Source organism: Heteronotia binoei, chromosome 1 (assembly GCF_032191835.1).
Source record: "Heteronotia binoei isolate CCM8104 ecotype False Entrance Well chromosome 1, APGP_CSIRO_Hbin_v1, whole genome shotgun sequence".
In the NCBI taxonomy this organism is placed as follows: domain Eukaryota; kingdom Metazoa; phylum Chordata; class Lepidosauria; order Squamata; family Gekkonidae; genus Heteronotia; species Heteronotia binoei.
Window position 1 is genome coordinate 197,781,839 of NC_083223.1, and position 144,179 is coordinate 197,926,017.

Sequence of the window (144,179 nt, forward strand, 5' to 3'; positions counted from 1 at the left end):
AAGCCTTGGCTGATGAAGGTTTTTGAAACCGAAACTGGGAGAAGACCTTTGTAATGAGACTCTTTATGCAGCAAGACGAAATGTATTTCTAATTGGATGTGGATGTTTCCCTTTAAGGGCTTTGTTGTTGTCACAATATAATTGCTATTATAGTGCTACACAGTTTGGTATTTTTTCCTGAGTCTATATGAAGGCTGCAGCAACATCCACTCAGATTTCAGAGAGCTGATGATTTTTTAAATTAATGTTTTATATTATTTTTTAAATGGCCGTTGGGTCAACAGATTGACATCACCTCTGGGAAAAACTGGAAGTGATGCTGCACCTCTCTGGGAATCACACCACTGTTGGCTGCTCCCCATGTTCCTGCCCCATCTCCTGCTGGATGAACAGGTGGAATATAAATATTTTAGTAAATAAATGATTATCATTATTATTAGTGATGGTGGTAGTACCGGTAGAAGTAATAGTAAAAATATTATTATACAATTTATCATTATCCTTGTGGTATTCAGCACCTGAAATGCAAATCCACTTATCTCAGGATGCAGCAAGTATCCAAGATCCAGTCAGGAAAACCTCCTGCTGAAATGTGTTTGGCTCCATTGCTCCTGTTATTTGCTGCAGGCAGACGTAAGTGGGCTAAACAGCCTTAAGATAAACGGCTCCCAGCAGCCCCCAGTTGGGCTGAGAAGCCGCCCTGAGCCATTTGTGGGAAGGGCGGGATATAAATCCCAAATAAATAAATAAATAAGATAAGAGAAGAGAAGGTGAAACTTCTGCATCCCTGCTGCCATGTGCCAGAAGAGTGAGTGTTGGGGTGGTGGGGGCAGTCGCTTTTGGTGGGATTGGGTGGGTGGGAGTCTTGGGGGAGGCGGAGAGCCGTCGACAGCTTGCTGGGCCCATGTGCAGCTCAGCAGCAGCGAGTCGCTTTGAGTGGACTGGGGCGGGTGGGAGGCTTTTCTGGGAAGAAGAAGGGGGAGAGCCGGCATCTTGCTCAGGGTCCCAGGAGGAGTTGAAAGCAAATCCAAGTAATTTCCATGGAGGCATGTCCCAAAGGTCTGTGACCCGAGTCTGTAAATCCCACAGCCAGGGTAATTTATTTATTATATACTTCTATATCATTCTCTAGGGAGCTCAAGGCAACAACACGTGTCTTCTATTTTATGTCTTCACAACAGTCTGGTAAGCTGAGAGAGTTATTTGTCCAAGTAATCCACAATGTATATGCATATTAAAATGGCACATTCAGACATGATCTCCAGGAGGAATCATTTGAGAGCGCCCTGCTCTCAGGGTCACTTGTGGGTCACCTGCTGGAATGGCCTTGGGTCAGCCATAGTTCTCATAGGAGTTGTCCGTGAAAGGGCAGCTGCTGTGAGAGCCCTCTCAACTCCACCCACCTCACAGGGTGTTTGTTGTGTGTGTGGGGGTGGGGGGTGGGAAGGTAAATGAGATTGTGACCGCTCTGAAACTCTGAGTGGAGGACGGCATGTAAATCTAATATCTTCTTCTCTGTATTGTGCAGTGGTTTTAAACATTTTAAAAAATGTTTAAGGATGTGTTCACAGAGAAATGAAACATTCTCCAATGTATTAGTTGCAAATACTGCATGTGTTCCTTGACTATGTTTTATTTTTTCATGAAGCAAAGGTGTTCCAAAGCCTGCAGTTGGGTTCAGTTTTGTATTTATAGGAAATCTTGTTTGTGGGATCATGCAGCTGTCTGGCAAATAATGTGTAGTGGTGGCTGTTGAGTGAATGCAACAGGAGCCAAGATGTTAGTGACAGGGGAGCTGCATTCTTCATTTGCTTTTCCAGTGACTGTACTTCTGGTACTTGTAGTGAATAGGAGCTTGGGGAACAGTACATGACAAGGTGCTGTATCTGTTTAGATTTGTATTGGGTGCTTCATTTTTTTTTAAAAAATTATGTTTTTGTAGACAAACACCCTTGAACACCCAAAAATGAGTACGGCAAAAAAAGCAAAAATAGATAGTGGAAAATCATTCCAAGAGGCCTGGACAGAGTCATTTGGAGTGACTGAACGCAATGGGCAAACATTATGTATTCTGTGCAATGAAAGTGTTGTGTGTCGCACATCAAGTGTCAGACGGCACTTTGACACCAACCACAAATGTGTTGCCGAACTTGGTGAAACTGAAAGAAAGCAGAAATACTGTTAAAGATCGAGTCCAGCGCATGACAAGTGATGTTAGTCAGCAGCTCACCACTGACTTACAAAAGGCAGCCTGTTACTCCATGTGCTTGGATGAAAGCACAGATATAAATAATCATGCAAGGCTAGCAGTAATTTTGCGCTATGCTGTTGGTGACATCATGAGAGAAGAGCTGGTGAAACTGGTGTCTTTGCCTGAAAGAACACAAAGGATAGATATCTACAATGCTGTGTTGGAGGCTTTTTTGTCACAAAACATAAGACCAGAAAAAGTGGTTTCAGTTACTAGTGATGGGGCACCTTCTATGGTGGGGGCAACATCTGGTTTCATACAGTTTTTTGTTAAAGAAACAAAACATCAAGTCATTCAGTTCCATTGTATTATACATCAAGAAGCTCTCTGTGCCAGGGAAAGCAGCAAAAAAATTGATGATGTCCTCAAAGATGTCTCAGAAATGGTGAATTACATCATGGCTCGTGCTCTGAATTGTCGACAGTTTCAAGCACTTCTTGAGGAGGTTCAATCACAGTATAATTGTTTACTTATGTACAATAATGTCCGGTGGCTGAGCAGAGGACGAGTTCTGGAGAGATTTGTAGCCTGCTTGGATGAAATTAGGCTGTTTATGAATGAAAAAGGGCAGGAATATCCACAGCTCACTGATATGGCCTGGCTCACCAACCTCATGCTTTTTACAGATTTTACACTACACTTCAATGTACTGAACAAACAACTACAAGGTGTAGGGAAAACAGCAGAAAGGATGTTTTGTGATATCAAAAAATTTGAGAGAAAACTGCAGGTTTTTGAAAGAGACCTTGAAAGTGGGCAGCTGAAATATTTTCCAAATCTAAAAATGCATTTAGAAAATTCTACAACATTTGCAGACAATCCTACAAGCCATCAGAAAATCTACAAGGAATTTTCTAGCATTGTAGCAGCTGCAAAGGTGAATTTTAGTAACAAATTTTTACAGTTCCATAAGATGGAGACAACCCTGTGTTTTCTTATTTCTCCAGATAAAGCCAAATTTGAAGAACTTGATCTTTCCTGCTTACACTGGTTAGATTTAGTGTAGTGTATCAGTAACAACATGCGCCCCGCGCAGAGGCAACTGGGCTGTCCCAGAAGCCTCCAGCGCGGGGCGCGGAATCACCCGCCAATCAACAGTCGCGGCGGGTAGTTCAACAGGTCAGGATTGGCCTGACCGACCCAGTAGGCTGTACCGGGAATTGTATATAAGCGGGGCCCGGCCTGCGTGCTCCCTCTCTTGCAACGTGCTCCTAATAAACTATGTTGCCCTACTCTCGTCTCCGCTTCGAGTACGTTACACTGGCGACGAAGGTGGGATCTTAGCCTCAGCGGCTACCACGGAGATCTAGGGCAACCACGAGTCCTGACCGCCGCCGCCATGGCCACACAGAACGGAACCACCGGCTACATCGAGACATTCGACCCCGCCAATCCCAAGGGCTGGGAGTCCTACGCGGAGCGGGTCGAGTTCTACCTCAGGGCCAACAAGGTCACCGACGCCGGCACGAAGAGGGACGTTCTCCTGAGCGTTTGCGGGGCAGCCACGTTCGAGATCGCCAAGGGTCTCTCGGCGCCCGCCCGCCTCACGGAGATGTCCTACGAGGAGATCATCAGGCTCCTCACCGGCCACTTCTCGCCTCAGCCTTCACGGGTGGCCCGCCGGTTCCTGTTCCACAGAAGGGACCAGGCAGTGGGGGAATCGGCCGCCGACTACCTGGCAGCCCTCCGCAAGATCGCCAGGAACTGCAACTTCCCCCAGCTGGAAGACACCCTGGCCGACCGATTCACGTGGGGCCTCCGCGACGAGAGGCTCCAGCAGAAGCTCTTCGCCAAAGAAGAGCTCACCCTCCAGAGCGCCTTCAGCGAGGCGGTGGCGTTCGAGAGGACCTCCAGGACCTTCCCCAAGGCCCGGACAGAAGCCGCCCACCACGAGGAGCTGGACCACGACTGCCCAGAGGAGGAAGAAGCCCACCAGCTGCGCCGCCCAGCCGGGCCACCCAGCAGAGCCGCCCAACGCCCCCGAGCGGCCGAACGACCCCCAGCGACGGAGAGGGTCCCGGCCACCAAGTGCGCCAGCTGCGGCGACCCCCACGACAGGCGGGACTGCCGGTACCGGACCTGGGACTGCCGGAGCTGCGGAAAAATGGGCCACATTGCGAGGGCTTGCCGAGCCAAGCCCAACCGCCGGAGGCCAACCACGCATCACGAGTCGGCGGAGTTCCACTCCACAGACTCCACGTCCCTGCAGGTACTGAACTTGCCCCTCTCCACCCCCGATAAAATCAAAATGGCGGTCCTCATCGAAGGGAACCCCTGCCAAATGGAAGTGGACTCTGGTTCCTCCATCTCCATTATAGCGGAGGAAACCCTGAGGAAGCTGTGTCCCCCCCAGCGGCTGCAACTAAGGCCGGCGAACTTCATACTCCGGGACTTTCAGAAAAATCCGGTGCAAATCGCGGGGTGGGCGCGGGTGCAAGTCGAGCGGGGGTCCTTCCACAGTCCGCTGGACATCCTGGTGGTAAAGCGCCAGCTTACCACCCTGCTAGGACTGGTGTGGTTCAAACCCTTGGGGATCCGGTTGGAAGGGGTGGGGCAAACCCTAACACCCAGGGGGTTCGGGGAGATATGCCAAGAGTTCCCTGACGTGTTCGATGGTTCTCTAGGGAGCTACAAAGGGCCGGCCATCTCCCTACCGCTAGACCCCACAGTCAGGCCGATTCGGCTCAAGGCGAGGAGGGTCCCGTTCGCTTTAAAGCCAAAAATAGAGGCCGAACTAGACCGCCTCACAGCCCAGGGAGTCCTGGAGCCCGTGGACTACGCCACCTGGGAGACCCCCATCGTAACCCCTATCAAGCCAAACGGGGAGGTGCGGATCTGTGCAGACTATAAATGCACAATAAACAAGGCACTGCAGGATAACCCCTACCCAGTGCAGGTGGTGAGCCACGTTCTGGCTGCCCTAGCGGGGTCCAAGATCTTCGGGAAGCTGGACCTGGCACAGGCCTACCAACAGCTCCCGGTAGATGCTAAGACGGCGGAAGCCCAAACTATAGTGACACACAGGGGGGCCTTCCGGGTGAGGAGACTTCAATTCGGGGTTAGCGTCGCTCCCGGGATCTTCCAGAGTATAATGGACACTCTCCTGAAAGGGATCCCCGGAGTCCAGCCGTTTTTTGATGACGTGCTAGTCGCCGCCCCGGACCCCGAAGAATTCGGCAACCGCCTAAGAGAGGTACTCCACCGGTTCCAGGCAGCGGGGCTCAAAGTCAAGAAGGAGAAATGCCTGCTGGGGGTCCCACGGGTGGAGTTCCTGGGGTTCGCCGTAGACGCAGCGGGAATCCACCCAACGGAAGAAAAGACCCGAGCCATTGTGAAAGCGCCAGCCCCCACCTGCAAAGCGGAGCTACAAAGCTTCTTGGGGGTGCTTAACTTTTACCATTCATTTCTCCCCCACAAGGCGGCCCTAGCAGAGCCCCTGCACCGCCTGCTGGACAAAAAAGCCCCTTGGGTTTGGGGCAAACGCCAAGCAGCCACGTTTCAGGCAGTCAAGGATGTTTTGGTGTCTAATGCGGTGCTCCACCAGTTTGACGAGGGCCTCCCCGTCATCCTGGCTTGTGATGCGTCGCCATACGGGGTGGGAGCAGTCCTGGGGCACCAACTCCCCGACGGGAGGGAGGTACCGGTCGCATACTACTCCCGCACACTGACACCAGCCGAGCGCAACTACGCGCAAATAGACAAGGAGGCTCTGGCAATCGTGGCGGGGGTCCGCAAGTTCCATGAATACCTGTATGGGCGGAGGTTCACCATAGCTACGGACCACAAGCCCCTCTTAGGTCTGCTGGCCCCCGACCGTCAAACCCCCCAAATACTGTCGCAGCGCGTGTTGAGGTGGAACCAATTCCTCAACTCCTACACTTACACACTGGTACACAGGGCCGGAAAGGCTATGGGTCACGCGGACGCACTCAGCCGCTTGCCGCTTCCGGAAACGGGTCCAGACCCCGCCTCCGCACACCAGGTCATGCTAATGGAGAGCCTCCCGGAGCCGCCCCTACATGCAGCGGAGGTCGCCAAGGCCACCCAGAAACACAAGACACTAGCACGGGTGCTCGACTGGGTGGTGAGGGGCTGGCCGGAGGGGAACATGGGGGAAGAATTCAAGCCGTATAAGACCAGGAGGGAGGAACTAGCAGCCCACAAGGGGTGCCTGTTATGGGGAAGTAGGGTGGTGATTCCGCCCCCGCTGCAAAAGCGTGTCCTAGAATCCTTACATGAGACCCATCCCGGCATAGTCCGAATGAAGGCCTTGGCCAGAAGCTACGTCTGGTGGCCGGGGATGGATGGGGAGATAGAGAGCTGGGTCCGACGGTGCCAAACGTGTCAAGAGTCGTGGCCCGAGCCTCCCAGCGCCCCCGCCACTAGGTGGGAGTCAACCCGGAAACCATGGTCGAGACTCCACCTCGATTTCGCGGGGCCATTCCAGGGGCAGATCTTCATGATAATAGTGGACGCCTACACCAAGTGGTTGGAGGTCATCCCCGTAGGGTCCACCTCATCCGCCGCCGCAATCCGAGCGCTGCGCAGGGTCTTATGCACACACGGTATCCCGGACACCATAGTCTCAGACAACGGGACCGCGTTCACGTCCGCAGACTTCCAGGCGTTCCTCCACAGATACCTGATTAGGCACATAAGATCTGCCCCCTTCCACCCAGCCACCAACGGCCAGGCGGAGCGGATGGTCCGCACCACGAAAGAAGCCCTGGGCCGAATTGTGCAGGGTGACTGGGACCACCGATTAGCGGCATTCCTTTTCGACAATAGAGTCACCCCCAACCCGGTCACAGGGGTGAGCCCTGCAGAGCTCCTAATGGGACGCAAGCTGACAACCCGACTGGACAGACTACACCCCGACCGGGCGTCAGACACCCGCGAGAGCCCCGAGGTTCGGGACGCAGTCAGGGGGTTCTTTGCGGGCGACCCAGTTTACGCCCGGAACTATGCAAGGGGGCCTGAGTGGGTGGCGGGCCGAGTGCTACGAGTGACGGGGTCCCGCCACTATGATATATCAACCGAGGGGGGCCAGGTATTACGGCGGCACATAGACCAGTTGCGCCGCCGCACGCTACCGGAGGAGCCGGCGGACACAGAAGAGGCGTGGTCCGGGGAGGGGCCAACCGGGAGCCGACCCGAGGACGAGGCCCCAACGCCCATCACGCCGACGCAGGAAACACCAGAACGGTCCGAGCCCGAAAGACCCGCTGAGCCAGCCCCGCCGCCTCCGGCCACACCACGGGCCGCCGAAGCACCAACCGCGGAAGCAGCGCCTCCCCCACCGGACCTCCCTAGATGGTCCACCCGGGAGCGCCGACCTCCCGCGTATCTCAAGGACTATGTTCCTTAACTAGGGGGGGAGGGGTGTAGTGTATCAGTAACAACATGCGCCCCGCGCAGAGGCAACTGGGCTGTCGCAGAAGCCTCCAGCGCGGGGCGCGGAATCACCCGCCAATCAACAGTCGCGGCGGGTAGTTCAACAGGTCAGGATTGGCCTGACCGACCCAGTAGGCTGTACCGGGAATTGTATATAAGCGGGGCCCGGCCTGCGTGCTCCCTCTCTTGCAACGTGCTCCTAATAAACTATGTTGCCCTACTCTCGTCTCCGCTTCAAGTACGTTACATTTAGGAAATCGGGAAATGGAGCTATTGGAATTTCAAGAAAACTCTATCTGGAAAATTAAATTCTATGACCTGCATAAAACACTTGAGAAGATAGAAGGGATGACAAAGGACAGCACAGTTAGTTCTGAAAATCCTTAAAGTGTGGAATTCTCTGCCAAATAATTTTAAGTCAATGAAAACACTTGGGATTGCTTTCCTTTCTTTGTTTGGATTATCTTATGCCTGTGAGCAGCTGTTTTCAACTATGAATAATATCAAATCTGACACCAGAAACAGACCTACAGATGACCTGAGTGCTGCATATATTGCTCTCAAACTTACAAATTATGAGCCAAGGTTAGACAAATTAGCAGCATGCATACAACAGCAAAAATCACATTAATTGTTCAAAAGCATGCCAAATGCAAACGTTTACCTTTCAATAAAAAGTTGTTTGTATAATTGAAAGCTCTGTTACCGTGTTTTTCTTTTAAGACAAAAGGTGTTAATGTATGAGTTGTTTTTTCTAAACTAAAACCTCAGAATTCAGGTTAAATTGCTGTGTTGGCACTTTGCGGTAAATAAGTGGGTTTGGGGTTGCAGTTTGGGCACTTGGTCTCTAAAAGGTTTGCCATCACTGTAGTAGAGAGAATATGGCAGTGGACTCACCAGAGTGAGACAGGATGGGCTAGAGAGCTGGGTCATTTCTTTCTGAGACCCATGACTCTGTACATTATCTGAATCTCGTTAAGATGAAACAATTATTGTTTCTTTTTGGTGTGAGAGAAGCATAATTTGTCTTGAAACATGATAATCAAAATCTCTGTGATGGAAAGACCTCTAAGCAATGAAGACATTTAGGAATACATCACACAAGCTCTGATTTGTGTTGTATTTTCATTGAAAGCAGATGATTTCTAACTGTCACACGGTTTACAACTATTATCAGTTTTGGGTATTACTACTTCTTTATACCATGTTACTGTGGTTGCACTACTTTGTGTTTTTACTTACAGTCTTTTTTACAGTCTCACTGGAATTTAATGTTTTATTATGGATTGTATTATTCTCTTATATTTTTAATTATCTACTGTGTCAAGTGATGAAAAATGGCCCAGACATTCTAAAAATAAACACACAAATCAGAATACAGTTAACCTGCATAGGAACTCATTTCAGAGCCTGGCTTTTGAACCACATCAGACTTGTCAAGCTTTTATATGGTTTTATAGAAAACTAGGAGTAAGGCCCATTGTGAAGGAAAATACAACGGGCTCTAGAAAGAGGATTGGGGTGAGTGCCCCCCCTGCTGTCCTCCCACCCACCCAAATGAAGCCATTCACTCTCCCCCTTGGTGCCTTCCCACCACCACCTTCCCACCACCACTCCTTGTCCTAATACTCCCCCAACACCTCTTCCTCACAACTACCCCCATCTGTAACATTCAGTCACCCTGCTGTCTTCCCACCCACCCCACAGCTGAAACAGATTCTGGCTTCCTCACCCCCGTGTGTGTGTGTGTGTGCCATGTGTAGGCTTCCCAATCCCCAGGTCCCAGTGGGGGATCCCCTGGTTTTACAGGCATCCCCCCTTCCCCAGCCAGCTGGCCAGCAGCCATTATGCACCTCCAGGAACGATTCCCATAGGGAATGATGGGGAATTGATCCACGGGTGTCAGGGGCTCTGGGGGGGGCTGTTTTTTGAGGTAGAGGTGCCAAATTTTCTGTATAGCATCTAGTGCCTCTCCCCAAAATACCTCCCAAGTTTCAAAAGGATTGGACCAGGGGGTCCAATTCTATGAGCCCCAAAAGAAGGTGCCCCTATCCTTCATTATTTTCTATGGAAGGAAGGCATTCTAAAAGGTGTGCTGTCCCTTTAAATGTGATGGCCAGAACTCCCTTGGAGTTCAATGATGCTTGTCACACCCTTGCTCCTGGCTCCACCCCCAATGTCTCCTGGCTCCACCCCCAAAGTCCCCAGATATTTCTTGAATTGGACTTGGCAACCCTAGCCATGTGTCTGTGGTGGCTCAAAGCCTTGAAAGAGGTTCAGAATGGAGATAAGGAAGAATAATTATGGGGTGTGGGGGGCATGATGGCAGTCACACAGAAACTGAAGCTCAGCATTCCTTTTGTTTGCAGTGAATTTTTGTGGCCTTTTCCTGTCATATTCAGCCTTGTGGCGTTTAGCATCAGTGTGAGCTTATGGCATGATCTGGGTTTTTTTTTTTTTTTTTGTGTGTGTGTGTGTGGCTTGGTTGTGTTATGGTATACCATAGAGCATGTACCTTAAGGTGGATGTTTTCTGTAGGGGAATTTATCTGACTTCAGTTTTCCATCCCTTTCCCCTTCTCTGCAGCCTCTATGTAGGAAAAGAACAGTCCTTCTGCACAATTGAGACCAAAGCAGGAGGGAAGCTGCCTCAGGAGGTTATAATGACACAGAGTTCACCCTGCAAAGCAGCCATTTTCTCCAGAGGGGCTGGTCTTTGCCATCTGGAGAGCAGCTGTATTTCTGAGTGATCTCTAGCCCTCACTTGGAGATTGGCAACAATAGCTCCCCATGAGGACATGTCATTCTACCTGTCTGAGGTTCCACCCCTCCTCAAAACCCACACTCTCCAGGCCCCACCCCTCAAATCTTCAGGAATTTCCTAGCCTGGATTTGGCAACCCTATCTCCTCTCATTTATCTTCCCCTCTGATTTCAGCTGATCATTGCCTTCCCCTTCCTTGCAGCCTCTATGTAGGAAAAGGACAGTCTTTCTCCACAGTGGGAGGGGGAGCAACTCATGTCATTCTCCTCTCACATAATCCTGGGCAGTGGGTTAGGCTGGAAGTCTGTGATTGGCCTGAAATCATTCAGACAGCTTCCACCCAGGGCTTCAGCGTAGTATTTATTTATTTATTTACATTATATTTATATCCCATCCATTCCATACGGACTCAAGGGAGGTTCCACTCTGAAGTCCTAACTCCTATGCCCTCCTCAAACTACACCACAGAATGTCCACCAACCTGGAACTGGCATCCGTTGTCAGGACTGGCTCCAATAAGTGCTCCCTCAGAGGCCTGTAGTGATACCTTTCAGACTAAGACACTTTCTGGTGTCTTTTCCCCTTCCAGAGGAGGATAGGGAGGAGTTCTCAGCCAATCAAGGAAATTGTCTCTCTGGCTGTTTCCCTCCTCCTTTCTCTCTCAGCCAATCTAGGTTAGGGTTTCTTTCTCTGCTCTGTGCATCAGTACAACAGGTGGTTTAGTCAATGGGAGAGTAGTGGGAGCCAGTAGCTGCCAGAACTAAAGTTGGTTGCGTTTCACTGAGAGAATTGGCTTTGCTGGCTAGCAACAGCCACTCGGGAGGGAAGAGAAGCAGATTGAATCATTGGCATGCAAGTACTCTTGACTGATGGTTTGATGGGCCAAAGGCTGATACCATACAGTTCCACTGAGCCCCAACCGATCACGATGGTCAGATTTGCTACCACAACAGGAGAATTATTACTAGATGTGTAGAAACATCCATATCATTATAAGTATTTCCCCTTATTACTGAAGTTAGGATTTGGAGTGACTTTAAAAATAATAACAACAAAAACAACCTCCCATTTCTTGTCTAATTTACATGCCATGGAAAACACAGAACTGCAGATTCCAAGAATGGCCATACTGAAAGCTTCTGTCAGATTCATTGTAGGCCTAGTTCCAACATTTTACATGGACATTTTCCTCATACAAATATTTGCTGACCGACCAAAGCTTCCAGACATATGGTAATTTCCAGTCTCTAAATTGCAAACTGGAAAAATGTGGTTATTTCTTGCCCAATAATTGTTTTACTCCAACCTTTCTTTTATTTGATGCCTCTTGGTAGATGAAGCATATGATACACATGATAGCCATGAGGGAAGTCACCCCAGAACTGATTCCTTTCCTGGCCATACTACATACCATTCTCTACCACATGGCTGACTGCCACTGTATAATGAATTTTCAGACCCCAGCAGTTCTATATTCCTGGTGTCTCTAAGAAGCTCTTAAACTGATGGCACTGATTTATGCAGTAAGTAATTCTATATATAGCCCAAGAGAGGGATCACTTATTGCAGAGGTACTCACTCCACAGTTTGTGGGAAGCCACATTTGCAATTACCCTCAACCCAAAGAGCCACATTTACTTCCATCCCTGTCATGAGACCTGCTTCTCAAGGAGAACTATAGCTTACCCATTCTTCTACTGTCAGCTATTTCAGGGTATCAGCTACCAACCACAAACCCCACCAGCCAAAGGCCTTGCTTACTTTCCTGAACTGTGTATAGGGTTTCCAACTTTGGGATGATAAATTCTTGGAGATTTGGGGGTGGAGCCTGAGGTGGGTGGGGTATAATGCAATACAGCCCAACCTCCAAAGTAGCCATTTTCTCTGGGGAAACTGATCAATGTAGCTAGGGTTGCCAGGTCCTTCTTGGTAACAGGTGGGGGATGGGAAGAGAACTTACTGGGAGCAGCAGGGAGGTCCATCCAACTACAGTGATGTATCTACATCACTGCCTACATGACCCAGAAGTGATAAGAACATAAGAGAAGCCATGTTAGATCAGGCCAATCGCCCATCCAGTCCAACATTCTGTGTCACACAGTGGCCAAATACACACACACACACACACACTGTGGCTAATAGCCACTGATGGACCTCTGCTCCATATTTTTATCTAACCTCCTCTTGAAGGTGGCCATGCTTGTGGCCGCCACCACCTCCTGTGGCAGTGAATTCCACATGTTAATCACCCTTTGGGTGAAGAAATACTTCCTTTTATCCGTTTTAACCTTTCTGCTCAGCAATTTCATGGAATGCCCACGAGTTCTTGTATTGTGAGAAAGGGAGAAAAGTATTTCTTTCTCTACTTTCTCCATCCCATGCATTATCTTGTAAACCTCTATCATGTCACCCCTCAGTCGACGTTTCTCCAAGCTAAAGAGCCCTAAGCGTTTCAACCTTTCTTCATAGGGAAAGTGTTCCAGCCCTTTAATCATTCTAGTTGCCCTTTTCTGGACTTTCTCCAATGCTGTAATATCCTTTTTGAGGTGCGGCGACCAGAACTGCACACAGTACTCCAAATGAGACCGCACCATCGATTTATACAGGGGCATTATGATACTGGCGGATTTGTTTTCAATTCCCTTCTTAATAATTCCCAGCATGGCATTGGCCTTTTTTATTGCAAACGCACACTGTCTTGACATTTTCAGTGAATTATCTACCACGACCCCAAGATCTTTCTCATGGTCAGTCTCTGCCAGTTCACACCCCATCAACTTGTATTTGTAGCTGGGATTCTTGGCCCCAATGTGCATTACTTTGCACTTGGCCACATTGAACCGCATCTGCCACATTGACGCCCACTCACCCAGCCTCAACAGATCCCTTTGGAGTTCCTCACAATCCTCTCTGGTTCTCACCACCCTGAACAATTTTGTGTCATCCGCAAACTTGGCCACTTCACTGCTCACTCTCAACTCTAAATCATTTATGAACAAGTTAAAGAGCATGGGACCCAGTACCGAGCCCTGTGGCACCCCACTGCTTACCGTCCTCCACTGCGAAGACTGCCCATTTATACTCACTCTCTGCTTCCTATTACTCAGCCAGTTTTTGATCCACAAGAGGACCTGTCCTTTTACTCCATGACTCTCAAGCTTTCTAAGGAGCCTTTGATGAGGAACTTTATCAAAAGCTTTCTGGAAGTCAAGGTAAACAACATCTATCGGGTCTCCTTTGTCCACATGTTTGTTCACCCCCTCAAAGAAATGTAGCAGGTTAGTGAGGCATGATCTTCCCCTACAGAACCCATACTGAGTCTTCCTCAATAATCCGTGTTCATCAATGTGCCTACTCATTCTGTCCTTGATAATGGTTTCTACCAACTTCCCCGGTATTGAAGTCAGACTGACTGGCCTGTAATTTCCTGGATCTCCTCTGGAACCCTTTTTAAAGATGGGGGTGACATTTGCTACCTTCCAGTCCTCAGGAACGGAGGCAGATTTCAATGAAAGATTACATATATTTGTTAGAAGATCCACAAGTTCAACTTTGAGTTCTTTCAGAACTCTCGGATGTATGCCATCCGGACCCGGTGACTTATTCGTTTTTAATTTGTCTATTAGTTGTAGGACCTCTTCTTTTGTCACCTCAATCTGACTCAGGTCTTTCAACAACCCTTCCAACATTAGTGGTTCAGGGGTGGGCAAAAAGTTCTCATCTTCCACAGTGAAGACGGAGGCAAAAAATGCATTCAGCTTCTCAGCCATTTCCCTATCCTCCTTCAGTAATCCTTTTACCCCATGGTCATCCAAGGGCCCCACTGCCTCCCTGGCTGGTTTCCTACTTCTAATATATTTGAAGAAATTTTTATTGTTGGTCTTTATGTTTTTTGCAATATGCTCCTCATAGTCCCTCTTTGCCTGCCTGATCACAGTCTTGCATTTGATTTGCCACAGCCTGTGTTCCCTTTCATTAATCTCACTTGGACTGGTTTTCCACCGTTTAAAGGAGTCTTTCTTACCTTTTACAGCTTCCATTACTTTGTTTGTTAACCATGCAGGCCTTTTCTTATGCCTGTTTGTGCCTTTCCTAACTTGTGGTATGTATTTTATCTGAGCTTCTTGGATTATAGTTTTAAATAGTGTCCAAGCTTCCCCAAGGGTTTTGACCGTATTTACTTTTCCTTTCAGTTTCCTCCTCACATGCCTCCTCATCTCAGAGAATTTACCCCTTTTAAAGTTAAACGTGGTTGTGGCGGTCTTTTTGGGCAACTCCCTATTTATACAAAAGGTGAAATCAATAACATTATGGTCACTGCTCCCAAGCAGCGCGATCACTTTTACATCTCTCACCAAGTCTTGGGCATTACTTAGGACCAAATCCAGGATCGCCCCACCCCTAGTAGGTTCTGAGACCATCTGCTCCATAGCACAGTCATTGAGAGCATCAAGAAACTCAATCTCTTTCTCTCGACCAGAACACATATTGACCCAATCAATCTGCGGGTAGTTAAAATCACCTATTACGACACAGTTTTTACGTTTAGCCGCTATCTTTAAGCCTTCCATCATATTATAATCGTCCTCTCTCTTTTGATTTGGTGGGCGATAACAAACTCCCATAGTTAAATTTCCTTTTGGGCCCTCTATTTCAACCCAAAGCATTTCTAAAAGTGAATCTAATTCTCTGACCTCAGTCTTACTGGACCGTATATCCTCTCTGACGTACAGAGCCACCCCACCTCCAACCCTTCCCTCCCTATCCTTCCGATATAACTTATATCCAGGAATCACCGTGTCCCACTGATTCTCCTCATTCCACCAAGTTTCTGAAATTCCCACAATGTCTATGTTTTCTCCCAACACTAAACATTCCAATTCACCAATTTTACTTCGAACACTTCTAGCATTTGCATACAAACATCTATAATTTCCCAGGCAAGCTAGGCCCGCCACCTCCCTCTTGCCGCCTCGAGACTCTGGCAGACAGTCCATACTGTTTGTCACCATCACAGTGGACAACTCTGGTCCGTTACCCGGTAGAAAAATAGCAGCCAACCTTTCATCTCTTTGAGACGAGTCCTCCCGAACCAGAGACAATTAATCTCCTGTTGGCTTTCCCTCAAGATTTAGTTTAAAAACTGCTCTGCCACCTTTTTGATTTTAAGCGCCAGCAGCCTGGTTCCATCCAGAGACAAGTGGAGACCGTCTCTTTTGTACAGCTCCCGCTTGTTCCAGAAAGCATCCCAGTGCCTAACAAACTTAAACCCTTCCTCCTTACACCATCGTCTCATCCACACATCGAGACTTCTAATTTGTGCCTGTCTCTCCTGCCCTGCATGTGGAACAGGTAGCACTTCTGAGAAAGCTACCTTGGAGGTCTTGGCCTTAAGTCTTCCGCCTAGCAGCCTAAATTTTTCCTCCAGGACCTCACGACTGCATTTCCCCACATCGTTGGTGCCAACATGCACCACGACCACAGGCTCCTCCCCAGCACTGTCTATCAGCCTATCTACTACACGCGTAATGTCCGCTACCTTCACACCAGGCAGGCAAGTCACCATACGGTCAGTACGCGCTTTCGCCACCCAGCTGTCTACTTGCCTAAGGATCGAATCACCAACTACCAAGACCCCCCCTCTCCCTCTGCGCAGGGATGGTTCCTTGGCACGAAAGGATACCCGCTCACCAGCTGAAGAAGAGGTCCCTTCTGAGGGCGCATTCCCCTTATCCTCAGCAAGGTGCCCTGTTCCCTCTCGACCCTCATGCTCTCTGGCAGCAACGGGGCTGCCACGTTCAGTGCAGGGCTCATCTAATACACCCCCGAGAGTCTTCCCCAAGTGCCTAATTGACCGTCTCTGTTTCTCCAGGGCAGTCACCTCGGCCTCAAGGGTACGAACTCGTTCCCTGAGGACCAGGAACTCTTTGCATCAAGCACACACCCAAGACTTCTGTCCTTTGGGCAGATAGTCATACATGTGACACTCAATGCAAAACACTGGAAAGCCCCCACCCCCCTGCTGGCATTCTACCTTCTATATATATATATATATATATATATATATATATATATATATATATATATATATATATATATATATATATATATATATATATATATATATATATATATATATATATATATATATATATATAATATACAGTCCTCTTTAAATGCTGTTGTTTAAGTCGCTCCCCTTCTGGAGGGTCAACTTACCTTATAGGGAGAACAAGGAAATAAGGGATCTGGGTTCCTGGTCCTTAGGGAGCCCCTAGGCGAAGAGCCACAGGCCAAGAGCCCTTTAGCTCTCGCCTTTTGCAAAGCGCAGCTTAAAATGCAAAGAGAGTGGAGCAGACCACTCCTAAGCAATCATCAACAATCACTCTCAATCTCTTTCACCTTTTGCCCACTCAACCAAACAAAGAGCAGTTCCCCAGCTATCAGAACTCAGACTTTTAAGCAGTCAAACAAACCTCAGAACGAAGTCTTCCAAAACTCAGTCTCCAGCTGTCTCAGCTTATTAGAGCTGTTCTGCCCTGTTCTGCTGTCTCTCTCAGGCCTCTCTGATGCTATGACTTCTGGAATGTCAAGGTAATGCTCTGGTATTTAGGGAAAAACTCTATAGTAAATTTGGCATCTACCATAGAGTTTTTGTCCAAATACCAAAGCATTGTCCTCCACATCCTGGAAGTGATAGCATCACTTCCAGGTCACATGGGCAGTGACATAGACATGTTGCCCATGGGAGGATTTCCCCTCTTTTGGGGGCTAATTTCCTCCCTATCAGCCAGCTGATTGGTGGTGGGGAAGTGGGCCCTGGCACTGGGGGACCCTCACCTCCACCGTAGGGGCCTGGCAACCCAAAATGTAACTAAGAACAGATGTAATTCTGGCAACTAGAAGGAATGGTGCTTAGAAGACCCACAGGTGGCATGTCAAACAGCCACAGACATGTGACTTAATTCCAAACCACTAAGTGAGTATCACAGACATTGCGAGGAATCTGTTCACAGTTGCAGCCCTGAAAGAAAAGTAAACTCTTCCCATCTCATTTTTCAAAACAATTTTGTCAGTTCTAGCTAATTTTTAAATGAATGCTTTAATGTCAGTGGTCAATGACCAGAGTAGACCTGATTCTCCAACAAGGTTGTCAACCCCCAGGGGGCCCACCAGAATTACAAGTGGTCTCCAGAATACAGATATCAAGTTTGCTGGAGATAATGGCAGCCTTGGAGAGTGGATAATATGGCATTATACCTTGCTGAAGTCTGATCTTCCCCAGGCTCCATTCCCCAAATCTCTAGGAATTTCCAACCTGGAATTAGGATCACATTAGTTACACACACTTTATACCTTGAAGCAAGGTTCAGGTTCCTATTGTAACCTCAGCTGCCCTGCAATTTCTCTCAAAAAGGTTTTCCCTGTAGGTGTACAACAGACCACTGCTATTCAGCCAGGGAAGTCAGAGATGTCATTTTACATCAGTTGCACAAAAGCCACCGCTTGCTTACCTCCCTTTTGGCTGGAAGGAAAATTTAAGAAGTCACTGTGCAGGAGTGATAGTAGAAAAAAGAAAAAACCCAACCGGGGTGAGTGGGTGAAGGTAAATGTGGAAGGAAGATAACCACGTAATTCCAGAATGAGTTCCTAATGAAAAATAATGTTTTATCCAGGACTGTCAACAAGATTTGTTGAGCCTAAATTATTTTTTTAATTTATATTTATTTATAATTTAAATTTATCTACCATCCTTCTCTGAGTTCACAGAGATCAGGGTGGTTATTTGGTTAACAACAGAAGACTATACAACATAAAATCCAACAATTTTAAAATAGCTAAAACATCAGATGCTGCCAAAGCAAGTTTACAGTTCACACTGCTGTCTTGCAATAAGTGGAAGAAAGCAGGGTGGGGGTGGGGAACGGAAGGGAGTGCCAGATAAGATGGTACCTGTTGCTATCCTCAGTCTCGTGGACTCCAACCTGGTGGAACATCTCTGCCTTTCATGCCCTATGGAACTGCACAAAGTCTCACAGTGTGTGGATGTTGTTTGGCAGAGAGTTCCACCAGGTTGGAGTCAGGGCTGAAAAGACTCTGGATCTGGCTGAAGACAGCTGGACATTTTCAGGACTAGGGATCACCAGTAAGTTGTTCTCAGCAGAGTGTAAAGCTCTTGACTGGATGTACTAGAGGAGGCATTCCCAAAGATATGTGGGTCCCAGAGCACTCAAGGCCTTAAAAGCCAGTATCAAGACCTTGAACCTGACCTGGTACTCCACTGGGAGCCAGTGCAGCTGGCGTAATGCAGGTTGAATATGTGCTGTCTGTGGTGTTCACATCAGGACATGTGCCACCACATTCTGGACTAGTTGGAGTTTCCAGATTAATCTCAAGGGCAGACCAGCATAAAGCAAGTTGCAACAATCCAATATGGAGGTAACCACTGCATGGATTACTTTGGCCAGATCACAGCAGGACAGGAAAGAGGCTAGTTGCCTTGCCTGGCACAGCTGGCAAAATGCCAACTTGGCAATGTTCAAGATCTAGGCCTCCATTGATAAGGAGATATCCACGCCCAAACTCTTGATGATTTGCACCAGTATTAAAGGTGCATCATCAAGAATGGGAAGTTGGGACCGCAATCCTGAATTCCAGCCAGCCACAGAACTTCCATCTTGGTTGGATTCAGTTTCATCCAGCTCTTCCTCAACCATCCCACCATGGGCTCCAGCCCCTCGGCCAGATTTTGTGGATCAATATCCAGGCGGCCATCCATCAACAGATACAGCTGGGTGTCATCAGTGTGGAGCAAGGGACGAATAAGAGGGATGACAAGAAGAGTCAGGGAAAAGATGATGAGGACAGAGACTGGCTTGGGCTTCAAGCAGTGGAGGAGCCAGTTGGGGGAAAGCAGGATAATGGGCTGAACTGGGGTGGTATTAGTGATTCTGGGTTCCAGGCTATGTCGTCTTGAGTTCAGCAGGGTCCGCGGGTTCTCCCTTTGGCCCCTCTGAATCAGGCAGGTGGAGGGGTGCCACGGATGTGACACCCCCAAAGAGACCCTGAAGGGGGTCTCCTTTTGGCATGGGGCTTTTACAGCAAGACAGGGGCACAGCAGCAGCTGTTCCTGTTCTCCCTGTACGCCCCGAAGCTCTCCCCGTCGTGATCGCCATTACAGCAGAAAGAGGTGAATGCCCGATTGCTTGCTTCTCTTCTTTTCAATAAGCTTTTGCTCTATCGCTTCTCTACCTCAAGCATGACAATTCTACGTGGCAAGTAAGTGTGCTTTCAATACCACTGGTTAATGGGTCGCTTTACATTTCAATAAGTGGGCAGTTCAAAGGAAGGGAAAGTCGTCGATATCTCCAATTTCCCTGTGAATGAGGCCTTGAAAAGTTGAAGAACATTTTTAAGTACTGGAAATAATTTGAATTAATCTGAATATGGATACTTAAATCGACCCGGATTATAATTAGATATTTGTTAAAGAGACTATTATTTGGCTGCAATACGGTCTGAACAAAATGCGATATTTGTTAGAGAGATTTCTCCTTGTCGTCTGATTGAAATTGAAATACTAACACTCAAAACTTCAGCCAGAGAAGATTGGGAAGGATGGACTATCTGGGACTCTGAGCTACTTTTCAACTTGGATTAATAGACTGAGTTTGTTGACAGAGAAAAATGGCTTTGCTGAGTGAAATCTTCTACAAAAAAGGATATTTTAAGCAGTTTAACTTCTCTGAGGCAGGATCTTGGTTCATTAACAGAGTTGATTAAGAAACAGATAGGAGCTTTTGTGCTGAAAGCTAGCGAAATCTCAAATCTACATGAGCAGAGTGCTAAAGATGTCTGGTGATGTCTGTGGAATTGAAATGAGAGAGTGACTCGTTGAGAAACGAACAAAAGAAAATAAAAATGAAACCTTATGGCGCAGTTAAAAAAGAAGACCGGGAATGCAGATTGACTGAAGCTATGCCGAGAGGAACAAAGGCTGTGGAATTTTTCCCACTTTCTTCGAGAGGGATGACTGCATTAAGGAGTAAGAAGGTGCATTTTAACCAAAAAATAATGATGTGGAAATCTTTCAGGAAGAAGGGCTTTTTGAACTAGCTCTCTGTGGATAGTTGGATATGGACCTTGCAAGAAAATCTGATATGTGATATTAAAAGGCTAAGTGAAAAATTTTTTTCCGGGCTATAATAAGTTGTCTTGTCTAGAGTAATATGGACATAAAAGCTAAAGGACTGAAAAGTTTTTGAAAAGAATTTTATGTAAAAATAGTTAACTTAGATTAACTCTTAAGAAGGCAGACAGCACAATTATTTTGTAATTTGGTAAACTTGTCTTTAACAGATAATGATATTAGCATTTTATGTTTGCTATTGATATGGGTAAACCTACAAGCTAGTCTGTAATTGTTAAGAAGGTAGACACCATAATTATTTTGTAAATTAGTAGATCTCCTTCTAATATATTTGTTTGAAGAAATTGTCTGTAATGAGATAGATAAATTATTGTGTTCTATTTATAGCCTGTTAAGGATAAAGATATTTATCTCAAACTGTATTAAGGAGAGAGAAGGTGCATTTTAGTTATAAATCAAAAGATAGATTTATTTTGAGGAAGAAGGGTCTCTTGAATTGCCTCTATCTTTGTGGGTACGGCATGGAACTCTTAATAAGAACAGATAGGTGATTTTTAAAGGTTAAGTGAGATTTTTGGGTTATATTAAGTTGTTTTTTCTAGAGCAATAGGGATATAAGAGTTGGATTAATTGTTAAAAAGGCAGACAGCACAATTATTTTATAATCTGGCAGATTTGCTTTTAATACGCTTCTTTGGAGAAACTGTTTATATTGAGATAGACAAATTACTATGTTGTATTTTTTTTAGCTTGTTAAGAATAAAGATATGAATTTTATGTGCTTATTTTAATGAGGATATTGTCAAACCAACAAATTAGTCTTTCAACATGGTTAAGCTAAACCAGCCAGTTCCATGTTGAGATTGCTCTGACTTTTTTTATACTTATTTGTATTGAAGAAGAATCGTTTAGACTTGTATAGCAAGTAATAGTTCAGTAAAAAATTTTTTTATAATGAAAGACAAAGATGGTAAAATACATGGAGAACTCTATACTTGCAGGTAGAATGAATTGGGTATTTTATTTGGAGGTAGAATTATAACTGATATATCTGTATTTTTCTTTGTTTCTGTTTTTCCCATTCTGTATATGCCCTTCCCCCCTTTTATGTATCTATGCTTCTGCTTCTTCTTTTTGTAGTTAAAATCAATAAAAATTATAAAATGGTATTAGTGATTCTGGGAGCCTGGGCAAGGATGGTATTAGTTATAAAACTGATCTGAGTGATTCTTGGTGCTGTCTTACGGCCTCCAGCAAGTAGTTCTGCCAGTTAACACTGCATCAAAGTAGAGCTGCCAAGCTCTCAGGGGGACTCTTGTTCAGAAATTTGTCAGGAAAGGGAAGATCAGACTCTGTCCTGTCCTGAGAGAGCAGCAGGACTATGCGCTGTTTGGAAGATCCCACTTTCCCTGCTTGCCGGAGATTCAGAGAAGCAAGTTCTCAATTAATGCATAGCTTATTCAGTAACAGACTAAAGTCTGCTAGCACATCCCCCACTCCGCCTCCCAAAAGATAAAAGGACAAAGCAACAAGCTCCTATGTACGTACATACAAGGTATACCTGACAGCTCACTATGATGCTCAAGGTCAGATGTGCTGGCTGGCAGAATCTCCTCAGGAAGAGAAGAGGTCAACTCCCTTCTGCACCAAAGACTCCCTCCTTATAGGGTGTTCAAATGAATGATCCTGTGTGTCTGTACTATGTTACCCTGAACATACATAACCATATTCATGACCATCCCTTGAATTCAGCAGGAGCTCACAGGAGCACAGCTCCTGAACCTTTCTGGCGGTCCCCCCTTCTCCTACCTACCTTGTCCATTGAATAGTGTGTGCAGCTGTATAACAATCTCTGAATGAGCTCCACCACCTATTTTTCTACAAAACAACCCCTGTACTTGACTACATGTTCTGCACATGTGGCAGGTGTTCTGGTGGATAGAACAGGACTCTTATTTGGACCTATGGTGCTCATAGGGAGGGCCTTTGAAAGGTCTTGTTCTTTGGTAACTAACCAGTGAACTTCAAGGGTGATAAGCCAGTCCTCTGAATTTCTCTAGTTGTCACAATAAGATAGGGTTTTTTCTGGAGAGTCATACAGGTTCTGTGTTGACAGAACAGCCTGGATGATTTTGAAATGGATATACTTTAATCAATAGAAAAGCTTGGCTAGAGTCTAGAAAATGGCTCAGAAACTGCAGGAAAAGGGCTCAAAAATGAAAGTTGCTTTTCAGTGAGCCATATCAACTTTATTCCTACCCAACTAAAAGATTGCTGTCAGCCTCCACCTGGGTGATAGAAATCTCTCTGTCAATTAAAGTAGCAGTGGGAGAAAAATAAAATGGCCATCAAGTCGATAGCATGACATCACTTCCAGATTTTCCCCACAAGTGACACTTCCCATGTCCCTCCCCCCAGTCTCTCACTGGTTGCCTTGGCTGGCAACCCTAGGACTCTAGATTGAGATATCAGTTGTGACATCTCAAAACATGCATACAAAACTCACTATGCCCGGTATTTCCTGTGCATGTCTAAAAGAGGAGCAAGGTGCTGCAGAAAAGAGACCACATAGTCCCCTTTTGTGCATTGTGGCATAACAAACATAGTATTTTCAGAGTAATATGACTTGCTTCTTTGGAGAGGCAGCATCTTTTTTCCTGGAATTTATTTCATGAACATGACCTTACACGGCTTTTTGACTATGCTAGTGTGGTGTCATGATTAGAGTGTTGGACTAGGATCTGGGAGAGTGCTCATTTGAATCCACACTCTGCCATGAAAGCCTGATGGGTGACTTTCAGCCAGTCAGACACTCTAGGGGCGTTTTCGCACTCACCTTCAAGTGGTGCGACCACCCTCCTCACGCCGGTGGATCTGCAGGGATTTCACACCAGAAGCGCCGGCGCACCCAAAAGAGCCGGCGACTTCCGTCGCGAAACCAGCTCAAACGTTTTCCTGCTTCTTGGCGGTTTCCGTTTGAGCTGGTTTCGCGACGGAAGTCGCCGGCTCTTTTGGGTGCGCCAGAGCTTCTGGTGCGAAATCCCTGCAGATCCGCCGGGGTGAGGAGGGTGGTCGCACCACTTGAAGGTCAGTGCGAAAACGCCCTAGGATTATTAATCCACATTCTATGACCTGTTTTGGAATTAGATGCACAATATGAATATCTAAGTGTAATCTGCAGTTATGTTTCACTTAGTAGCTAGGTATTGAATCTGTTTTGTTTACTAGCTTTACTTGCTGTGTCTGTTACTGAATAAAATATGTTTTAATCATGAACTGAGCCTTGTCTATATATTACAGGTTCGATGCAGTTTTATGCAGGGGCTATAATGAGAAATACCCATACAGCAAGACCCATAAATCTCTATGACTTTGTGTGGATGTGCTGCTCTCTTGTTCCATCCTCTCTTCATACAGTAGCTGCCTTTCATGAGCAGCAATCACCATACTTTGAATAACTGAACAAAAGGTTATTGAAAGAACGACCATTGGTACTTACTGTGAGGGGTCATTCTCCTCTGAGTACAGGAGGACATCTTGAGTGCTTTCCACCATCTTGTCAGGGAGGCAGGAAATAGAATAATTCTTCTTCCTCTCCTTTGACCTTGGAGCACCCAGATCTCCTCAGCTGGGATACTCCAAGAAGCAGTTTCTAAACTATCAACCTTACTCAAAAGAATTAAACAGTAATAATAGTAATGACAGTAATAACAGTCAGATAATATGCAACAAGCATAACAGAGAAAACTGTGAAGCAGCAAGAAAAAATGAAATAGATATAGACATGGCAGAACAGACCCAAGTATGAGCGATACAGTGTGGTGGGCAAGATGTCCTCCTGTACTCAGAGGAGAATGACCCCTCATGGTAAGTACCAATGGTCATTCTCCCTCTGAGTCAGTGGCCATCTTGGGTTCTCCTATAGCAGTAGATTAATGATTGGGTGGGGTATCGCTCTCCTCTAGGAACACATGTTGTAGTACTTTTCTGCCAACTGCTGCTTCTGCTGAACTGTAAGCATTTAATTTGTAGTTACGGAGAAAAGTTGAAATAGAAGACCATGTTGCAGCCCTGCACACCTCGTCTACCGAAGGCCGCATTAGTTGCATTAGTTAAAGGCCGCATTAGTTGCCGCGCTTCTGGCCGAATGTGCTGTAATCCCTCTCGGTACTTCTAATTTCATTGTCCTATATGCTTCAGTGATGCATTGCTTAATAGCATAGCTGATGGCTGGTGTTGACATCTTCTGTCCCAACCTAGGTTGTTTAACGTTGATAAACATGGCATCTGTCTTCCTAACTGGTTCAGTTCTGACTAGATACGCCAACGTCTAACATCTAAGTTGTGCCACATTCGCTCCCTTGGATGTTTAGGATCTGGGCAGAATGATGGTAAATGCAGTTCCTGCAAATTGTGAAACTTAGATACAATCTTGGGCTGAAAGGTAGGATCTGTACGGAGAACCACCTTGTCCTTGTGAAAAATACAGAGTTCTTTCTTTACCGATAAGGCATTAATTTCCGAGACCTTTCTTGCCGATGTGATTGCTATCAGAAATATGGTCTTCAAACGTAGCCATCCTGACAGGCTGGCATCTGTGAACAGCTGTATCTCCCTGGGGAGGTAGTAGATTCTGCCTTGTTGGAGGTTGACATCCCTGGACCACCATTTCAGAGAGTGTTTGACCGCTAACGAGATCTTGATTTGTTTGTGCATCTTTAAAGGTGTCCTGTAATGGTTCAAAAGGTGATTTTGTGAGCGCGCACAGGACAGTGTGTAACCGCCATGTTGGAAATCTGTGAGTCTGTGGGGGCATTTGAGTGTGGCCCCCTTCAAGAACCTCTGTACATGTGCGTGTCTGGAAACATCTTTTCTCTGTATCAGTCCCAATTCCGATGACAAAGCTGCTGCTTGTTTACGTAAAGTGGCTGATTTCAATCCAGAATGAAGTCCATCTTGTAAGAATTCCAAAATTTATTGAATTGATGGATTTAGTGGATCCCTTGTCTTTCTGCTGCACCACCTATGAAAGGCCTTCCAGGTAGTATTGTAAATTCTGGTGGTGGACTCCTTCCTCGAGGTCAGTAGTGTGTTAGTAACCTCTGATGAGTATCCTAATTTTCGGAATGTAGACCATTCAATTTCCACACGGTCAATTGCAGCCATTCTGGGTGTGGATGCCAAATTGGACCCTGTGTCAGCATGTCTGGAGATATCTCCAACCGTAGTGGCTGGGTGGTTGACAGTTTTTGAATAGACAAGAACCATAGGCGTCGTGGCCACCACAGAGCTGCTAGGATAACCCGTGCCTTCTGGTGTTGCACCTGATGAAGAAATCTTGATAACACCGGAATCGAAGGGAAGGCATACAATAGACCCTGGGGCCAAGTCACTGTCAGAGCATCCACTGCTGCTGCGGCGGGGTGAAAGAACCTGGTATAAAATCTTGGTACTTGATAATTGTTGTGAGAAGCAAACAAGTCCACAACTGGTTGCCAGAACTGTTGAACTATCTGCTGGAATACTGACGACTTCAGTCTCCATTCTCCTGGTTGTATGGTCATTCGGCTGAGCCAATCTGCTTGGATGTTGACAATGCCCTTGATGTGTTCTGCTCTGATGGACAGGAGATGATGTTCTGCCCAGGTGAATAACGTCTTTGCTTCTCTGTCCAGAGCTGCAGATCTCGAACCCCCCTGATGATTCAGGTAAGATTTTGCCGCCACATTGTCTGTTCGTACTAAAACGTGTTGCTTCTGTACTAGATCGGCAAAGAATAACAGAGCTAGACGGATCGCCTGTAATTCTAACACATTGATCGAAAGTTGAGTCTCTGACGGTGACAGCGACCCTGTGATGGAATGTTGTTGAGTGTTGTTCCCCATCCTGACAGGCTGGCATCTGTGAACAGCTGTATCTCCCTGGGGAAGTAGTAGATTCTGCCTTGTTGGAGGTTGACATCCCTGGACCACCATTTCAGAGAGTGTTTGACTGCTAAGGAGATCTTGATCTGCGGATTCTGTTTTTCCATGATCTGGTATTTGTGGGGCAGAGGAAACTTTTTAAGGGTCTGGTATGTTGTCTGCCCCACTGAATTGCATCCATGTTCGAGATGAATAGCCCCATCAATTTGGCTAAAGTCAATAGTGGGGTGTGGATACTCCGGATAACAAGGTTCACAAGTTGTTTGGTTTTCAGGATCTTGTCATTTGGCAGAAAAAGCGAATTTTTTCATGTATCTATGATCATCCCCAGGTGCTCCAACTGTTGTGTTGGTTCTAGGACACTCTTGGATAGGTTTATGAGAAACCCATGTTCCTGTAGACACTGGATAGTCATTTGGACATCTGACAGGGCTTTCTGATGGGACGATGATCTGATCAAGAGGTGGTCTAGATATGGATGAATATGGACACCCTGCTGTCTGAGCAGAGCCACAACATTCACCATCACCTTCGTGAAGACTCTGGGGGCTGTGGCTAAGCCGAAAGGAAGTGCCCTGAACTGGAAGTGTCTGTGCCCCATGCAGAACCAAAGGAAGCACCAATGGGATAAAAGAATCAGAATGTGTAGGGAGGCTTCCGTGAGATCCAACGACGTGAGGAACTCCCCTGGTTGCAGAGCCTCTGTGATTGACTTTAGGGTCTCCATCCGAAAATGTCGGAGATGGATGAACTTGTTGAGAAACTTTAGGTCGAGTATTGCTCTCCAGTCTCCGTTCTTCTTGGGTACAGTGAAGAATACTGAGTACACGCCTCGACCCCTCTGCTCTATGGGCACTTGTTCTATGGCATTGATTTTGAGAAAATGTGATATGGCTTTGTTCGTTATTGATCTCCTTGTAGAATCCTTTCGAATTGGGGATATCAGAAAGCGCTCCGGTGGGGTGCTTTTGAATTCTATTGCATAACCGCACAATATGATTTCTAATGTCCAACAGTTCGTCTGGGAAGCTTCCCAGGCATCTCAAAAATGATGTAGTCTTCCCCCTACCGGAATTGAAGTCCAGTCACACCTTGTTGAACTTCGGTTCCCAATCCTGCTTGTCTCTGCGGTCTGCGTTTTGTTTGGAGAATCTAGGATTATTGAATCCTTTTCTGAAGGTCTGTCTTAGCTGATTCCAGGACTATCTTTTATTATCTGCATAGGGTCTAGATCTGGCCAATGAGTGTGAAGAACGAAAGGGCTGAGTGTAAAAACCTCTTTTATCAGTTCTCCTAATGTTCTTTGGCATTGCCTTCTTTTTGTCTTTAGTTTCCACTAAAATTTTGTCTAAAGCACTGCCGAAGAGCTTTTCTCCTTGAAACGGGTAAGAGATCACAATTTGTTTGGAGTGATTGTCAGCCGGCCATGCTCTCAGCCATATACCTCTTCTGGCTACTGCCCCTAAAGCTAAACCTCTGGAGCAAAAGGTGAGCACATCTAAAGATGCATCAGCTGTGAACTCTGCTGCTTTAAGAAGCCTAGTGGTTCCCTCAATTAATTTCTTGTTGTTTTCCGGCAGTAGTTGTGCGAGTCTTCTAGCCCAGACTATAGCTGCTCTAGAAACCATAGAGGATGCTGTACTTGCCTTTATTTCCATTGTCACCGCTTTGTGTGACCTCTTCAATGCCAGATCTATTTTCTTGTCCCAGTTATGCCTGATGACACCATGACCGTCCTCTGAAACTAACCCAAGTTTTGAAGTGCCATCACTGGGGCGTCCACTACTTGAACCTGTAACATTTCATTTGCAAAAACAGATAAATCATATAACTTTTTCACCAACCCAGGAAATTGGCAATTGGAATTAGGTTTTTCCCATTCAGCTTTGAGTTGCCTCTCAAAGAATTGTGGAAATGGGAAAACCTTAGCAGTTGTGTGAGAGCCTGGAAAAAACTCCCTATTCCCAGTAGTTTTGTTCCTAGGATTAGTGTCAGTGCTGGTATTCTCCTCCTCAGAGGATGGATCCTGGAGCGCCAGGGCTGCCATAACTCTGGTTAACAAATACTGATAATCGTCCGCTTTAAAACAACGAACCGACTGAGGTGGAACACAGATATCCTCCACCTCCTCATCTGAAATAAAATTTTCTTGATCTTTGGACTGAGACTCTGCCTCTGACTGTGTCTCCTCTGAATTGTCCTCTAGTAATCTAGAGTCAGACATCTGCTTTCTGGCTGCCTTAGTTGGCCAAATGTCCTGTCTGGGCAAACTCTAACCTGTGCGATGCGGAGGAGGAGGGGAAGGAGATCTGGATCCCACTGACCCCATGCTAGTAGCCCCTGATTGACAGGCATTGAATAATTCGACCCTAATAGTCTGCTGAATCATGGTCATAAAATCATTAGAAAAAAGCCCCTTGGGGTTGGGTACATTTCCAGCCTGGCACGTCAGGTCTGGATCCATCATGGAGGCTTGATCCGATAGGGGCTGGCCTCCTGGGTAGTATCCTGGCTGGAGATTGGCAACCATGCCCTGTACTGCAGTAGATGGCTCGTGGCGCCGATCGGGCAAAATGCGCACCAAAACTGCATCTTCAAAATGGCTGCCGTCAGTCACTCACTTCTGAGAAGCAGGAGCCTCAAGTGCGCCCGATGATGAGCCTGCACGCTTCTGCCTGCGGTGACCGGAGTCACTAGAGCAGGACACGTTGCCGGGAACCGCAGCAAGCTGCAAAGACATGCCAGTCCTGGAGTCCCTTCCCAAGGCGTCAGAATGAGGGCCGAGGGAAGGTGCATCCTCCAAGAATTCGTCCCTGAAGCTTTCCATTGCTGTGGCTTGCGCCGCTCAGCAGAGAAGAAAGAAAGAAAAAAAAAAACAACCGCTTTGAAAATTGACTGTGGTATTGCTGCCTCCTCACAGATTGTGAGTGAAAGAGTTGGAATATAAGGTGAGAAGGAGGACAGGGCTAGAGGACTAAAGTTCAGGAAATAGTTAAAAGAAGTAAGGTTAAAGGAAGAAGAGTTAGGTAATAGAAAAAAAAGGTAAGTTGCTTCTTATCTTTTTGGAGCTAAACTAGCTAGTTGCTCTCCCTTTAGAGGCAGGAAAGAAACTGAGGAGATCTGGGTGCTCCAGGGTCAAAGTAGAGGAAGAAGAATTATTCTATTTCCTGCCTCTCTGACAAGATGGCCTCCAACTAAGAGGGAGAATAGACAAAAATGCACTGAAGAGAACACATTGCAAGGCAGCTTATAAATTGATGGGTTATTTTAATTTTTTTTTCTGATTCCCCAAATAACTACCTCAAGATTTCTCTGAAAGAATTTAAACAACAAATATAGGACAGAGAAGAAGAAACAGTTCTTTGTACACAGGGCTACTACACTGTCTGGCACCCTAGGCAAAGCTAACTTCTGGTGCCCCCCCCCTCCCTGTGCACTGCTAACCCTACTAAGTCACATGGGGGCACCTAATTCACAAGGCTGACACCCTGTTTGTACATTATTGTGGACTATTGCATTGGGAATTTAACAGGTGTGCTCTGTCACCCTTCTGTTAGGATCAACATTTGTTTGTTGATCACCCTTGAATGCTCAAGAAAGGTTTGTTTTTCAAATGACCAAAATGGGTCAGATATGGATTGTAAATGCTTTGTGCATGCACATTCTTAAATGATAAAAAATAATAAAACCAGAAGAGATGTTTCTATCATGTTTGGGGTGGGAGAGGAGGAGTATTCTTCTAAAAAACTTGACACTGCTGAGAGTGGTACGATAAAAGCCCATGTGGATAGCATTCTGTATTTAGACCACCCCTCATACAACCTCCTCCAGGTGTAATAAAAGCAACTCAGTTTCAGTGTGTATAGCAATTCTGCCATGGCAGGGACAGTGTTGTGTCAAATTATTGTCTCAAAGAATCACAGGGATAGCAAGAACTAGAACTTTAGTTTCCATTCTGCTCATATCTAGGTCATATATCTGTTCTCTGGGTGAATTTTGGTATTCACGTTTAGTATGTCCAAGCTACTATTTTCCTCCATGCATTTAGCATTCTTGGTGTGTGTGTGTGTGTGTGGGGGGAGCATAGCATATGTTCTCTAGTGGTTTAGGACTTAGAGTTGCTGACAGCAGCAGATTCCATCTATACGGCAGACCAACATGCAGACAAATGTCAGGGCAGAAACATTAGATATCATACAGAAAGTTTGGATAGCTTTTGTCAAAGGACTTCATTCTGAGAACAGAAAATAAAGCAAAGACTTTTCTTACAGAGGGGTGCCTGTGTGTGTATAAAGTCACCCACTATATTATCAAATCGTTGAGTCAGTTATTCAAGTTACATATGATTTGTATCATTAGTGATAAAATGTGTACCACCTTCCTTTGGTACATAAGTCACAAAGTATTTAATTCTACTTGGACCTATCCTTTCCGTATGTGCAGTTCCAGTGACTCAGAATTCCAAGTTTGCTGTTCAGCAGATGGTTTTCATTGACCTGAGGTCCTCTGTATGCTTCATCCAAATAAGGCCAAGTTGGTAACAGGTCAACTTAATATACAATGTGATGAATAAGTATTAAACACAGATCCATATATGACAATTCATTGAAAGGTATTTTCTAATTTATTGCTTTAAAATTTTTTATTGATAACATATGGTAACAATTTTCATTAATAACTTCTTTAATAATTGTTCTTCTAATAATTTGTCCATCTCACTCCATGTCATAACTTTTACAATCCAATCCCATTTTTCTGGTATTTTTTCTTGCTTCCATAACTGCGCATATAGTGTCCTAGCAGCTGAAAGCAAATACCAAATTATAGTTCTATCTTCTTTTGGAAATTTTTCCATTTGTAATCCCAACAGAAAAGTCTCTGCAGCTTTCTTGAATTCAAATCGCAAGATCCTAGAAATTTCTTGTTGGATCATCTGCCAATACTTTTTCGCTCTTTCACAAGTCCACCACATATGGTAGAAAGAACCTTCATGTTTTTTGCATTTCCAGCATCTGTCTGGCATCTTGTTATTCATCTTTGCCAATTTTTTAGGAGTCATATACCATCTATACATCATTTTAAAACAGTTCTCTTTAATACTCTGACATGTTGAAAGTTTCATAGAGTTCTTCCATAAATATTCCCATTTTCTAATATATTTTCTAATTTATTAATGCACTCACATAACACCATAAACAGTATAGAGGAAACTGCTTTCTTGTAGAATAGTATCAGCTACTGCTCTGCATGTCTTAGTAAATGTCTAACTAAACTACTGCAAGGAGCTCTTTGTGGAACTACCTTTCAAGGTTAACTAGAAGCATTAGTTTTATAGACTGTGAGATTGTTTTCCAGTGACAGGTGAAAGTAATATGAAATGCGTATTTTTCAAAAACAGCATAGATTGTGTATATCTTTCAAGGCTAAATTCAAGATTCCAGTTCTTACCTTTAAATTCCTTTACAAACTTGGTCCAGGATTCTTGAGGAAACATCTTCCCTCATATATACTTCTGCAATGCTTTATTTTTGTAAAGGGGGAGAAAAAGACATGCTTGTGCCTCAGCACAGATGGGCCTAGAGCACCAGCTGAAAGAAGTGCTGGTACACCATACTGGCACATACCAGCATAAAAAATTCCTTTAAAGAATAAACCTGTTTATTTTTCTGCAATAGAAGTTTAATGAGGTGTTATTTACCAGGTGATGTTTAAATAACTTTCATGCCTCTATTACAGGGCATTCCCCCCTCCCCCCCGGTATATTGGTAAACTTACTATCACTCTATCCCCCACCTCCACCAGGTTCTTGTGCCCTTAACTTCATAGGCATAAATTCAGCCGCCAGTGTTTCCATGGTGTGAAAATTACAATAGTTCCCCCCCAGTCAAATTTATAATTTTCTAATAACTGAGAAAGCATGAACAGATGAACACATGAAATTGCCTTATCAGACTATTGGTCCATCAAAGTCAGCATTGTCTACTCAGACAGGCAGGAGCTCTCTAGGTTCTTAGGCTGAGGTCCATCACATCACCTGCTACCTGATCCTTTAACTGGAGATGTAGGGGATTTCTGCATGCTGTGCAGAGGCTCTACCACTAAGCCACAGCTCTTCCACATGACCTTTTGTGAGCAGAGATATGAGCATGGAGATGTGAGATATTTCCCTGGCTGAATTTCTGCCTGAAGTATAAGTGTTCAAGGGACGGAACAGGAGGCACTGCCAGTCATATTAAGGAAATCATGGTTCCCTCAACCATAAAAATAAACAAATGGTGTGGGATTGCTGAACTGGAGACTTTACTCCCATCAGAACAAATAAGATGATGCAGTCTTCACTTTAAGTAATAAAAGGAAAACTTGAGCTGTCAAGAGGGGAAAAATCCTGCCCTTCCTCTGCTTCTTACTCTCAACTGTGCAGCTCTTGCACCCTTAAACTTGCACTGTGTGCTTCTGCCACAATAAGCTCAGGCACTTGTGCAGGTCTTTTTTGAAGCTATTGATCACCAGATGGTGGAGGAGGCTGAGATGGGGACTTGGCTCTGGGAACTTCAGCCAAGGTGAGTCTTCTAATAAGCTGCATACATATGGTTGCTAGGAAATGGGGTAACAGACAGAGTGAGAGCAATGGAAGAAAGGGGTGGGATCATGAGACCTAGAGAGATAAGTTGCCAAAGGGAAGACTCACTTGCACCCTTGAAGTATGTGGCCTAGGGTGGTGGTTGTAGTATTGTTCTTCTAAACAGATCCATAAAATTTCTTTCACACTGCACTATTGAACACAGATGTTTCAGGGTCAGTTTCATTTTATTAAAAATGCAGCAAATGCATGACAAAATGGCAACCATATGGTAGATGAATATGGGCAGCCATTTCCATCAGGGAACCTTAACCTTATTTTAGGGCTTATTCACAGATGCATGCCCATCATTTGGAAGCTAAAGCATCAGAAGGCCACTGTCCTGTGCCTCACTGATCCAACTTCCATATCATTTATTTGTTGTTGGTGGAATATCTTGTGTGAATTCTAACAGAGAATTCTCAGCACCCTTTGCAAAATACCTCATGTTTCAGAAGTGTTTGCTTTCCCTACACACATTGTATGTTTACTTCAACAAACTCCAGTGTAACACAATTGGGACTTGACTGCTATATAATGTGAGCTGGGAAGTGGTCCTAAAAGTTCCATACCTGGATAGTTGACCGAATACATTAACAGAAAATGCTGAATTAATTCTCCAAAGAACCCTCATGGCTTGGGGGAATGAGGGTAATGATCCCATGGATGGAATCTCTTTTAGTTTTTGTTAAAAACCAACCCAAAGAGAAACTATAGAAAGTACTAGAGTGCCTTGCCCAAGGCTAAAATGAGAAGCTGCCAATGTCAGAACTGGCAAAAGAATTTGAAGCGCTTCTGGCTCAGCTTCTTGTGCACAAACCATGCCTAATTAAATGGGAGTAGCATACTTATCAGTGAACAGTCCAAAGAGAAAAAAGAATTATGGGAAAGGAAAGGCATTTTATTTATCTCTTTAGTCATAGAGAGAATACAAAGTGCAGAATACTTTATGGGGCATGATTAAGGTTGCCAACCTCTAGATTGTCTCTCAGAACTACAAGTGATCTCCAGACTACAGAGCTCAGTTGCTCTGGAGAAAATGGCTGCTTTGGAGGGTGGGCTTTATGGTATAATGCCCTGTTGATGTCCCTTCCCTTCCCTTCCCCAAACCCCAACCTCCCCAGACCCCACCCCCCAACCTCCAGAAATTTCCCAATCCACAGTTGGCCACCCTAGGCATGAAAAAAGAAGAGTTGGTTTCTTTTGTCTGACATTATATTTGGCATTTAAATATGATATTTCTCTAGTTTTCCAAAATTGTTTTAGTGACCTCAGGTTCTTTAGGCATTAAACTTCACAGTTGCCTTTAATTTCCATTTTTAGGTAAGTATGCTGGCAAAGCAAGGGTGTGTAGAACCTCCCTGAAACTATTTGGGAAAACTTTTTAGGTATTTTGCCTGAATGTGACCCTCCAAAATAATCTTGAATGTCAAATTAATATAATATAAAATGTAATATAAAATATAATATAAAATGTTTCAAGGCTCAGTCTATATGGAATAAAGATAATGTTAGCTTCTCCTGCATAATCCCAAATAGAGAGGGGTTAGTTGCTCTTAATGGTGAAGAGGTAGTATTCTTTTCTTCATTATTACTTCATAAATTACTGAGTCTGGGCAGAAACCATTAGGGTCCTGCGGGACCTATCACAGTTCCACAAGGCCTGCAAGACTGAATTGTTCTGGATGGCATATGACATCTACATGGGAGAAGGCTGCCACCTCACCTGGACTTATTTTGTATTAGTACCAACTGCCTAGGATTCGATGGCTTTGGAGAGAGGAAGATACTGCCTGTAATAGATGTAGTACCACCATTGTGATTTTACTCGATTGTTTTATTGTTTTAACATTGGTGACTAACGTTGCCTTTGTTTATCCTATGTCGTTAACCGCCTTGAGTCTTTGTAGAATGGGTGGGATATAAATTGAACAAAATAAATAAATAAACTTATAATATAGTGGGTTCTATGCATGGCAGAGTCTTGGAGTAAGTGATAACAAGCTCTTTAATAGGAATCACATAGTAAAAGATCACAGTACAAGACTGGCGTTGGGGCCCACGGGCCGAACTTATATACATCTCTGGGTTCCCGCGCAAGCACGTTATTGGGTCATTCAAACCGGTGGGGGCTTGTGATTGGTCCTGGGCTGCGGGGGTTTGAATCCTACAACCCTTTGTTCCCAAGTCCCCAAGCTCAGTCTGTATGGCTCCAATGAGCCCGGAGGATACACCAAAGTCTTCCCTTGAGTCCACATACATAACATTCCTTCCCCCTTAGTTTGCAAGCCCCTAGTGGACATAGTCTTTTAGGTACGTGGGCTTGCTGTGCTTTCACGTCGACCGCCTGAGCACAGGAGTTGGCGGTGATGTGGTTTTTGCTTCAGGCGTTGCTGGAGGAGGCCCTGGTGCCGAGGGGAAATCCGCCGGCTGGACTGGATCCTCCGAGGTTTCTGGTGCTGATGGTGGTCCCGTCTGTTCCGCTGGTTCTGGCACGGGTGTAGCTGCTGGCTCTTCTGCTTCCTCCAGCTCAGGGGTTGTTTTGCCAAGAGCAGGAGCCGGGGAGGTTGTGTTCTTGTTTTTGTCTTTCCCCTGGGCGCCTCCCATGCACGTAATTGGTCAATGTGTCGCCTTATTGTGAATCCCCCCTCTGAGGTGACTATGTACATGACGGCCTTTAGTACTTGGGATACTCATGCTAGTATCCATACCAGCCCCTCCCCCGAGTTTCTGGCAAACACTAAGTCCCCTGTGTCGAACTCCTGAGGGGCCCGGACCACCTCTGGCACCTCTTGCAGGTCGGGCGCGTGGTCCGGGTGCATGCGATCCAGGAGGGTTGGCAGCCGCTGGCCCATGAGAAGCTCTGCTGGGCTGTGGCCGGTGACCGTACTGGGGGTGGAATGCTGCACTAGGAGGCACTCGGCGAGGCGTGCTTCCCACTCCCCATATATTTATTTATTTATTTATTTATTTATATTTAGACTTATATCCCGCCCTTCCCACCGAAGCGTAGCCCGCACCATTCTTTCCACTTGGCCATTTGTCACTGGGTGAAAGGGGGCTGATCTTATGTGTTTTATTAAATTCCAGCCACAGAAATCCTGAAACTTGGCCGAGGTGAAGGCCGTCCCATTATCAGATACCAACATGTCTGGGAGGCCATGTGTGGAGAATATCCTGCGTAGTGCCCGTAATGGCTCCTGAGAAGAGGTGGAGGCCACTGGCACTACCTCTAGCCATTTGGAGTAGGAGTCCACAATAAGGAAGAATATATGCCTCTGGAAGGGCACCGCGAAGTTGAGGTGCAGGCGGGACCAGGGGTTGAGAGTGGACTCCCACTGTTGGGCCAGGGCACAGGGTGGCGCTGGATGGATCTCCTGGCATGGCTGACATCAGGCCATCCAGGATTCAATGGCGTTGTTGATTCCTGGCCACCATACATAGCTGTGGGCCAGCGCCTTCATGTGTACAATCCCTGGATGGGTTTTGTGCAACGCTGTTAGAACTCGCTGTCACAGTACTGGGGGCACCACCACCCTACTTCCCCACAACAGGCACCCTTTATGCAGAAACAGTTCATCCCGGGACACAAATGCAGAGAATTCTGAGCCCATCTGTCCTTCTGGCCACCCCCTCCACACCCAGTCCAGAACTCGGGAGAGAGTTTTGTCCTTGGAAGAGCAGTGGGTAATGTACCTCATGTGCACTGGGGGGTTCAGGAGGGCTTCCAGTGACATGATCTGGAATGCTGGGGCCGGGCCTTGGACCATGGAGAGCAACGGCAGGTGGCTCAGAGCATCAGCGTGACCCATCGCTTTCCCAGGGCGGTACTTAAGGTCATACAGATAACCCGCAAGGAAGATGGACCACCTCAACACCCGCGATGAAAGCATTTGGGGCATTTGTCGGTTGGGGGCGAACAGGCCCAGCAGGGACTTGTGGTTTGTCAAGATAGTGAAGGGCCAGCCATACAGGTAATCGTGGAATTTTTTAATCCCTGCCATGATAGCCAGGCTCTCTTTGTGTATCTGAGCGTAGTTTCGCTCCGGTTTTTGTAAAGTCCTTGAATAATAATAATAATAATAAAATTTTATTTATACCCCGCCCTCCCCGCCGGGGCAGGCTCAGGGCGAATAATAGGCTACCAGAACCTTGTGACCCTTCGGCAGCCTGTGGGCCAACATGGCGTCGACCCTGTAAGGCGAATTGTCACACGCGAGCACGACGGGTAGCCGCTTATCGAAGTGCGCCAGCAAGCTATTTGAAGTCAAAATGTCTTTTACTGCCTGGAAAGCAGCAGCTTGCCGACAACCCCAAACCCACGGTGCCCTTTTGTCCAGCAGTCTATGTAAGGACTCTGCTACTGACGCCTTGTGGGGAAGGAAGGCATGGTAGAAATTGAAGATTCCTAAGAACAATTGTAATTCTGCCTTGTTGGTGAGAGCTGGTGCATCACAAATGGCCTTTATTTTGTCCTGGGCCGGATGAATGCCGCTTGCATCCACCATATATTCCAGAAAATCTATGGTGGGCACCCTGAATACACATTTTTTTCCATTTTACCTTTAACCCTGCCCCCTCAAAACACTGTAACACCATTCGGTGGCAGTCGCTGAAATGTCTTTGGTGGCTGCCGCAATCAGCACATTGTCAAAGAACGGCTGGACCCCAGGGATGCCTTTAAGAAGGGAGTCCATCAAGTTCTGAAACAGTCCCAGAGCCATACTGACCCTGAACTGCAAGTGTTTAACTCTGAAGGCTCCCTGATGCATTACGATAGTTTGCGCTTCTGCTGTGGCTGCGTCCACAGGGAGCCTTTGGTAGGCTTGTGCCAAATCCAGTTTCCCAAATTTTTTTGCTCCCGCTAAGGATGCTAACATGTGGCTCACCACTGGGACGGGGTATGCATGGCCTTGCAGCGCCTTATTAATCATACATTTATAGTCAGCACAGATCCGTATGCTGCCATTGGGTTTGATCAGGGTTACTATGGGAGTCTCCCACTTCACATTAGCGACTGGTTCCAGAACCCCCTGGGCCACGAGGTGGTCCAGCTTCTCTTCGATTTTCGGCCTCAGAGCTAGTGGCACGCGCCTGGCCTTCAACCGTATGGGTTGCACGTTGGGGTCCAGTTGTAATGATACGGGGCCCCCGGTGTTTGTCCCCAGAGTTCCGTCGAAAACAGCAGGGAACTCTTCGCACACCTTTTGAAAATCTCTTTGAATGGGGGTGTAATGGATCTCCATCACTTAGATGCCCAGGGCCTGGAACCAGGACCGACCTAGAAGGCTGCACAGATCACCCTCCACCACGATGAGGGGGAGCTTGCCCTTGAACTTTCGGCATCTGATATGGACCAGCCTCCTGCTTCTGAAAATCCTGGACTATGAATGAAGTTGGTTGTAACTGGGCTTCCCCCCCGGGGCACATCTCCTTGAACGTGCGGGCTGAAATGACCGTATGGCCCGCCCCAGAGTCTACCTCCATTTTGCAGGACTTGTCTTCTATGAACACAGTCACATAAGATTTTCCGAGGAGGGAAGTGGCAACTGGCACTTCTGGGTTCCCGAAGTGGTGAGTGCCTGGATGTCGTCTGCGAATGCGACCTCGTGGCGGTGGCTATTCTGTTGGTGAGGAAATTTCCCTTGGCACAGCCCCACCGACCAGCACACCTGGGCTGAGTGCCCGGCCTTCCCGCATGTATGGCAGGTCGCGCTCTTGAACTTGTGTCTCCCCACAGCTGGTGCAGGTCTTGGGGGGTGGTCGATTCTGTTGCTTGTGGCCTAGGCTTTTTTTTGGGTCACCTGATGCAGCTTGAGGGAGTCGTCTGATACTGCGGCCGGTCACAGCTGGTGAGTGCTGGTCCCCGGGCAGCGGGCCTTCTCTTTGTGCACATCCTCGGTGGCAGTGGCTATTTGTAGGGCCTTCTTCAAGGTTGGCTTTGATTCCATCGCAATTTTCTGACGTGCCTTCCTGTCCCTGAGGCCGTGAGTGAACGTCATAAGCAGGGTCTCTTCCAATTGTGTGCCATACTCCGCCTTCCTGCTCAAGTCTCGCAGGCGGGCTAGGAAGATCTCTATGGTCTCATTTGGCTCCTGGAATAGGAGCCAAAGTTTTCCCTTGAGTCCACATACATAACAAAACTCTAAATATTTTGTGAATAGAATGCAAATGACACATGCCTCTTTATTCAGAATGAACACAGATTTTGCTATTGGATAAAGTATGTACACAGTTTGATGACAGTCCAAACTGGGTAGTTCAAATATCATCTACACCATCTACTGCAAGCCTCTTCCCATGCTATCCTTGCCATTTTGGTAAGCCAAGAGGCTGCTTGCACTACATGGGCATCCAACAGGTCTTGGCCCCTGTCTTTCAGAAGAATATTGTGATGAATTGCTTGCTTATCCTGTGGCATGACTCTAGCATAAAAGCAGTTCCACTCAAATAAATCTGTGAATGACAGGCACTCTGAAGTAGAACTACCAGAATCATGATGGTATGTTCACTTCTTCATAACAGGAAGTTCCCCCAGATGGCACATCTGGTTTTAATGTTGTTAAATGTGACTAATGCTGATCTGAGTGACATCTAAAAATGACTTTAGTCTTTGCAGGATTATAATCTCGAATCATAGAGTTGGAAGCAATCACCAGGATTATCTAGTTCAACCCCCTGCACAATGCAGAAAATTAACAAACACCTCCCCCTAAATTCACAGGATCAGCATTGCTGTCAGATGGCCATCTAGCCTCTGTTTAAAAACCTCCAAGGAAGGAGAGCCCATCACCTCCAAAGAAGCCTGTTCCACTGAGGAACTGCTCTAACCGTCAGAAAGTTCTTCCTAATGTTGAGCCGGAAACTCTTCTGATTTAATTTCAACCCATTGGTTCTGGTCCTACCTTCTGGGGCCACAGAAAACAATTCCACACCATCCTCTATATGACAGTCCTTCAAGTACTTGAAGATGGTGATCATATAACCTCTCAGCTGCTTCTTTTCCAAGCTAAACATACCCAGCTCCTTCAACTTTTCTTCACAGGGCTTGATCTCCAGACCCCTCACCATTTTCGTCGCCCTCCTCCGGACCCATTCCAGCTTGTCTATATCCTTCTTAAAATGTGGTGCCCAAAACTGACTGCAATACTCCAGGTGAGGTCTTACTAGAACAGAGTAAAGAGATACCATCACATCACGTGATCTGAACACTATACTTCTGTTAATACAGCCCAAAGTTGCATTTGCCTTTTTAGCCACCACATCACACCGTAGACTTTTTAGGCACCTCATCACACCACATCACATTGTTCAGTGTATGGTCCACTAAGACTCCTAGATCCTTTTTGCACATACTACTGCCAAGACAAATCTGCCCCATCCTATAACTATTTATTGGATTTTTCCTACCTAAATGCAGAAATTTACATTTATCCCTGTTAAAATTCATTTTATTGGTTTCAGCCCAGCTTTCCAGCCTGTCAAGATCATACTGTATCCTGTTTCTGTTTTCTGTTCAATAGAATCTATTGTATTTGTAATCCCTCTCAATTTAGTATCATCTGCAAATTTAATAAGCATTCCCTCTATTCCTTCATCTAAATCATTTATAAAGATGTTGAACAGAACAGGCCCCAGGACAGATCCTTGAGGCACTCTTCTTGTCCACTCCTCTCCAAGAGGATGAGGAACTATACACAAGTACTCTTTGGGAGCAATCTGTCAGCCAGTTACAGATCCACCTAACAGTAACAGGATTTCAACCACATTTTACCAACTTGTCAACAAAGTCAGCATGTGGAACCTTATCAAAAGCCTTACTGAATGCAAGGTAAATGATGTCTACTGCATTCCCCTGATCCAGCAAGGTAGTAATTTTCTCAAAAAAAGAAGAGATAAGGTTAATCTGATATGACTTGTTCTTGAGAGTCAGGACTGACTGACTGATGATTTGTTCTAAAACCTTTCCAGGTATAGACATCAAGCTGACAGGTCAGTAATTACCTGGATCCTTCTTTTTCCCCTTCTTGTAGATGGGGACAACATTCGCCTGCCTCCAATCTTCTGGCACCTCACCTGTTCTCCAAGAATTCTCAAAAATAATGACCAGAGGCTCAGAAATTTCATTCTCAAGATCTTTTAGTACCCTTGGATGTAGTTCATCTGGCCCTAATGACTTAGTTTCATTTAAAGAAACTAGATATTTATGTACTACCCCTATGCAACTCCCTACCCTCATTATATGTTCTGTTTTCGCCACGCTGAGCATCATTTCCCTCAGAAGAGAAGACTGAGGAAAAGTAGGAATTGAGCAGTTCTGTCCTCTCTTCATCACCTGTTACAATTTCACTTTCCTGTCCCTGCAATGGGCCTACCATGTCCTTGCTCTTTTTCTTACTTTGAATATAAGAAAAGAACTCTCTTTTGTTGTTTTTAGCCAGTTTGGTGTAGTGGTTAAGTGTGCGGACTCTTATCTGGGAGAACCGGGTTTGATTCCCCACTCCTCCACTTGCACCTGCTAGAATGGCCTTGGGTCAGCCATAGCTCTGGCAGAGGTTGTCCTTGAAAGGGCAGCTGCTGTGAGAGCCCTCTCCAGCCCCACCCACCTCACAGGGTGTCTGTTGTGGGGGAGGAAGGTAAAGGAGATTGTGAGCCGCTCTGAGACTCTTCGGAGTGGAGGGCGGGATATAAATCCAATATCTTCTTATCTTCTTCATCTTCATCTTTTGCTAACCTAAGCTCATACTGAGTTTCACCTTTCCTAACTCTTTCTTTTTCTGAATAAACAATTTTTATTAGTAACATATGGTAGCAAAACTATATCAGAACATAAGAACATAAGAGAAGCCATGTTAGATCAGGCCAATGGCCCATCCAGTCCAACATTCTGTGTCACACAGCGGCCAAATATATATATATATATATATATATATATATATATATATATATATATATATATATATATATATATATATATATATACACACACACACACACACACACTGTGGCTAATAGCCACTGATGGACCTCTGCTCCATATTTTTATCTAACCCCTTCTTGAAGGTGGCTATGCTTGTGGACGCCACCACCTCCTGTGGCAGTGAATTCCACATGTTAATCACCCTTTGGGTGAAAAAGTACTTCCTTTTATCCGTTTTAACCTGTCTGCTCAGCAATTTCATCGAATGCCCACGAGTTCTTGTATTGTGAGAAAGGGAGAAAAGTACTTCTTTCTCTACTTTCTCCATCCCATGCATTATCTTGTAAACTTCTATCATGTCACCCCTCAGTCGACGTTTCTCCAAGCTAAAGAGCCCTAAGCGTTTCAACCTTTCTTCATAGGGAAGGTGTTCCAGCCCTTTAATCATTTTAGTTGCCCTTTTCTGAACTTTCTCCAATGCTATAATATCCTTTTTGAGGTGCGGCGACCAGAACTGCACACAGTACTCCAAATGAGACCGCACCATCGATTTATACAGAGGCATTATGATACTGGCTGATTTGTTTTCAATTCCCTTCCTAATAATTCCCAGCATGGCGTTGGCCTTTTTTATTGCAAACGCACACTGTCTTGACATTTTCAGTGAATTATCTACCATGACCCCAAGATCTCTCTCTTGGTCTGTCTCTGCCAGTTCACACCCCATCAACTTGTATTTGTAGCTGGGATTCTTGGCCCCAATGTGCATTACTTTGCACTTGGCCACATTGAACCGCATCTGCCACGTTGACGCCCACTCACCCAGCCTCAACAGATCCCTTTGGAGTTCCTCACAATCCTCTCTGGTTCTCACCACCCTGAACAATTTAGTGTCATCCGCAAATTTGGCCACTTCACTGCTCACTCCCAACTCTAAATCATTTATGAACAAGTTAAAGAGGATGGGACCCAGTACCGAGCCCTGTGGCACCCCACTGCTTACCGTCCTCCACTGCGAAGACTGCCCATTTATACTCACTCTCTGCTTCCTATTACTCAGCCAGTTTTTGATCCACAAGAGGACCTGTCCTTTTACTCCATGACTCTCAAGCTTTCTAAGGAGCCTTTGATGAGGAACTTTATCAAAAGCTTTCTGAAAGTCAAGGTAAACAACATCTATCGGGTCTCCTTTGTCCACATGTTTGTTCACCCCCTCAAAGAAATGTAACAGGTTAGTGAGGCAAGATCTTCCCTTGCAGAACCCATGCTGAGTCTTCCTCAATAACCCGTGTTCATCAATGTGCCTACTCATTCTGTCCTTGATAATGGTTTCTACCAACTTTCCCGGTATTGAAGTCAGACTGACTGGCCTGTAATTTCCCGGATCTCCTCTGGAACCCTTTTTAAAGATGGGTTTAACTTATAAAAACTTAAAATAAAAGAAAAAACTTTCTACCCCATATCTTACTTTTCCCCCACCCCTCCCCCCATTACTTGACCCCCGCCAGTGTTATTTACTTAAAGGAAACAAATATTAAAGGTACGCTTAACTATTAAAGAAAAAAAAAACCCAAAAGTTATATTCTTATTTTAAAAACCTTAATCATTATCAAAGATTGTCCAATGTCCTTTTGTCCAATGTCCTATCTTCTGAATTTCTTCCATTCCAACTTAAAAAGTTCCAAATCATTGTTAATTTGTCCATTTCACTCCATGACATAACTTTTGTAATCCAATCCCATTTCTCTGGTATTTTTTCTTGCTTCCACAGCTGCGCATACAATGTCCTAGCAGCTGAGAGCAAGTACCATGTTAAAGTTCTGTCTTCTTTTGGAAATCTTTCCATTTGTAATCCCAGCAGAAAAGTCTCTGCCACTTTATTGAATTCATATCCCAAAATCTTAGAAATCTCTTGCTGAATCATTTGCCAAAACTTTTTAGCCCTTTCACAAGTCCACCACATATGGTAGAAAGAACCTTCGTGCTTTTTACATTTCCAACACCTATCTGGCATCTTGTTGTTCATCTTTGCTAATTTTTTTGGAGTCATATACCATCTATACATCATCTTAAAACAATTTTCTTTAATACTATGACATGTTGCGAGTTTCATAGAATTTTGCCACAAATATTCCCAAGATTCCATCTTTATTTCTTTATTTACATTAATTGCCCATTTTATCATATGAGATTTCACTACTTCATCTTCTGTAGACCATTGTAAGAGTAATTGGTATACTTTTGAAATTAATTTCTCATTATCTCCAAGCAGAACTCTTTCCATTTCTGTTTGCTCCTTCCTTATTCCTTCAGTTTTGATATAATTTTCCACCAAACTTTTTATTTGTTGCATTTGAAACCAATCATACTTGTAACTCAGTTCTTCTGCAGTTTTCAGTTCTATTTTTCTACTTTGTATTTTTAGAAGCTGATTGTATGATAGCCGTTTTTCTTTTGCTGTTTTAGCCGTTATCTTTATCACTTCAGCTGGCACTATCCACAAAGGTCTCCTCTCATCACCATATTTCTTATACTTCATCCATACATTTAATAGATTACTTCTTATATAATGGTGAGAGAAAAGGCTATCCATCTTCTTTTTTCCATAATATAAGTATGCATGCCAGCCAAATTTTTTTCCATGGCCTTCCAACATTAAAAGTTTTTTATTTAACAACGTTATCCATTCTTTCATCCATACTAAACAAACTGCTTCATGATACAATTTCAAATCTGGTAATTGGAATCCACCTCTCTCTTTTGCATCTGTCAAGATTTTCATTTTAATCCTTGGTTTCTTCCCAGCCCACACAAATTCTGAAATTTTCCTTCACCATTTATCGAACTGTTTAGCATCTTTCACAATGGGAATAGTTTGAAACAGATACATTATCCTTGGTAGAATATTCATTTTTATTGCAGCTATTCTACCCAGCAATGACAAATTGAGCTTGTTCCATTTTAGCACATCTTCCTCTATTCTATGCCATAACTTCTCATAATTATTCTTAAACAAATCAATATTTTTCATTGTTATCTCTACCCCTAGGTACTTTACCTTAGAGGTAACTTCACAGCCCGTTAGTCTTTGTAATTCTTGTTGTCTATTTATCTGCATATTCTTGCGCAAGATTTTAGATTTTTCTTTATTTATATAAAGTCCCGCCAACTCCCCAAACTCTTGTATTTTCATTAACAACAAAGGTGTAACTTGTATGGGGTTTTCATTTATAAACATTATGTCATCAGCAAATGCTCTGTACTTGTAGGTGTAGCCTTTTATTTGTAATCCTTCTAGATCTTTTTCTTCTTGAATCTGCATCAATAAAATTTCAAGAGTCATTATGAACAACAATGGTGAAAGCGGGCAGCCTTGTCTAGTACCTTTGCTGTTTTTCATTTCGTCTGTAAGATCTGCATTAACACACAACCTTGCCCTTTGTTCAGAATATATTGCTTTTATCATTCTTATAAAGCTTTCTCCAAGCTCCATCTTATCCATTACTGCAAACATGAAGTCCCAGTTTAAATTGTCAAATGCTTTCTCTGCATCCGCAAAGAATAATGCTACTTCTTTTTCTGGATGTCTTTCGTAATATTCTACAATATTTACAACAGTTCTAATATTGTCTCTTATTTGTCTTTTGGGAAGAAAACCAGCTTGATCTTCCTTTATAAAATTTATCAAATATTGTTTAAGTCGTTCTGCCAGAATTCTTGTAAATATTTTGTAGTTGTTATTCAAAAGCGAAATTGGTCTGTAGTTTTTCACATTTGTGGCATCTCTATCTTCTTTAGGTATCAAAGAAATAACGGCTTCTTTCCATGTATTTGGTACATTCACTTTTGTTTTTATTACATTCATCAACTTCTGCAATTTTGGTATTAATTCATCCTTAAAAGTTTTAAAATATTTAGCTGTATATCCATCTGGCCCGGGAGCTTTCTCATTTTTCATCGCGTTGATTACTGCTTCAATTTCTATTTTTTCAATTGGGTCATTTAAGACTTTTCTCATATTTTCAGTTAGGGGCTCAATTTTTAATTTTTGTAGATATTCATCTACCTTCTCTCTCTTTACTCCAGTACCTTTAAACAGCTTGGCATAATACTTAAAAAATTCTCTTTTTATTCCCTCTTGAGTAACTACTTCTCTTCCATCTATCACAATTCTACTAATTATTTTGTTTTCTCTCTTTTTCTTCAATTGCCACGCCAAATACTTTCCCGTCTTATATGCCCCGTCAAACGATTTCTGCTGGAGCTTTTTCAGATTCCATTCCACTTCTTTGTTTAACAAATGTCTCATTTGAGTTTGTAATATTGAGATTTCCCTTAGAATTTTCTTTTTCCCTGGTCTTTTTCTCAGCTTCCCTTCTTTTTTCTTTATTTCATTTTGAATGTCCAATAATTGTTTTTCTTTTTTCCTTTTGTCTTTATTGTTCAGAGTGATCAACAACCCTCTCATTACTGCTTTATAAGCATCCCAGACCATCTTAAAGTCAATATTTTCTTTATCATTCACTTGGAAAAAATCCTTAGTTTCTTTTTCTAGAAATGTCACTGTTTCTTTGCTCTGTAGCAAATCTTCATTCAGTCTCCATCTCCTCAATCTTTTAGAGAATTTTGTAATCCACATTTTTGGGTTATGATCAGCCCCAATTTTAGGTAAAATCTCTGTCTTCCTTGTTATGAGACCTAAGTCTCTAGTTCCCCACAGCATGTCAATTCTGGAAAAAGTCTTATGTCTTGCAGAAAAAAAAGTATAGTCCCACACTTCAGGGTTAAACTTCCTCCATATATCTTCTAAGTTTTCTTGTTTAACTAATTCAAAGAAAGACTTTGGCAGTTTCCCTTCTTTCCCATTGTTTTTTTCCCCTCCAGATCTATCCAATGAGTTCTCGACTGTTCCATTGAGATCTCCCATTAAGAGTATTTGATCATAAGTCAACTCATCCAACTGTTGTATAATGTCTTTGAAAAAAGCATCCTATGCACCGTTAGGTGCATATAGTCCCAATAACAACGTTCTTTTCCCACTGAATATTATCTCAACTGCTACAAATCTTCCATCTTTATCTTTAAATACTAACTTTGGCTCCAATTCTTGTTTAATATAGAAAAATACTCCCCTTTTCTTCTGTTCAGCTAATGAAAAAAATTCCGTCCCCAATTGTTTGTTCCATAAAAATTTATAATCCTTTTGTTTAATGTGTACTTCTTGCAAACAAATTATATTACAATTTTGCTTCTTGATCCAATGAAATGTTGGCCTTCTTTTTTGTGGTGAATTTAGTCCATTAACATTCCAAGACAGTAATTTGTAATCCATCATGGTGCAAATTCTTTATTTTCTTGAAAAAATCTATTCAACTCCTGAGCATTTGTAATCATAACTCTCTTCCCCTGAAGTTCAAAACTCAAACCTTCGGGTATTATCCATCTGGACCTCGTGCCATTGTCTTTTAGTTTTTCTGTCAACTTTTTGTATGTTCTCTTGTCGTTTATCACTTGTCTTGGCAACTCCTTCATGATTCTCACTTTACTGCCTCCTACTATCGGTGACTGTTCAAAGTTTTTGTTCATGATCCTTCCCACCATTTCCTTTGTCATATCTCTTATAACAACATCTCTTGGTAAATTGTTTTTCTTGGCAAAAAGTGAATTTACTTATACATGTGATCATACATGTTTTTGGTCTCATCAGGGTCTTCTTCTAAAAATTCTGCAATTATTTTTGTTATATATCCTTTCAAATCACCATTCGCTGCTTCAGGTACTCCTCTCAGATGTATCTGAGTTTCCATTAATTTACAGTCGTGGATTGTCACTTTTTCTTGAATTTTCAACAAGGTAGTGTCATGTACTTTTACTTTCTCTTCCACCGCCTGCACTTTCTTAGCTGTTTCCTCAGGTTTTTTTTTTTGAGATCATCCACTTCTTTTTTAATCTCTGTAATAATTTCTTCCTTTAATTCATCTATCATTCTCTTAACTCCTTTCATTATTCTGGCTTCCATGGCATCCATTTGGTCCTGCATTTTCTCTAATGAAAGAGCCCGTTCTCGAGTCTGCTTGGGTTCAGACATTTAGGCAAAAACAAAAAACAAAGGGTTAGAAGAAATGAAATAATAATAAAAAAATAAAAATACTAAAAATTTCGTTCTCACAAATTACAAGTTTAACTACCAAATTCAAAAGATCTGAATTTACTCTTTTAGTTAAACTTTATTCTATCTTCTTCTGAGTCTCCTAGGCCAAGATATAATTTTTTAAAAAAATTCTTCCCCTTTAAAAAATGACGAAATTTTTGACCTCACCAATTTGCAATCTGACAGTCAGGTTCAATAGAGTAGGGCTTGCCCTTTCCAGCAAGCCCAATTTCGCTGGTTTCTGAGCCCCCAAAGTAAAGATATTTATCAAAGAAGTCCCAACAATGGCTGCTGATGTTTCTCTATGGTATAGAGTAGGCTTTTTTCTTTACTACTTCCTGCCTTTGTCACCATCAACTCTCATGGAGATCTCACAATACTTTACGTATTTCCTGTCTTGCTCAGAAGTGCTGCAGGTCTGTTCCAGTGTGACGCAGCTGCTTTTCTTTCAAAACCGCAGATAGACTAAACAATGATTTCCTTTTCACTTTTTAGCAGTTTTTAGCACTGTCCTTTATGTTAAAACAATCCTAACTTCACCCCTTCCTTCTTCTTCTTGCAAGCTTTCTATTTTTCTTTTTCCCACCTTATAATTTTGTCCCTTTAAGCTACAAATAGCTCCGGAATGAAAAGAAAACTTCTGTACCTTTTGTTCCAGTTATCCAAGTTTCCACTGGTCTTTCAAAGCTTTAAATGTTTAGAAATGTCCAAGAAGGTTAGGATCCTGATGAGCTTATGTCAAATCAATGACTCTGAGAACTTTTGCAGACGTTGACTATGCAGACTCCACGAGACCCCTCAAAGCAGACCCCTCCAGGACTTCCTTTCAGCCAAGGTAAACCTCTTTTTAAAGTTTCCGTGCAAGTCTTCGACCTTTCTCTCACTGAGAAAAGTAGGCAGTAGGCATTAATTTGCCCCTTACTACCCCGAACAAAAGTTTCAGCCTGCTCCTGTTATGAGAAGCAGCTCAGCTCGGCATTTTCCTTTCCCCGGAAGTCCACCTTTCCTAACTCTTTCTATACAAGCACTGGTTGTTTGTTTATATTCATCCTTGGTTATAAGACTCTCCTTCCATTTCCTAAACGAATCTATTTTTATTTCTCAAGGCTTTAGAGAGCTGTTTATGGAGCCACCTTGGCTTCTTTAGGGTTCTCCCATTTTTTCTTCTCATAGGAATTGTCTGTGATTGTGCTTTCAATATTTTGCTTTTAAAATAATCCCTTCCCTCTTGAACTCCCTTCTTCTTAAGTATTTCTGACCATGGTATTTTTTGCAGCATAGTTCTAAGTTTGTCAAAGTTTGCCTTTCTGAAGTCCAACATATTCGTCTGACTACATACAGCTTTTCCCTTCCCTAAGACTGTATATTCCAAAATCACATGGTCACTACCAGTGTTCCCTCTAAGCTGAGTTAGCATGAGCTAGCTCACAGATTTTTAGCCTCCAGCTCACACATTTTTGTCTTAGCTCAGAAAGAATGACCCCAGAGCACACTAATTTATGCAGTAGCTCACAACTTTAATGTCAGTAGCTCACAATTTTAATGCCAGTAGCTCACAAAGTAGAATTTTTGCTCACAATACTCTGCAGCTTAGAGGGAACATTGGTCACTACTGGTCAGGATGCCCAACCCACTATTTCTACCTCATCAACCAGTTCTTCCTTGTTGGTGAGAAGCAAGTCTAAGATAGCAGATCCCCTTGTTTCTTTCTCCATTTTCTGGAAAAGGAAGTTGTCAGATTAGAGGGAGAATATGTCAAAACATCCTATCAGAAGGAAGGAACCAACATTTTTATTGCCTTGTGTCCTATCTCTTGGTTCTGAAGACTTAAGGGTACTTTCATCTTTAAAAGTGGTGTAGTGATTTTTACTGTTCTCTTTTTCCTGCAGCAGACCCTGTCTCTGCTCCCTGTTATTTTATAAGGGAGTTTTGTGACAAGAAATCAAACTGAGCTGATGGGGCAGATTGAATAACTAGGCTGGAGGTGAAATCCAAATTCAAAAAGCAATTAGACAGACCGAAAAGGCACTGATAGAAATAAGCAATCCAAAATATGTCCTATTAAAGAACACATAACACTGATTCTTACATACTCCATAGTGAGAGAAGTACTGGTAAACTCACAATACCATCCTAAGCAGAGCTACACCCTTTTATGGTCAACTGCACTGTCAGTATTCTCATATGAACATAACTTATACTGAATCAGACCATCACTCCATCAAAGCCAGTATTGTCTTACTTAAAATGGCAGTAGATCTCCAGGTATTCACATCACCTATTACCTTATTCCCTTAACTGGAGATGTGGGGGATTGAACCACTGTAGACATACCAAACAGATGTTCCATCACTGGGCTAAAGCCCTCCCCCCAATTTGAGGGAGAATGAACAAAGTCTTGAAATGATGCTATCATTCTTGAAAACATGCAGATGCCGTACACTGAATCAAGATCTGTATTGTCAACTCAGACTGGTAGCTGCTCTCCTGCATGTTAAGCAGACCTTTTAACTGAAGATGCCAGGGATTAAACCTGGGGATCTTCTGCAAGACAGAGCCATTGCCCCTCCCCCTAAGACAACATTCTGTTATTTACAATCTGCTTCTCAAAGCAGTTGAGCAGCCTCTCTGCCTGAACATGGATTCCCCCAGAAATACACAGTTCAAAGATTAATTTGCCTGACCTTGTTATCAGCCTCTCAGAATGGGATACACCACAAAGTGTGGTGTCCCTCAGCTGACTACTGACTCAATTTACTGGCAGGAACAACACTATCTCTCAGGTACTCATTTCCATGCTGAGTGCCAGTATTGCTAAATCCAATAACTTGAAACAATATGGTTGATAAAGAGGATCCAAGGGAGCTGCAGAGGGTAGAAGCAATGAGGAAATTGGCCAGCTATTGTAGTAGCAATAATGCACAAGATTTAGATTAAAGTATAATTTATCACATGAGACATATTGGGAAGAGGTTGCTAAATTGGCTCACAGGATGAAAGAGCAGCTGCAAAGAGCGCTGTGTGCTCGATATGCAAATGAAACAGACGTTGCTGAGAAAAGTAGATGTTTAGATGTTTTATTTTTTAAAAAAAGTCCTATTGAAGCATTGTGGAAAATCCCACTCTTATCAACTGATTCTTATTTATGCTTCTATGACTGAGGCTGTCAGGGTCAGAGGAACTGTTAGGCTACATGTTTTGGAGAGAAGCCCACCCAAACTGTCGTCCCTTTTGTAGCATAAGGATTCTAATGACTTCTTATGCATAGAAGTAGATGTCTAATGGAGAAAGAGTAAAGCAAGTGTGTGCATTAAGGGCCAGAGATCCATGGTGGATTTATGTTGAGGGTTTAATGGAGAATCATACCGATGCCCAGTTAATCCATTTGAAAAAACAGAAATCTTTCACAATTGGCTGCCTTACTATAAAGCATAGGTGCTAAGACCATAAGGAAAGCTAGCCTGAGTAGGCAAATAGGCTAGGAATACTCCATCTCAGAGGTACAAATAACAACTTGCCTGATGGGGCAACTCAGAGTAAGAGAAATGCAATATTCAGATGATAAATGCAATATTCACCTAGGTTCTAGATGTTTAAGTGGGCTCTGAAAATGCGGGAGGGGCAGTAGACTGCAGATTACAGCCAGAGATATGCTGAAAGTAAGCATTAGGGGGCAACTAATGCTTGATTGGAGTCCATGAATCTCGTCATCTGCCTAAGTCCTATACCTGGCTATGAAACTTTGGAACTCCCTTTCCAGGGAGATATATCAGCCTCCCTCTATCATTCTCTTCTGTCAGAGGGTGAAGACTTCTAGTCTGGTGCTCCCTCACATATTAGCCCTTCTTCTTGACTGTGTGTTTATGTGTTTTGAAAATGTTTTAATGCTTGACATATTTTAATGTTCACCACCTTTGGAACCAGAATTGGGTTCAAAAGTGTCATAGATATGCTTTAAATAATGTTAATAAATGAAAATAGTTTTGAAGATGTTTAGAGCTATTTGGTTAACATTTACACAGAGTGCTTGGGTGCTGTACACAGAAGCATCATCAAGCAGGCTTTTGAGAGGATTCCCTGTTAGAAAGACTATCTGTCACCAGAAAAACTACCTATTGTTGAGTAAGTCACAGAATCAATGACATGAAGCTTCATAAAGCATAAGTGGGAATAATGAAAGACCCAAATAAAACCAAAGATATGTTATATCAAAAGCCTGACAGGAATCAAGTTGACATTGATCCAGAGTGCCAGCTGTAACAAAAACAAATTGATCTAACAGTCAGTTCTCATCTACTGTGAATGGCACTTTGTAAATGTTAGAAACAGAATCCATAAATGTTGTGCATTCTGGGTCTTTATATAGCCTCCTGAAATATCAGTGAGTGGCATAAATTCTGATTTGACAGCATTTTGCGAAGGTATATAACTGCTAACTAAAACCTGTTAAGATGTAGATGTTACTATTGCTCCCCAAGGACGGAATAAAGAGTCAGACACAGAGTATTGATATAAAATTGGGCCACTTTATTCAATATCCTAATAAAGAGCAAGGGTACCCAACCAGCGGCCTGGCCAGGGCTAGGGGTCACCGCGACCGCTCCCCTGCCATTAACGGGCGAGAGACCCAGCCCCCCAGCCAGAGCTGAGTGTTACTCAGCTCCCTCCAGGCAGGCCCAGCAGGGAGGCACGCACCAGAGGGCCCAAACCCAGACGCACGTCTCACCAGAAAGGCACCCTCTAGCCGAGCCTCCCAGACAGTCTGCATTCTCCAAACCTGGGTTTTCAAACCCGAAGGCTGATCATGCCAGACCCCAAATTCCCCAAAAGGGGGATGCTTCACAGTCCTCCCCTAGCCACATAGTGCTTTAAAACCTAAAAACCTGCCACTAAAGTGACTGCCTATTTAACAGCGCCTCTCGATAGCCAAATCCTCAATCCACTGCATTGCTATGTAGGATAGGCAAAAAACGCACCCCAGCCACTGCCAATCAGCCAAGGTGTAAAAAAATCCTACCGGGCTCCTCCAACAACAACAACAACAAATTTTATTTGTATCCCGCCCTCCCCGCCGGAGCAGGCTCAGGGCGGCTAACAACATGGTTCAGAGTTAAATTATACAAGTAAATAAAACTACATTAAACATTATCAGCATTTAGTTAAAATCTGGTTAAGCTTTAAAATTAAATTAGTTAATTTTTTAAAAGTGCTAGTGCTATGTTTACTTTTTCTGATGGCGGTTTCCTTCGCAATTTCCATTTTCATCAGGGAAGGCCAGTCTGAAGAGGAAGGTCTTGCAGGCCCTGCGGAACTGTTCTAGGTCCCGCAGGGCCCGCATTTCCTCTGGAAGTTGGTTCCATAGGCTCGGGGCTATAGAGGAGAAGGCCCGGTTACGGGTGCTTTGCAGCTTCACCTCTCTCGGTCCGGGGATAGTCAGCAGGTTTTTCCCGGCTGACCTCAGTGCTCTCTGGGGTTCATATGAGGAGAGACGGTCCCTAAGGTAGACAGGTCCTCGACCATATAGGGCTTTAAAGGTAATGACCAGCACTTTGTAACGAACCCGGTATGTAACTGGCAGCCAGTGCAGTTCGCGCAGCCCAGGCTGTATGTGCTCCCATTTAGGGAGTCCCAGCAACAGTCTAGCCGCTGCGTTCTGCACCAGCTGCAGCTTCCGGGTTCGGCACAGAGGCAGCCCCATGTAGAGGGCATTACAGTAATCCAGTCTCGAGGTGACCGTTGCATGAAGCACCATTGCCAGATCTTGGCACTCTAGGAAGGGAGCCAACTGCTTTGCCCGCCTTAGATGGAAAAAGGCTGACTTGGCAGTGGCTGCAATCTGGGCCTCCATTGATAATGCAGGCTCCAGTAAAACTCCCAGGCTCTTAACTCGGTGCGCCGCTTTCAACGGTGCCCCGTCGAAGACCGGGAGAGGTATTTCCCCTCCCCGAGCGCCCCGACCCAGACAAAGGACTTCTGTCTTCGCTGGATTCAGTTCCTCCAAGGAGGCAACCAGCAAATTGCCCACATAACATGTATGGCGGGCGGGAGGGCTGATCGTCTGTCAAGATGAAGGAGCCGAAGAGCCTTTTTCTCTGCACACCGAAACAGGCGCCCCCTGACTGTTCCCATCCAGGGAAGCAAACTCTGCTCATGCAGCCTAGCAGCTATGCTGCAGTCTGCAAGCATAAGATTGCTCCCCAAGGACAGAATAAAGAGTCAGACACAGAGTATTGGTATAAAATTGGGCCACTTTATTCAATATTCTAATAAACAGCAAGGGTACCCCACCAGCAGCCTGGCCAGGGCTAGGGGTCACCGCGACCGCTCCCCTGCCATTAACAGGCGAGAGACCCAGCCCCCCAGCCGGAGCTGAGTTACTCAGCTCCCTCCAGGCAGGCCCAGCAGGGAGGCATGCACCAGAGGGCCCAAACCCAGATGCACGTCTCGCCAGAAAGGCACCCTCTAGCTGAGCCTCCCATACAGTCTACATTCTCCAAACCTGGGTCTTCAAACCAGAAGGCTGATCATGCCAGACCCCAGATTCCCCAAAAGGGGGATGCTTCACAGTCCTCCCCTAGCCGCATAGTGCCCTAAACCCCAAAAACCTGCCACTACTAAGGCCAAGTCTCTACTTAGGGCTTAGCGCCCACCGGGAGGCCCAAAGCCACCCAAAACCCTTGCTGCAAATCTCTCAGGAAAAGCATATTACCCTTTCCCGAGAGATGGACCCCATCCCCCTGTAGAGGTCAGGAAATTTCAACAAAATGTCCGGATGGGGCAAATAGTGGCCCAACCCCTTTTCCAGCACCTTCCTGATCTCCTTATTAGCCTTATACCGGGCCCTTTCTATAGCTGCAGGGTCCCAAGCACAATGCCACACCAGGCGGGACAGCATGGCTGACCAAATTATGGTGGTCCCAGGCCATCGCTCCCGAATGTGCTGGAAATCATCCTGGGCCTGCCAAACTAAGGCCTTGCCCTTTTAGAGTCCCAGATCGTTACCTCCCAGGTGAACAATTAAAACCTGAGGAGGAGGACCCACGCAATCTTTAAACAACAAAGGCAGCAGGCCCGGCCATTGAAGGCCCCGGCGCCCCCGCCATTTGATACACACATGCTAGCTGAGTCCCAGCTGAGAGCCAACCGCAATTCTCTGAGCCTGATGAGCGGCCCAAAACACGTGGCTATGGTCGCATACGAGAACTCAGCTCCTCTGGCCAAGAACAACAGCATTTAAAGAGAAAAAACAGTTAAAAAAGAATAGAACCAACAATAAAAAGACACCAAGTCACTCATGGCCTAATAAAAGGTTGCACAAAAGCCTTATAGGCCAAGGAACGCCACTTCCCCAATCTCTGAATGGAAGTGGAAGGATACTCCATGACAGCTGCTGTTGAGGCTGCCCCAATTCTAAAGGAGTGGGTCCCAAACCGCACCCCAGACAACCCCAACTCACCGAAAGCCCGTGACGTTACTGCCCAAAACTGATGCTTCGTCAATGGGCTACCATTCGAATGTATAAACAAAAACCCCTCCATGGGCCCCCTAACTGCCAAATAAGCAGCCAGCTCAGTAACTGGACACAGCTCAAGCTCTGAACAACTACCCAACTCGAGCACCGTACCCTTCTGCAACTGATCCGTCTTAGAGCGACGGACAGTGATGACTGCCTTACCCGCAAATAGCTGCAGATCCCTTAACAACAGAGCCTTACCATAAACATCATTTCTAGACTGTGCGACCAGCTCACTTACTCTAAGAGCCCCCCCAAAAGCTAACAAAGACGCAGTGTGAAACAAATATGCTTCAAACGTCCCAAACCCTCTTCAAACCCCGCAGAATCAAAGGAGACAGGATTCCGCGTATCAACCCTGGGACTGGCCTCTCTGGCCCACCCCTCCAGCATCTTTCAAATACGAAAGTCAGCTGTTTCTTCCCTATAACCCAGCGCCTTACTGACAAAAGCCAATGCAGACAGGCGCTCCCTAATGGATCGCACGGCCAACCCCTTACCTCTCAGCGAAACATAGTAATGGAGCAAATGCTCCACCGGGAGGGGCCAAACCCTGCAATACCATACCTCAGCCCTAAAGTCTTCAAACTGCCGCACAGCCCGTTCGTAAGACTTCCTGGTGCTGGGCGCAATGGCTAGACCTATCGCTCTGCAGGCCTCGGCTCTCCAATCAGCCATAGCTCCTGGGGCATTGGCACCGGCTCTCTGTCAGCATCTGGGGCCAGCTGACGAAACCTCTCCATCTGTTTACGAGATAGAGCGTCAGCCACCCCGTTACTCACCCCAGGAACATGCTTGGCTAAAAACAAAATGTTAAGCTGCAAACAGCGCAGAGTGAAGGCCCTCACCAATCTCATAACCCGGCCAGATTTGGATGGAAGGGAATTAATGACGTGGACCACCACCATTTTATCACACCAAAAATGGACAGTGTGATCGGCCATATCCTTCCCCCACAGCAAAACTGCGAGTAAAATAGGAAAGAACTCGAGAAATGTAAGATCGCGGTTCACACCAACCTTTACCCAGGAGTCAGGCCAACTATCCGCGCACCAATGTCCATGGAAATAGACTCCAAAATCCAAGGAACCAGCAGCATCAGACATGACCTGAAGCTTAGCTTTGAGCCTCATGTCGTCCCTCCAAAAAGAGACTCCATTAAAGGACTCCAAAAATTCCTGCCAAACCCTCAAATCATCCCTCATGCTGCAGGTGACCCTAGTTCTATGCTGAGGCAAGCGTAACCCTGCCATAGCATCGCACAGCCTTCTAAGAAAAGCCCTCCCAGGAGCAACCACTTTGCAAGCAAAGTTGAGGTGCCCAACTAGCTGCTGCAACTCCAACAAAGTAACCTTCCTTTTAAGAAGAAAGGTAGAAATCCTAGCCCTCAGCTCCACTATTATCTGAAGAGGCACTCTAGACAATTGCACAATAGTGTCAATCTCAATCCCCAAAAAGGTCAACCTCTGGGTCGGACCTTCAGTTTTCTCAGGCGCTAAAGGAACCCCAAGCTCTGCCGCCAGCTCAACAAAGCCAGACAGCAACTGCCCACAATGCCTAGTCCCCTCGGGACCCACAAAAAGTAGTCATCCAAATAATGAACGACATCCTGCAAACCCACTTTCTCCCACACAGCCCATTCCAAAAATGTGCTGAAACACTCGAAAGCCGAACATGACACAGAGCAGCCCATTGACAATGCTCTATCCATGTAAAATTGACCCTCAAAAGAAAACCCTAGAAGTTCAAAATCATTGGGATGGACAGGTAAAAGGCGAAACGCAGACTTAACATTGCATTTTGCCAATTTTGCCCCCACCCCGCAACGCCTCACCATGGCAATAGCCTGGTCAAAGCTGGTATACCTAGCAGAGCATAAGTGCTCCAGGATCCCATCATTCACGGACTTCCCCTTAGGAAAAGACAAATGGTGAATCAAACGAAATTCACCAAGTGCCTTTTTAGGCACCACACCCAAAGGTGAGACTCTAAGAGTACTCACTGGAGGATGTGAAAAAGGACCCAGTATCCTTCCCTCAGCCAGCTCTTTTGCAATCTTGTCCCTAACGACCTGCTCCAAGCCCTGAACTGACTTAAGGTTTCCTGACATAAACGGAACTCGAGGTCCCCGAAAAGGGATCCTAAACCCAACTTTAAAACCTTCTAACAAATACAAACTATCAACCCTTTGAGGGTACCTTGACAGCCACTGCTCAAGAGGTCCCACCCTTATCGGGCTGGGCCCCTTTCTTAGCTGGAAAGGCAGCTCTGCTCCCACCAGGATTCTTCGTATTTTTATGCCCAAGGGCTCTAGGGCAGTTGTCAAATGAGTGGGAACCACCACAAAGGGGCACTCGTGCTTGAATTGGCACGCCTTCCTATTACATACCCCAAGGGATCCAAATTCCCAGAAGAACATGAGGGGGTTGAACCGCCTGCCCCGCTGCACCGCGGGGAGAGCCTGATGAACCAGCAGCGGATGTGGATGACCTACTCACCAAGTGACCACTATCAGAGTGATCACCCAGATTAGGCCTAGCCGGGGACATAACCTGCAGCCAAAGCTGCTGATGGATCCGATCCCACTGAAGGGACGGATACAGGGCAGCCCTCATCCTAAATTCCTGGTCATATTGTAACCAGGCTGGTCCACTAAAGGCTGTATAGCCTTTATAAATTATGTCCAAATACTGGAACTAGGATGCTGCCAGCCTCGGCTGTGCCCTCGCAATCACCCCGGCATAAATACAGAACCCAGGAAGCCAATTAGCCCAGGTCCTGTCCACCTTCCATTTTTTCAGTTTTTCCTTCTCTTATCCAATTCTTTCTTGTCTTTTTTCACAACCTCCCAAAAGAGAAGAGAAAAAATATTCACATACTCCCCTTTTAATATTTTTTCCCTAGTAGCAGGAAGCAAGTGGTCCCCCAGCGGCAAGGCAACCTCCCCAAATGGCAAAGCAGCAAAAGGTACCATCCCATATGTTGAGGGTGCCCCCATAAAGGAACCAGCCATGCCAGGATGCCCTCCGCCTGGGTACACACTAGGAACGCCTTGCCCACTTGGCCAAGCCCAGTTCTGAAACGCACCCAATGCAAAGGAGGCAGGCGCCCCTGCGGTTGACATGGAAGCACCCTGCCCGGCCGCCGAAGCAGGCCCCCATGCTCCCCATGGCCAAACCTGCCCAGTCCCCGCCTGTAAATTATTACCTGACCTACCTCCAAATCCAGCAGGAACCAATGGCAAACCAACCCCCGATGCTCCAGCCGCCATCAAACCCACATCCGGACTGCAAAGGCCAGTGTCCCTGCCAGGCACGACTCCACCAGATATGCCCTCAAGAATAGACAGCCTGGTGAGAATACTCGCCTGCTTACCCTTCTCAGATTGCCTCACACCATCCTCCCTACCTGGAGAAAGGATGCTCGCTGCCTGTTCCAATGCTCTCAATCTACAAGCAATATTGGAATCAACCACCATATCACCCTCCTCATCAGAAGAGGATAACGGCGGTGGTGGCCTTTTTGCAGGAGCCTTGGCTGCCTTAGGCACTGGCTTTTTTCCTTTGGGCTTGCCCGACCCTTTTCCACCAGCCATCTAAATAGCAAGCACAAGACCACAAAATGGCCTCCTGCAGCTCCACTCTAAAATGGCTTCCCCCTGGAAGAAGAAAGGGAACTCAAAATGGCCACAAAAGCCTCTGCTGCACACCAATGTCTCCAGTAGGAGAAAAATGGGGGGAGGGGGAGGCTCTCCAAAATGGTCACCTGCCAGCCTCAAGGGCAATAATAAAAAACCCAGGTTGCCCCACCGGCCCACATCCTCAAAAATTAAAAGGGGAAAGACCAACCCCTGGGCTCCACAACCCCTACCCCAGCAGACCCCAAACCCTAAGCAGACTCAGCCAACAAGAAGGACAACTCCACGTCCTCCACCGCCTCCGATGTTGCCACCAGCCTGCAGCACTGCAGCCGACGCTCCAGCCAACGCTTCACCCGCTGCTGCCCAGTTGACTGCCCCAACAAACCTTGACGTCCAACCAAAAACAAAAGAAAAGCGTCAGCCTCAGCCAATCGTCTGCCAAGACGAAGGAGCCGACGAGGAGTGCCTTTTTCTCTGCACGCCGAAACGGGCGCCCCCTGACTCTTCCCATCCAGGTAAGCAAACTCTGCTCATGCAGCCTAGCAGCTACGCTGCAGTCTGCAAGCATAAAAAACTGTTACTAAATCCTGATTTGCTTTTCAGAAATAATAAAACATATACTTTCCTGCTGTTTCATAAAGGGAGTTTTTTTTCTTTGACAAATATATTTTAAATTTCTGATTGATTAATCTTAAGTATGTATATTGTTTTTCTAAAGTCCAGGTAGGTTGCAATAAAATCAAGAACAAAAAACTGAACAGTTTTGCTAACTGAACAAAGTCAGATAAAACCAACCACTGAAACCAATAAGAAAACTGAATAGTAGGTAGGACAAAAATCTGTCATGATATTTCTAAAGATCTGTAAGGATTGGATTTGACTGACATTTTTGGAATAGATTGTCAGAAATATGGTACCACCACAGAAAAGGCCCTGCTTTGCTATCCATCATTATCAATCTAGTACACAATAAAGGAACATGCAATAAGGTCTATCATACAGAAAAATGATACTTTTGAATGTATATTACTGCAATGGTTAAGTATCCCAGATATCCTGTAAGAGAATTGTTCTGACCCCTTACAACTCTGTTGATTCTATCTTAAGAAAAATAACATTTTTTTGGGGGGGGGGCAACTTTTCTGAAGAACACTCCATTTAACCAAATGGTAAAGGTAAGTACAATAGCTTCTTATTTTTCTTTGCATAAAACTAACAACCTATATTTCTATATTTCTCAGATAACATGATTGAATTCTTTTATGTTCATGCTTCCCTTTTATCAAAATGAAACAACACACATTTACCATCCTCTTTGAAAATAATTATTTTCATACAGTAGAAATAGAAAAGGATAATTTTGAATCATCTTTGTACTCCTCACCACTGATGGTAACAGAAAAGCGGGGCAATTGAAAGAACCAGATGAATGAAGCATGAATGCAAGGTCATAGCTTTTAAACTAATTTAGGTTTTAGTGAAATAGGAAATGAGAGAAATGAGCTATATTCTTCAAAGCGAATAACTGCTTTTTCCATGATGTAATCTTCTAGGCATGTTTGGCAACAATTATATGTAATGGACACATAAAAATTATGTGCTAGTTTATTAAGAAAAGGTCCAAATGACAGCACAATATTTCCCTAGAACTCTTCTGTTGATTAGATTCAAACAAACAAAGATACCAATGAGCCCTGTGTAGCTACAACTGTACATGCATACACTTTGCAATTGGCAATGATTCTCACATATATAAAGTCTAAACATGAGCACTCTTAGGGCTTGCTGCAGACATTTGGCTGCATACATGGATGCCCAGAGATAGGGCCAGCAAATTCTTCTCTCTCTCTGTATATGGTGTACCATGATCTTCAGTGTCAGAACAGGTTATCAGTGGACTGATGCTCATGTAAGTATATGTGGGACTGCAGATATTGCCTCATTATTTGCTCTGTGCTCATCCTCTAATTCCTCTAGAATTGAGCCATCTATGTTTGTGTCATCAATGTTGTCTTTGACATGACTCATAGAGCTTTCAATTTCGTTATTCATGCATGTGCAGTTAACTGCATTAAACAGATAAGCAGATCTGAGTCCTCTTTCATTATGAATCTTGAGATCTTCGTTGTAGAAAACATTTTCAAGGGAGTTAGCAGGAAAAAAAAGAAAACGCCAAAGGTACAACTGCTTACTCGGTAGATTTTATTTATTTATTTATTTATTTATTTTATTGGATTTATATCCCACCCTCCCTGCCGAAGCAGGCTCAGGGCAGCTCACAACAGTAAAAACATTTACAGGTTAAACATTAACTAATTAAAATCTTACAATAAAACAATTAAAACATTTTAAAAACAGTTTGGTGCTAATAATAATAATACATTCCAGTAATTTCAGTCTTCTTGAGTACCCTCATATGTGGCTATCCATTAAAAGCAAGTTGAAATAAAGCTGTCTTGCAAGCCTTGTGGAACTGAACGAGGTCCCACAAGGCTCTTGTTTCTTCTGGCAGTTGGTTCCACCAATAGGGGGCCGCTATAGAGAAGGCTCTCTCCTGAGTGATTTTCAGTCTTGCTTTCCTCGGCCCAGGGATCAATAACAGGTTCCATGTCCCTGATCTAAGTACCTGTCATGGGTGCTGGGGACCCTTCAGAGGAAGTTGAGTCTGATGAGGAAACTGTGCCCCTGCCACCTGCACCAGTGCCCCTGCCTCCTGCTGGAGAAGATCCCAGCCCCCCTGCCTCGCCCTCTCGGGTGGCTCGTGTGCGTGACCGCCTCCGGCAGGACCTCAGGGATCGGAGGAGGGCGGCACGCTCACAAGCAAGACGCTCCCTGAGCCCTGAGTTCTGAGAGGATTCTGGCCCTTCTAAGAGCAAGGATGCTTGAGTGGTAACAGGATCCTGGCTGCCTCCCTGAGCCAGCAATTAGCCCAAACGGGCAACAGCCAGCAGAGGGCTATATAGCTGTGGGCTTTGGGAGGAAGCTTTGTGGAAGCAACTAGTCATCTCCCTGACATTCTAGCATCCACTCCGGCTTGACTTTGGTTCCTGACTCCCTGACTTTGGCTTTGGACTTCTGGACTCCCTGACCTCGGCTTCTGGACCTCAGACCTGCGATACTTCTACAGTGATTCGGATTTGGCGCCTCGGACCCTCCTGCTTACTGGCTACAGACCTCGGACTGCCTCTGGACTTTGCCTGACCCGGCCCCAGCCGTGACAGATTGCTTCCACCGACAAACACCCACTCCACAGGATGGATGCTGAAGCAAGTGAAACCACAGAACTACTGGCTGCGCTCCAAGCCCAGGTACAACAGCTAACACAGGCAGTAGTGCACTTGCAGCAACAACCTGCGGCCAGTGCTCCAGCCAAGTGCCCAGTTCCCCCACCTGACAGATTTGGGGGTGCCGTGGAAGAATTTCCTGCCTTCCTAGCACAGTGTCGGCTGTACTTTGAACTGAGAGCACGGGACTTCCTCAATGACAAAACCAAGGTGTGTTTCGTCATCAGTCTGTTAAAGGGGCAGGCGGCCAAATGGGCCACACCCTTACTGGTCGCGTCCTCTCCCCTACTGACTGATTACCAGGGGTTTGAGGCCCACCTGTCTGCTGCTTTCTCAAACCCAGTCCAAGCAGCCACAGCTAACCGGAAGATCAGGGCACTGAAACAAGGCAACTCCTCGGTGGCTCAATATGCCACTGAATTCAAGCTCCTGACCCAGGACTTGGCGTGGAATGAGGCTGCCCAGATGGACCAGTTTACTGAGGGGTTGGCAGAGGAGGTCCTGGATGAACTGGCCAGGGTGGAGCAGCCACCCACGCTCCAAGAACTTATCACCCTCTGCCTCCGCATCGATGGCCGCCTGGAAAGTCGCCGCCAAGCCAAGACCAGAGGGCGCCAGCTCCCTGCGCCGTGCTACCTGGCTCCTCGCCCGTCCCCAGCTAGTACCAGCACCAAGGACGAGCCTATGCAGCTTGGAGCTGCTCGACCCCGCCTGACCCCAGAGGAAAAGACCAGACGCCGCACGCAGAATCTGTGCCTCTACTGCGGCACGGCAGGCCACTATGCCTCTGGCTGCCCTGCTAAGCATCGGATACCTGGACCTTCGCTGCCACCGCCGCCAAAAGGGCAGCCCCAGGCGTAAGTGGACCCCCCAGCCTGGGGCGACTAGCTGGGTCCTCCGAACAGCGGGCTGATACCCCAGGGCCATTCCTGCTACCAGTCAAACTCCGTCTGCCTGACGAACGCTGGCTGTTCGTGTATGCCATGCTGGACTCGGGAGCGGCCCACTGTTTTATAGATGCCGCCTTTGTGAAGCAGCACCAGATCCCTGTGCAGACAAAAGGGATTCCGTCGCTGGTGGAGGCTATTGACGGGCGCCTCCTCCGTTCTGGCCCCGTCACCCAGGAGACCTGTCCCATCACCTTCCACGTCCAGCAGCACCAAGAACAGCTGCGGTTTGATGTCGCCCGCATGCCTCGCTTCCCGCTGATTCTAGGCCTTTCCTGGCTGAAGCTGCACAACCCCATCGTGGACTGGGCCCAGCAGGAACTACGCTTCCGAGACCCATGCCCCCATCTGACTCCTCCCACCACTCTAGCAGCTGGCATCCCGAGTGGTGGTCCTCAGCTCCCTCAGAAGTATGTGGACTTTGCTGATGTCTTTGAAGAGACAGGAGCTGATCAGCTTCCCCCTCACCGGCCCTACGACTGTGCCATCGATTTGGTACCTGGGGCACCACTCCCGGTGGGGCGTCTGTACCCAATGTCAGAGCCGGAGTTGGCAGCTCTGCGAGACTTCCTGGACAAGAACCTGAAACGCGGATTCATCCGACCCTCAACCTCTCCCCTATCTGCTCCAGTGCTCTTCGTGAAGAAGAAAAGTGGGGAGCTCCGGCTGTGCAATGACTACCGGGCCCTGAACAAGATCACCATCCGCGACCGGTACCCTCTACCACTGATCCCTGAACTCTTGGATCGCCTAAAGGGGGCCCAAATCTACACCAAGCTGGACCTCCGTGGAGCGTACAATTTGGTGCGCATACGGCCCGGAGACGAATGGAAGACCGCGTTTGGGACCCGATACGGGCAGTACGAGCACCTGGTAATGCCCTTCGGACTGACCAATGCCCCCGCTGTCTTCCAGAGGTTCATGAATGACATATTCCGGGACCTGCTCGACCGCTTCGCGATCATATACCTGGATGACATCCTAATTTACTCCCGCAATCCTGCCCAGCACGCCGAGCACGTCCGCCAGGTCCTGCAGCGCCTACGAGCCCATGGTCTCTACGCCAAGCTGGAGAAGTGCGACTTCGACCTGCGCTCCGTCGAGTTCCTTGGGCACATCGTGTCACCGCAGGGGATCCTCATGGACCCGAAAAAAGTAGAAGCGGTCCTGACCTGGCAGGCTCCTCAGAATCGCAAAGACCTGCAGCGGTTCCTCGGTTTTGCCAACTACTATCGGCAATTCATCCCGGCCTACGCATCCCTGACCACACCCCTGACTCAACTACTCCGCCCCAAAGAACCCTTCCACTGGTCCCCAGAGGCCGATAACGCCTTCTCCACCCTGAAGACTCGCTTTGCCACCGGGCCACTCCTGAGATACCCCGACCCCCAGCTTCCCTTTACGGTGGAAGCTGATGCCTCCAACGTGGCCCTGGGAGCAGTGCTGTCCCAGCGCGAGGAGCCGTCCCAGCCACTACAGCCCTGCGCCTATTACTCGCGGCAGCTCACTGCTGCAGAGAGGAACTATACCATCTGGGAGAGGGAGTTGCTCGCGATCAAGGCGGCGTTTGAGGTTTGGCGACATTACCTCGAAGGGGCTCGCCACCCTGTTCAAGTGCTCACCGATCACCGGAACTTGGAACACCTCCAGACCACCCGCCGTCTCAATCAGCGCCAGATCCGGTGGTCCCTATTCTTCTCTCGCTTCGACTTCCGGATCTCCTACATCCCCCATACCCAGAACCGGAAAGCAGACGCGCTCTCCCGGAAACCGGAATACGCCCCTGCCTCAACTGAGACCGCGCCCGCTGCTCCAATCCTGCCGCCCTCAGTATTTGCAGCCACCTCCACTTCACCAGCACTCGTGGAGGACATTCGGGCTAGCCAGGCCAATGATCCCTGGGTCCAGCAACACCTCCAGGCTCTCCAAGATGACCCAACAGGGGAGTTCACGACTCGAGGCGGCCTCTTGCTACACCGCGAACGCCTCTATGTGCCGCCCGGGCCCTTGCGGGCAGAAGTGCTACGCCTGACCCACGACTCGTTACCCGCCGGGCACTTTGGACAGCATAAGACCACCCACTTGCTGACAAGGGAATTCTGGTGGCCACGAGTTCGCGCTGATGTTGCCCGCTATGTCAGCTCCTGTGACGTCTGCCGACGGGCCAAAGACATCCCAGCCAAACCCTCAGGGTTGCTGCAGCCCTTGCCCACATCTTCAGGACCCTGGGATACCATCTCGATGGACTTCATCACGGAACTTCCACGCTCCAAGGGTCAGACTTGTATCTGGGTGGTCGTCGACCTATTTACCAAGATGGCCCACTTTGTTCCATGCCCGAAACTCCCCACAGCTCAGGAGACGGCCCAGCTTTACCTGCAACACATCTTTCGTCTGCATGGACTCCCAGCCCATCTGATCTCCGATCGGGGCCCTCAGTTCTCCTCTCGGTTCTGGCAAGCCCTCCATTCCAGCCTGGGTACTCGAGTGCACCTGTCCTCGGCCTACCACCCACAGACAGATGGCCAGACAGAGCGCACCAATGCCACGCTAGAGCAATATCTCCGCTGTTACACCTGTTACCAGCAGGATGACTGGACCACTCTATTGCCCCTAGCGGAGTTTGCATACAACAATGCGGTCCATTCATCCACCCAAATAACCCCGTTTGCTGCAACCTACGGGTACCACCCTCGGTTCTTCCCAGCGATCCTACCACCCACGAATGTCCCCGCCGTCGATGCCTACCTGCAAGAACTCCGTGCCAGCCAAGACTTGCTCCGAGAGCAGCTACAGCAAGCCAAGGAGGCATATAAACGGGCTGCGGACCGAAAGAGGCAAGAAGGCCCTCCAGTGCAGCCGGGGGATCAGGTGTGGCTCTCAACTCGCTACCTGCGCCGGCCTGGTCGGTCTCACAAGCTGGATGCACGGTTCATTGGACCCTACCCCGTCGTTGAACAAATAAACACCGTCGCCTTCAGGCTCCAGTTGCCACCCCACCTCCGCATTCACCCCGTGTTTCATCGCTCCCTCCTTGTTCCGGCTGCACCCCCTGACCCAGCTCGGACTCCTTCCCCACCGCCGCCACCACCAGTGTTGGTGGATGACGAGGAAGAATATGAGGTGCGCCAGATCCTGGACTCCCGGTACCATCGTGGAGGCCTCCAGTACCTGGTGGACTGGGAGGGATACGGCCCAGAAGACCGGTCTTGGGAGCCCGAGGACAATCTTCATGCCCCGGACTTGGTGCACCAGTTCCACAACGACCACCCCGACCTTCCAGGTCCCTCGACGGAGGGGGGCCCTGGGGGGGGGGATAGTGTCATGGGTGCTGGGGACCCTTCAGAGGAAGTTGAGTCTGATGAGGAAACTGTGCCCCTGCCACCTGCACCAGTGCCCCTGCCTCCTGCTGGAGAAGATCCCAGCCCCCCTGCCTCGCCCTCTCGGGTGGCTCGTGTGCGTGACCGCCTCCGGCAGGACCTCAGGGATCGGAGGAGGGCGGCACGCTCACAAGCAAGACGCTCCCTGAGCCCTGAGTTCTGAGAGGATTCTGGCCCTTCTAAGAGCAAGGATGCTTGAGTGGTAACAGGATCCTGGCTGCCTCCCTGAGCCAGCAATTAGCCCAAACGGGCAACAGCCAGCAGAGGGCTATATAGCTGTGGGCTTTGGGAGGAAGCTTTGTGGAAGCAACTAGTCATCTCCCTGACATTCTAGCATCCACTCCGGCTTGACTTTGGTTCCTGACTCCCTGACTTTGGCTTTGGACTTCTGGACTCCCTGACCTCGGCTTCTGGACCTCAGACCTGCGATACTTCTACAGTGATTCGGATTTGGCGCCTCGGACCCTCCTGCTTACTGGCTACAGACCTCGGACTGCCTCTGGACTTTGCCTGACCCGGCCCCAGCCGTGACAGTACCTTCTGGGAAACTTATGGGAAGAGACGGTCCCTAAGGTAGACAGGTCCTCGGCCATATAGGGCTTTAAAGGTAATAATCAGCATTTTGTAGCGAATCCGGGACACTATCGGCAGCCAGTGCAGTTCCCGCAGCCCAGGCTGTATGTGCTCCCACATGGGGAGCCGCAATAACAGTCTAGCCGCTGCATTCTGCACCAGCTGCAGTCTCTAGATTTGAGACAAGGGCAGCCCCATGTAGAGGGTGTTACAGTAGTCCAATCTCAAGGTGACCGTAGCGTGGATCACAGTTGCCAGGTCGCCACGGTCAAGGAAAGGGACCAACTGCCTTGCCCACCTAAGGTGGATAAAGGTAGATTTGGCAGTGGATAAAGGTGGATTTGGCAGTGGCTGCTATCTGGGCCTCCCTTGTCAAAGAAGGTTCCAGTAGCACCCCCAAGCTTCTGACCTTGGGCGCCACTACAAGTGGTACACCATCAAAAGCTGGTAGGAGGATTCCCCTTCCCAGGCCGCTGTGGCTCAGGCAAAGGACCTCTGTCGTTGTCGGAGTCAGCTTCAGTCAACTCAGCTTAAGCCACCCTGCCACAGCCTTCAACGCCAGATCCAGATTTTCTGGGATACAGGTAGACCGGTCGTCCATCAGTAGATAGAGCTGGGTGTCATCAGCATACTGATGGCAACCCAACCCATACCTCCTGGCAATCTGGGCAAGTGGGCACATATAGATGTTAAACAGCATCAGGGAGAGCACTGCCCCCTGAGGCACACCACAGTTAAGTGGGTGTCTCTGGGATGTCTGTCCTCCAATCGCCACCCATCATCAGATCAATACTGTGTTAGAAGATTATTGTGACTGGAGCTAGGATGATAATAAACTTCTCTTAATTGCAGCTTTATAAAAAGCAAAGTGCTCTGCTGCTATTGCTTTGCCTCTTCTCTGCTCACTTGTCTCACAAGGATAACCATTAAGAGTGTCAAAAGTATCAAGATCTGGAAAGAAGTGCTGATTCATTTACTTATTCAATACTGAGATAGCATTAGGCATCTACTCAAAAGCCATTTCTGTTCCAATGGAACAGTCAGGCATTTAGGAAAAGATTAATTCAGCCAACATTTAGAAGGCAGCTACAAATGTGCATTGATTTGCTCTAGGTGTTTTATAAACTGATAGGATTTTTATTTTGGTGTGTATATTATCCAGAGGCAAAGAGGTAATAGAGATAAAACATTCTTTAAATATCTTCAGAAACTCTTATATCCCCTAGTTCCAATGCTCTCCCCACCAACCCTGTAACTCTGGCAGTTTTATAATGGACACTAATAATATATCACTGCTTGTCTTAACCTACCTCAAAGCCTTGATGCAAGTATAAAAGTGGTGGTAGTAGAAACCATGTAGTAGTAGGAACTTTCCTTGGAGGAAAGACTAGATACCTAGCTCTTTGGATTTTGGGTTTTCTCCATCTTGGGGGAAACCGTTGAAGTTTGGTAATATATTCAGGATGGACAAAACAAAGAATTTCTTTATTCAGTGAGTAATTAAATATGGAATTTACTACCAATAGATGTAATAATGGCCACTAGCATAGATGCCTTTAGAAAAGGATTAGACAGATTTATGGAGGTCCATCAATGGCTACCAGTAGGCCTTGAATTCAGCAGGAGCTCACAGGAGCACAGCTCCTGAACCTTTCTGACAGCCCCCCTCCTCCTCCCCACCTACCTACCTTGCCCTTTGAATAGTAGGTGCAGCTGCATAACAATCTCTGGATGAGCTCCACCACCTATTTTTCTACAAAACTGTTTACTAGTCATTGTGGAAAAGGGAACCTCCATATCCAGAGGCAGTGAACCTTGCAGTATCCCATGCTAGCAGGCACATCAGGGGAAGGACTTTATTTCCTGAAGCAGACGCTGCACTAGATGGACCACTGATCTGACTCCTGTTCTTACTATTTGTTCAACACCACCATAAGTATCTCTTTAAAAAGTATTGGATGTAGAAAGAAATCTAACATTTCTACATTTTGGAGGTCATAAATCACCCAAACAGGTGAATGTAAAACTTTCTGTCCTAACTTGAGCCATTCCATATTCGATATCCTAAAATAATTGGGTCACACATCCTCTCTTCTTTTAAAGAATGAACATTTAATTAAAATGCCATTACAGATGGACCTCACACTAAAGTAAATGGGGGAAAAATGACCACAACAATACTTCCATTTAACAACACAATAGGTGTTTAATGTTGGTACAGAAATTACCCCAGGGAGGTGTCTATCAGCAATTGGAGATATTGAGATTCAGCCAATGACCCCAGAAGACACCATTCTGTATCGCAGATGGATAGTTATTGTACTGGAGTACAGTATTTGTAACACTGCTGACATTCAGGTTAAATTCCAACAAAAATCGCTGCTTTCTAGGGGAATGCAATTTTTTTTTGCTTAATTTTATTTCCACATTTTGTTTATTTGCATTTCATTCAGTCACATTTGTTTATTTTCTTTGTTTTTCATTGGAAAAAATTTCCAGTAGTAATTTCTGTGTTCCCCATCCAAATGGGATGATACTTCTATAGATTTTACTCTAATTTAAATTTTATTTATTTCACATATTTATATACTGCTTTCCCACAAAACACTCAAAGTGGTTTCCAACTGTACAAATAAACCATAAGCATTTAAAACTAACTGCAACAGTTTTAAACAATACAACAGCAGACTACCAGAGATGGTGCAGAAGTCCTCTCTGCCAAGTTGGGAGAAAGGCTTCCCATTTTATAGACTTAAAGTGCAGACAGATGCAAATATTTGGTGCCCCAGAAAGCAGGCAGGGTTACACCTTTGGCATTTCAAGAAGACAGGCAGAGTTACAGAGTGGGTAGTGGGTAGTCTGGCACCCCAAGAAGGCCGGAGACATGGCAGAGCCATTATCCTCACCCCAGTCTTAGGCAGAACTCTTGCTCATTGTTCTGCAAATATAAAGACAAACACTAGAATAATAGCACCTGAAGGAAATCGGTATAAATGTTTGGCATCTCTGTATAAATGTTTGGCATCGGTATAAATGTTTGAAATCTCTGGCATCTGAAGAGCAGTTGTAGTTCTGAATGATCTCCAGCCCTCACCTGGAAATTGGCAAAAGTGGTTCCCATGAGGAAATTGTTGGTTTGGAGTCTATGGCATTGTACCTCTCTGAGGTCCCACACTTCCTCAAACCCTGCCCTCTCCAGGCCCAGCCCTTTAAATCTCCAGAAATTTCCTAACCTGGAGTTGGCAAGCCCATCTCCTTCCCTTTATCTGCCCCTCTGACTTCAGCTTTCCATCACCTGTGCCCTCCCTGCAGCCTTGATATAGGAAAATTAGTTTTTCTACATGGGGGGGGGACTGAAGCAGTTTACATAATTCTCTCCCCCCCCCCATGTGATCTGTACAACAACTCTGTGAGGTAGGTTAGGCTGGAAGTCTGTGACTGGTCTGAAATCAGTCAGTCAGCTTCCACAGCAAGGACCTGGGTCCGGCAGACCCCACTCTGAAGCCCTAACTCCTATAGCCTCCTCAAAGTCCACCACAGAATCTCCAGGAATTTCTCACCAACCTGGAATAGGCAGCCGTAGTCAGCACTGGGCCCAGTGAGTTCTGCCTCAGAGGCCTGTAGTGAGACCTTTCAGTCCAACAGACTATCTCTGACAAACTGTTTAATAGGGAGGAGTCATCAGCCATTACATCAGCTTACAGCATTCCCCTCTCCTCTCCCCCCTTTTATCTGAACAACAACAACCCCATGAGGCAGGTTAGCTTGGTTTGAAATCACCCAGTCAGCTTCTACAGCCCTCACCTGGAGATTGGCAACAGTGGTTCTCAGGAGGAAAGGCCTCTCCCTCAGAGTCCATTCTGTCATATGAGCCCACTGCAGCCTAATTGAAATAGAAAGAGTGAAGAGTACTGGCAGCTGGAAAGGGCTCCTCCCTGCTGGGAATGAACATTCTTTTTTGTCTCAGTTGAAGAGAAGGAACCCAACTGTTTTCTCATGAACACAGGCCTGTAGCTGGGGGAGGGGGGGCTGGATGGCCAGGCACCACAAATCTTTCCCCTGTTTTGTACCCTCACACCTCCATGCTTGCTCTCAGATGGACTGTCCTGGACTTCCTATAACAGGCCCTGAGGAGAAGCAGTCCTGCTCAGTAAGCTCCATGTCAGGAGAGAACTGTCTCTGTCGAAAGTCAGTGGCCTTCTGCTGGAGTTCTTGCCTGATGGGGCTGCCGGTGGGTGGGGGAGAGCAGACTCAGCCAATGACACACAGAGACAGTGTGAGCCAATCCTGCTCAAGCCACATCCATCTAATAAAAATCCTGAGAATTGCCACCGCGCTTCGGCTTTTATTATTTACCTGACGCCACCTAGAGTTCTGTTTGCAGGAAATGGAGTGGGATAAAACTTAAATAAACATAACATAAACATCTCATCACTCCCACCTCATTAGTAAGTCAATGGGCTGGCTGAATGGGTTCTAACCAGTGGGAAACGGTGTTTAGATAACTTTTAAACAATGGCAATGATAATAGCTAGACATCCACTGATTAAGATGTAGTCTTAAACACAACTAGTCATAGGACAAAGTCTAATTTAAGACTTACTGAATGGCAGTGATGATGGCAAAGACACATGTTTACTATCCTTACACTGGCTCAATGACATTCAGGGAGAAGCAATTTTACAATGGTTCTGGTCCTTCCTTCGAGGTAGGATCAGGCCTCAGATTCAGTGGGAGCTCACAGGAGCACAGCTCCTGAATCTTTCTGAGAGTTCCACCTTCTTCTTCTGAGAGTTCCACCTCCTTGTCCATTGAATAGCATGTGCAGCTGCATAACAATCCCTGGATGAGCTCCACCACCTATTTTTCTACAAAACAGCCCCTGGGTAGGATCCTGGAGATAGTATTAAGGAGGCTACCGCTGTTCCCTGTGGCTAGGGTTGCCAAGTCTTCTCTAGTCACAGGTGAGAGATAAGAGGGTAGGGTTGCCAGATTCAGGTTGGGAAACTGCTGGAGATTTGGGGATGGAACCTAAGGAGGACAGAAGCCTCAGTGGGGTACAATGCCACAAAGTCCACCCTCCAAAACATCCATTTTTTCCAAGGGGAACTGATCTCTGTCATTTGGAGATTGGTTGTAATTCCGTGGGATCCCCAGGTCCTACCTGGATGCTGGCATCACTACCTGTGGGTTCTGCTAGGCTTCATCTTGTCTCCTATGTTATTTAATATCTACATGAAGCTGTTGGGAGAGGTCATTTGGAATGTGGGGTGCCATGTAATTGATACATAAATGACACCCAGATCCATCATTCTTTCTTTTAAAAAAATCTTTATTTGGCTGTGGGTGTGTTGAACTACTGCTTGGAGGCAGTGATTATCCTGATGAGGATGAACAAGCTGAAACTTAATGCCAAAAAATGGAGGTGGTTTGAGTAATAATGTAGATGATCCTCGAGATAGTATGGGGTTATATGGGGCAACACTTCCTCTGAAGACTCAAGGACACGATTTGTGTATCCTCTTGAACCAAGTGTTCTTCCTGGATGCGCTGGTGGCAGGTCTGGCCAAGAGTGCTCTTTTCCAGCTTTGGCTAGCATAGCAGCTCCTTTCCTAGAGAAGTCTGCTCTGGCTACAGTTGCACCGATGACTACCAGACTATGCTGTTGTAATGTGCTCAATGTGGGCTCTTTGAAAAATGCTCAGAGATTGGTCCAAAATGTGTCTAATTGGTTGTAAACTGGAGGTGGTCAATTTGAGCTTGTTATATCTATCCTGCTACATATTTTTGATTGTTATTTTTTTCTGGTACTAGTTTGACCTTTTAAACTCTAAATGGTTTGGGATCAACATACCTAGAAAGCCATCTCCTTCAGAATGTACTCAAAGACCATCCAGAGCAAGGCTTTACTCCATGTCCCATTGTCTTAAAAATTCAGAGGATAATTATATAAGACTATATTGGCTTTTCCTGGAAATGATGTCACTTCATTTTTTGCCTACCGGCTGCAGGAATATCAGTGGACAGGGCCTTCTAGGAGTGGGAAATCTCCTGCCCAAAGCATCCATAGCTGTGATACACAGGGCAAAGAGGATAACCTTTCCTGCACATGCCTTTTTCCAGACCTGAAAAGGCCCTAGGGGACTGCTGTTTGTCTCCTTGGGAACTATGTGTATACTAATGTGCATGACTCCCAATGGATATAGCAATGCATATATAGTAATGCATAAGCATATAGAAATGGTATGCATATATCAACTCATAAATATCTCTAATAGATTAAATAGCAGTTCCCTGGGGTTATTTCAGGTCAGAAAATAGTGTGTGTGGGGGGGCGGGGTTAAGCCCCCTCATTCCACATGCTGTGGTCCTATTCTGAATTGGTACCATGTGCCTGGGAATCTACCTGGGAAGTGCCAGTGTACATCTGGGGTAGACTTAGGGATGGACCTGGGAAGAATGTATCATGTAGTTAGGCCCATCTGATCAGGAGTATCACTGAACTGTGGAACTTCTTCTGCCATAAGGCATATTTGATATTGTCCCTGTTCTTTCATTGCCATCTGGTGAAAGTTGTCTTTAAGGTGGGTTTTTAAATATGATTAGCTGCATTGGGTCCTCTGCCTCATAACAGGGCTCTTATGAACCCATTTATTCTTTTACTTACCTGCTTCTGTTTTCTTCTATGCAGCTGATATTTTTTTGCTATTGATCATTATATAATTAATGTCCATTGCAAATCATTTTAGTCTTGGAAACCCCCCTTTTGGAGGAACTCTTAGTGATCAAGAAGCAGGATACATATTGTAATGAAACAAATCAATAAACACATTGTGATTATAGCGGCAGCTGTACTGTAGCTGCCAGCACCATTAATGCTAATATTACTGTACATTATGTTGGGTATATATAGTGAATTCACTGCATGCATCTCATAAAACGTGTGTGTCGGGCAAGCACTGCATGTCTTGAACTTAATATGTGGCTGTGTTTTAGGAACTGAAGGAAAATACATTTCCTGTGATTCAGGCTTAAACTTTTGAATCTTTTATTGCAATGACATCAATTGCCTAGAGTGCTTTGGTCTCAAGTCCTGGAATTGCTCACAGAGTTCTGAGCTGCTAGCGAAATATTTCAGATCCATCTACTGTAGCTCCTTCATTCGCTTTCCCTTCCTTATCATCAGGAGCGCAATTTGTATTTCCCAGGTGCATTTCTCAACCAGGACTCGGCTGAATTTTTAAACCACCGAATCTAAGGCTTTATCAGATGTTGTATGTTACAGTGAGCATTACATCACAATCCCTCATTTCCCAATGGGAGGCTTACTATGACCTAAATATTGGATGGTAATTAAAACACTGAACTGCTGTGAAAATATGCATACTTTCTTGCTGCTTATCAGTTGAATGCGTGTGTGTTGGGAGAGGGGGGATTTTACATACAGAGGCTAATGTAGTTTAGCAGTTTTCTGGTTGGAGTCTTCTTGTTACCACCCCTAGTGCTTCTTTAGCATTCCCTTATGTGCAGGAAAAAGCTTGTGTGATCCCTCCTGCATTTATCTTGAAACTGACACATGCTGACATATGTCTAATAAAATTACTTAGAGAAAGCTCTCATCCACATTATGCTTAACTCAACATCATGCAATTGTGAGATAATTGCTTATGAAGGCCATGCAAGTTTTGCTGTGGTTTGTCACTCCAGGCTCACACACTGTTTTCCATTTTGTCTGTCACAAGAGTAACAAACAATATGTGATGTCTTGAAAGTCTTACTATTTCTACTGTACCAAGTACGAATGTCTCACAGGATAACAAATTACGCAGGGCTTCACAAAAACTAACAGTAACAAAACCTCTGCAGGAGCATCAAACTCATTTGTTATGAGGGCTGGTTCTGACATAAATGAGACCTTGTCAGGCCAGGTGTGTGTGTCATAAAATGTAATGGCAGATAGTGGAGATATAAACTTTACAAAGGACACAGACAAACACAATTAAAGATTTTTAAACAACTCTTAAAACATGCTTAAGAGGTTCACACTCTTGCAATATTTGTTTATTTGACTGTTTCTGATAATTGACACCTCTTGCTCTGAATTATTGCATCAGAATCTGGAGACAATGTCTTTGCTGTAGCAATCTTGAGTATGCTGTTCAGGTGTATAAATTGCAAACCTTGTTCAGGTATGTAAGTTGCAAAGCAAGCTGTGATGATGTAGAAGGAAGCAAGAGAGAGAAACGGAAACAGATGATAGTGAATTGCTCGCAGGCCTTATAAGAGCCCTTAGGCCACACGTTTGATAACCCTGGTATGACGGACTCAGTAACTTAGCCTGAGAAGCTGGGAACAGCCTTACACCGATTGACTGGGACACAGACATGGTAACAGTAATGTAGCAAAATGAAGAGGCTTGGAGGGAATGCCTCAGGGGTTTCAGTTTAGTTTTGGAGTCTTCAGTAAGAGAAGTCTTCGGACTTCCGGGGAAAGGAAAATGCTGAGCTGAGCTGCCTCTCATAACGGGAGCAGGCTGAAACTTTTATTCGGGGTAGTAGAAGGCAAATTAATGCCTACTGCCTACTTTTCTCAGTGACAGAAAGGTCCAAGACTTGCACGGAAACTTCGATAAGAGATTTAACTTGGCTGAAAGGGAGCCCTGGAGAGGGTCTTCTTTGAGGCTTTGAGGGGTCTCGAAGTTGCATAGTTATCGTCTGCAAAAGTTCTCAGAGTCATTGATTTGACATAAGCTCGTCAGGATCCTAACCTTCTTGGACATTTCTAAACAATTAAAGCTTTGAAAGACCAGTGGAAACTTGGATAATTGGAAGAAAAGGTACAGAAGTTTTCTTTTCATTCCAAAGCTATTTATAGCTCAAAGGGACAAAATTAAAAGGTGGGAAAAAGAAAAATAGAAAGCTTGCAAGAAGAAGAAAGAAGGGGTGAAGTCTGGATTGTTTAAATATAAAGGACAGTGCTAAAAACTGCTAAAAAGTGAAAAGGAATTCATTGTTTAGTCTATCTGTGGTTTTGAAGTAAAAGCAACTGCGTCACATTGGAACAGACCTGCAGCACTTCTGAGCAAGACAGGAAGTACGTCAAGTATCGTGAGATCTTCATAAGAGTTGATGGTGACAGAGGCAGGAAGCAGTAAAGAAAAAAGCCTACTCTATATCATAGAGAAACATCGGCAGCCATTGCTGGGAGGCTAAATCCAAAACATTGTTTTTAAAAGAATCTGGGACCTTAAAAATTGTCAGAATCAACTGGAAAAAGGGTAAGAAGATAAGAACTATTGGCTACATTATTTGTGGGCTCCTAGGGTGATTTTAAAAGGAAAAATTTTTTTGAAGAAGGAGTAAAAAATCGCGGCCGCCATTTTGGAAATTTTAGAGACTTTTTAAATAAATATCTTGACTTTGGGGGCTCAGAAACCAGCAAAATTGGGCTTGCTGGAAAGGGCAAGTCCTACTCTATTAAACCTGACTGTCAGATTGCAAATTGGTGAGGAAAAAATTTTGTCATTTTTTAAAGGTGTAAAATTTTTAAAATTTATATCTTGGCCTAGGAAGCTCAGAGGAAGATAGAATAAAGTTTAACTAAAAGAGTAAATTCAGATATTTTGAATTTGGTAGTTAAACTTGTAATTTGTGAGACCCAAATTTTTGGTATGTTTATTCTTTTTTATTTCTTCTATCCCTTTGTTTTTTACCTAAATTTCTGAACCCAGGCAGACCCGACAAAGGGCTCTTTCATTAGAGAAAATGCAGGACCAATTGGATGCCATGGAAGCCAGAATAATGAAAGGAGTTAGGAGAATGATAGATGAATCAAAGGAAGAAATTATCACAGAGATTAAAAAAGAAGTGGCTGATCTAAAAAAAAAACAAAACCCTGAGGAAACAGCTAAGAAAGTGCAGGGGGTGGAAGAGAAAGTAAGAGCCAGTTTGGTGTAGTGGTTAAGTGTGCGGACTCTTATTTGGGAGAACCGGGTTTGATTCCCCACTCCTCCACTTGCACCTGCTAGCATAGCCTTGGGTCAGCCATAGCTCTGGCAGAGGTTGTCCTTGAAAGGGCAGCTGCTGTGAGAGCCCTCTCCAGCCCCACCCACCTCACAGGGTGTCTGTTGTGGGGGAGGAAGGTAAAGGAGATTGTGAGCCGCTCTGAGATTCTTTGGAGTGGAGGGCGGGATATAAATCCAATATAAATCCAATATCTTCTTCTAAATGTACATGACACCACCTTGTTGAAAATTCAAGAAAAAGTGACAATCCACGACTGCAAATTAATGGAAACTCAGATACGTCTGAGAGGAGTACCTGAAGCAGAGAATGGTGATTTGAAAGGATATATAATAAAAATAATTGCAGAATTTTTAGAAGAAGACCCTGATGAGACCAAAAACATGTATGATCACATGTACAGAGTTAATTCACTTTTTGCCAAGAAAAACAATTTACCAAGAGTTGTTGTTATAAGATATATAACAAAGGAAATGGTGGGAAGGATCATGAACAAAAACTTTGAAAAGTCACTGATAGTGGGAGGAAGTAAAGTGAGAATCATGAAGGAGCTGCCAAGACAAGTAATAAACGACAGGAGAACATACAAAAAGTTGACAGAAAAACTGAAAGACAATGGCACGAGGTTCAGATGGATAATACCCGAAGGTTTGAGCTTTGAACTTCAGGGGAAGAGAGTTACAATTACAAATGCTCAGGAGTTGAGTAGATTTTTTGAAGAAAATAAAGAATTTGCACCATGATGGATTACAAATTATTGTTTGGAATGTTAATGGACTAAATTCACCACAAAAAAGAAGGGCAACATTTCATTGGATCAAGAAACAAAATTGTAATATAATTTGTTTGCAAGAAGTACACATTAAACAAAAGGATTATAAATTTTTATGGAACAAACAATTGGGGACGGAATTTTTTTCATTAGCTGAACAGAAGAAAGGGGGAGTATTTTTCTATATTAAACAGGAATTGGAGCCAAAGTTAGTATTTAAAGATAAAGATGGAAGATTTGTAGCAGTTGAGATAATATTAAGTGGGAAAAAAATGTTGTTATTGGGACTATATGCGCCTAACGGTGCAAAGGATGCTTTTTTAAAAGACATTACACAACCGTTGGATGAGTTGACTTATGATCAAATACTCTTAATGGGAGATTTTAATGGAACAGTCGAGAACTCACAGGATAGATCTGGAGGGAAAAAAAACGATGGGAAAGAAGGGAAATTGCCAAAGTCTTTCTTCGAATTAGTTAAACAAGAAAATTTAGAAGATATATGGAGGAATTTTAAGTCCCCCTGAAGTGCGGGACTATACTTTTTTTTCTGCAAGACATAAGACTTTTTCCAGAATTGACATGCTGTGGGGAACTAGAGACTTAGGTCTCATAACAAGGAAGATAGAGATTTTACCTAAAATTGGGGCTGATCATAACCCAATAATGTGGATTACAAAATTGTCTAAAAGATTGAGGAGATGGAGACTGAATGAAGATTTGCTACAGAGCAAAGGAACAGTGACATTTCTAGAAAAAGAAACTAAGGATTTTTTCCAAGTGAATGATAAAGAAAATATTGACTTTCAGATGGTCTGGGATGCTTATAAAGCAGTAATTAGAGAGTTGTTGATTACTCTGAACAACAAAGACAAAAGGAAAAAAGAAAAACAATTATTGGATATTCAAAATGAAATAAAGAAAAAAGAAGGGGAACTGAGAAAAAGACCGGGGAAAAAGAAAATTCTAAGGGAAATTTCAATATTACAAACTCAGTTGAGACATTTGTTAAACAAAGAAGTGGAATGGAATCTGAAAAGGCTTCAGCAGAAATCGTTTGACGGGGCAAATTAGACGGGAAAGTATTTGGCGTGGCAATTGAAGAAAAAGAGAGAAAACAAAATAATTAGTAGAATTGTGATAGATGGAAGAGAAGTGGTTACTCAAGAGGGAATAAAAAGAGAATTTTTTAAGTACTATGCCAAGCTATTTAAAGGTGCTGAAGTAAAGAGAGAGAAGGTAGATGAATATCTACAAAAATTAAAAATTGAGTCCCTAACTGAAAATATGAGAAAAGTCTTGAACGACCCAATTGAAAAAATAGAAATTGAAGCAGCAATCAATGCGATGAAAAATGAGAAAGCTCCCGGGCCAGATGGGTATACAGCTAAATATTTTAAAACTTTTAAGGATGAATTAGTACCAAAATTGCAGAAGTTTTTGAATATAATAAGAACAAAAGAGAATGTACCAAATACATGAAAAGAAGCCGTTATTTCCTTGATACCTAAAAAAGATAGAGATGCCACAAATGTGAAAAACTACAGACCAATTTCACTTTTGAATAACGACTACAAAATATTTACAAGAATTCTGGGAGAACAACTTAAACAATATTTGATAAATTTTATAAAGGAAGATCAAGCTGGTTTTCTTCCCAAAAGACAAATAAGAGACAATATTAGGACTGTTGTAAATATTGTAGAATATTACGAAAGACATCCAGAAAAAGAAGTCGCATTATTCTTTGCGGATGCAGAGAAAGCATTTGACAATTTAAACTGGGACTTCATGTTTGCAGTAATGGATAAGATGGAGCTTGGAGAAAGCTTTATAAGAATGATAAAAGCAATATATTCTGAACAAAGGGCAAGGTTGTGTGTTAATGCAGATCTTACAGACGAAATGAAAATCAGCAAAGGTACTAGACAAGGCTGCCCGCTTTCACCATTGTTGTTCATAATGACTCTTGAAATATTATTGATGCAGATTCAAGAAGAAAAAGATCTAGAAGGATTACAAATAAAAGAATATACCTACAAGTACAGAGCATTTGCTGATGACATAATGTTTATAAATGAAAACCCCATACAAGTTACACCTTTGTTGTTAATGAAAATACAAGAGTTTGGGGAGTTGGCGGGACTTTATATAAATAAAGAAAAATCAAAAATTTTGTGCAAGAATATGCAGATAAATAGACAACAAGAATTAAAAAGACTAACGGGCTGTGAAGTTACCTCTAAGGTAAAGTACCTAGGGGTAGAGATAACAATGAAAAATATTGATTTGTTTAAGAATAATTATGAGAAGTTATGGCATAGAATAGAGGAAGATGTGCTAAACTGGAACAAGCTCAATTTGTCATTGTTGAGCAGAATAGCTGCAATAAAAATGAATATTCTACCAAGGATAATGTATCTGTTTCAAACTATTTCCATTGTGAAAGATGCTAAACAGTTCGATAAATGGCGAAGGAAAACTTCAGAATTTGTGTGGGCTGGGAAGAAACCAAGGATTAAAATGAAAATCTTGACAGATGCAAAAGAGAGAGGTGGATTCCATTTACCAGATTTGAAATTGTATCATGAAGCAGTTTGTTTAGTATGGATGAAAGAATGGATAACATTGTTAAATAAAAAACTTTTAGTGTTGGAAGGCCATGGAAAAAAATTTGGCTGGCATGCATACTTATATTATGGAAAAAAGAAGATGGATGGCCCTTTCTCTCACCATTATATTAGAAGTAATCTACTAAATACATGGATAAAATGGGCAATTAATGTAAATAAAGAAATAAAGATGGAATCTTGGGAATATTTGTGGAAGAATTCTATGAAACTCACAACATGTCAAAGTATTAAAGAAAACTGTTTTAAGATGATGTATAGATGGTATATGACTCCAAAAAAATTAGCAAAGATGAACAACAAGATGCCAGATAGGTGTTGGAAATGTAAAAAGCACGAAGGTTCTTTCTACCATATGTGGTGGACTTGTGAAAGGGCTAAAAAGTTTTGGCAAATGATTCAGCAAGAGATTTCTAAGATTTTGGGATATGAATTCAATAAAGTGGCAGAGACTTTTCTGCTGGGATTACAAATGGAAAAATTTCCAAAAGAAGACAGAACTTTAATATGGTACTTGCTCTCAGCTGCTAGGACATTGTATGCGCAGCTGTGGAAGCAAGAAAAAATACCAGAGAAATGGGATTGGATTACAAAAGTTATGTCATGGAGTGAAATGGACAAATTAACAAGAAAATTAAGAGACTATGATTTGGAACTTTTTAAGTTGGAGTGGAAGAAGTTCAGCAGATACGTAGAAAAAGAGTGGAAAATAAAAGGACATTGGACAATCTTTGATAATGATTAAGTTTTTTAAAATAAGAATATAACTTTTGGGTTTTTTTTAACAGTTAAGGGTACCTTTAATATTTGTTTCCTTTAAGTAAATAACACTGGCGGGGGTCAAGTAATGGAGGGAGGGGTGGGGGAAAAGTAAGCTATGGGGTTGAATTTTTTTTCTTTTTCTTTAAGTTTTTATAAGTTGTAGATATAGTTTTGCTACCATATGTTACTAATAAAAATTGTTTATTTACAAAAAAAAAAAGTAAGAGAAGTCTTCAGTGAGAGTCTGGAGAGAAAAGACTGCGGGCTTAGGCTGGTCAGTTGTGAGAAAAAATGGACAAGGAGCTGAGAACAGCCAGTGGGGCTGAGTTCCTTGTGGAGACAGAGCTGGGCTGAGCTTCTGTCTGAGTGAGAGAGTTTGAAGTCAAAAGGGGGCAAAACCAGGCACCCTCTGTGAAGGAAACTCTCTGTGGGAGTTCTGCCAGCACATCAAGTCAGACTCCTTTGTACAAACTGAGATCACACAAACACTCAGAAGGGAGGACTGGATTCTGGTGGTCAGCAGGGTTTCCCAAGATTTAGACCAGAAAACTTGCTGGGGCTGAGACACACAGGAGTGAGAGGCTGGTATTAGCTCTTAGTGGCATGAGTCCTGGAAGCTAGTGTGAAATGTCTGTGAGGGAGAATTAATCTGGCACCAGTCAGGAGTTCTCATTGTGTGTGGAAAAGAGTGACTGACAGTTTGATATTTTTATGATTTGAGTAGCCAGAGTATAGGCCTATATAATCTGAACTGCAAAGAAGACTGCAAATTTATACCCCGCCCTTCTCTCTGAATCAGAGACTCAGAGCAGCTTACAATCTCCTATATCTTCTCTATCTTCCTATATCTTCTCCCCCACAACAGACACCCTGTGAGGTGGGTGGGGCTGAGAGGGCTCTCACAGCAGCTGCCCTTTCAAGGACAACTCCTGCGATAGCTACGGCAAACCCAAGGCCATTCCAGCAGCTGTAAGTGGAGAAGTGGGGAATCAAACCTGCTTCTCCCAGGTAAGAGTCCACACACTTAACCACTACACTCAGGCCTCAGATTCAGTAGGAGCTCACAAGAGCACAGCCCTTGAACCTTTCTGAGAGTTCCACCTCCTCCTTCTGAGAGTTCCACCTCTTTGTCTTTTGAATAGTAGTTGCAGCTGCATAACAATCCCTAGATGAGCTCCACCACCTCTTTTTCTACAAAATGACCCCTGACTAGACCAAACTGGCTCTTCACACCAAACTGCCTTTCTGTCATAGAATTCTGTAGAATTCTAAAGCCTGCCTGTTTGGTAGTTTTAAAAAGTCTTCTGCCAGGGTTATATATCTAATTTTTACCTCAGCCTGATAAACCTCTAGTAAATGGTCATTGATTATTTTGCCAACCATTTGCCAACTGATTTTTAGTTATTGATCAGATCTAATCAATATTATTTTATCCCTCTCCCTTGCCTTTTGTAATCCAATATTTCTTTGGTTTTTGACTTTAAAGCCGTCTGGTGCCTATTTTTTAGAGACCTGACAGGATTTTTGTATGTGTGCCTGAGGGACTGTGGAAAGGTGACTGGAGAAAAATTTATAGTGGTCACCCTCCCAAGTTGACCCTGACCGGTTCCCCACACCTGGTCTACAAAGTTATTGCTCCTGTATCATATTTATAAGTGTTTCATATTAGTGGGAGGTTACAATTTGTACTACCTGAGATGACTATGTACTACAAGGTTCAGCAACAAGGAACCAGTGCAAAAGTCTGAAATCTCCCCAGGATTCAGCCATTCTTGGGTATCCTTTATTATTGAAAAGTATATAGAATTGATTTCTTCATTAGTTATGGAGAATTTTTGGTCAGATTCTAGAGATCTATGTCTTAATTTGTAAAATGTGCTTACACCATCCATGCTGTTTTTATCTGTTGGTTTTAATTGTTTTAACTATTTTATTGTTGGATTTTTAATTGTTCTATTATGTTGTAATCCGTCCTGACCCCATTATGGGAAAAGGTGGACTAAAAATCCACAAAATAAATTAAATTAAAATAAAATAAAATAAATGGTCAGTCAACTCTGTGCTATCTTCTGGTTCTGGTGTGGAGGCAGGGTGCTTCAAGGAAAGTGGAACTGTGACTCAGTAACCCATTCATCAGGTTAAAAAAATTGCATCTATGACCCCATTTCCCCTTACCCCAGGATGGACCCTAGAGCAGAACTGGAGCCCCTGAGCCCATATCCAGCAGTTAACAGAGAGTCCCAAGCAAATATTTTTAAAAACAAAACAAAGATTTATTGAAATTATTTATACATCCTAGGCTAATCTCATTCACACTTGTCTGTCACCCAAGTTTGTCCATGTGTATGACATCTGCTCAAGCAGAAGAGTTCGGCTAACAAAAAGTTCTGCAGGGTTTGATCTATTTAATGTCAATATGAAGCTGCTGGAAGAGGTCATCAGGAGGTTTGGGTGCAGTGTGAGCAATGGGTGGATGATACCCAGTGCTACTTTTCTCTCCCACTAATTCCAAGGATGCTGCTGATGCGCTGAATCTGGTGCTTGGAGTTAATAATGGGCTGGATGAGGGTAAACAAGCTAAAACTTAATCCTGACAAAACAGACATTCTCTGGGTTAGTAGAAAGGCAGACCATGGACTTCCAATCTCTCCAGTCTTGGATGGGGCTATACTCCCCCTGAAAAGCCAAGTTTGCAGCTCAGGAGTGTTACTTGACACAGCAGTCACCTTAGAAAACCAAGGGGCTGTGGTGGTTCAGAGCTTTTTTGCCCAGCTTTGGCTGGTGTGTCAACTGTACCCATTCTTAGTTCAGTCAGATCCATGCCTTAGTTGCATCTAGACTGGACTGTTGCAATGCACTTTACTTGGGGCTGCCCTTGAAGGGGGTTTGAAGCTGCAGCTAGACTGCTGGTCAGGGCCAGCATGTGACCCTGATACCACAGCAATTATTCTGGCTACTGATCCACTCCTGAGCCCAATACAAGGTGTTGGCTTTGACCTTTAAAGTGCAACATGGCCTGGGACCAGCATTTCTGAAGAACTGTTTCTTCCATATCTTCCTGCCTGGGAATTGAGATCCCTGGGAGAGACACTCCTGATTGTTGCATCAAAGAAGCTCATTTGGTGGGTATATGAGAGAGGAATTTTTCAGTGCCAGCCTTACAATTATGGAGTAGCCTCCTCAAGGAGGTGTGCCTGGCCTCCTCACTTTCAGCCTTCAGGAGGCAGTTTATTTAGGATTGCATCTGAGCAATTTACTAACAGTTCTGAACTGTGGTTTTAAAGATTGTTTATATGTTTTTAATGTATTCTTATTTTATATATTTTATCTATATTGTAAACCGCCTTGAGCCCCATGGGAAAGAAAGGGGGCTAATAAATGTTTTAAGGAAACAAACAAAGTAGAACTCTGCCTCGGCCTGTCTTTGCAGCCATCCTTTTTAGGGACGATGATGTCATGGTGTCTCTCGCCCTCCTCTGCTTTTTCTTCATCACTTTACTCCTTCCCCCTTAGCCTCCAGAATGGGGGTGAGCACAGTTCTAGCTCAGTATTATATGTTTCCAGGCTCATCAGATCCAACTGTTTCCAGTTTGCTGCTTCTCCTTATCTGGTCATTCTGGCTGGGGGTGGGGAGGGGGGAGAGTTTTGACTACAGGGAGAGTTCAAGAACATTGTGTGTGTCATACTGGAGTGGAAAAAGCTGTTCTAGAGTCAGGGTATTGTGTGACCATATTTGACCTATTCTAGTTTTCATACATTCTTGCAAGCATTCTCTATTTCTAAAAGGGGCTTAGGAAAGTACAAGCTAAAGTTGCTGAATATATAGGAAAGTTCAAGGGCAGTGTGGTTTGCAAATTAGTTGTTTTCTTGGTCCTTGAATTTAGAATCATAGAGTTGGAAGGGACCTCCAGGGTCATCTAGTCCAACCCCATGTGCAATGCAGAGAACTCACAAATACCTCCCCCTAAATTCACAGGATCTTCATTGCTGTCAGATGGCCATCTAGCCTTTGTTTAAAAACCTCCAAAGAAGGAGAGCCCACCACCTCCCGAGGAAGCCTGTTCCACTGAGGAATCGCTCTAACTGTCAGGAAGTTCTTCCTAATGTTGAGCCAGAAAATCTTTTGATTTAATTTCAACCCATTGGTTCTGGTCCTACCTTCTGGGGCCACAGAAAACAAGTCCACACCATCCTCTATAAGACAGTCCTTCAAGTACCTGAAGATGGTGATCATATCACCTCTCAGCCACCTCCTCTCCAGGCTAAACATCCCCAGCTCCTTCAACTTTTCCTCATAGGACTTGGTCTCCAGACCCCTCACCATCTTTATCACCCTCCTCTGGACCCGTTCCAGCTTGTCTATATCCTTCTTAAAATGTGATGCTCAAAACTGAACACAATATTGTAAGTGAGGTCTTACCAGAGCAGAGTAAAGCGATACCATCACATCATGTGATCTGGACACTATACTTCTGTTGATACAGCCCAAAATTGTATTTGCCTTTTTAGCCACCACATCACACTGTTGACTCATGTTCAGCATATGATTCACTATGACCCCTAGATCCTTTTCGCACATACTACTGCTAAGACAAGTCTCCCCCATCCTATAACCATGTATTGGATTTTTCCTACCTAAATGCAGAACTTTACATTTATCCCTGTTAAAATTCATTTTATTGATTCTAACCCAGTTTTTCAGCCTGTCAGGGTCATCCTGTATCCTGTTTCTGTCTTCTACTGTATTTGCAACTCCTCCCAATTTAGTATCAACAGCAAATTTAATAAGCATTCCCTCTCTTCCTTCATCCAAATCATTTATAAAGATGTTGAACAAAACAGGTCCCAGGACAGATCCTTGAGGTACTCCACTTGTCACTCCTCTCCAAGAGGATGAGGAACCATTCACAAGCACTCTTTGGGTGCGATCTGTCAACCAGGTACAGATCCACCTGATGGTAACAGGATCCAAATCACATTTTACCAACTTGTCAACAAGGACAGTATGTGGAACCTTATCAAAAGCCTTACTGAAATCAAGATAATCGATGTCTACAGCATTCTCCTGATCCAGCAAGGTAGTTACTTTCTCAAAAAAAGAGATCAGGTTAGTCTGACATGACTTGTCCTTGAGAAACCCATGCTGGCTCTTAGTAATCACATCCATTCTTTCTAAATGTTTCAGGACTGACTGTTTGATGATTTGTTCTAAAACTTTTCCATGTATAGATGTCAATCTGATGGGTCGGTAGTTACCCGGATCCTCTTTTTCCCCCTTCTTGAAGATGGGGAATTTAGTAAAACACTATCTATTAGCAACCAGTATTAGACCCCCAATCTATGGTCCATATTGCACACATCTGCTTTGCATGCTGAAGGTCCCAAGTTTAATCTTAGATAGGACTTTTTTTTCTGGAAAAAGAGGTGCAAGAACTCTCAAGAGGGAAAGAAATGAGAAACACATGAACTTTTAAACTTTTTTTTTGAGAATTTTGTTTCTACAAAGAGGTTCCGGAATTCTGTTCTACCATGTTCTCCCAGAAAAAAGCCCTGATCCTAGACATCTATAGTTAACAAATAATCATGTAACAATTAATGTGAAATATCTCTGCCTGAGTCCATGAGAGCCCCTGAACATCTGACCTCAACATATCAATGGTCTGTTTTGGCACAAGACAGCTTTGTGTGTGTTTGTGCATGTATAATACTGTACACAGGGCAAAGGGCTCCCTATTCTGAGTGCTGCCCATCTGGTGAGGTTCCTTGCATCTTCTTCCCTCATCTGCCCATTTTTGAAGATGTCATGGCAGTGATTGGATAGCTACCATTCTGATGTCAGTCACTCAGTATCTGTTCCAGCCAGCCTGTGTTTACCTCTGGGTGGATGGCTGCAGTGTGCTGCTGCCAGGAATCTCTTGCATGGGTGAGTGTGGACAACAACTTTTTTCATTGCACGATGTAAAAGGTAAAGGTAGTCCCCTGTGCAAGCACCAGTCATTTCTGACATCGCATCACGATGTTTTCATAACAGACTTTTAATGGGTGGTTTGCCATTGCCTTCCCCAGTCATCTACACTTTCCCTGCAGCAAGCTGGGTACTCACTTTACCGACCTCAGAGGATGGAAGGCTGAGTCAACCTTGAGCTTCCGTCGGTATCAAACTCAGCTTGTGAGCAGAGAGTTCGGACTGCAGTACTGCAGCTTTACCACTCTGTGCCATGGGGCTGCTTTGCACAATGTAGGACTAAACAAATCACCCAACATCATCCCCACTCCACTGCTCAATCTCTTAATTTTGAATTTACTTACATCACTGGCCATGGGAGAGATCCTGCTAATCACTTCCATAAAATTTAGTAGATGGGAAGAAATGGCACAAAATATTTCCTCTCTTTTTCCATATATCTATATCTTTTTGTCTATCGTCTATCTACTATCTATCTATCTTCACGAATATAGGTAGATATTATCTATCTAAACTCTTCAGGTACAACAAGACATGTGGTATTCTCACCTGAGATTTTTGTAAAAGGATGAAGAATCACAGAGTTGGAAGGGACCTCTGGGGTCATCTAATCCAACTTCCTGCACAAGGCAAGAAGGTCACTATAGCAGCGCCCGCCTCACGGCCTCACTGGACCTCTTTATTTCAGTCTCTTTGGGGTATTTTACTTGTTTATTTGATGGGACCACAGCAGCTTTGTTTGTTCTTCCCACAAAATATAGGCTCTTGAGAACTTTAACTTAAACCACAGATTTATTGTAACACAAAGTTCTTAACTTGGGGATATGGGAGATATTTACACAGGCTAATACGTTGTTCAGTTGTTTCAGGCTTTACATTCACTTTATCTTTTCTTGAGTCTCTCAGTTACACAGTTCACAGTTTCCCTTTAACTCATTCTCCACCTCTAGCCAAGGTCTGGCCTCTTGGGATTGATGTGTCTAGTCTCACCCCTCGACTGGAGTCTCTCCTCTCAGCCCTTCTTGGTGTCTCAGACCCACATCCACTCCCTCAACCTCCTCACTAGATCTTCAGAGTGGTTCCTAGGTGTTTGTGACCGTTCCGGTCTTAACTGACTCACACACACACAGCCCTCTTGGCTGGTTTTGTCCAGCTGGCAGTCTCTGGAAGACTTCCCCGTCTCCGCCTCAAGCTCCTTCACAGGATCAGCTGCCCTCTCAGCCCTTCTGGCAGGCTCGAACTGACCCTCTCAGTCTCTGTCAGGTCCCCACTGACAGACTTCTCTGACAGGCACCTTCTCTGTCAGAAGCCAACTCCCTGAACGACTGCCTCAGCAGTTTCTCTTTTTCAACTTCTTTTCCCTCTCTGAGAGCTCTGAGCACTTTGCCCCCACCCTCAGGTCACCGGACGCAGCCCTGTGCGTCTTCAGTTTATGGTTAACCCATTGCTTTCCGTCACAGTCACAAATACCTCTCCAACATACCCCCAGTAACACCGGTTCCACACCCAGAAGAAGGCAAAAACAAACAAAACCCCTCCAGGATCCCTGGCTAAACTGGCCTGGAAAAAAATTGCTCCCAAAGTGACAAACAGCATTTTCCTGGGTATATAAGAAAGGGGCACACGAACTAAGCACAGATGCAACCCTTCCTGTCCTTCTTCCCATGATCTGCCTAAGTTCACAGAATCAGCATTGCTGTCAGATGGCCTTCTAGCCTCTGTTTAACAACCTCCAAAAAAGAAACACCCACCAGCTCGAGGAAGTCTATTCCACTGAGGAATAACTCAAACTGTCAGGAAGCTCTTCTTAATGTTCAGTCAAAAACTCTTTTGATTTCATTTCAACCTTTTGGTTCTGGGCTGACCTTCTGGGGTAACAGAAAACAACTCCACACCATCCTCTGTGCAACAGCCCTTCAAGCAGGCCTGGCACTAAGGTTTCTGCTGCCCCTGGCAGAACCCTGCACTGGTGCCCCCCATTGTTTAATTGCGAGCACAAAGCACACACAGCATGATGATATCACCTGGAAGTGACATCATCACGACAGCACATGGTGTGCCCCTGCCCAGCAGCCCTGTCCTGCTTTGTAGGGAGCTGAGCAGGGGCTGCGGGGGCATTGTTTTTTTCATTCTGAGCAATCAAAACAAAAAAAATGCCCGCCGCAGCCCCTGCTCAGCTCTTTACAAAGTGGGACAGGGCTGCTGGGCAGGAGGCACATTGATTGCTGGGAACGAAGAAACAATGCCCTGTGCACCCCTTGCCCAGCTGGTCTCTTCCACTTTGGAAGGAGCTGAGCAGGGGCCGTGGGGCCTCCTTCCCTTCAGAAGGAGATGGTTGGGCAGCGGCCACCACACACTTTTTCCTGCATTCTGATTCAGAGCGCAGGAAGAAGCGCACAGCCACCCCTCACCCAGCCCTCTGCCTCTTCAGAGGGAGTTGGCTGGGCAGCAGCCGCCCACATGCTTTTTCCTGCATTCTGAAACGGAACGCAGGAAGAAGCACGCAGGCGGCTGCTGCCCAGCCAGCCCACTTTGAAGTGAGCTCCCTTGGCGGAAGCAGGGATGGGGAGGGGGCTCCTGCTTCTTCAGATGTTTTACCCTAACATTGGCAGTGCAAAATCATAAAAATAGCAAACTTCAATCACTCTTCCACACACACATAGAGAACTCCTGACTGGTGTCAGTATTCTCCCTCACAGACCCTTTCACACTAGCTATCTTCCAGAACTCACACCCCTCTATACCGATGCGTCTCGGCCCCACAGCTAGTCCTCTAGTCTGAGCCTTGGGCAACCCTGCTGACCACCAGACTCCAGTTCTCCCCTCAGTGTGTATTTGTGTGATCTTGTTTGTATTTGGAGATTGCCTGATGCTCTGGCAAAATCTCCCACAGAGAGTTTCAAACCGCTTGAAAACTCCCTCTTTCAGACAGAGTCCATGTAGCTCTGTCTCCCACAAGGAGCCCAGCCACTCTGGCTGCTCTCAGCCCCTCGTTCAGTTGGTTTTACAACTGCCCTGCCTAAGCCCACTGTCTTCAATTCAGATTTGTATACTGAAGACTTCTCTCGAAAATTCACTGGCTCAGACTAAAATCCTGAGGTGATTTTCTGCTGATCAAACCTCAAAAGGATACTTTTCTGTTGCTTGGGCAACGTTCCAGCAAATCACTGCAAGCCTATTTCTCAGCTACTTAGGCTAAGTGCCTGAGGCCGTCACAGTGGCTGCCTACCTCGCCGACTCCCACATGCCGGCTCTGCCTTAAGTGCTTAAAGATGGTTATCATATCACTTCTCAGTCATCTCCTTTCCAGGCTAAACATACCCAGCTCCTTCAACATTTCCTCATAGGACTTGGTCTCCAGACCCCTCGCCATCTTCATTGCCCTCTTCTGGACATGTTCCAGCTTGTCTATATTCCTTCTTAAATTGTGGTTCCCAAAACTGAACACACTACTCTAGGTGAGGTTTAACCAGAGAAGAGTAAAATGATACCATCACTTCACATGATCTGGATACTATACTTCTGTTGACACAAAATCAACAGAAAATTGCATTGGCCGTTTTAGCTACTGCATCACACTGCTGACTCATGTTCAGTGTATGGTCCACTAAGACCTCAAGATCCTTTTTGCACAAACTATTGCCAAGACAAGCCTCCTCCTTCCTGTAATTATGCATTTGATTTTTCCTACCTAAATGCAGAACTTTACATTTATTCCCATTAAAATTCATTTTAATTTGCCTTCTTGTATATTGGGGAGCAGAAGGTTTGTGGAGGCTGGGGAAGTAGCCCTTGTTCTAGTGGTCCAGGATCAATATCTATGGGGAGATCCTGGAGTGAACTGCTTAGCAACAGAGGCTCAGAATGTCTCCAGAGTCCTGCTTCTTTGGGCTACCCTTTTTGTTTAAAGATTTTTTTTTTTACAAATGAAAAAGGGAAAGGGGAAGTGGATATAGAAAAGTAATAAAACATCTGTTCAAAAAGGATAGAAAACATTATGTATATCACTGTATCACCAAATATAAAGAAGTTCCATCATATCATTATTATTACACATTTAGCCTCTTATCACATTAGTCATATAGAGTTATATTGTAAGTTTCCATTTAGATTGTCAATTTAGTTCATATTTGGTTTATACTCCAATCAAATAATTTATAGAATATCTGCCACCATTCATCATTAAAGCAGTTTAAGTATCTAACCATACATATACCTTCTCCCAATATTTTCTTGCTTCCTCTTTGGATTTCCCAACAATCATACATCCTCCCTCCTGTATTGGGTGCTCCTCCATTCACTGAGGTACCTTTCCCTCCTCCTCCTGTTGCCCTCTCAAGAGCACTTCATGTGTTCTGTCCATGAAAGCTTCACCTTCCCTTATAAACTGGAGTGTGGACAAACATGCCTCAAGTCTCTGTATTTTCTCCTCCAGTAGGGCTAACAACTTACACTTGCTGCAAGTGTAACTGCAGTTACCCTCAGGTAAGAATATGGACATGCCACAAACTTTGCACATCACTGCCTCTGCTACTTCACCAGCCATGCTGATGCAATCCATTTCAAATTTCGAATACAATCCAAAATAGTTTTGTTTATCTTGTACCTCCCTGATAACTCCACTGCCAAACTGCCTCTCAAGATTACTTGAGAATAGCTACTGATCTTCCTTCAGGGCCCTCAGACTAAGAGCTACATGGCAAGAGCCCTTGAGCTCTCACCCTTCAGCTCATGCCTCTGGTGAGGAGGAGCCTTACACAATAGAAGCCTTATCCAGCAGAGGGCAGGGCCAGCAGTCAATTAAATTACACCCAGGCAATCAAACTACGGTCAATCAAAGTACACCCAAGCAATAGAGACAAACAGAAACCACACTTACTCAAACAGGCACCACTCTCCAACAGCTATACACAGCCACACACCCTCAAACACTGTCCTCCCACACAGTAACTTCAGGTAAATCGCCTCAGCAGTTAAGGAAAGGGAAATAAAAAACACTCACCCCTCCAGAAGTTCTATATCCTGCTGCTTTTCAGAGCTCACGAGTCAGGTCTGTCTCTGACAAGGAGGAGCTTTAAACAAAGAAGGTCTTTAGGGTGATGCCACAAAGCACACTTACATTAGGGCCATTCTGAATCAGGTGGACATTGAATTCAGTTCTAGCACAGGAACTCTGTCAGAAGCAGCTGGCCAGATAAAAATGCACTGTGAGCAATAACACAAAATAGAAGCATATAAATCTGCCAAGCAATAGAGCTTTGTAGATGACCTGAAAACAAAACAAATGGTTTGCAGATTAGCAAAAACATGCCCTCAAGTATGCTTTCTATCCTGGTTTCTTAAGCACATAGCTCTTCCTAATCAGCAATTACTCTGGAAAATCCTGGCAAATTTGAATTAAGTCCAATAAATTAGCTGCTCGGTTATTGCTTTATTCACAAACCACATGTAAAAATGCCTTGAATTTTGTCCGCCATTAGGACTGCTGGCTTGAAAGGGGGAATTTTTCTTTAAGACACGATGGCTGCTGTGTAAAAAGAGGCTGAAAATGAAAGACCTCTTCAGTTTTTTTCTTTTTGGCTGTACTGATCACACTGATAAATATAGTATGCTTTGCAAGTGGCTGGTGTTACTACTTCTGTGGCAGTCTGTAAAGGTCTGCTGAACACTTCTGCTTAAGAAACATGCCTCATATCTTTAAGTTGATCAGAGAACCCAGGAGTTCTCACTAAAGGGCTGAAATAGGCTTATGCCTTTCATCATGGTCTCTTCATCAGAAAGGGAAAGCCATCTAATTATGACTATTTTCAGGAAAGAGGGTTTCATTTCTAGTGCTTCTTGGATCACAGCGATTGGGTCATCATTTGTCTGACCTTTTCAGAAGTGTGTTGACATGTTCCAAAATAAACCCTGTGGTGTCAAGATAATGCAACAGGCAGTGAGGGAGACAAAATGGAATAAAATCAAAAACTGCTTTCATGCTGCTGGATGATTTCTGCCTTTTCTTCCTTGTCTGCATGATTAAGAGCATTCTTATTATCCACCCAGTATGTGTCTGTAAATCCATCTCTAAGCTGTCTCATGGAAGCTGGTATGTTTACTTTCATATCTACCCTATGAGATGCTGTCTTGATTTTATGACTGGTAAACTGGGTGTTCACATTGATTGTGCAGCTCTACTTGTGTTCCTGATGGAAGCTTCAGCAACATGGGCAAAGCTACAAAGTGCCCCCTGATTTCAAAAGTATCATGTTTTAACCACAAGGTACAACCAGAAGATTATTCTGAAGACAGGGCCTTTTTTTGAGCAGGAAAGCACAGGAATGCAGTTCCGGCTGGCTTGGTGTCAGGGGATGTGGCTTAATATGCAAATGAGTTCCTACTATGCTTTTGCTACAAAAAAACCCCTCCTGCCTGAAGGAAAACAAACAGAGATGAAGAGCTGTTCTCTTCTCCCTGATGTGATTTTCAGTCTTTAATTTGTTTTGCTTATAGTTTCCTTTTGTATCTACCAATTTTATTTATATGCATGTAAGGCTTTCCCTTTCTGATTAAGAGACCATAAGAACATAAGAAGAACATAAGAGAAGCCATGTTAGATCAGGCCAATGGCCCATCCAGTCATAAATTCTGTGTCACACAGCGGCCAAATATATATACACACACACACACACACACTGTGGCTAATAGCCACTGATGGCCTTTTTTATTGCAAACGCACACTGTCTTGACATTTTCAGTGAATTATCATGATGAAAGGCTTAAGTTATTAACTGTAACTTAAGCAGTGCTGAGAGATAGAAGTTAATATAAACAGTTACAATGGCACTGGCATTAAACCATGGGCTGTACACATGAAAGTATCTTACACTAATAGCTCCTGTTCACAACTAACAGTGAATGCATGAGAGCTCTGAGAGAGAGCAGAGAATAAGTGATAGAAGGGTAAGGTTTGGCTAAGTAGCTGGGGAAGTTGCTGAGAATTTCTGAGTTTGTGTGACGGTTGAAAATTCTGAGTTTGTGGTTGCTGGGGAACTGCTGTCTGTTTGGTTTGAGTGGGCTGAAGGTGAAGGTGATTGTTGCTGATGGATTAGGAGTGGCTGTGTTCCCCACCCTCTTTGCATTATTAAGCTGCGCCTTGCCAGAGGCACGAGCTTTTGGCACAAGCTAAAGGGCTCTTGGCCTGGGGGCTCTGTAAGGACCAGGAACCCAGATCCCTAGTTTCCTTGTGCTCCCAATAAGGTAAGTTGACCCTCCAGAAGGGGAGCCACATAAACAAACAGGATTTAAAAGGGGACTGTATATTTTTGAAAAAAGCTATCATAAAGGTAGAATGCCAGCAGGGGGGTGGGGGCTTTCCAGTGTTTTGCACTGAGTGCCACATGTATGACTATCTGCCCACAGGACAGAAGTCTTGGGTGTGTTTTCGATGCAAGGCGCTCCTGGTCCTCAGGGAACGAGTTCGTACCCTTGAGGCCGAGGTGACTGACCTGGAGAAGCAGAGACAGTCAGTTAGGCACTTGGGGAAGACTCTCAAGGATGTATTAGATGAGCCCTGCTCTGAATGTGGCAGCCTCGTTGCTGCCAGGGAGCATGAGGGTCAAGAGGGAACAGGGCACCGGGTTGAGGATAAGGGGAATGCGCCCTCAGAAGGGACCTCTTCTTCAGTTGGTGAGCAGGTATCCTTTCATGCCAAGGAACCATCCCTGGGCAGGGAGAGAGGGGGGGTCTTGGTAGTTGGTGATTCGATCCTTAGGCAAGTAGACAGCTGGGTGGCAAAACCGCGTACTGTGTCTTGCCTGCCTGGTGTGAAGGTAGTGGACATTACACATGTAGTAGATAGGCTAATAGACAGTGCCGGGGAGGAGCCAGTGGTCGTAGTGCATGTTGGCACCAACGATGTGGGGAAATGCAGTCGTGAGGTCCTGGAGGAAAAAATTAGGCTGCTAGGCAGGAGACTTAAGGCCAGGACCTCCAAGGTAGCCTTCTCAGAAGTGCTATCTATTCCACGTGCAGGGCAGGAGAGACAGGCACAAATTTGAAGTCTCAATGGTCGTTTTCGCACTCACCTTAATCAGCAGCGACGACCCTCTTCACCGCGCAGGATCTGCGCAGATTTCGCACTAATTGCCGCGGAGCACCCAGAAGAGCCGGAAAGTCCCGACGCTTTTGCGGCGCAAACAGAAACTGGGTTTTGGCGGTTTCCGTTTGCGCCGCAAAAGCGCTGGGACTTTCCAGCTATTCTGGGTGCTCCACGGCAATTAAGAACATAAGAACATAAGAGAAGCCATGTTGGATCAGGCCAACGGCCCATCAAGTCCAACACTCTGTGTCACACAGTGGCAAAAAATTTTATATACACACATACACTGTGGATAATAGCCACTGATGGACCTGTGCTCCATATTTTTATCTAAACCCTTCTTGAAGGTGGCTATACTTGTGGCCGCCACCACCTCCTGTGGCAGTGAATTCCACATGTTAATCACCCTTTGGGTGAAGAAGTACTTCCTTTTATCCGTTTTAACCTGTCTGCTCAGCAATTTCATCGAATGCCCACGAGTTCTTGTATTGTGAGAAAGGGAGAAAAGTACTTCTTTCTCTACTTTCTCCATCCCATGCATTATCTTGTAAACCTCTATCATGTCACCCCGCAGTCGACGTTTCTCCAAGCTAAAGAGTCCCAAGCGTTTCAACCTTTCTTCATAGGGAAAGTGCTCCAGCCCTTTAATCATTCTAGTTGCCCTTCTCTGGACTTTCTCCAATGCTATAATATCCTTTTTGAGGTGCAGCGACCAGAACTGCACACAGTACTCCAAATGAGACCGCACCATCGATTTATACAGGGGCATTATGATACTGGCTGATTTGTTTTCAATTCCCTTCCTAATAATTCCCAGCATGGCGTTGGCCTTTTTTATTGCAAACGCACACTGTCTTGACATTTAATCATTCTAGTTGCCCTTCTCTGGACTTTCTCCAATGCTATAATATCCTTTTTGAGGTGCAGCGACCAGAACTGCACACAGTACTCCAAATGAGACCGCACCATCGATTTATACAGGGGCATTATGATACTGGCTGATTTGTTTTCAATTCCCTTCCTAATAATTCCCAGCATGGCGTTGGCCTTTTTTATTGCAAACGCACACTGTCTTGACATTTTCAGTGAGTTATCTACCACAACCCCAAAATCTCTCTCTTGGTCAGTCTCTGCCAGTTCACATCCCATCAACTTGTATTTGTAGCTGGGATTCTTGGTCCCAATGTGCATTACTTTGCACTTGGCCACATTGAACCGCATCTGCCACGTTGACGCCCACTCACCCAGCCTCAACAGATCCCTTTGGAGTGCCTCACAATCCTCTCTGGTTCTCACCACCCTGAACAATTTAGTGTCATCCGCAAACTTGGCCTCTTCACTGCTCACTCCCAACTTTAAATCATTTATGAACAAGTTAAAGAGCATGGGACCCAGTACCGAGCCCTGCGGCACCCCACTGCTTACCGTCCTCCACTGCGAAGACTGCCCATTCATACTCACTCTCTGCTTCCTATTACTCAGCCAGTTTTTGATCCACAAGAGGACCTGTCCTTTTACTCCATGACTCTCAAGCTTTCTAAGGAGCCTTTGATGAGGAACTTTATCAAAAGCTTTCTGGAAGTCAAGGTAAACAACATCTATCGGGTCTCCTTTGTCCACATGTTTGTTCACCCCCTCAAAGAAATGTAACAGGTTAGTGAGGCAAGATCTTCCCTTGCAGAACCCATGCTGAGTCTTCCTCAATAACCCGTGTTCATCAATGTGCCTACTCATTCTGTCCTTGATAATGGTTTCTACCAACTTTCCCGGTATTGAAGTCAGACTGACTGGCCTGTAATTTCCCGGATCTCCTCTGGAACCCTTTTTAAAGATGGGGGTGACATTTGCTACCTTCCAGTCCTCAGGAACGGAGGCAGATTTCAATGAAAGATTACAGATTTTTGTTAGAAGATCCACAAGTTCAACTTTGAGTTCTTTCAGAACTCTCGGATGTATGCCATCCGGACCCGGTGACTTATTAGTTTTTAATTTGTCTATCAGTTGTAGGACCTCCTCTTTTGTCACCTCAATCTGACTCAGGTCTTTCAACACCCCTTCCAAAATTAGTGGTTCTGGGGTGAAATTAGTGCGAAATCCACGCAGATCCTGCGCGGTGAAGAGGGTCGTCGCTGCTGATTAAGGTGAGTGCGAAAACGACCAATGTGTAGATGAGACGATGGTGTAAGGAGGAAGGGTTTAAGTTTGTTAGACACTGGGATGCCTTCTGGAACAAGCGGGAGTTGTACAAAAGAGACGGTCTCCACTTGTCCCCAGATGGAACCAGGCTGCTGGTGCTTAAAATCAAAAAGGTGGCAGAGCAGTTTTTAAACTAAATCTTGGGGGAAAGTCGACAGGAGATGAAAAGTCTCTGGTTCGGGAGGACTCATCTCAAAGAGCTGAAGGGTTAGCTGTTACTTTTCTACCAGGTAATGGATCAGAGTTGTCCTCTGAGATGGTGACAAACAGTATGGACTGTCTGCCAAAGTCTAGAGGTGGCAAAAGGAAGGTTGCGGGCCTGGCTTGCCTGGGAAATTATAGATGTTTGTATACAAATGCTAGAAGTGTTTGAAGTAAAATTGGTGAGTTGGAATGTTTAGTGTTGGGAGAAAACATAGACATTGTGGGAATTTCAGAAACTTGGTGGAATGAGGAGAATCAGTGGGACACGGTGATTCCTGGATATAAGTTATATCGGAAGGATAGGGAGGGAAGAGTTGGAGGTGGGGTGGCTCTGTATGTCAGAGAGGGGATACGATCCAGTAAGACTGAGGTCAGAGAATTAGATTCCCTTCTAGAAATGCTTTGGGTTGAAATAGAGGGCCCAAAAGGAAATTTAACTATGGGAGTTTGTTATCGCCAACCAAATCAAAAGATAGAGGACGATTATAATATGATGGAAGGATTAAAGATAGTGGCTAAATGTAAAAACTGTGTTGTAATAGGTGATTTTAACTACCAGCAGATTGATTGGGTCAATATGTGTTCTGGTCGAGAGAAAGAGATTGAGTTTCTAGATGCTCTCAATGACTGTGCTATGGAGCAGATGGTCACAGAACCTACCAGGGGTGGGGCGATCCTGGATTTGGTCCTAAGTAATGCCCAAGACTTGGTGAGAGATGTAAAAGTGATCGCACCGCTTGGGAGCAGTGACCATAACGTTATTGATTTCACCATTTGTATAAATAGAGAGTTGCCCCAAAAGACAAGCACAACCACATTTAACTTTAAAAGGGGTAAATTCTCTGAGATGAGGAGGCATGTGAAGAGGAAACTGAAAGGAAAGGTAAATACAGTCAAAACCCTTGGGGAACCTTGGAGGCTATTTAAAACTACAATCCTAGAAGCTCAGATAAAATGTATACCACAAGTTAGGAAAGGCACAAACAGGTATAAGAAAAGGCCTGCATGGTTAACAAACAAAGTAATGGAAGCTGTAAAAGGTAAGAAGGCCTACTTTAAGCGGTGGAAAGCTCATCCAAGTGAGATTAATAAAAGGGAACACAGGCTGTGGCAAATCAAATGCAAGACTGTGATCAGGCAGGCAAAAAGGGACTATGAGGAGCATATTGCAAAAAACATAAAGACCAACAATAAAAAATTTCTTCAAATATATTAGAAGCAGGAAACCAGCCAGGGAGGCAGTGGGGCCCTTGGATGACCAAAGGGTAAAAGGATTACTGAAGGAGGATAGGGAAAGAGAAGCTGAATGCATTTTTTGCCTCTGTCTTCACTGTGGAAGACGAGAAGTGTTTGCGTGCTCCAGAACCACTAATTTTGGAAGTGGTGTTGAAAGACCTGAGTCAGATTGAGGTGACAAGAGAGGAGGTCCTACAACTGATAGACGAATTAGTCACCAGGTCCGGATGGCATACATCCAAGAGTTCTGAAAGAACTCAAAGTTGAACTTGTGGATCTTCTGACAAATATATGTAATCTTTCATTGAAATCTGCCTCCATTCCTGAGGACTGGAAGGTAGCATATGTCACCCCCATATTTAAAAAGGGTTCCAGAGGAGATACGGGTAATTACAGGCCAATCAGTCTGACTTCAATACCAGGAAAGTTGGTAGAAACCATTATCAAGGACAGAATGAGTAGGCACATTGATGAACACGGGTTATTGAGGAAGACTCAGCATGGGTTCTGCAAGGGAAGATCTTGCCTCACTAACCTGTTATAGTTCTTTGAGGGGGTGAACAAACATGTGGACAAAAGAGACCCAATAGTTGTTGTTTACTTTGACTTCCAGAAAGTTTTTGATAAAAGGCTCCTTAGAAAGCTCGAGAGTCATGGAGTAAAAGGACAGGTCCTCTTGTGGATCAAAAACTGGCTAATTAATAGGAAGCAGAGAGTGAGTATAAATGGGCAGTCTTCTCAGTGGAGGACAGTAAGCAGTTGGGTGCCGCAGGGCTCAGTACTGGGTCCCATGCTCTTTAACTTGTTCATAAATGATTTGGAGTTGGGAGTAAGCAGTGAAGTGGCCAAGTTTGCAGATGGTGCAATTGTTCAGGGTGGTGAGAACCAGAGAGGATTGTGAGGCACTCCAAAGGGATCTGTTGAGGCTGGGTGAGTGAGCATCAATGTGGCAGATGAGGTTCAATGTGGCCCAGTGCAAAGTAATGCACATTGGGGCCAAGAATCCCAGCTACAAATACAAGTTGATGGGATGTGAACTGGCAGAGACTGACCAAGAGAGAGATCTTGGGGTCGTGGTAGATAACTCACTGAAAATGTCAAGACAGTGTGCGATTGCAATAAAAAAGCCCAATGCCATGCTGGGAATTATTAGGAAGGGAATTGAAAACAAATCAGCCAGTATCATAATGCCCTTGTATAAATCGATGGTGTGGTCTCATTTGGAATACTGTGTGCAATTCTGGTCACTGCACCTCAAAAAGGATATTATAGCATTGGAAAAAGTCCAGAAAAGGGCAACTAGAATGATTAAAGGGTCGGAACACTTTCCCTATGAAGAAAGGTTGAAACGCTTGGGGCTCTTTAGCTTGGAGAAACGTCGACTGTGGGGTGGCATGATAGAGGTTTACAAGATAATGCATGGGATGGAGGAAGTAGAGAAAGAAGTACTTTTCTCCCTTTCTCACAATACAAGAACTCGTGGGCATTCAATGAAATTGCTTCAGCAGTCAGGTTAAAATGGATAGAAGGAAGTACTTCTTCACCGAAAGGGTAGTTAACATGTGGAATTCACGCCACAGGAAGTGGTGGCGGCTACAAGCATAGCCAGCTTCAAGAGGGGGTTAGATAAAAATATGGAGCAGAGGTCCATCAGTGGCTATTAGGCACAGTGTGTGTATATATGTATATTTATAAAAATATATTATTTTTTATATATAAATATATATTTTATTATATAAATAAATATAAATATATTTTATATATATATATATATATATATATATATATATATATATATATATATATATATTTGGCCACTCTGTGACACAGAGAGATGGACTGGATGGGCAATTGGCCTGATCCAACATGGCTTCTCTTATGTGTATCTATGTTTGTGGGGGAAAGCCAACATACATTCACTTGTCAATTGAAATTAAGGACCAATAGCTGTATAAATGTGGTATTCATATCACATATTCATCTGTATTTGTCTTGCATGTAGCATAAGAGCTACTCAACAACACAGATATAAAGAAAATCAAGTGTATGTTCTACACAGAAGCCCTTTCCGTCCTTGTTATGTTTGACTACATATATAAATGTACTGCATGTGTTTTCGTAGGTTTTGACACAATCCTTCTAATTAGGGTTGCAGGTTACTTACTGGGACAGGTGATCTTCTGTCCTCATCTTCTGCCAGTCTGGCTGCTAGTGGGAGAAAAATAAAGTTAAAAACTTCCATTAGCACAATGACATTACATCACTTCCAGGAGAAACTCAAAAGTTATGCCATACCTCAGTAGGAGTCACTGGAATGCCTATGGCCTTTCCCAGGTTTTCTCAAAAATGATATAAAGCTGTTGTGTTGTCCCCACCATGTCCCTGCTCCCAAGATGACTGCTGGCTGGTAATTCTACTCCCAATACATGTGATTGTCATTCCTCTGAAAGGGATTTTTCAGCCTTGGTATGTACATATCAGGAAGCAGATTGATTTGGTATTGGGAGGGCTGTATGTAGACTATTTGTTCTGTATGCATGGTCAAAGCACCAAGAGTGTGATGAATGAAAAGGGGTCATTGTAACTTGCTGTGAAAGGGCAAAGGGGCAGTTAGACCAATGGTCTATCAAGGATAGTATGTGTAAGTACAGTGGCTCTCCAGGGTCTCAGATCAAGATTTTTCACATCACCTTCTGCAGAATTCTTTTAAAGAGATGCTGGCGATTGAACCTGGGACTTCCTGTTAAACAACAGCCCTTCCTTAAATCCTAAAAAACCATAGAGTTGCAAGGCAGAAAGGGGAACAGGAAGCACAACTGTTATGTGCTTCCTCTTTCTTTCTTTCACATCTGTCCCATCTTCATTTTATGTTTCTTTCCCACTCAAAATACTGCCTACATATGACTGCAAGGTTCCCCCCCCCCCCCGTTTTAACTTTGAAAAGTTAAATTTTGTTACATTCCACGGGGTAGCTTGAATACCTATTGAAGTCTGTTCTAGGGAACCTGTGTCATAAACTGTATAGACCCCTCCCCTCTGTTTTTTCTCCAAGTTCTGTCACCAACAACACTTTTCTCTCCAGCCTAGCTCACTTCTGATCCCAGAGTCTGTCTGGAAAAAACTGTCAACAGCAGTTAAGCATATGGGAAAAAGACGGGGAAGTGGGTGAAGCTTATCCTCTCCTGTATTAAACCATCGTTTTGTCTCTATTATATCCTCATAACAACCCTGTGAGATTGGTTCACCTGGGTGAGAATGCCTGTCCCAGGATCCTTGGTGAGCTTCATAATTGAGCAGGAACTTACACCTGAGTCTCTTCAATCTTCATCTGCCAAACTAAACAGTGTGGTACCATACTCTGATTCTCAGGATTGGACAGCATATTTGGCTGCATTTGCTTGCAGCCATATAATGGCATTTAATACAGGACAGTGTTAAATAAGGTGTGATGAATTTAGTAGCTGATGTATTTTACAGGTGACAGTTTATGGCACTTCAGTTTGAATACTTACCCAAATCAAAGTACTCAAGAGATGCAAGAGGCAGAATGTACTCATAGTTCAAATTTTGATATAAAGTTTCACACTGAAAATTCCACATTATTTTCAAATGTAAAAGTCCACATTCAAGAGGCAACATTGTAATGCTGACCATATGTCAATATTCATTTCAGTGGTAGCACTTGGTGCATCTGTACCTTTGGTTCTATCTTCTAATAAACACTACTTCATGCTTCTGCTCTACTAGGCTAAACCTAAGATGGCTACCAGTTTTGTTCTTTTTTTCATGTGCTCCAGGACTGAGTTCTAACACTGAACATAGAGTCAGGAGCTGATGCATACAAGCTCAAGCTAAGACCCACTGCCAGTGCTCCACTTGGAAATAGACCATACTTACTGAATAATTCCACCAAGGCAAATGAATAATATCTAGAATCTGATGAGTTTGTTTGCTGTCTTCCATTTGTCTGCATGAACAGTGAATGCAAGCAGATTATTAATGACTTGAAAACTGTATCAAGTAGAAGATATTTGATTTGTTTTTCCACTTTCAGCCAAACATGCTTTATCTTTGTGTGACATCTGAGTTATTTATACAATTCAATAGCAATTAATCATACCAACACTAACATATTGCAACAAAAAGTACTGAGAGGCAGTTTCTATCTAATAACATTTGCAATAATAAGCTATCTATTTTCTAGCAAATGTGTTTTAATTCCTGTCTCCAATAGTAAAACACAGTGAGAAAATTGGTGACAAAACAATAATGAAATATGATTTTGTTAAGAACAATATCACTGTTTTACTGAACGAGATCCATATGCTCAACTGGATTAGGATGAAGGAATAGTAATCCATTTATTTTGGGCAGCAAGTAAATCTCTTTTTTCTTATGGGTATCTCTTTTATCTTGTGAATGATTTTACACACTTTCATAAGGGAGGGTGGAAAATGGATGAAAGGACGCACCTCCATGGAGAGCAAAAAGGGTAATGAAAAGCATCAAACTGCCCCCCCCCCCCCGAGAATGTTGTAGCTGTTAAGTGTTGGACTAGGGAGACCAGGATTTGAGAACTGTGTACCTGACTAACAAACATTTGATCATGGTTTTTATGATCATATCTTTTTAAATCCATGTGATGAATTAAGAGCCAAGGGCAGAACTTTCTTGGAGGGATAAGAACATTAAAGGTTTTGATTCATCCGATATGTTTTACATCCGGATTTTTACTGTGTAAGAATAGCAAAAATCTGGATGTAAAATGCATTATTTAGTGTAGTGTGAACGCACCAATAATCTGACTTGTCATAAAACAGTTCATAGTGCTAACCTTGGCCAAAAGCAGAAAAAGAAGCTATCAAACTCTGAACTATGGTATGACAATGAAGCATTCATAAGTGGAGCCCAAGTACTCTTTTCTCATCTAGGCTTAGACCTGGTAGTATGACCAAGACATATTTAATTGATCATGAGGGGAATTTCCATTTTTGGAATGGATAGCAGTTGGTTCTATCAGGGTTACACCAGACTGGAAGTATATAGTTAAACTGTCAATATCGATTGGAGGGACAATGCACGTCATGCAATTGCTTGCTTGTAGATTGCTGAATATTTCATATAAGTCTGAAATGTCATGGGAGTAAATAGGTGTATTAAAACAAATGGTTTGCATAACCCATGCACCTAAATTCCTGGCTTACTTTCCACCCCAAATGCCATAGCCATCTTCTCTTCATTTTCCAGTAAGTATGTATAGTGGAACTTTTTGGGATAATAGTTCTGTAAGACTATACCAGGAGGAAAGAGACAGTTTGGGGCAAAGGAAGACCCTCACTGAAGTTACCGAAGGGAAAAGTGGAATCCCTAGCACAAATTTTATGATAGTGTTTAGGTTCCTGTCTTTTTAATCAACATGATGAATGAAGAGTCAAGGACAGAATCAATTTTATGTAAATAACTTTTCTTCCTTCTTGAAATGAAGTTCATGAGAAAAAGGAAAATAACCCAACCTTTGCATCTCTCAGCAATCGAGTCTGGCTCTTTGTGTGTATGAGCGTTTGTAAAATCCATATCAGTGCAATAGGTTAGGAGCCATTAAATCCTTAATTTCTCTCTGCAGGAATATTTCACAGATATCCTTTTCAAGTGGAACAGAAATAAAGCTCTAAAACCATATGGAGTCAAAAGGTTTTTCCAAAAAAGTCAGCTTCTTCTCTTTTTGTAAACAGAAAGAAATAAGGTCCAGAAATGAATGTCTCTTTTAAGAGAACCCCTGAGCAATCTGTGTCAACCTCACAACTTGTATAGAGCTCTGAACTGCCATCTTAAAATATAAAGTTCAACCAATGGCTGCCTTTCCTGTTTGTTGTTTCCAGAGCTGGTGTCTGTGCGCTAGCACAGGAGTACATGGGGGAGTTGCAGGGTTTTCCTCCCTGCTTGTCCCAGTGATGGGAGCTAGAACAGCACACTGGTGCCCATTCACCTTCCTGACTGGATAGCACTGGCCTGTTTTAAAATATTTTAATTTCCTCCAGCATGGATCCCCTCCCCTGAAAACTAACTGTTGCATTAGCTTTCCATGAACATAGTATACCCATGAAGATTTGTGTGAGATGATCTGAACTGTCACTGTGAGTGGGACAATAATTTGTGGCAGACAGATTCATACAGTCCATCAGTCTGTACACATCCCAGAAAAAAAGGAAGAGCTGCAAAGCAAGGATCCAGTCAGATACAAAAAGGAGTTGGATGAATGAGGCCTCATTTTGGGCAGGAGCTCACAGGAGCGGAGCTCCGGAACTTCTATATTTTATTGTGCTCTTTCTTTCTTATCCCTTTCTCCAAATACTTGCTTCTGGGCTCCATTGTTCAAACCCCTGTGAGAATTTTGTTGAACTCTTAAGATTTGACAAACTTTCCAATATCCCCCCCCCCCAACAAAAAATTGGAAAAAATAACCAAAACAAATAAAGCAGACAGATGGAAATTTTCATCATGCCACTGTGGCCACATAGGGAAAAGTAAATAGTATGATGGGAATAAGGTTTTAGTATGATTTTATTTTGATTCAAGAAGTATTTTAAGGTAGGTGTTGTGTTACTATAACTTAGTACACTTTCCAGAGATCTCAGAGGTGTGTGGCATGCAAATGATTTGTGTTAATGAGCGCCAGCACCTCTTTTTCTACAAAATGACCCCTGAATGTGCTTCAATACCTAGTTAACATATTCAAAGCTCAAGACTAAACTGAATCATTAAGAGATCTATCATGGTGTGGGGTTAAGAGTGGCAGACTCTAATCTGGAGAGCCAGGTTTGATTCCCCTCTCCTCCACATGAGGCCTGCTGCGTAACCTTGAGCTGGTTACAGTTCTCTTCAAACTCTCTCTGCACCACCACCTACCACACAAAATGCCTGTTGAAGGGAGAGGAAGGGAAAGGCAATTGTAAGCTGCTTTGAGATTCCTCAAGGGAGATAAAAGCAGGGTATGAAAACCAACTCCTCCACCACCTCCTCCAGAACTTGATGGCCACTGGGACAATGTTGCAGGGGCTGACTTGAAGTCTCTAACCTCAAGCCTCACACTGTGACATGTGTTAGGGCATCAGGCTGTGCCCTTTCTGTTGGAAACCATTTGAATGGATATGAGTGGTGTGGTTCATTCCCAAGAGGTCTGAGAGCTGCCCTTCTGAGTTGTTCTCCTTCTGAGGCAGGTATTCAGGGAGTCCTGCCTCAGATTACAGGTTCTGTGGACTGGGAGATTATCAGATCACCTGAGTCAAGAATCAGAGTCTAAATAGGCTCTACTGGAGGTGTCTGAAAAGGGGGTGATCATAGTGGTATATCTACTGTGGAGCAAAGCAGAGGTATTGAAAGTTGCCAAAACCAACTTTTCCTCTCTTTTTTGTTTTTTATGCTGTCTGCTGCAAACTATGCTCCTCTGTGTTACAGAGAAATAAGAGGCTTGGTGTATGTTTAAAATAAAGCTCTGGCTGTGGTCGAGAGCCAGCTTAGTGTAGCGGTTAAGTGCACTGAATCTTATCTGGGACAACTGGGTTTGATTCCCCACTCCAACACTTGCAGCTGCTGGAATGGCCTTGGGTCACCCATAGCCCTTGCAAAGCTGTCCTTGAAAGAGCTTCTGTGAGAGCTCTCTCAGCCACACCTACCTCACAGGATGTCTGTTGTCAGGGAGGAAGGTAAAGGAGATTGTAAACTGCTCTGAGATTGAGATTCTGAGTGAAGAGTGGGGTATACAATATCTCCTTTTTCTTCTTCTGTATGGGCCATATCACTCTAATCTTGCTCCATCACTAGCTTCCAGTTAGCTTCCAGATCCTATTCAAGATGCTGGCACTGATCATTAAAGCCCTATACAGTGTTGCATATAGGGTTATCAACCTCCAGGTGAGGCCCAGAGTTCTCTCAGAATCACAACTGAACTACAGATCATAGAATCATAGAGTTGAAAGGGACCTCCAGGATCATCTAGTCCAACCCCCTGCACAATGCAGGAAACTCACAAATACCTCCCCCTAAATTCACAGGATCTTCATTGCTGTCAGATGGCCATCTAGCCTCTGTTTAAAAACCTCCAAGGAAGGAGAGCCCACCACTTCCTGAGGACGCCTGTTCCAACTTCTTCCACTGCAAGGGCCGAGATTGTGCATGCACGGAGACGCTGGGAGATTGCTTTACTTCTGGTCAGCACTCATTCAGAAATAGAGAGTGCTGCTGTAAAGATGAGGCCTTCAGTATTCACTTAAGTCTGTTAAGAAATGGCAGGCCAAAACTCAAGTCTTAATGCAGATGTGTGCAAGTTGAAACTCCAGGCACCCTGGCAACCAAACCAGTGATCACGATGTCCGTATATTTGACAAAAATAGGGGGTTCTCGCTCACACATCCTCTATATGACAGCCCTTCAAGTACTTGAAGATGGTGATCATATCACCTCTTAGCCGCCTCCTCTCCAGGCTAAACATGCCCAGCTCCTTCAACCTTTCTTCATAGGACTTGGTATCCAGACCCCTCACCATCTTCGTTGCCCTCCTCTGGACCCATAGATATCAGAGATCAGTTCCCTAGACACCTCCCAAAACCTCAGGGAATTTTCCAAGTTTGAGTTGGTAAGCCTGTCTTGACCACCTACTCCCATACAAACCTATCTAAAGTTTCCAACCTCCAGGTGAGGCCTGGAGATCTCCTGAAATTTCAACTCATCTCTACACTGCAAATATCAGTTCCCCTGGAGAAAAATGGATGCTTTGAAGGGTAGAGTCTGTGGCATTATATCCCTCAGACGCCACCACCAAATCTCCAAGCTTAGCAGAAAAGGGCCATGTTTTACTGCTGGGCCCAAATGCCCTCCCAGGGAAAACAGTGTGTCATTAATGCATTGGTGCTCATTTGGAAACACATAATTTTGAACCTCCATATCTGGGATGAAGTTCAGATATGAGGAATTTTGGAAGTATCCACTAGTTGTGACCCCAGATCAGAGACACTGAAGCCGAAAGAGACATTGTACATATCCCAGTGGGAAGGACCCTACAAAATGTCCTGATTTGGAGATGCATAGGCATTTTTGTGTCATAATGCAGAGGAGCATCCTCACCAATGCTTTGCAGTGGGGGATTCATATCCCAATTTATTATTTATTATTATTTTGTTCTATTATTTCCTGATCTGGTCTGTGTTAGCCATACAATAGAGGCTGGGCATGCAGTTCCCATTCTTGCATTATAACTACAGTTGTAAGGCCAATGTTGCATATAAGGAACTAGCTTTATTTTTTAAAGCCTCTTAGTTGATCTTTATTCATTTTCTCCCATAAATCCAAAAATCCATTTATTTCCCTCTTTTTAGGAATTTGAAGTCTGTTTGAACTCAACTCCATTTTGATCAAAAGAGAAATTCAAACAGAGGAGGAAGAGAAAGAGAGGTCTGCAGAATTTCAGAATGTCACTCTGCAGATGCTCTGAGACATTATTTAATGTGTGTGAAAGCACCCAATATCTTCCCAAACCTTCCCATCCTCCTGCTAGAGCATCACTCTGGTATGTAACACAAAACAACCTCCAGGGCTGAAGTTCTAAAAGGGTACACTGATTTCTTTTCAAAGAGAATGGCAAGAGAAATCTAAATGGTAATAAGAGGAATAAATGGTTACTACTAAGCTGAATTCTGGAAAAAGAACTACCTCCTCAGAACAATGCTAAACAAATTATAAAAGGTCACAAAGAAGTCTGATAGAAAACAGCAAAAAGAAATGAAAGGTACTCACTTGAATGCAGGGTTCCCCAGGGGGCACTTCTCTTCCTGATGTTATTTAATATCTACATATGCCCCCTCGCCCAGCTAGCTCAGAGCTTAGGGCTGGGGTGTCATCAATATGTTGACACCCCATATTGATGACACCCAGCTGTTTCTATTGATGGGTGACACTGCTTCCGTTAATCTAGCCGAGGGTCTGGAGGTTGTGGCTGAGTGGTTAAAGCAGAGCCAGCTGAAACTGAATCTGGGCAAGATGGAGGTTCTCTAGCTTGGGGGATGGGGGTGGGGGTGGGGAGCTGTAGTTGGGTAGTCAACTCCCGGCTCTTGACAGGGTGTCCGTATTACCAACTCTGACTGTCATGACTCTACGTGTGATATTGGATGCCACCTTGTCTGTGAAGGCCCAGGTCATGATGCTGGTATTTCCCCAAGCTGGCATTTTCCCAGGCATGCCAAGTTAGGCATCTGGCTCCCTACCTGTCTCGCCCTGACCTAGCCACAGTAATCCATGCAACGGTCATCTCCAGGTGAGACTACTGTTATTTGCTCTACACCAGCCTACCCTTGTGCCTGACAAGGAAGCTCCAACTGATCCAGAACGCAATTGCATGGGTCCTCATGGGGACCCCTCAGACAGCACACATTCAACCAGTGCTACATGAGCACTGGATCTGGTTCAAGGTCTTGGTTTTGACCTTTAAGGGCATTAGCAGTCAGGGACCTACATATCTTTGGAACCACCTCACTCAGTCTGGTGGGGAGGGGGGGGGAGAGAGGGGGAGGGGGGTGAGAGGGTTCCAACCAGGCCGGGGGGGGGGAGGGAGCTTCACCTTTGTGTGTATCTGTGTTTTGGGTGTAGGGGCTGTATGTGTGTTTTGGCTGTAGGGGTGCTATGTGTATGTTTGGGGTGTAGGGGCTGTGTGTGTGTGTTTTGGGTATAGGGGCACTGTGCATGCGTGTGTTTGTGTTTTGGGTGTAGGGGCTATGTGTGTGTTGTAGGGGCTGTGTGTGTGTGTGTATTTTAAGTTTAGGAAGGAGCTGAGTGTGTGTAGGGGCTGTGTGTCAGTGTGTGTGTTTTGAGTGTAGGGTCTCTGTGTGTGTTTTGAGTGAAGGAGCTTTGTGTGCAGCGAATGTGTGTGTTTTGGGGTGTAGGGGATGTGTGTGTGTGTGTGCGTTTGGGGCGTTGGGGATGAACCTAGGGGATATAGCTTGGAGGTGGGGCTTTCCTCAGTCGCTTCTCACTTCTTCAGAAGCCTTCTAATCTTCTCAGAAGTGAGCAGTGACTCACGAAAGCTCATACCCTGCTACAAGTTTTGTTAGTCCTCAGGGTGCTACTGGCTACTTGCTTTGAAAGAGGTATTCTGATGATGCTATAATTCTCTAGACCAGGGGTGTCAAACTCTTTTGTTATGAGGGCTGGATCTGACATGAATGAGACCTTGTCGGGTCGGACCATATTTGGCCAGGCCATGTGCCTATTTAAGATTAGGTAGCAGAAATATAAACTTTATAAAGGACAAAGACAAATATATTTTAAGAAAACTTAAAAATAAAACATGCTTAAAACATTAGCACTTGTTGGCCTTAAAGGTGCTTTCTTTGTATTTCTGCCAAGGGATCCAGGGAACTGAGCAAAGGAAGCTCTGGCTCTTTCCTTCCTTCCACAGGGGACCAGAAGGGGGAGGAACCTCAGACAATAGAAGGAAGAGAGGCTTGGCTCAGCAACTCTGCTGTGTGATTGAGGGAGCCTGGCAAAGCAAGCTCTTCCTCCCCGCCAAGGAAGGAGCTTCATCCAATGGACAAAATAGTGGTTTTGTTCTGTAGCTCCTGTGCGATTGAGCAAGCCTTGCAAAACAAGTTGTCATGTAGAAGGAAGCAAAAGAGAGGGAGAAGGAAGCAGATGACAGCCAGTTGCTCGAAGGCATGATTGGAGCCTTTTGGGGGCCTGATTTGTTCCTCAGGCCACATGTTTGACACCCCTGCTCTAGAGCCTTCTGCTCACAGTTTTAAAGCTAGCACCGTTTTGGGCTCACAGGAAAAAATTTCTGCTCACAAGACTGCAGACCTTAGAGGGAACATTGCTCCTGATGTAAGCTGCCTTGAGCCCTGCTTGTAGGGAATGGGTGGCCTAGTAAATCAACAGTAATAATAAATACCAGGACAGTTTCAAATGCTGTTGGTTTTTTGATACACTTTGATATGTTTTTTCTATATGGTGATACTGGCTGATAAATGAAAGAAAAAAATTGTTGATGTTGTTTGGCTTAGCAACAGAATTCAAGTAACTTTCTTTCCCATTGAGTAAGAGATTTTAGACAGAATTATTTGCGGCAAAATTAAAAAAAAAAATCAAAAAAAAAATCAGTCTAACTTTCAACTTTGTAGCCAGGAGCTTATCCAAATGGATTGGGTGACTTGGGAGGGGGCTGATATGGGTCTTGATAAGGGATAGAAAAAATGGTTTTCGGACAGACAAAATGCTTATTGTTTGATTCAGCAATGACCAGTGTTGCCTGAAGATGCTGAGCTTACTGCTCCTGAAACAGTCATCAGATGGTATTTCTGATCAGTGCCCTCTTTCTCCTTGCACATTATACAGTGTATCCGTTTGGGGGAGGACAAAAATAATTACATCACATGAAAAATTGCTTCTTAGTTCATATGTAATTAATGGAACTCATGCCTTTCTGTTTGCAAATAACAGTGCAATCCTATGCAGAAGTATTCCAGTCTAAACTCATTGAAATCAATGGACTTAGACTGATGTAATATGGTATAGCATTGCTTTGCAAATGTGATGAATTTTCCATTTAATATTATGGAACAGTTTGGATCCAATCCAAGTAGTCCCTTGTGCATGCCATGAGGCATATGCAGCAGTTCAGCTGGTGCAGCTGTCCACTCACAGGACAACTTCCAAAGGGGGAGGTAGATCCAGGTGAGCAGCTGTGTTGGTCTGAAGCAACAGAATGAAGTTGGAGTCCAGTAGCACCTTTTAGACCATCAGTGTAAGCTTTTGTGTGTAAAAAGCAAACTTCATGTTGGCAAGTCTGTATGCAGAAGAGTCCATTCATGGGTCATAGGATCCAACCCATTGTGTACATGAGGGGATAAGGATAGAAAAAGTGACTGGATCAGGCCCTTTATGTTTTAAGGAATTAAAAAGACGTTCTCAAATACATGCTGAATAAGGTTTTCAGTTTCAATGAAACTTGCTTCAATGACCAAGCACTTTTTTTTCAACTTTTAGAATCACTAAAAGGAGAGGGATAAAATACATTTTCAATGAAATCTTAACAGAGCTATGAAGGGTGTAACTGCTTAGAGTGACACTGCTAGGCGCCCCTTGAGAAACCAGTCACAAATCCACCCCTATGTTCTTGAATTAGCAGCAAAGTGACTTGATTATTAATCTTAAAGTTATTTTCCAGGAAAAGCAAGCATTTGATTTCAGAGACTGTGGCAGGTAATAATTATCCTCCATTTATGAAGACAGTGTAAAATAGAGAAAAATGACCGGGCACAAGGGTAACTGTCTTGTTTTAGTCATTTGCACCAAATTTGATTTCACCCTTGACATGTCTTTCATATCTGTTTCGCTTTTGGCTGTAATATTTGTTTAGCATCTGTTAAACTTCATTAACAGATTCTCACAGAGAAATATATTCTGTTCCTTGTGGCATCTTAATTAATATTAGAAGATTAAAGAAAATGCTCAAGGGCCTTTGAGTGAGTGTGTGTGTGTGTGTATAATTTTAAAAAGGAATATTAGAGAATTATCACAAGACTGACTTGGATAACCCAGGCTAGCCAAATCTCATCAGATCTTGGAATCTAAGCAAGGGTTAGCCCTGATTATTGGTATTGGACAGGAGACCATCAAGGAAGTGCAGGTCACTACACATAGGTAGGCAATGGTAAACTGAATATCTCTTGCCTTGAAAACCCTATGGGACTGTCATAAGTTGGCCACAACTTGAGGGACTTTCCACCATAGCTCAAAAAACAAAAACAAAAAACAAAATAAAAGGTTGATCCTTTACCCCCTTTCCTGAATGTCATGAAACCAGGATTCTGAAGGTAAAAAGCAGACAAACATTCTGCACAAGATGGGGCCTTTCTCATCAAAGTCTAAGGCAGGGGTGTCAAATTCATTTGTAATGAGACCTTCTTGAGTCGTGCCATATGTGCACCTATTTAAGATTAGTTAGCAAAGATATAAACTTTATAAAGATCACAGACAAACACAATTAAAGAATTTTTTTTAAAAAAAACCCTTAAAATAAAACATGCTTAAAATATTAGCACTTGTTGGTCCAGGGCCGGATTAACAATTAGGCCACGTAGGCACTGGCCTATGGGCCCCCACACCTTTAGGGACCCTGAGTTGGCTCCACCCCATTTCCCCCCTGCTTGCAGCCCTCCCAGCCTGCACGCGCAGCCAGCAACTGAGACACTCTTTGCCCGACTTGCCTGGTGTGGCTGCTACTGGTGTTGTCACCAAGTTTGCCTCTCTCTGCCTTTCCCCTGCAGCTTTGTCAAAGGGGCTTTTGAGAAGGTGCCTGCAGGCTGAGGGTGCAGTGGGGGCCACGGGTGGTGGTGGTGGGGCTCTGACTCTGAGATAATTTGCGAGTGAGATTTTGACTGCCTAGGAGTCTCCACAGGGCTTAATCCAGCACTGTGCTGGTCTTAAAGGTGCTTTGTTTGTATCTCTCCCATGGGATCCAGGGAACTGGGCAAAGGAAGCTCTGACTCTTTCCTTCATTCCCCAGGGGGACAGGAGGGGGAGGAACCTCAGACAATAGAAGGAAGAGAGACTTGGCTCAGTAGCTCCTGTGTGATTGAGCAAGCCTGGCAAAGCAAACTGTTATGCAGAAAGAAGCAAGACAGAGGGAGAAGGAAGCAGACAACAGCTAGTTGCTTGAGGGCCTGATAAGAGCCCTCCAGGGGCCTGATTCAGCCCCTGGGCCTCATGTTTGACACCCCTGGTCTAAAGTGTTGGATTCCTGAAGGCAAAACCTTTGGACTGTTAAGACATTTATCTTTAGTTGTCTTTTGTATTTTCTGAACATGTTACTGTTGTAACTGGCACTTTCTAAAAGTAAAGGTAGTCCCATGTGCAAGCACTGGGTTGTTAATGACCCATGGGGTGAGGACACATCAGGATGCTTTCTTGGCAGACTTTTATGGGGGGGGGGGGGCTTGCCATTGCCTTCCCCAGTCATCTACACATTTCCTCCAGCAAGCTGGGTATTCATTTTACTGACCTTGGAAGGTTGGAAGGCTGAGTCAACATTGAGTCGGCTACCTGAACCCAGATTCCACCAGGGTCAAACTCAGGTCATGAGCAGAGCTTGGACTGCAGTACTGTAGCTTAACACTTTGCACCATGGGGCTCCTATTCTAAAGGTAACCAGATGCCAAATCAGTCAAAGTTACATACTGAAGTTCACTTGCAATGCAAAATGGAAGTCAGTGCAAACAATGGAGAATGAGGAACAGTTGACTTCCTAAAGTTTCATAATGTAGGGGAAAATATGCCTTTTCATAGTCTGAATTTTCCTAACATGGTTGGAATTTTTATTTCTCTTACTTTCACCTGTAAATTTATATTGAATAAAAGAGAAAGATTAAAAATATTTCTTGCTATGGCAGATATGTGAGCTAAGGCCAGGTTTCTGTGAAGTATCAGTCACTAGAAAAATATCCCTCTGTATCCCCTCATACCACATTTGGGCTCCCATCACATTCAGAAGAACATCTGCAAGATGCTTGCTTAGAACAGGTATGCCTTACTATCCTCTGCCTTACCCGGTCCTCAGGCAATCTAGGTCTTTGTGATTTTGTTTCCAAAGTCCTTCTCTGAAGCAACAATGAAGTGCCCAATTTTGCTAGTTTGTGCCCTCCACAGTTTACAAGTCTGCCTATAGGATCCCTTGCTACATGATAAGTAAGAGTAGAATCTAGAAAATTGGGCAGTTTACATTCTTCTTGGAGGAACAAAGGGGAAAAGATGAGCCCTGCTTGAAGGGAAAGGTGGTATTTTATATCTGGTTGGGTATTTGATAAGTGAGCAGAAATATGTGCAATTGACAAACTTCTAGTTTAACAGTAAAGTGTTGGGCCTGGATACAGTAAGCTCCAGTGTGGACATACCCAGACAGAATAAACCTTAACATGCTATCTAACTTCCAGTCATGTCAATATACCCCCCACCCCATATCTCAGGATCATACTAAGTTTTGCTTTGAATTAAAGTGTCCATTTGTAGATGCAGGAGGAAGAGATGGTGATACCAAGTTGTGATGCACAGGTTGGGAGAGTGACCAATGTGAGCTGACAGAATGTTGGTGAGCTGAAGTTTGAAAACAGCTGTTAAGAGAACAGTTGGGAGCTGGCAGCTAGGGAGCTGAGAGAGAGAATAGTATGTTTGCTTGAATGAAACTATGGAGAAGAGTTGCATAGAGCTGGCTGAAAAGAGTCATTTTGTAACAAAGGGTCCCAATTGCTGGAATAGGGAAATAGTTGAAATGTTCAACTGGAGAGGAGAAGTTGTAACAGCTACCTTACTTTCTTCAGTGTTTTTGTTTAAACCATACAAAAAAGTTAACTCCTTTTTTGTTTAAAAGTCTGGCCTGTGTGTCTCAGGGAAACAAACACATCCACCACACACCACCAGTGAAGATAGTGCTCTGTATATGTTTTAGGATATGAACAAATGGTGACAACATGTGAATGGAACAGTGTACCTGACCCCCAACCTGAATCACTCAGTGAAGTGTTTGAGTGAGGGGCTGTTATTCAATGGGGCTGGGCTACCCGGTCCGCTAATGTCTCTGTGAATGAGAGAGAGGACTTGAGGTGTAAAATGGTTCTTTCTATCTATCTATCTATCTATCTATCTATCTATCTATCTATCTATCTATCTATCTATCTATCTATCTATCTATCTATCTATCTATCTATCTATCTATCTATCTATCATCTATCTATCTAAAAAAGACAAGAAGAGTAGCAATGTGTAACAGCAGGCCTTGTAAGCTTGAGCCTGAGAGGTGTAGAGGGTGGTAGGCACCCTGTGTGAGTGGAAAAGGGTGCCACACAAGTCTTACCAGGTACTTCTGAACTGATTATCTGGATAAAAGAATACATTCTGCCTTCATTGCATTATCGTTCTTCCCTCCTTCCCTATTAATGATGGGATGATTTACCATGATTCATAATTTTGCTTGTTATTTTAACTGAGATTTCTGTCAGCAGAGCAGTTGGAAGCAATTAAGTATTGATTATAGAGCATGGCAGAGACAAATCTGTCAGCATTTTTCTCACTAACCAATGCCATTGGCTCATTAAGTATGTCCATGAACAACATTGCTATTTGCATTGCAAATATGCATTAAAAAAAAGATTAAAATGCTGCAGAGGAGAGATAATGTTGAAAATTATTTGATCCTCTGAGATGACTGTTGGGGAGGCTTATTATGAATTAAATTTATTAACAACCATTGAGGAGACCATGACTCAGATAATATTTACCTTCAGTGTGTAGAAACAAAATAGCCTACACTGCAGCAAAGCCAAATAAAATTATAAACATTTGATATCCTGTGGCCCGTTAAAGAAAAGGTCTTTCACAAATCTGCAGCAATTCTTTACGATATGAATGGTTTCATTATTGGGATATGGAAGAATCCATTTTGGGGAGAACATCTCCATTGTGATTTATGGCCAGGTCTTGATTTTTACATTCATGTGAAGAGAAGCAGCTTGGGCATGTTAATTTTTAAACAGAAAAATCACCTTTTTTAAACAGTCTTTTGCTTTAGATTGCAACCTTTGTGACTGTCTTTGTTAAGACTGAAAAACTTGGGGGCAAATGTCAAGTGACAGAATCATGGCTAGGTTGGTCCTTAACAAAAGCAAGAGGGAGGATGGGAGGACACCAGCCACACTTTGCATACAGAAAGATCTGGAAAAGGTATTATTACATTCCACCCTTTTCGGTGGAGTTCATAGCAGCCTCTCAGCAGTCCTCTGAAGCAGGCTGGGCAGAAAAATGGTTTCTAGTGAACTGTGCAGCAGAAGGACTGGAATCTGTACCATGTCTCCTCCATACATTCGTAGCCACTATACCACACCAAGTCCTTTTTTCACCAGTGTGCTGATAAATCTTCAATGAGGTGTTTAACATAGAAAAAAGTGGCAGGTCCTTGGCGCAAGGCAGTCTGGAAGTTACAGATGCTCCTTTTATGGTTTTTGGATTTTTTAAAGCTGCCCAGTGAATTTTTTTAAAAAAAATATATTTCACATTTTTCTGCAAACTTAGAGCCCATTTCAGGTTTGTGAAAAGATCTGTCTTGCGCATTCACAGCTCCAGTCACCTGATTTAAGTATCTAAAGATATCTCACTTTGCTATTTGAATATAAGATTCTAGGGCATGTTCCAACACCATGATCTTGAACAGAGTCACATCCTCTAACCCTGTAATGTACTGGGAGACGAGACGTGGTAAAGGCATTGGTCTTTAATCGCTGGTACATTACAGAACTGGGGAACACGCGGCCGGGTCCGCTAATATATACATGCACCCCGGATCAACCCCCCTGCTGGCCAGCCCAATCCTGGCCAGTTGAACTTCCCGCGCTTGGTCTTGATTGGCGGTGACTTTTCCCGCGCTGCGCCAGGTAACCCGAGGACGTCCCGGCTTGCGCGGCGCGGGTGCAGAGTCCGATACTCAACACTCCTCCCCCCTTAGTTTAAACCACATAGTCCCGGAGGTACTCCGGTGCTCTCCGTTCCCGTGTCGATCTCCTCGGGGTCGCTCTTGGTGCGGAGGCTGGTTCCGTTGTGGGCGATGCTGCTTCTGGCTGCGGGATGTTGGGGTCTGTTTCAGGCTCCGGCTCTGGTTCGGTGTCTCTGGGGGCGTCATAAGTGGGTAGTTCCTGTATTGGCGAGCGCCCTTCCGGACCTTCGGTTGCCCGCGGTTCCCTATTCCCTACCTCCTCTGTTTCTTCGGGTAGGGTGCGGCGGCGCAGCTGATCTATGTGCCGCCTTAGTACCTGGCCCCCCTCGGTGGTCACCTCGTATGACCTGGAACCTGTCACCCTAAGGACTCTCCCCGCGACCCACTCGGGACCGCTTGCGAAGTTCTTCGCGTATACCGGGTCACCCGGAAAGAACCCCCGCACCGCCTCCCGGACCTCTGGGGACCCGCGGACCTCGGGGGCCCGGTCGGGGTGCAGCCTGTCTAGGCGTGTTGTCAGTTTCCTCCCCATAAGCAGTTCTGCGGGGCTGGATCCCGTTATAGGGTTTGGGGTGATCCTGTTGTGGAACAGGAAGGCTGAGAGGCGGTGGTCCCAATCCCCTTGTACTATTCTCCCCAGTGCTTCCTTGGTGGTCCGCACCATCCGCTCTGCCTGGCCGTTGGTGGCCGGATGGAAGGGTGCGGATCTTATGTGTCGTATGAGGTACCTCTCCGTGAACTCCCGGAATTCCCGGGAGGTGAATGCAGTACCGTTATCCGTCACCAGGGTGTCTGGGATCCCGTGCGTGCATAGGACCCTCCTGAGTGCCCGGACGGCTGCTGCTGTGGAGGTCGAGGCTACTGGAATCACCTCCAGCCATTTTGTGTAGGCGTCCACAAGTATAAAAAAGATTTGGCCCTGATACGGGCCTGCAAAATCTAAGTGGAGGCGGGACCATGGTCGCCTGTTAGACTCCCATCTGTGGACCGGGGCTGATGGGGGATCGGGCCGGGATTCTTGGCAGGGTTGGCACCTCCTCACCCACCCCTCTATCTCCTCATCCATGCCCGGCCACCACACATAACTACGGGCCAGGGCTTTCATCCTCACGATGCCCGGGTGGGTCTCGTGGAGGTCTTCCAGCACCTGCTTGCGCAAGGGGGGGGGAACCACCACCCGGCTGCCCCAAAGCACACACCCCTTGTGGGTTGATAGCTCGTCCTTCCTGGACGTGAATGGCCTGAACGCGTCTTCGACTTTGCCTGATGGCCACCCCCTCCCCACCCAGTCCCTGACCCGTGCCAGGATGCGGTCCCTCCCTGTTGCCCGAGCCACCTCCGCCGCGTGCAGGGGGCGCTCGGGGAGCGATTCAATGAGCATTACCCCATGTGCAGGGGCGGGATCCGGTTCTGTCATGGGGAGCGGCAGGCGGCTGAGGGCATCGGCGTGTCCCATGGCTTTACCCGGGCGGTGGACCAGTTCATACGTGTAGGAGTTCAGGAACTGGTTCCACCTCAGGACCCTCTGGGATAGGATTTGGGGGGTCTGACGGTCTGGAGCTAGGAGGCCCAGGAGCGGCTTGTGGTCCGTGGCGATGGTGAAACGCCTACCGTAGAGGTAGTCGTTGAACTTGTGCACCCCCGCCACGATCGCCAAGGCCTCCTTGTCAATTTGAGCGTAGTTCCGCTCCGCTGGAGATAGAGTCCGTGAATAGTACGCGACTGGCACTTCCCTCCCGTCCGGGAGTTGGTGCCCCAAAACCGCTCCTACTCCGTAGGGGGAGGCGTCGCAAGCTAGGATCAGGGGTAGGTTTTCGTCGTAGTGGTGAAGTACCGCGTTAGAGACCAAGAGGTCCTTCACTGCTTGGAACGCCGCGGCTTGGCGTTGGCCCCAGACCCACGGGGCCTGTTTATCCAGCAAACGGTGCAACGGTTCCGCTACGGCGGCTTTGTGCGGTAGGAACGTGTGATAAAAGTTCAACAATCCTAAAAAACTCTGTAGTTCTGCCTTGCATTTGGGCGCAGGAGCCTGGACTATGGCCCTGGTCTTGTCCGCCGTCGGGTGTATCCCCGCCGCGTCCACGGCGAACCCCAGGAACTCCACTCGCGGGACCCCTAACAAACATTTCTCCTTTTTGACTCTCAGCCCCGCCGCTTGGAACCGCCTGAGGACCTCGCGCAGGCGGCAGCAGAACTCTCCTTCATTGGGGGCGGCGATTAAAACGTCGTCAAAGAAGGGTTGAACTCCGGGGATCCCTTTCAGGAGAGAGTCCATTATGCTCTGGAATATCCCCGGAGCCACACTGACCCCGAACTGCAGCCGTTTAACCCTGAACGCGCCCCTGTGGGTCACGATCGTCTGCGCCTCCGCTGTCTTAGCGTCGACCGGCAGTTGCTGGTATGCTTGTGCTAAGTCCAGCTTCCCAAAAACCTTCACCCCGGCTAGCGCTGCTAGGACGTGGCTGACCACCGGGACTGGGTAGGGGTTGTCTTGTAGCGCCTTATTGATCGTGCACTTGTAGTCAGCGCAGATCCTCACCTCCCCATTGGGTTTGACGGGCGTTACTATGGGGGTTTCCCATTCCGCGTATGTTACCGGTTCTAGGACGCCCTGGGCCGTTAGGCGGTCCAGTTCTGCCTCTATTTTCGGCTTAAGGGCGAACGGGACGCGCCTCGCTTTAAGCCTTATGGGCCTGACCATTGGGTCAATCGGTAGGGTGATGGGCGGACCCTTATAGCTCCCCAAAGACCCATCAAAGACCTCGGGGAACTCTCGGCAGACCCCGTCGAAATTGCTTGCCTGCAAGTGGTCCACCCCCACCAGCTGGATCCCCAGGGGATTGAACCAAGCCAACCCTAGAAGTGTGGTCAGTTGGCGCTTGACCACTAGGATGTCCAGGGGCCCTCTGAAACCCCTTCTTTCCACATGCACCCGGGCCCACCCCACGATGTGTACTGGGTTCTTCTGAAAGTCCCTCAGTACGAAGTCCGCTGGCCTCGTTTGAAGGCGGCGGTGGGGGCATAGTTTCTTGAGGGTTTCCTCCGAAATGATGGAGATGGAGGAACCCGAGTCCACTTCCATGGTGCAGGGGGCGCCCTCGATTAGGACCGACATTTTGACCTTGTCTGGGGCCGATAGGGGCAAGTTCAATACCTGCAGAGTGGTGGATGCCGTCGTGTGGGTGTCCAGGGAGTCGCGATGCGCTGATGGTTGTCGGCGGCTGTTCTTGGCCCGGCAAGCCCGAGCGATGTGGCCCGTCTTTCCGCAGCTGCGGCAGTCCAGGTTGCGGTACGGGCAGTCACGGCGCTCGTGGGGGTCGCCGCAGCTGGCGCACCTGGGACCGGTGGTGGCGGTGGCCCTCTCCGTCGCTCGCTGTCTAGTGGGGGCCCTTGTGTCCGTTCTTTGGGGCCGCCGGAGTTGAAACGCTTCTCCCTCTGTTCGGTCTTCTGGCTCCGTTTCCCCTTGGTGGACTGCTTCACCTCGTGGCTGGCCGAACGCCTTGGTGGCCCTCTCGAAGGCCGTTGCCTCGTTGAAGGCTTGTTGTAGCGTTAGCTCCTCCTTCGCGAAGAGCTTCTGCTGCAATCGCTCGTCGCGGAGGCCCCAGACGAAACGGTCCCGCAGGGCTTCGTCCCTTTTGTCAAAGTTGCAATTTCCGGCGATCTGCCGAAGGGCCGCCAGGTAGACCGCCGCTGTCTCCCCCGACTTTTGGTCCCTCTTGTGGAAGAGGAATCGGCGGGCGACGATGGACGGTTGGGGTGAAAAGTGGCCCGTGAGGAGCCTCACGACATCCCGGTAGGTCCTCTCCGTCAGCTTAGCTGGAGCGGAGAGACCTCGTGCGATCTCGAAGGTCTCTTCGCCACAGACGCTCAGCAGGACGTCTCTCTTTCTCTCGTCATCGTCGATCAGGTTCGCCCGCAGGTAGCACTCGACCCTTTCGGTGTAGGTCTCCCATCTCTCGGGGTGCTCCGGGTTGAATTCCGCAAGATGGCCCGTCGTTACGCTCGAGTTCGCCATGGTGGCGGCGGGCTGCCCGATCCTGCGGTCTCTCGCCTTCCTCGTCTCCGGCCGGACCTATCTAGATCCCACCCTCGTCGCCAGTGTAATGTACTGGGAGACGAGACGTGGTAAAGGCATTGGTCTTTAATCGCTGGTACATTACAGAACTGGGGAACACGCGGCCGGGTCCGCTAATATATACATGCACCCCGGATCAACCCCCCTGCTGGCCAGCCCAATCCTGGCCAGTTGAACTTCCCGCGCTTGGTCTTGATTGGCGGTGACTTTTCCCGCGCTGCGCCAGGTAACCCGAGGACGTCCCGGCTTGCGCGGCGCGGGTGCAGAGTCCGATACTCAACAAACCCAATGAGCTTAGAAGGGTGTGATTCTGTGTAGAGATGTACTGTAAGGCATGCACATTCAGTTCACAACAGACACTGGCTAGACCTGTTGGGTGTCAGAATTGCCCCAAGTAAACTGAGAAGGAGCCCTAAAGAGCATGCAGACTTCTCCTGTACCTGCACACTGTAGCAGAAGACTAGCAAAGGTAGGAAAGCTGCCTTTCAAGAGAGCACGCCCGCCATTACTCATTTCCTCATTAAGGACCCTGATAAGCTTCTGAAAAACTCCTAGTTAGGGGACAGGGTAACCAAATGCACCCAAGGATACATGTGCGATAAAATGCTTCGCATGATTGTGTATTTTTAGATGTGTAAGAAGGGAATTCGGGAGAGCATAGTCTGATCATGTCATAGTGCTGCTAGGTTCAGGAAAGCTCCATATGCTGAAATACTTTCTTGTGTTTAATACCTAAGGGTACAGGACTCTGTGGTTGCTTCATTGCAAAGAAAGCAAAGATGGTTTTCTGCTGAAGGAATATATAAGCATTTTCTATTTTTGACAAAGCAGATTTTCAAATGAGTGCATAATATGTTTCAGGCATGCAATTCTTGCGATTATTTCAATGAAACTACTGCAGGTTGAACAACTATTGTATTTAGAGAGCTTATTTTAAAATCTTCATATTGTATTTTATTGCTATAATATAACCTACTAGCAGTAAAGCGCATTGTAGAAAGAAATACAATGGGCCCTAGAAAAAAAATATTTGGGAGGGGGGTGATGAATGTGTATGTGGCAGGAAGGAAGGAAGATAGACAAACAGAATGAAGAGAGAGAGAGAGAGAGAGAGAGAGAGAGAGAGAGAGAGAGAGAGAGAGAGAGAGAGAATGGTAGGGAAAAGATGGAGAGAAAAAAGTGAGAGAAAGGCCCTTTCTCCATTCAGCTTCGCTCAGATCTACTGAGCACTGAATCCACCTGCTACAAACTCGCATCATTCAAAATGTTTCTCCAGTTAAAATATGCTCCTCACCTTTTGCAGAGTTTTACTTCTATATTTGAAAAGAAGGAAGCCCCAGGCAAGAATTCCTGCCCCCCACGTGGCAGTGCGCACCGCCTCTTTCACCTCCCTGGGACCCAGGCAGCTGAAGGGGGTGGTGGGGCACCTCACCACTTAGAGGCTGACTTCCTTTGCTACCACCTCTTTTGCCTGCCTGGGACCTTGGCAGGCCCAGTGCTAGGGCCTCAGGTGCCCCAGGCCGGCACCCATTCTGTGCCCCCACCTGTGCCTGCCCTGCCGCCACACCCCTGCCCATAGGGAGAGCAGGCGCAGTGGTGTGGAAGGAGGGGCAGACAGGCTGCAGCCGAACTGGGCCTGCGCAGTGCACTCTTGGAGGCACAGAGCACCTCTGAGAGCACACTGCAGAAGCGTTCTCTTCCAAGTCATGCTCGTGCTCCAAGCTGCATTCAACTTGAAGGCAAGAGCAGCTGTGTGGGGCACAATCTCCTCTGAGTTGGGCCTCCCTTGTGAGGGAAGCCCAGCTCAGAGAAGTTGCGCCGACACCCCGCCTGGCTGCCTTCGCCTTGAAGGTGAGAGCAGCCGAGCAGGGCACATTTCCCTCCGAGCTGGGCTTTTCTTGCGAGGGAAGCCCTGCTCAGAGGAGAGCACATGTTGACGCACCTCTGAGCAGTGCACCTAGTGACTTCTGGAATCAGTGTTCTCACAAGTGAACGATGGATGAGGCTTTGGGGAGGAGTTTTAAAACTTGAAGGGAAAGTTCTACAATTACAAACTTAGATCCGCATGTTCCTGTTCAAAAGTACTCTTAAGAACTGCAGGGCAACTCCTGGATGAAAGTGCTTTTGTTGCCCATTAAAAAAAAAAATATGTAGAAGACTTAAGAAAATGCAAAGCAAGACAGAAGTGACAGAGATATGCAATGTAGACGATTACGTTTAAATACGCACAAAGACAGGATTTTCTGCCTAGTGTAGAAACAGCCTATAATATAGTGGGTTCTATGGATTGATGAGGCGAGGTGGTAGTGAAAAATCAGCTATTTATTGATTCCAACATAGTAAGGCTAAGCATAAGCCTGAAGACTGGGCCCACAGGGCCAACTTATATACATGTCAGGGTTCCCAAGCAAACACTCTATTGGTCCATTCAAACGAGTAGGGGGCCCGTGATTGGAGATTAGGTTCCTGCTGCCCATTGTTCCCAAAGCCCCAGGCTCTGGTAGTCTGGCTCCAATAAGCCAGGCAGGAACACACAGAGAAGCTCTGAGATACAGCAGAGAATAACTGATATAAGGGTGAGGAGCTGGGGAAGTTGCTGAGAATTTCTGAGTTTGTGTGACTGCTGAAAATTCTGAGTTTGTGGTTGCTGGGGAACTGCTGTTTGTTTGGTTGAGTGGGCTGAAGGTGAAGGTGATTGAAGGTGATTGTTGCTGATTGATTAGGAGTGGCTGTGTTCCCCACCCTCTTTGCATTATTAAGCTGCGCCTTGCATTATTTAGCTGCTAAAGGGCTCTTGGCTTGTGGCTCTTAGCCTGGGGGCTCTGTAAGGACCAGGAACCCAGATCCCTAATTTCCTTGTGCTCCCAATAAGCTAAGTGGACCTTCAGAAGGGGAGCCACATAAACAAACAGGATTTAAAAGGTGACTGTATATTTTAAAAAAGCTATCATGAAGGTAGAATGCCAGCAGGGGGGTGGGGGCTTTCCAGTGTTTTGCATTGAGTGTCACATGTATGACTATCTTCCCATAGGATAGAAGTCTTGGGTGTGTGCTCGATGCAAGGAGCTACTGGTCCTCAGGGAACGAGTTCGTATCCTTGAGGCCAAGGTGACTGACCTGGAAAAGCAGAGACAGTCAGTTAGGCACTTGGGGAAGACTCTTGGGGACGTATTAGATGAGCCCCGCTCTGAATTGGCAGCCCCGTTGCTGCCAGAGAGCATGAGGGTTGAGAGGGAACAGGGCACCGTGCTGAGGATAAGTGGAATGTGCCCTCAGAAGGAACCTCTTCTTCAGTTGGTGAGCGGGTATCCTTTCACACCAAGGAACCATCCCTGGGCAGGGAGAGAGATCTTGGTAGTTGGTGATTCGATCCTTAGGCAAGTAGACAGCTAGGTGGCAAAACCGCGTACTGACCGTATGGTGACTTGCCTGCCTGGTGCGAAGGTAGTGGACATTACACGTGTAGTAAATGGGCTGATAGACAGTGCTGGGGAGGAGCCAGTGGTCGTGGTGCATGTTGGCAGCAACGATGTGGGGAAATGCAGTCGTGAGGTCCTGGAGGAAAAATTTAGGCTGCTAGGCGGGAGACTTAAGGCCAGGACCTCCAAGGTAGCCTTCTCAGAAGTGCTACCTGTTCCACGTGCAGGGCAGGAGAGACAGGCATAAATTAGAAGTCTCAATGTGTGGATGAGACGATGGTGTAGGGAGGAAGGGTTTAAGTTTGTTAGGCACTGGGATGCTTTCTGGAACAAGCAGGAGCTGTACAAAAGAGATGGTCTCCACTTGTCCTCAGATGAAACCAGGCTGCTGGCGCTTAAAATCAAAAAGGTGGCAGAGTAGTTTCTAAACTAAAACTTGGAGGAAAGTTGACAGGAGATGAAATGTCTCTGGTTCGGGAGGACTCATCTCAAAGAGCTGAAGGGTTAGCTGTTACTTTTCTACTGGGTAATGGATCAGAGTTGTCCACTGAGATGGTGACAAACAGTATGGACTGTCTGCCAAAGTCTAGAGGCGGCAAGAGGAAGGTTGCGGGCCTAGCTTGCCTGGGAAATTATATATGTTTGTATACAAATGCTAGAAGTGTTTGAAGTAAAATTGGTGAGTTGGAATGTTTAGTGTTGGGAGAAAACATAGACATTGTGGGAATTTCAGAAACTTGGTGGAATGAGGAGAATCAGTAGGATACGGTGATTCTTGGATATGTTATATCGGAAGGATAGGGAGGGAAGGGTTGGAGGTGGGGTGGCTCTGAATGTCAGAGAGAGTATACAGTCCAGTAAGACTGAGGTTAGATAATTAGCTTCCCTTCTAGAAATGCTTTGGGTTGAAATAGAGGGCCCAAAAGGAAATTTAACTATGGGAGTTTGTTATCGCCCACCAAATCAAAAAATAGAGGATGATTATAATATGATGGAAGGATTAAAGATAGTGGCTAAACGTAAAAACTGTGTCATAATAGGTGATTTTAACTACCTGCAGATTGATTGGGTCAATATGTGTTCTGGTCAAGAGAAAGAGATTGAGTTTTTTGATGCTCTCAATGACTGTGCTATGGAGCAGATGGTCTCAGAACCTACCAGGGGTGGGGCGATCCTGGATTTGGTCCTAAGTAATGCCCAAGACTTGGTGAGAGATGTAAAAGTGATCACACCGCTTGGGACCATAACTTTATTGATTTCACCATTTGTATAAATAGAGAGTTGCCCCAAAAGACAAGAACAACCACATTTAACTTTAAAAGGGGTAAATTCTCTGAGATGAGGAGGCATGTGAAGAGGAAACTGAAAGGAAAGGTAAATACAGTCAAAACCCTTGGGGAAGCTTGGAGGGTAATTAAAACTACAGTCCTAGAAGCTCAGATAAAATGTATACCACAAGCTAGGAAAGGCACAAACAGGAATAAGAAAAGGCCTGCATGGTTAACAAACAAAGTAATGGAAGCTGTAAAAGGTAAGAAGGCCTCCTTTAAGCGGTGGAAAGCTAGTCCAAGTGAGATTAATAAAAGGGAACACAGGCTTTGGCAAATCAAATGCAAGACTGTGATCAGGCAGGCAAAAAGGGACTATGAGGAGCATATTGCAAAAAACATAACGACAAACAATAAAAATTTCTTCAAATATATTAGAAGCAGGAAAGCAGCCAGGGAGGCAGTGGGGCCCTTGGATGACCAAGGGGTAAAAGGATTACTGAAGGAGGATAGGGAAATGGCTGAGAAGCTGAATGCATTTTTTGCTTCCATCTTCACTGTGGAAGACGAGAAGTGTTTGCGTGCTCCAGAACCACTAATTTTGGAAGGGGTGTTGAAGGACCTGAGTCAGATTGAGGTGATGAGAGGAGGTCCTACAACTGATAGATGAATTAAAAACTAATAAGTCACCAGGTCCAGATGGCATACATCCAAGAGTTCTGAAAGAACTCAAAGTTGAATTTGTGGATCTTCTGACAAAAATATGTAATCTTTCATTGAAATCTGCCTCCGTTCCTGAGGACTGGAAGATAGCAAATGTCACCCCCATCTTTAAAAAGGGTTCTAGAGGAGATCTGGGTAATTACAGGCCAGTCAGTCTGACTTCAATACCGGGAAAGTTGGTAGAAACCATTATCAAGGACAGAATGAGTAGGCACATTGATGAATACGGGTTATTGAGGAAGACTCAGCATGGGTTCTGTAAGGGAAGATCTTGCCTCACTAACCTGTTACAGTTCTTTGAGGGGGTGAACAAACATGTGGACAAAGGAGACCCAATAGATGTTGTTTACCTTGACTTCCAGAAAGCTTTTGATAAAGTTCCTTATCAAAGGCTCCTTAGTAAGCTCGAGAGTCATGGAGTAAAAGGACAGGTCCTCTTGTGGATCAAAAACTGGCTAATTAATAGGAGGCAGAGAGTGAGTATAAATGGGCAGTCTTCGCAGTGGAGGACGTTAAGCAGTGGGGTGCCACAGGGCTCAGTATTGGGTCCCATGCTCTTTAACTTGTTCATAAATGATTTGGAGTTGAGAGTAAGCAGTGAAGTGGCCAAGTTTGCAGATGACACTAAATTGTTCAGGGTGGTGAGAACCAGAGATGATTGTGAGGTACTCCAACGGGATCTGTTGAGGCTTCGTGACTGGGCGTCAACGTGGCAGATGAGGTTCAATGTGGCCAAGTGCAAAGTAATGCACATTGGGGCCAAGAATCCCAGCTACAAATACAAGTTGATGGGGTGTGAACTTGCAGAGACTGACCAAGAGAGAGATCTTGGGGTCGTGGTAGATAACTCACTGAAAATGTCAAGACAGTATGCGATTGCAATAAAAAAGGCCAACGCCATGCTGGGAATTATTACGAAGGGAATTGAAAACAAATCAGCCAGTTTCATAATGCCCCTTTATAAATCGATGGTACAGTCTCATTTGGAATACTGTGTGCAATTCTGGTCACCACACCTCAAAAAGGATATTATAGCATTGGATAAAGTCCAGAAAAGGGCAACTAGAATATTAAAGGTTCGGAACACTTTCCCTATGAAGAAAGGTTGAAACGCTTGGGACTCTAGCTTGGAGAATCATCCACTGTGGGGTGACACGATAGAGGTTTACAAGATAATGCAAGAAAGTTGAGAAAGAAGTACTTTTCTCCCTTTCTCACAATACAAGAACTCGTGGGCATTCAATGAAATTGCTGAGCAGTCGGGTTAAATTGGATAAAAGGAAGTACTTCTTCACCCAAAGGGTGATTAACATGTGGAATTCACTGCCACAGGAGGTGATGGTGGCTACAAGCATAGCCATCTTCAAGAGTGGGTTAGATTACAATATGGAGCAGAGGTCCATCAGTGGCTATTATCCACAGTGTGTATAAGGAAGGAGAGCCCACCACTTCCTGAGGAAGCCTGTTCCACTGAGGAATCACTCTAACAGTCAGGAAGTTTTTCCTAATGTTGAGCTGGAAACTCTTTTGAGCAGAGGTCCATCAGTGGATATTAGCCACCATGTGTGTGTGTATATATATATATATATATATATATATATAATTTTTTTGACCACTGTGTGACACAGAGTGTTGGACTGAATGGGCCATTGGCCTGATCCAATATGGCTTCTCTTATGTTCATATGTTCTAATTCAGTTCTCACATGAGTCTACATACATAACACAGCCAAAGAGAAATGGAAGGATGAAAGGTGGACAGACAGAGGCTGCAATCACACATGTTAAATAATGCAGTTTCAATCCGGTTTCAAAGCACTTGCCATCTGGATTATGCCAGTTCACACAGTAAAATCCAGTTGGAAAGTGCATTGGAAGTGGTTTTACAGTAGTGTTGCCAATCCCCAGTTGGGGTTATACAACACACAGAGAGTAAAACGGCAAAATGACAGAAGAATAAAGGTACATAACCCACTGTGAAAACCAGCTTCTATTATTGAATTATACAAAGTCAACCAAGATAAACATATATAAATTCCACCATCATAAATTACAAAACAACCATAACTTTTAGTCCTTAATGAAAAAGGAAGCATTAGCACCAAGAGTCCTTCTTTTCATCCTGTGGTAAAACTTCCCATCTCATTTCATGAAATCCTGGTGTAGTACTCCAGATGTTTAATGTTTGTCAAAAAATGCAGCCAATAATCCAAGTTTCCAAGGACAAGGTCGTACTGAACCCTTGTTTCATGTGAGCTTCTTCAAACTGCAAAAATCCTCTTAGCAATTTCTCTTTAGTATTAGGCCAAACAGCCAGCATGTTTAAACAAACACCTACAAGGTCTGTGGCCTTCTGATGGGGTTCTGGCCTAACAGGGCCAGCAGTAGGCAGGTCACAGCGAGGCTACCCAATTATAGGGGGGAGTGGTGACAGACAAAATACAAGGCCACTGCTGTGGTTGCCACAATTACCAATAAAAATTGAAGATCAAGCCAACACATTGAGCTTTTATTATATCTATGATGATTTTGTTTACTGGTCAGATTTTTTCTTTTATCCTCCCCCAGAGCCAGTTTGGTGTAGTGGTTAAGTGTGCGGACTCTTATCTGGGAGAACCGGGGTTGATTCCCCACTCCTCCACTTGCACCTGCTGAGATGGCCTTGGGTCAGCCATAGCTCTGGCAGAGGTTGTCCTTGAAAGGGCAGCTGCTGTGAGAGCCCTCTCCAGCCCCACCCACCTCACAGGGTGTCTGTTGTGGGGGAGGAAGGTAAAGGAGATTGTGAGCCGCTCTGAGACTCTTCGGAATGGAGGGCGGGATAGAAATCCAATATCTTCTTCCTTCTTCCCCTTTTTTTGAAAATGTTCTTCTGTCCATCCATGTCTATTCCCTGTTTAGTGGGATTACCAGCCTCCAGGTGGTGACTGGGGATCTCCTACATTTACAACTGATTTCCAGCAAATGGAGATCAGCTGATTTTGTGAAAACAGCTGATTTGGAAGGTAGACTCTGTGGCATTATACCCCATAGAAGTCCTTCCCTCCTCCAAATTTCACCCTTCTCAGGCTCCACCTCCCAAATCTCCAGGTATTTCTCAACTGGGAGCTGGCAACCCTACTGTGGAGGAACCGGTCAGGGTGTGAGGAACCTTTCCAGTGAGGAACCGGTCAGGGTCAGCTTGGGAAGGTGACCACTATAAATTTTTCCCCAGGCACCTTCCCTCAGGCACACACACAGAAATCCTGTCAGAATTGAAGTAAACTAGGCATTTATTGGATAACAAAAGGCAAGGAAGATGGATAAAATAATATTAAATTGGGTGGTATTCAAACAAATCGGTAGGCAGGTGGTTGGCAAAATAATTAATCTCTAAACATGGTAGGCTGAACAAATATAAACAGGCAGGCTTTAAAAATATTCAAAAATTTTTGGACAGGCAGGCAGTGCCTACTGGGCAGTAGGAACACTTATGCAGGCTTCTCAAATCATAAAAATAATAAACTGTCATTCACTCTTTGCCATTCACACTGAAGACTCCTGACTTGTGCCAGATCTAGGGTTGCCAAGTCCAATTCAAGAAATATCTGGGGACTTTGGGGGTGGAGCCAGGAGACTTTGGGGGCGGAGCCAGGAGCAAGGGTGTGATAAGCATAATTGAACTCCAAGTGAGTTCTTGCCATCTCATTTAAAGGGACAGTGCACCTTTTTAAATGCCTTCCTTCAATAGGAAATAACAAATGATAGGGGCATCTTCTTTGGGGGCTCATAGAATTGAACCCCCTGGTCCAATCATTTTGCAACTTGGGGGGGTATTTTGGGGAGAGGCACTAGATGCTATACTGAAAATTGGTTCCTCTACCTCAAAAAACAGCCCCCCAGAGCTCCCAATACCCGTGGATCAATTCCCCATTATTCCCTATAGAAATTGTTCTCCATAGGGAATAATTGCCCAGTAGACATTTCCCTCCCCCCACTGCTTTCTGATGACCCTAAAGTGGAGGGGGGGATAGGGCCTCCAAACCTGGGGATTGGCAACCCTCTCTCTCACACACACACTTACTGAGTCTGGTTCCTCCACAACTACATTTGAAAAGAACAGGGGCTCTCTCTCTCACACACACACACACACACATGCACACACTCTTAGTTGCTCTGAAATGAAAGCAAAACAAACCGAGGAACTGTGTTGCTGACCCTTCCCATGAAGTACTTTCAGCTCAACTTTAAAGGCACACAGACACACACGCATTTTGAAACAGACCTGTTTGCAGGTTTCTAAACCTGCTGGAGATCTAGAGCTGCATGATGGCTGTGGGGGTGGGGCTTCCCCCGCCGGCCAGCTGGCTGGGGGCGGGGGAAGCCTGTAAAACCGGGGGATCCCCCGCTGGGACCTGGGGATTGAGAACCTAGCCGGATAAAATTTTCCCTCATAGACATACACACTAGCATACAGGATCCACACCTTCTGAGTGCTATTTCCAGCCCTTCACTCCTGTATGACCCACCCAGCAAGATTCCTAGTCTGAATCTTGGGATTCTCTTCTAGCTACAAGAATCCAGTCCTCCTTTCTGAGTATTTGAGTTCTCCATTAACTAGGAGTCTGCCTGGTTGTGCTGACAGATCCTCTGAGAGAGTTCCTCCTCACAGAAGGTGCCTGGTTTTGACCTCCTTCTGACAGGGCCGGATCTAGTGGAGGAGCTGAGGGGGGTGCTTGCCCTGGGCACTGACAGTGGGAGGGGCGCCAAATTGGGTATGGAGTCCATTGTATTCTATTGGACCATAAGATAGAATTGCCCATAATGGGGCGTCATTTCTTTAATTCCCCCCCCCCCCTCAAAAAACATGCAGATCCGGTCCTGCCTTCTGACTACAAACTCTCTCACAGACAGAAGTTTATTATTCAGTTCTGTCCATTCAAGAAACTCAGCCCCACTGGCTATTCTCAGCTCCTTCCAGTTGCTTCAACAACAACTGATCAGCCTAAGTACACAGTCCTCACTCCTAACTGTTCAGTTCTTAAGCTCCAACCCCAACTGTACAGAATCTCAAACCCTGAGGCATTTTACTTCCCTCCAAGCATCTCTCAATTTGTTACATTTTCGTAACAAATGCAAGGCTGTTTCCAGCTTTCAGGCTAACTTCAGGGTTTATAGGAGGGAAGGACTATTTGCCAGTGAAGGTTTAAAGGACTCAGCAGCATATATTGTTAGGCACTTCCTTATCTTTAAACGTTAAGCACAAACTTTCAGTTGATTTTTCAAACAGAATGATTTTTTCCAGGGATCAGTGAGACTATGTATTATGATGCATACAAACATATTTAAATGGGTAGGGATTTGATTGCTTGAAAGATACCATGGGAAACTTTTAGAAGATTCCTCCAACCTGTTCTGCTGTGCCTTTTTGAAGGTTAACTGTACACTTGCATAATCAACATTAATAATTCAGTTTAGAAGGGGAAAGCTTACAGCTGGTTGTATTTTGATGCCTACAAATATCTACTGAAGCATTCATTCACAAATTGAGTCAAAAGTTGGTGTATGTGAGAGTGTGAATGTATACCCTTTGCATTTTCAGCGTGGCTTATATTTGGTCCAAAGGACTATTAATATGGTTGTACAGTATGATCCTAGATGCAATAATTTGCAGATGTGGCAGCCTCATATTGGAAAAGAGGCTGATTCACACATGAATGTTCCTTGCTAGATACCTCATTGCTTAGTAACTTGCCACTTAATAATTGGCAGCTGAATTTGTGAGCTGCTTCCAGCAAGAAACCCTGTGTTTTATTTTATTTGCATAAAAATGTATTTGTTGCTTTCCCATTTTTTTTTATTAAGGTTATGAATTAGGTAAAAAGACCTTTCTTTACTACAACCCCCCCCCCCCTTTTATAAACCTTGAAGACAGATCTACAAATGAAATGTGAGGATATGTGGAACAGCCTTGGAGTGGTTTGTCTCATTTTTCCATAGTCAAGGACAGAGGGTGACACTTGGGGAGAGGATCTCACCACGTTACCCTGTGGTGTGTGGTATCCCTCAAGAGGGGATCCTCTCCCCAATGTTATTTAACAACTTTATTCACCCCCTTTTCAGAAGATCGGAAATTTTGGGCTAGTTTGTAATCAGTATGCTGATGACACCCAGCTGTATCTGTTGATAGATGGCCAGCTGAATGCTGCCCCAGATATTCTGGCCAAGGGTTAGAGGCTGCGGTTGGCTGGTTAAAGCAGAGCTGGCTGAAATTAATTTGATCAAAGGCGTATGTGAGCTGAGGGGATATTGGAACAGGGATCCGATTCCTGGCTCTTGACAGTGCACTACTGACTTCAATGCCAGCTGTCAGGAGTCTGGGTGTGATTCCGAATGCTTCAGTTTCAAAGGAGGCCCAGATCACAAATGTTGCAAGACTGACTTTTTCCCACCCACACCAGGTCAAGCAACTAGTTCCTTTCCTTTCCCCCTCTGACTTAGCTATATTGATCCATGAAACGGTCACCTCCAGGCTAGACTACTGTAATTCATTTTATGCTGGGATACCCTTGAGGCTAACCTGATCAGTTTGTCCAAAATGCAGCAGCACACATGTTCTCACCAGAACACCTTTGTGAGTATGTATCCAATCTGAGTTCCACCATCTGCACTGGTTCCAAGTGGAGTATCAGGTCAAGTTTGGGGTGCTGGTTTTAACCTTTAAAGCCCATTGTGGTCTGGGACCAACATATCTTTGGGATCATCTCTCCTGGTATTAGGCTTGCCAAGTCCCTCTGCTGCTGCGGCAAGGGACTCATCGCACAGGGCACATTGTGCCACCAATGCTCTAGGATTTGCTGTAAAACTCTGTGGTTCCATGGAGTTTTTATCATGAATCCTAGAGCGTCCCCAACATGACGTGTCCTGCATGATGGCATCACTTCTGGGTAACATCGTTGTGCAGGGCATGTTACATGATGACAAGGTTCTTTGGGGGCAGGGATCCCCCTAGCAGCCTGCTCTGTACTGGCGGGTTGGGGCTTCCCAAAACAGGGGGATCCCTGCCCTTGGAAGGAGCTTGGCAGCTCTACCTTGTATATTTGCCAAAGAGCACTCCGCTCAGCACACCAACAGCACAAAAGGTATCTGTTTAGTCCTAACCAAAGCCAGAGCCTTCTCAGCTGTGACACTGGCCTGATAGAATGCACTCCCAAGTGAGATCTGGGCCCTGCAGGGCCTAATGCAGTTCTGCAGGGCCTGCAAAATGAAGATCTTCCACCAGGCCTATGGTTGAGGCAGCAGCAATTCCATTGGTACTGGCCTCCCCTTGTCTGCCTTGCTGCTGCTTACTTGGCTGCCAAATGTTATTGTATCATCCTAATACCCACGGACACCCCTGAAGTACAGAACTAAGCACTGATGTAACCCTTCCTGCCCTTCTTCTCATGATCTGCCTAATTCACACAATCAGAATTGCTGTCAGATGGCTATCTAGCTTCTTTTTTAAAACCTCCAAAGAAGGAGAGCCCACCACCTCCCAAGAAAGCCAGTTACACTGAGGAACCACTCTAACTGTCAGGAAGTTCTTCCTAATGTTTAGTCAAAAACTCTTTTGATTTTATTTCAACCTATTGGTTCTGGTCTGACTTTCTGGGGTAACAGACAACAATTCTGCACCATCCTCCATATGACTGCCCTCTTAGTTGTCTCCTCTCCAGGCTACACATACTCAACTCCTTCAACCTTTCCTCAGAGAACTTGATCTCCAGACCCCTCACCATCTTCGTTGCCCTCCTCTGGACACATTCCAGCTTGTCTATATCCTTCTTAAATTGTGATACCCAAAACTGAACACAATACTCTAGGTGGGGTCTAATCAGAGCAGAGCAAAGTGATACCAGCACTTCATGTGATTTGGACACTATACTTCTGTTGATACAGTCCAAAATTGCATTACTGTAGTGTGTTTTCATAGCTCCCAGGGTGGGGCTTGTACTGACTTTTTGGTGGATTGGGATCATTAATATTCATACCAGCCATAGGTGGCAGGTTACATTTTATGGACAGAGTTGGGTTCATTACTAGATAGATAGCTGCAGACTTCCTTTTACAGAAGCAGTCTGCCAGCTTTGGTAATGACGGCTGCTTGCTTCAGAGTGAATTTCATACTTCCTAATGAACATTTTGTGCCTCTTCCTTTCCAAAAGGCCATTGGCTGTTAACCATTCTCAAGTAATAAAAGAACTCATTCAAATGATTTATTGTTCATCACTGACATTTGAACTTCTTGATAATTCTTTTGAAGGTTATTTTTTTAAAAACACGTAATCAATGGGGTTTTTTGCATATGTACTGTAGCACTGAGAAATATGACCCCTGTGTACTAAAGGGAAATTCAGGGTAGGCAGATGTATGAATCTGTGTACATATTTGTCATTGGTGAACTCCCCTCTTCCATTAATAATGAACCCTGACCTCATATCCTCACATCACTAGTGAAAAGGGAAGCTCAGCAAAGAGAACAACTATGATAATTCTTTGTAAATGCTTGCATCATTTCATCCACTGAGAAAAGAATTCTGAGGTAATTGGTCTCTGGGGTTATGTAAGGGCAGAACAGTTTGTTCTAAGATGGCCTCTCATGTCCCCGTAGTCCATTAAAAGGTCATGGTGTAATAGCAACAGCTTCCTTGTATTGAAATACAGCTCTTAAAAGTGAATAGATGAACATTTGATGATTGCAATGTAACATTACTATTTTGATTATGCTCATGCAGATTAGTTTCTTTTAAAATATTCGTTGGCATTTCAAAGTGTGAGGGAACAGGTAGAAATCTGAAACACAATAGCCCTTTTCAGAATTCTAAGAGAAAATCAACAACAGAATGGTGGGAGAACAGGATCATGGCTGAATGTGATCAACTGCAATCAACTATAGCACTCTCTCTGCATGATCACTACACTGTAATTGCATAAGCTTTATAATATGTGCCCTGAGCCAACTTGTGGGGAGGGTAGGTTAAAAATTGAAAATATGAATGAACAAAGGAACAAACGAATACAAGCTTGTGAATGGAGCGTCCCTGTGATCTCACTGCCCACCCTGCATGCTAATTCTCTCCCTGTAGAGTATCTGAAAGGGACTAATGTGAAAGCAGGGCTTTTCCCTAGGAAAGATAAACTAGGAATAGTACTTAGCAATTACACAGCATGTTCCAGGTATTAAAATAACTTGTCCATGATCCTTGCAACAACTTTGGAGGGAAGGCCAGTACTATTATCCACACATTATAGAAGGGAGGCCTGACAGAATAGCAGCTTGCACTCTGCTGTCTGGGAAGTTTTTTTTGAAGTGAAATTTGAACTGGGAGTTCCCAGCTTGCAGCACAATCTTATGCAGAGCATTCATATCAGTGGACTAAGACTTGGATAACTCTGCAAAGGATGGTAATGCCTGCCATTATGGCATAGCACCTGTTCTCTACAGATGATTAATACCATAACCAGGGCTTTTTTTGAGCAGGAACAGAGAGGAACACAGTTCTGACTTTCTTGGCATTGGGGGTGTGCCCTAATATGCAAATGAGTTCCTGCTGGGCTTTTTCTACAAAAAAGTTCCATGTGAAATAATAATGACATTGGGGGTGTGTGGCCTAATATGCAAATGAGTTCCTGCTGGGCTTTTTTGTTTGGCCATAACACTAACCCAGGTTATTGCTATTCCGGTCCAGAACATCTTCCACTATCTATCCTGGATAGCCTAGGCCAGCCCAATCTCATCAGATCTCAGAAGCTAAGCAGAGTCAGCCCTGGCAAGTATTTGGAAGGGAAACCACCCAGGAATACCAGGGTCATGACATGGGGCAGGCAATGGCAAACCACCACTGAATGTCTCTTGCCTTGAAAACCCCACAGAGTTGCTGTAAGTCCTCTGTGGCTTGACAGCACTTTTCATCACCACCACAGCAGCTGCCAGTGTTATAAAGGATTATTTCAAAAAAAGAGAGTAGAGCAATTGCAATGAAAAAGGATTTAGACCTTTCCCCCCTCCAGTTAGGTTTTCTTCTGAGTTCACTAAAGTTTTATGGGAAATCAAGGTTCCATGAATGAAACAACAATCCTTTCTCTCCAAATGAGAGCCAACTTGGAAACCCTCCAGTGAACAAAGAGATGCTGCATTTAAACAAGAAGGCACATTTACTCAGAGAAAATGTAACCACCACACACACCATAAACACCAGCATGGTATAGTGGTTAAGAGCGGTGGACTCTAATCTGGAGAACTGGGTTTGATTCCCCACTCCTCCACATGAAGCCTGTTGGGTGACCTTGGGCCAGTCACTGTTCTCTCAGAACTCTCTCAGCCCCCCCTACCGCACAAGGTGCCTGTTGTGGGGAGAGGAAGGGAAGGCAATTGTAAGCTGATTTGAGATTCCTTAGGGTAGAGGAAAGCTGGGTATAAAATCTTCTTCCTTTCCTTCTCCTCTTCTGTTACTCAGTTTGCCCTATTTGAGAAGAGCATCTGAAGCTGGACTGTGTCAATGTTATATGCTGTAGCAATGACTCCAAGGACCGTGTTTCATTTTAAGAGGCCCAAGTTGCTACTTTGCTGCAAGCCAGCAGAATCTTTATTTTCAGCAGCCTGTTAATAAATAAAAGAACAGTTGAGAATACAGGTCACAGAGCACAGCAACAGCTTTTCCTTCTCTATACTGGGCTCAGTGAGCTGTTGCAGCTCCAGGTCTTTCACTTGGCAGCTTCTCACAGTTTCAAGAATAAGCCTCCCCCCACCCATGTGATTCTGAGTAACACTAAATAAGACAAGGTCACTTTGCACTCTCTGTCACTGGCAGAAGTCTCAGTGTTGGAAGGGAATCTTACATCGGCAAAAGAACTACAGAGATTTTACTCCACAGTGCGAGAGCTCCCGATCCCCTAAGAGACTGTAACTGACCAAGCAAGTAAATGTCACTGGTAACTGCACTACACACAGGGCACACAGTCCACTCTGCTCAAACCATTTTGTTCAAGCTTTGCTCCGATGCTTAAGCTTGTTATCAGGTTTAAACAGGCAAAGGGAAGCTTTGGCTGCTGTTCAAGATCTTCACATTCTTATCTAGTGGGGCAGATTCACAGCAGCTATGTAAGGATGGGGAAAACCATATTTCAGCAATTAGAACAAATGATGCGTACTAATGTAGTTTTCATGTTGTGCATTCTTACAAAAGTGCCCAATTAATGTGGTTCAGAAGATTACGTTCACACCATCGTCCAAACAGTAAGTTTGGCCTTGGAGAACAAAATGAAGCCGGGCAAAGACTAATAGAGTTTTGTCAAGAGAACAAGCTGGTCATAGCGAACACCCTCTTCCAAGAGCCTAAAAGGCGACTCTACACATGCACATCACCTGATGGGCAACACAGAAATCAGACTGATTATATGCTCTGCAGTCAAAGATGGAGAAGCTCCTTACGGTCAGCAAAAACAAGACCTGGAGCTGACTGCGGCTCAGATCATGAGCTACTCATTGCAAAATTCAGGCTTAAACTGAAGAAAACTGGGGAAGCCATTAGGCCATTCAGGTTTGACCTTGATCACATCCCTTATGAATATACAGTGCAGGTGAAGAATAGGTTTAAGGAACTAGAGTTGATAGACAGAGTGCTTGAAGAACTATGGACAGAGGTTCGTGACATTGTACAGAAGGCAGCAATCAGCACCATCCCGAAGAAAAAGAAATGCAAGAAAGCAAAGTGGCTGTCTGATGAGGCTTTATAAATAACTGAGGAAAGAAGGAAAGCGAAACACAAAAGTAAAAAGGAAAAAAATCACCCAACTGAATGCAAATTTCCAGAGAACAGCAAGGAGAGATAAGGAGGCCTTCCTGAAGGAACAATGCAAAGCAATAGAGGAAAATAATAGAATGGGAAGGACAAGAGATCTATTCAAGAAAATTGGAGAAATAAAAGGAACATTTCGTGCAAAGATGACCATGATAAAGGACAAAAATGGTAGGGACCTAACAGAAACAGAAGAGATCAGGAAGAGGTGGCAAAGGGCTTCCAGTTTTGAGCCATGGAGGATTGAGGTGCTTCTCACTAGAGGAGCAGACCAGAGCCTCTGTTCTGGGCCAAAAAGGCGATCCCAATGCCTGCTGCCTTCTTCTCCCAGGCAGGGAGAAGCCCAAGACATGCTTGTTAAATTCGGAGGGGATTCTTCTTTTTCTTTCTTTCTTTTTTTCTTTTGGAAATTTTTCCATTTGTAATCCCAACAGAAAAGTCTCTGCAACTTTCATAAATTCATATCCCAAGATCTTAGAAATTTCTTGTTGAATCATCTGCCAATACTTTTTTGCTCTTTCACAAGTCCACCACATATGGTAGAAAGAACCTTCATGTTTTTTACATTTCCAACATCTATCTGGCACCTTGTTGTTCATCTTTGCCATTTTTTTAGGAGTCATATACCATCTATACATAATTTTAAAACAGTTCTCTTTAATACTATGACACGTCGAAAGCTTCATAGAATTCTTCCACAAGTATTCCCAAGTTTCCATCTGTATTTCTTTATTTACATTAATTGCCCATTTAATCATTTGAGTTTTCACTACTTCATCCTCCGTAGACCAAAGAAGATAGAACTGTAATTTGGTACTTGCTTTCAGCTGCTAGGACATTATATGCACAGTTGTGGAAGCAAGAAAAAATACTAGAGAAATGGGATTGGATTGTAAAAGTTATGACATGGAGTGAAATGGACAAATTAACAAGAATATTAAGAGACTATAATTTAGAAGTTTTAAAGACAGAATGGAAAAAGTTTAGAAGATATGTAGAAAAAGACTGGAAAATAAAAGGACATTGGACAATTTTTGATAATAATTAAGTTTTAGAAAGAAGAATATAATTTTTTTTGTTTTATTAGTTAAGGGTACCTTTAAATATTAGCATTTTAAGTAAATAACACCGACGGGGGTCAAGTAACGGGGGGAGGTGTGGGTGGAAAGTAATATATGGGATAGATAAATAAATGTTATTAAAGATGTACAAAATAGATTTATTACCATATGTTACCAATAAAAAATTGTTTTAAAAAAATTCTGAGGGGATTTACTTTGGCTGATGGGGAATTCCAGTGGGGTTCCTTTTTGGATTTGAAGGGTCCCAGTAGAAGGATTGCATTCCAACGTCTACAGAGGACTTCTGGGGGTCATTAAATTGACTTAAATTCACCAGGATTCAAAGCTTCCTTGGAACTGAATAACATCTACTTTTTGAAGAGAACGGTGTTTAAAAGGATCGCAATTTTAAGGTAAAAGGTAAAAGATCTTTATCTATCACTCCGGGACTAAAATAAGACTTATTTGAAAGTGGGACTGGACTTTACAAGTTATGCATTGGAGTGAAATGGACAAGCTTAAAAGAATCTTAAAAGAAAACGATCTGGAGAAGTTTAAAAATGAATGGGGAAAATTTCAAATATATGTTGAAAAACAATGGAGGGTTAAAAGATATTTGGTGATTTTTGACAATAGTTGAACTTTGGAAGAAGAATACATGAACTATAGACAAAAAGCGGGAATATGGGAATATATTTTCATTTTCATTTTCTTTTGATAAGGACTAAAGGATTATAACGAAGATGGATTATAATTATAACATATGGTTTTTTCCTTTCCTTTTTATCTTCTTCTTGTAAGATTTTTTTATGAAGATTCTTTAACTGAAAAAATTACCTTTTAGTTTTAGCAATTTATTTAAAATACACCGTTGGAGGTCAAGAAAAGGGGGGAGGGAGGAGAAAAATGTAATGTTTTTGTATGAACTTTAAAAATAGATGATGAGCATTATTGCAAAATATTACACGATAATAAAATTGTTATAAACAAAAAAAAAGGAAGGGGTGGCAAGGATACACAGAAGAATTATACAAGAAGATCTCAATGTCCTGGACAACCATGATGGTGATATCGCTGTCCTTGAGCCAGACATCCTGGAGTGTGAAGTCAAATGGGTCTTAGAAAGCGTTACTAACAACAAAGCGAGTGGAGATGACGGTATCCCAGTTGAGCTATTCAAAGTCCTAAAAGATGATGCTGATAAAATGATGCACACATTATGTCAACCAAATTTGAAAAATGCAGCAGTGGCCACAGGATTGGAAAAGATCAGTTTATATTCCAATTCCAAAGAAGGGTAATGCCAAAGAATGTTCAAACTATTACCCCATTGCACTCATTTCACATGCCAGCAAGGTCATGTTAAAGATTCTACAAGCTAGGCTTCAGCAGCATGTAGATCAGGAACTACCAGAAGTTCAAGCTGGGTTTCGGAGAGGTAGAGGAACTAGAGATCAAATTGCCAACATTCGCTGGATTATGGAGAAAGCACGGGAGTACCAGAAAAAGTCTATTTCTGTTTCATTGACTATGCTAAAGCCTTTGATTGTATGGATCACAACAAATTGTGGCAAGTCCTTAAAGAGATGGGAGTACCAGATCACTTCACATGTCTCCTGAGAAACCTGTATAAGGGTCAAGAAGCAACTGTCAGAACGGGATATGGAACAACTGATTGAGTTAGACTAGGAAAAGGAGTTTGACAAGGATGTATATTGTCACCCTGCTTATTTAATTTATATGCAGAGTACATCATGTGGAATGCTGGCCTGGATGAAGCACAAGCCGGAATTAAGATTGCCGAGGAAAACATCAACAACCTCAGATATGCAGATGATACCACTCTAATGACAGAAAGTGAGGAGGACCTAAAGAACCTCTTGTTGAGGGTGAAAGAGGAAAACACAAAAGTAGGCTTGAAACTCAACATCAAAAAAACTAAGATCATGGCATCTGGCCCCATCACACCTTGGCAAATAGAAGGGGAAGACATGGAAATAGTGACAGACGTCACCTTTCTGGGATCCAAGATCACTGCAGATGCTGACTGTAGCCATGATATTAAAAGATGTTTGCTCCTTGGGAGGACAGCTATGATGAACCTGGGAAGTATAATAAAAAATAAACATCACCCTGCCAACAAAAGTCCATATAGTCAAAGCGATGGTATTCCCAGTAGTAATGTATGGCTGTGAGAGCTGGACCATAAGGAAGGCCGAGTGCAGAAGAATAGATGCTTTTGAGCTGTGGTGCTGGAGAAGAATCTTGAGAATCTCTTGGACTGCAAGAAGATCCAATCAGTCAGTCCTAAGGCACATCAATCCTGACTGTTCCCTGGAAGGTCAGATGCTGAAGCGCAATACTTTGGCCACCAAATGAGAAGGGAGCACTCACTGGAGAAGACCCTGATGCTGGGAAAGACAAAAGGCAAAAGAAGAAGGGGGCGGCAAAAAAATGAGATGGCTGGACAGCGTTACTGATGTCACTAACACAAATTTGAGCAGACTTTGGAGGATGGTGGAAGACGCGAGGGCCTGGCGTGACTTTTTCCATGGGGTCACAAAGAGTCAGACTAGACTGCATGACTGAACAACAGAACACAAATTAAGAATCCTTGGATATTCCAGCTACATCCTGTTGGATCAGTTACAGGTAACAATGGGTTGCCAACTGACAGGCGTAGGAATAGATGAAATGATCTAGTACAACCAACTGGATGTGAAATCACTGCCTCATTTAGCTGCTGGTGCAGAATTGTCATGATGCATGGAGAATGTTAAAAATGAAGGCTGTGCAAAATAGTGAAGGGCTTAAGATCACTCTCCCATCCATGCATGGCCCTGATCAAAATTGGGACCTGGGGCAGATAGCTATAATTGAATTTTTAAAGACTGCGATTTTAATCTCCACCTCAACTAGTTTGACCGTGAGAGAATACAACATATATTTTGAATGCACTATAAAACTCACTGCTGTTATCATTCTGACCTTTTACAGTGATTGAAATATACAGATTAGCCAATGGAAGGAGGAAGACATACCAAGCTTGGCTAGTCCTCTGTTCAGACCCATCCCAAACTAGGGATGATCACAGAATCCACAGATTTGGGAGTATGGATCAGTATTAACAGAGTTTTAAAGAATTTTATAGAACAATTTGAGCCTGGGGGTGGGGGGCAGAGTTTAGGGAGGGCAGGAACCTCAGCAGGGTACGATGCCACAGAATTCACCTTCCAAAGCAGTCATTTTCTCTTGGGGAACTGATCTCTGTCCTGGAGATCTGTTGTAACACCAGGAGATCTCCGGGTCCCACCTGGAGGCTGGCAACCATATTTGTTACAAGGGCTGGATCTGTCATAAATGTCACTTCGTTGGGCTGGGCTTTGTTTTCCATAAAATGTAACACAAAGTACTGGATATATAAACTTTATAAAGGTGCTTTCAGATATTGAATGGCAATAGCAGATGAATGACAATAGTAGGCTTCATTGGATTAGGCGTAATATGCAGAGGAGCAGTCGATGTGGAGATACTAGCATTAGTAATGAGACAGGAAACCTAGGTCTCAGTTCCATCTAGGAGGATTCAGTCCAGGAGGATGCAAAGAATCTGTGGACATTAATGTGACATTAGAAACCACAACATTCAGTTGCTGACCTAAGCGTAGCAGTGCTCTTACAGAAGAATTTCAAAGGGAGATTAGAATAGGGTGGCCAGACCGTCCCGGTCTCCCGGGACTTTCCCGGTTCTGGCCACCAATCCCGGCTCCCGGGCTGCCTATACCGGGACCATTACAAAGTCCCGGTATAGCCAGCGGGGAGCCGGCGGGTCGCGCGCGCGCGGGCGGGGAAGGCGGGGAGTGAGGCAGCCAGCGTCCCTGCGCGTGCGCACAGCGGTGTGCACATGCGCAGGGACGC

General features: G+C 44.8%; 2 protein-coding genes across 2 annotated transcripts; one reads left to right on the plus strand and one right to left on the minus strand.

The window, feature by feature from the left end:
- The first annotated feature begins 2,051 nt into the window (after window positions 1-2,051).
- On the plus strand, window positions 2,052-26,555 carry LOC132576544 (uncharacterized). The gene is made up of 5 exons (XM_060245829.1): window positions 2,052-3,128; window positions 3,621-3,947; window positions 4,422-6,506; window positions 26,233-26,265; window positions 26,451-26,555. Exons 1-5 carry the CDS (start codon window positions 2,052-2,054, stop codon window positions 26,553-26,555), a joined length of 3,627 nt encoding a protein of 1,208 aa, XP_060101812.1.
- Window positions 26,556-38,943: 12,388 nt separating this feature from the next.
- On the minus strand, window positions 38,944-121,019 carry LOC132576592 (uncharacterized protein K02A2.6-like; the record flags this gene model as incomplete). The annotated part of the gene is made up of 4 exons (XM_060245969.1): window positions 38,944-39,195; window positions 118,200-118,325; window positions 118,950-119,756; window positions 119,841-121,019. Coding segments are annotated over 4 exons (2,364 nt in total), but the record flags the coding sequence as incomplete, so codon positions are not given.
- Between the last annotated feature and the right edge of the window lie 23,160 nt (window positions 121,020-144,179).

Bases quoted from the DNA above. Each gene is read 5' to 3' on its own strand.
- LOC132576544 (XM_060245829.1), top strand. From the start codon at position 2,052: ATGGGCAAACATTATGTATTCTGTGCAATGAAAGTGTTGTGTGTCGCA. The intron at 6,507-26,232 runs GTCCGAATGAAG...TTCTCTGTCCAG, and splicing joins ATGAGACCCATCCCGGCATA to AGCTGCAGATCTCGAACCCC. The intron at 26,266-26,450 runs GTAAGATTTTGC...CCATCCTGACAG, and splicing joins GAACCCCCCTGATGATTCAG to GCTGGCATCTGTGAACAGCT.